At 45.2% G+C, this 144,179-nt stretch overlaps 1 protein-coding gene and 1 long non-coding RNA gene across 6 annotated transcripts; one reads left to right on the top strand and one right to left on the bottom strand.

Moving 5' to 3' along the window:
- Positions 1-48,840: 48,840 nt before the first annotated feature.
- PMEPA1 (prostate transmembrane protein, androgen induced 1) lies at positions 48,841-134,203 on the bottom strand. Of its 5 annotated transcripts, none has more exons than XM_081868090.1 (4): positions 133,967-134,203; positions 63,128-63,282; positions 55,437-55,490; positions 48,841-54,157 (listed from the first exon to the last, which is right to left on the bottom strand). In XM_081868090.1, exons 2-4 carry the CDS (start codon positions 63,239-63,241, stop codon positions 53,606-53,608), a joined length of 720 nt encoding a protein of 239 aa, XP_081724216.1. In that variant the 5' UTR covers positions 63,242-63,282; positions 133,967-134,203; the 3' UTR covers positions 48,841-53,605. The 5 variants fall into 5 exon arrangements, with proteins under 5 accessions (XP_081724216.1, XP_081724214.1, XP_081724213.1 ...); XM_081868088.1 differs by lacking the exon at positions 133,967-134,203 and adding an exon at positions 126,446-127,053 and having other exon boundaries at positions 48,841-54,154; XM_081868087.1 differs by lacking the exon at positions 133,967-134,203 and adding an exon at positions 126,446-127,051.
- On the top strand, positions 70,262-76,296 carry LOC309345204. Its single transcript, XR_014158091.1, has 3 exons — positions 70,262-70,648; positions 72,890-72,949; positions 74,752-76,296. It is a non-coding gene; the product is annotated as an uncharacterized lncRNA (long non-coding RNA).
- Positions 134,204-144,179: the final 9,976 nt, after the last annotated feature.

Raw genomic sequence — 144,179 nt, 5'->3', positions numbered from 1 at the left:
GTGTGGTGTGCATCCTGGGGGCGTGGCATGCCACCTGCGGGGATGTGGGGGGCAGCCGTGAAGGCACCCCACCGGGATCACGCTGCCAGGGGTGGTGTGCTCCCCCCGCACTCCTCTTCCTCTGCCAGCGAACTGAATATTTCCATTGTATGGGAATCCTATAGAAACTTTTTTCCCCAATGCTGCATGCTCAGCTATTACTATCTATGCTCCTTGCAGTTGCTTAGAATTACAGACTGCGTACACCAGACCCTCCAGGTGTCCGTATTTTGCAGGGACAGTCCCAGCTATCCCAGTTTTTTATTTGAACCCAGAATGTCCCGCTTTCCCTTAGGATGTCCCTATTTTCACCAGAGAAATGCTGGAGGGTATGGAGTTATGTGACCCCCAAGCCAAGGGGATAAGTAACTCTACAACCTTTAGAAGACATCTGAAGGCAGCCCTGTATAGAGAAGATTTTAAATGTTTAATGTTTTATTGTGTTTTTATATATTTTGGAAGCTGCTCAGAGTGGCTGGGTAAGGTATTATTATTATTATTATTATTATTATTATTGTTATTGTTATTAAGGTCTTCCCTATTTTCATTGGAGAAATGTTGGAGGGTATGCATACACACCACAGACTTAAAGCACATTTCCCTCCAAAGGATCTTAGGAACCATGGTTTAAGTGTGCTGGGAACTGTAGCTCTGTGGAGGGTAAACTACAGTTCCCAGAATTCTTTGCAGGTGGGGGGGAATGTGCTTTAATGAATAAACTAATTTATGCAGCCATAAATTGGTTTAATAGCCACTCCTTCATCCCAGGAACCTTCATCCCAGGCTTCCTCAACCTTGGCCCTCCAGCTGTTTTAGGACTACAATTCCCAGCATCCCTGACCACTGGTCCTGCTAGCTAGGGATCGTGGGAGTTGTAGGCCAAAAACATCTGGAGGGCTGAGGTTGAGGAAGCCTGAGCTAAAGCAATTCCTGTAAGGAATAATTTGCAGGACTTTTTGAAGAAAAACAATGGGAACTACTGTAAACTAGTACAAAACGGATTTTTGTTTGCCATGCAGATGTACTTTAATGACCATTGATTTAAATGTTCTGAGCAAGTATTACAATAGCTCTGCTTTTGCACCCCCTTTTTGCCTCTGTTGCATTGGCAAGAGAGGAGCAGAGTCTTGTGGGTCGGTCCCAGGAGAAGCAAGATCTATGCCATTGCCAGTCCTGGCTAACCTACGGGGTGGGCAAGGCTCAAGTGAAGAGCATGGCAAGGTTCCTTATTCCCTGGCCATCGTAACCAGGACTGACTGGAACCATAGCTGTCAAGTGTCCCTTATTTGAAGGGGCAGTCCCTTATTCCAGCGCCATGTCCCGCTGCTGTCCCTTATTGATGGATGTCCCTTAAATGATGTCCCTTAAATTTCAAAGGAAGCAGCTCCTCTCCCTCCCTCCCTGCCGGTCAGGGAGGAGGAAGGCTCCAACTGTGTTGCTTGGCTGTGTTGCTCACCCAATAAGAAGTCTAAGAATGACTGGGGGTGGAGCTTGCATGCCTTGTGTGTGGCTAGTTAATGCAAGCTGAGGGGTTTTTTGAATGCTGGATGCCATTTTGTTGCACGTGCTGCTGCAAACTTTGCAGTGCAAAGCCAGGCCGGGGAGCCATCTTAAGTTGAGGCTGCATAGGCCTTGTGGTGCATGTGATTCAGATTCTATTCAGTTGAACCTCTGGTTACAAAGTTGGGTGGACAGTGTTCTCGAAGCTACCCAGCATGAGTTTGACCAGACTGCAGGAGGACAGGAAGACTGGAGTGCCTGGAACAGGTGAGGCTGCAGGTCCCTTATTTTGGCTGCTGCTCCCTTATTTTCAAGGCTGCTGGTCCCTTATTTTCAAATCTTTCAAATCAAGTTGACAGCTATGACTGGAACGTGAACTGCTTGCCTGACGATCCTGGCCCTGGCACCCACCCAAAGAAAGGCATACGGGAGAGATGCCAGGGCAGTGGCCCAGAAATGCTCGCTGCAGTCTGTGGTTCAGGGACTGCAGAGGCTCCCTTCTGCTGCTGAGTTCACATTGCACGCAAATTAATTAAGTCCTCTGTTTCACCTTCATGAGAGCCACGGAGAGGAGGCTGCCGGCTGGTTGATGCCACCTTCTCGTTAAACTGCCTCTTTCTCTCACCTGTCCACCGTGCCCGACGGGGAAAGCGTGGGAATCAACGATACCTGATCGGCAAGTTAATGCCATCATCGGTGGGCGCTGGAATAATATTTCATTAAGCAAAATACTGTGATCCTGAAGTCCCTTGAAAGGGAGGGTTCCTTCTCAAGCAGTCCCGTGCGGCCAACTCTCAAAGGGCACCCTTCAACATGCTTTTCCTGGGAAAGATTCCTATTCAGCAGATCCCTGGAAGCTGGTGCAGGGAATTGTGCCAGCAAACACACACACTCCTTTCTGCATCTGTATGCACTTAACATATCTGTGCATGTGCATTTGAGTAAGTAAAAAAAGTAAAGGGGATTCCAGCTGTTCAAAGAAGGAATTTCAGAAGCAGCCGGTGCCATCCACGAGTTTGCTGACTGTTTTCATAACTTGTTTGGACACTGACCTGCTTTGCATGTACTCTAATGCTAAGCCAAACTGTGGCTCAGCACAGAGGTAGTAGGGGGCAGCATGGTTCGGCTGCACCACTCCCCTAACCTTCCTCCAGCTGAGCTGATGGAGAGGGGTAGGGGTGAGGCAGCAGCAAGGTAGTGTCATGGACTGGCTGGAGGCAGAGGTGTGGTGGAAGGCACCAGCCGAGGAACCCCCAAGGGAAATCCCAGAGGAGGAAGGCTGAGAGCCAAGGGGTTGGTAGTGGAGACACCAAGGAGAAGTCAGAGGGAGAAGAGGGGGGGGGAGTTATTGGATGCTGAAGGGGCGACAGGATTTAGTGAGCAGGGAGAGCCTGTGACAGGAAGCAGTTCCAACTCAGAGGCTGAAGCAGAGGAAGGTGGGCGGGCAAGAGGCTGCAGAAGAATATAGGGAGCCTAGCTCTCCTACTGCAACAAGCTCCCCTCCCTGCTTGTCTCCAAGGACGCGCAGAGTGGTCCTGATGCATACCCCCCAACATTTCTCTGATGAAAATAGAGATGTCCTATTCCATATCATCCAACACTTCTCTGATGAAAATAGGAAAAGCTGGGGTGGCTTCTGTAAATCTGGGACTGTCCCTGGAAAATAGGGACACTTGGAGGGTCTGGGATTCCCCACCTCTCACCCCCAGGATGAACTCTCAGAGGCAGGGGATTGGTGGTAGGGCAATGACAAGTGGAGAAGAGGGAGAAGAGTAAGGGGGGAGGTGTCAGAAGCTGAAAAGGCAACAGGGTTTAGTGAGCAGGAAGAGGCTGGGGCAGAGATCAATCCAGAACCAAGGGCAGAAGTGGAGGCTGGAGAGGTGGGATCAAGAGGCAGTGATGAGGCAGGCTGAAGAAGCCAGGCAGTCTCCCCCTCTTGCTGCGACCAGTTCACCTCCCCCTGTCTCCCAGAACACACAGAGGTATGAAGAGGGCGGAACAAAGACAGACAAGGCAGAGAAGTCTCAGTTTGCTTGGGAAGGAGCCAGGGGAGACTTAGAGAGCTGTGGGAGTCCAAGATCTGCTGGGAAGAGTGGCTGTGCTCACTAGGCCTGAGCTGTTTTGTTTCCTCAAATAAAGAGTTAACTTCCCTGACACTGTGTGAGTCATGGCTGACTTGCTCCTGACATGCACCCTAACAGGTAGGCACAGTGCAAGCATGCCAACAGTGCAAGCATTCTTCTCAGTCCATTGCTCTTCTAAGGAAATCCATTGCTCTTCTAAGGAAATTCTGGGAATGGTAGCTCTGTGAGAGGAAAAGGGAAGTCCTCAGCACCCTTAACAGACTACCGCTCCCAGAATTATTCAAGATGAATCCACGACTATTTAAGGCGCCATAGTGCTTTCATTGTCACGGTGTGGATGTGACACAGTTGGGGGAGCCTGTTATCACCGCTTGAGTGGGAGCGAGGAAGTCAGTAGGCTCTCAGCCTCTGACCCGTTCTCGGTATGAATTTTCTGCCTGCATTTCCCAGCTGGCGAGCTACGCACAGGTGTGCAGGATGTCACTAGGACACAGGAAGGATCCAACATCCTCTTTCTCTGCATCTCCTGTGAAAGGGCAGTGCATGTCTCGCCAAAATAACTTCCATTCTCAGCTGCAAATGGGTCCCTCTCTGCACACAACCCAGTGAAAACAAACCCAGGTTTTATGCCTTTTGTTTAAAATTTAAAAAATAAAAGCAAAGAGACTCGTGGAACAAAGTTCTCCTAGTGTACTGGTGAAACTTTTTGCTCTGCTTCTTACATCCCCAGCCACTTCATGTTTATCCAAGGCATCTGCTGTTCCCTTCTTTTAGTTACATCCAAAGTGGCTGAAATGATTTCTACTGTAATTTTTGGGGAAAGCGAAATCTTGGAGGTTTGCGGTGCTTGGCAGAAGGCTCCAGCTGATAGATTGTAAGTCACTGGTCTTTATTGCATCAGCCATAGGTCGTAGCAATTTCCAAAAATGTAATAAATATGCAGAAACACATAATGTGTATGGCACTTAATGCAAAGTTCATGCCATCGTGAAACTTCAATGGGCTCATATAACCAAGAAGAAGAAAATGAAGCTTAAATAGCACACGCTAATAATAAAAAACGTACATACATATTATAATAAACACTATTCATTGCTCCCTTGCCATCTCCACCCTGCTGTCTGGAGCAACAGAGGATAAGTCTGCTCCTTCCCCTGCATGACAGCTCACCAGATATTTTATAGAATCATAGAAGTGTACAGCTGGAAGGGACCACAGATGTCATCTAGTCCACCCCGCTGCAATGCAGGAATCTTTTGCCCAACATGGGGCTCAAACCAATGACCCCGATATTCAGATTCTCACGCTCTACTGACTGAGCTATCCCTTGCTTTTTTTAAAAGGTAGTTCTCATGTCTCCCCTTAACCTTTTCTTCTCCAGCATGTAATGGTAAAGGTAAAGGTACCCCTGACTACTAGGTCCAGTCGTGGCTGATTCTGGGGTTGCGGCTCTCATCTCGCTTTATTGGCCGAGGGAGCCGGCGTACAGCTTCCAGGTCATGTGGCCAGCCGCTTCTGGCAAACCAGAGCAACGCACGGAAACGCCATTTACCTTCCCGCTGGAGTGGTACCTATTGATCTACTTGCACTTTAACGTGCTTTCAAACTGCAAGGTTGGCAGGAGCTGGGACCGAGCAATGGGAACTCACCCCGTCGCGGGGATTCGAATCGCCGACCTTCTGATCGGCAAGTCCTAGGCGCTGTGGTTTAACCCACAGCGCCACCCGCATCCCTCTTCTCCAGCATGTATCCATGGTTAAGTGCGTAAAGAACCTGAATCATCAAGAATGCAATTCTGATTTATATACAGTGGTACCTCGGGTTACATATGCTTCAGGTTACAGACGCTTCAGGTTACAGACTCCACTAACCCAGAAATAGTACCTTGGGTTAAGAACTTTGCTTCAGGATGAGAACAGAAATTGTTGGCGCGGTGGCAGCAGAAGTCCCTCCCATTAGCTAAAGTGGTGCTTCAGGTTAAGAACAGTTTCAGGTTAAGAACGGACCTCCAGAACGAATTAAGTACTTAACCCGAGGTACCACTGTATAATGCTCCAGGACTCAACATCAAAATATCTGTCTTGCAAGTCCAACAGATAAATTTGAGACATGGGGTTCACATCTTTCTGCAGATTATCTCCGCAGGCTCCCATGCAAAGCTACTTTATCCAGGCATGTTGTTTCTCCATGCTGCTCGTTGTCCTCCTGTCCTCCGCAGATGCCATCAATAGGAAAGAGGCTTCTGTAGCTTCCAACAGAAAGCGAGGCGACCGACCCCGTTGCCTGGCACCTGTGTCGCAGCAGGGCACGGGTCCAAGCAAGTTGCGAATGGGCAAGATGCCATTGCAACAGATGGGCATGAGTGAGCTTAGGCAGACTTGGGCCCATGGAGCTACATCCAGCCTGGGGTGTTGACTGTTTAGGGCAAACATCTCCCAGCTGAGATTGCCGGAGCAGCTGCTGGCCTCAAATTTATACACCTATAATTAAGGCACTATGCAATTTCTAATCCTGCGGCATGGTTTGAGCTGGATTAATTGGCAAGCTATAAATAGCTCCCATGACCGTGTACGGCAAGTGTGGTTTAAACGCAGCAAAGTTCTGGGGAAGGAAGGAACTCTCCCTGTTGCAGTCGGACCCTTTCCTCATAAATGGCCAGGTTCCTTGAAGTGTCTGGAGCTTGTTCCATCCCTTGGCTGCCACAGAAGAACTTCAGAACTTCTGTGGAGAGCTGCTCTTATGGCTGCTTTTATTACTGGGAGTGCTGTGCCATAACTCAGGGGTAGAGCACCTGCTTTCATAGGCACCAACCCTAAGGGGTCCCGAGAATTCAAATTCTAACCCCAAAATCTTGCTGTATCTTCTCAGGGGCAAACTGGGGGACATTCTGTTGTTGTTTAGTCATTTAGTCGTGTTCGACTCTTCATGACGCCATGGACCAGAGCACGCCAGGCACTCCTGTCTTCCGCTGCCTCCTGCAATTTGGTCAAACTCATGCTGGTAGCTTCGAGAACACTGTCCAACCATCTCGTCCTCTGTCGTCCCCTTCTCCTTGTGCCCTCCATCTTTCCCAACATCAGGGTCTTTCCAGGGAGTCTTCTCTTCTCATGAGGTGGCCAAAGTATTGGAGCCTCAGCTTCACGATCTGTCCTTCCAGTGAGCACTCAGGGCTGATTTCCTTCAGAATGGAGACGTTTGATCTTCTTGAAGTCCATGGGACTCTCAAGAGTCTCCTCCAGCACCATAATTCAAAAGCACCAATTCTTCGACATTACTCCAGGCCTAATTTCTGGGGCTGATTTAAAAGCGCCACTTTTGACCATTAAATCCTTTGTGGTTTGGGATTTTGGTAGCTAAAAGGATTGCCACTCCACACAGATATCTACCCTATGGCTGAGTCACAAAGTCATAGAATCATAGATCTGTAAAAACACCTTTTGGGGGGGCAAGAGCACAGCGTGAGAATGCGCAAGAGCGCGGCACCCAAAATGGCCACTGAAATCTCAGGCAAAAAAATAAAGAAGAAAAAGAGATGTCCCATTTTTTTCTGGGGCACTTGGAAGGTATGATATAGTTGTTTTGTTTGGAGCAATAGGAAGCATTCTGGCTGGTGTTAGCGCTGGGCAAGCGTTCCTCTTACACCAGAATAGCTTGGATGCATTGATATTTTCCTCCTTAAAACTATCAAGTTGTCTCAGAAATTCCCTGAAAGCTCCAATTATGCTACCTGAATGTGAACAGACTGTCTTTCAGAAGGTGGTTTTTGCCCTTGACTGCAAGTTTGCAGTGACTTCATTTCCGGAAAATGTGTGAAATCCCCAGGGAGCATCAGCTTTTCGACTTACCAGGCAATCATAAAATGGTTTTAGTGAAGCCAAAGGACCTCAGTTTCCCTGCCTCTGAAACTATTAGCTGGATCACTGCGTAACTTTGGATACTATGCCAAAATTAATATCTCTGCATATTTGCATCTGTTTTATGCACTCCTCTTTACGTCTTGTCAAGAGCACAAAGTCTACAGATAATATGGAGATCATTTAAACCCTTTGATCCACAGTGGGCTTCCATAAGACCGCAACAAAAGTGAAGCCAACAGTGACAATTTAACAACATAGTTTTATTTTATTTTTTAAAATTAACAATTCTTTCTTTGCTTTGATGCATCTGCATTGAACCAGTGGGGTGAACAAAAAGCAGAGGGGAAGATTATAATAGCTTCACTTTTGATGTGGAAGCCTTTGAGAAGCCTCCCAGAAAACATGGAGGACCACCAAAAAGAAGCAACCCAAAATAGTAGTGAACTGGCTTAGTTTGGTGTGAATTTTTCAAGTGGGCAGGAGTCAACCATAAACTAGGTCAGGCAATATAGGCCAGTGTTGTCTACTCTCCCAAGCCCTGGATCTCCAGCAGGAAGCCTGCAAAGACTGGCCATAGCTCAGTGGTAGAACATCTGTCTTGTATGTGAGAGGTCCCTGGTCTAATCCATGTCTTCTCTAGATAGGGCTGGGAGAGAACCCTGCTAGAAATTCTGGAGAACTTCAGCAAGTGTAGACAGCACTGATCTAGATGCACCAATGGCCTCCCTCAGTATAAGACAGCCTTCTATGTTCCTAGACCTTTCCCATCCTCTCTTACCTGATCCTATTGACTGGCGATCCCAAAGTGGCGATGCAAAGTATGTGGGCTATGGCGCCTTCCCCTGCTTCAGCATGAGCTAGAGAAGTTCTGCCCAGGGCCGGCCCACCTATGAGGCAAGGTGAGGTGACTGCCTCAGGCAGCAGGATCCATAGGTGCAGCAGCTCCGGCCTCCAAGGAACGCATTGTTCGCTGCTGCTAACACTGCCGTGGTGACAGCAACAGCCGTGGCTCGCTCCTTGGAGGACGGATTCACCACCTCTTTTGCAGCCCCTCTAGTGTCAACTCTTGGTGAATAGGAGGCACCGCTGGTCTTCTCTCACCCCTAGGTGTGATTCAGAGCAGGCCTCCTTTGATGATGGCCTTTGAGTCCCACTTCAAGCATCAAGTAACGTTGATCTGATTCCTCACCTTGCTCCCAATGTAGAACTTCACACTTTACCACCACTCGTTCCCAGTGTAGATCTTCACTTATTCCTTCTTCTCTGGCAGGAAGGGGCATTTTGTGGTTTGCCTCAGGTGCCAAAATGTCTCAGTTCTGCATCAACCATTCCCAGGAATCTCCCAACAACTCCCTTGCTTCCTTGTGGAGAGCCATGACTTAAATGGACGGTGTGAATGTGGCCAAACAAACAAATTGAGATTAATAATACCATCTCTAAAGCAGTGAATAAAAATCAATAGATGTGGTTTAGGGTGGCTAGATGGAAAGGAGGACAGCGTGGGGGGTGATGGGAGCTGTAGTCATGCAACATCTGCAAGGCCACAGGTTCCCCATCTTCTACTTAAACCACGGAAACAACATATGAGATGACTTCGTTCCACTGATTTCAATGAGGCTGAACTGTTTCAAATGCTTTGCAAGTGGCATTGTGGTCCCTTTGATATATACGAGTCTATTCCTGGCCAGATTAATACCACACTCTGGGTGATCTGCAAGGTTAAATTGCTTTTAATTTTAGCTTAATTATGTGCTGGAGCACAAATAACTAACAGCATCGATCTGAGGCTTGGCACCAATGGCAGGTTCCAAATGGCAAGGCGTATTAAGAGATCGAACTATTAAACATGGATAATGAGCAAAATAATTATGTGTTTCCAAGCCGTAAAAGGTTAGACTTTAAAGTTGTCACAGTTCATAAGCAAAGGAAGATTTAATCCCACTCCTAATAAAATATTTATATGATAATGCACTTTAATCAAAACAGTCGCAATTAATTTGGGGGCGGGAGATATATCGTCCTTGTTTGCTGCCTGGATTTTCCAACTGGGGGGAGTGGGAAGGAGAGACAGAGAGTACTTTAGCACAGCATACATTTTCTTACTGAATAGTAGATGACTCCCACTCATTTGCTTTTAAAATGTAGCTTAGTTCAGGATAAATCGACATAGCCACAAACAGCGGAGTTGTTTGCATTCCTTTACCCAAATGGTGATCACACCTAAGATTTTGCACAGTGGTCATTGCTTATGCTGCCATAATTATCTAGAGAAAAATATGAGGAAGTTGCTGGCCACATAGAGCAGCTTTCCCCACCCACATTATTATTATTTTTAATTACATTTCCCATCAGTCCAACCAGCACAGTCAGGAATGGTAGTGGTTGTAGTCTAAAACATTTGGAAAACACCAAGTTGGGGCAGGCAGGCACAGAGGAAAATTTTGTTATCATTTGTTCTCCATCCAAAAAGTTGATTCATATTGTTAAGCTCCCCCACACCAGAACCTCCAAGTGTCCCTATTTTACAGGGACAGTACAGATTTACAGAAGCTGTCCTGGTTTTTTATTTGATCCCGGAATGTCCCATTTTCCCTTTAAAAAGATAAAGGTAAAGGACCCCTGACAGTTAAGTCCAGTTGCAGACGACTCTGGGGTTGCAGCGCTCATCTTGCTTTACTGCCTGAGGGAGCTGACATTTGTCCCCTTCCACAGACAGTTTTTCCGGGTCATGTGGTTAGCACGACTAAGCCGCTTCTTTCGAAACCAGGGCAGCGCACGGAAACGTCATTTACCTTCCCGCCAGAGCAGTACCTATTTATCTACTTGCACTTTGACATGCTTTCGAACTGCTAGGTTGGCAGGAGCTGGGACCGAGCAACGGGAGCTCACCCCATCGCGGGAATTCAAACCACCAACCTTCTGATCGGCAAGTCCTAGGCTCAGTGGTTCAGACCATAGTGATAAGTTTTTTAATGTTTAATGTTTTATTATATTTTTTATATATTTTGGAAACTGCTCAGAGTGGCTGAGGGAACCCAGTCAGCTAGGCAGGGCATATATAAAAAAGCTGTTGTTGTTGTTACAGGTAGGTAGCCGTGTTGGTCTGCCGTAGTTGAAAGAAAATAATTTTTTCTTCTTCCAGTAGCACCTTAGAGACCAACTAAGTTTGTTTTTGGTATGAGCTTTCGTGTGAATGCACACTTCTTCAGAATATTGTTGTTGAATAGGAAGTCCTTATTTTCATCGGAGAAATGTTGGAGGGTATGCCACACTTCTTCAAGTGGTGCAGAAGTTCCACAGGTGCAGCATTTTCCCAGCTTTGGTTTCCTTTGGAAGAGGAAAAAAAATCGCTGGGCACTTCAGTTCTCCAGGAAGAGTTAGCCTTCTCACAGTGCTTCCTAAAGCTCAGAGCTCTCCCTCTATCTTTTTCTCTGTCCCTGTCAAAACGGCCATTTCTCCCTCAAGCTAATATCTTGTTTATGTCATGCCACGCATTCAGACATGGGGAATATTGTGTTAGTTTCCCTGATTATACTGCTTCTGTCCACTTTCATTCCTTTCACACTGCACTACCCATTGTGTTATGGAACTGTGGTTTTTTGACCGATATACCAACATGTCGCACTGAATTTCATTCACACCAGTGGGCGTGGCGTGGCACAACAATGAACCTCATTGGACAACGCCACTGCTTTCTGTTCCCCCATGAAAACAGCCGTAAAGGTGGCCTTCTGTCATTTCTCCTGCCATTTTCCAGGCTAAGGGGACTGCAAACAGATTTTTTTTTCTTCCTGGAATCAAATAACATGGAAATGAGTGCTCAAGGATGCATTATCTTCCACTCCTTTTCCATTGTACAAAATTTCAAATATTAATGCAGAAATTAATAGTGAGTGAAACTTTGGCGGAATGGAATGAGCTCCCATGGGAATGTTGCCTTAGCTCATGTGGGGAGGTGTGTTCAAAACACAGCAGTCCACTACCTGTTGAAGCACATCCCGTGAAAAGGCATAGAATCAGTCAGGGGACTGAAAGGGGTGGGGCCACTTTCCATCCATCCCTTTATTAGACATGGAGCAGAATTGTTGGTGGCCAGATGATGGAGTAAACAGATTAGTTTCAAACCCAGTTTAGCAATTTGAGACAAGCAGCGATAGGTTTGCATGTTAGGGGCAGCCATGGAGGCTGAGCCACAGTGTTAAGGTGAATTCCAAAATACATATTTATTCGCTTAAAAAAATCTCCAGCTTTTTTAACATAGGGAAAAACCCCCCACATACCTTCTCTTTATGTTTGCTGCCTGCAAAAGATCCCATATGTTTTCTCTATGGACGGAGACAGATTTGTGTTAACGGTTGGGTTTTTTGTTTTCAAAAATGGCGGGGTCAACTTGTTTCTTTCTAGGGATAGGCCTAGCGGAAACCTGCTTAGCACCCTATTGTGCGAAACTTTGGTTGGCTTAAGACAGGTGTTGATCAAATGTGGATTTTTATTCTCCCCCCACCTTAGGCACAGAGACAGCTAATTTTACTTCTAACTTTATTGGTATAACCTATTGGTGTTTCACAACTTTCTGACTAGTAGCAGGACCTTAGGCAGACCTAGCAGAGTAAACACAGAATTCACGAAAGCAATTGGCAACTGGCTACAGACAGGATGGACGAAGCAGGAACCAAGAACTTGTAGTTAAGTGTTTACTATATACAGTGAACTACTTACAGGAACAGAACAGAACACGGATCTTTAGCTCTCTCATACACAACACACAACTCCTACACTGACACTGAACCACTGAACTCCAATTAGTAGGCCATAAATCATCATTCACCGTGAGAGAGCTTGACCAATCATGGAGCTGTCTCCATGCCTCTGTATTACCAGGCAGACTTACTCTTTCACATTGCCTTGGCTGTCTGCCAAACCCTAATTGACTCTGTGTGTGAAGCTGCACGTATTCAGATTCCCAACAAACATTACCACAAAATGGTAAGGCAGCAACACTTTTAGGAGGAACATTTCAATGCCTAATTTTACTTCAGTAGGTATCTGTAGGTGAGTTGCTTTTAAGTCTCAGTAGGTGTGCCTGACCAAACTGCGGGAGGCAGTGGAAGACAGGAGTGCCTGGCGTGCTCTGGTCCATGGGGTCATGAAGAGTCGGACACGACTAAATGACTAAACCACAAGGTGTGCTTTTAAATCTTGTTGTTGTTGTTGTTTAAAAAAGCATAAACACATAGTGAAATGCAACTGTGCAAGGGGGAGAATCTGACTGAAGAGAATTCCTCAAAGTAGGAAAGGGGGATAATTTTTCTTAAGGTTGTATTTTAATGCATGCCAACCCTGATGACTTTTTATATGCCAATACAGTGGTACCTCAGGTTACATGCGCTTCAGGTTACATACACTTCAGGTTACAGACTCCGCTAACCCAGAAATAGTGCTTCAGGTTAAGAACTTTGCTTCAGGATGAGAACAGAAATCGTGCTCCGGCGGTGCAGCGGCAGCAGGAGGCCCCATTAGCTAAAGTGGTGCTTCAGGTTAAGAACAGTTTCAGGTTAAGTACGGACCTCCGGAACAAATTAAGTACTTAACCTGAGGTACCACTGTATTGCTTACTGTGATTTCCCCCCTCTCAAGCATAGCTTAGTCTTACTCATAAGGCATCTCTGATGTGCCTTGTTTCTCTTTCCACAACCTGCTACCATACAAAATGGTAACTGTACTTCCAAACAGTGCGCTGCAGCAATGTGAATCAAGCTTCTCCAACAAATTCCCACATTCCCTCAGGAAAGCCTCTCAAAAATGCCCTGGCAGTGCCAAAAGCTTTGCCATGCCTTTGACACTACCCCAGCCTGCACAATATTTGCCTAGATTCCCAACTCATTTCTCATAGTGAATATGGGTTGTATCCAATGATAGCCCTACTCAGCATAGACCCAGTGGGTGGAATTTTGCCTAATGCTAAATGGGGTTTGTGCACAGGGAACAAGTATGCACATGCAGTGACAGAACTAGAGGGTAGCTCAGTTGGTAGAGCATGAGACTCTTAATCACAAGGTCATGGGTTTGAGCGCCATGTTGGAAAAAGTTTCCTTCATTGCAGGGGGTTGGTGTAGATGACTTCTGAGGTCCCTTTCAACCTTATAGTTCTATGACTTTCCCCTATCTCCTCCCTCCGTGTGCCCCCTAAACTTGTTCTGTGGGTTTCCTCAGCCCCCCAGAGCAGATTTAGGGGGTCCATGAGTGGAGTAAGAGGAAAGCCCTGTTAGAATCATACACTGTAGAATTGGAAGGGTCATGTAGGAATTGGAATTGGTCATGTAGGCCAACCCACTGCAAATTGACCTCGTTTTGTGCCTGCAAGAACTTAGTTGAATCCTGTCCACCGCAATGAATGAACATGACTAACTTAGGTTCATTAGTTTCAGTGGATCTTTTCCGATTAGGGCTAACATCAAATACATCCCTGCGTGTGCATATCTGTATATCTATATCTCCTTTTTATTTTTGCACTTTATCGGCAAGTGTTCCCTTTTTGAGGGGGCGGTGGAGCAAGAAGCGCTGAGTCTGCTGTTTCTCTTGGAGTTCAGATGAAAAGCTTTTCAATGAACCATCATTGATTGGAGCAACTTCTGTTGCCTTCGGTTTGGCCAGATGTTTCCTAATTAACTATCTGTCATGTTTTTTAAGAACAGACATTTCCTACTAAATGAAAAGTAGTGTGTGTTTCTTGTCTCTCTCCCCCCCCCCCCCTTGCCTGGGTGAAATAGGCCAAACGACTTCGCTCTGGCACTGAGGCTCCCCCCCTCTCTTCCACCCCCGCTGGAAGATGGAAGTTAACATCAAAAGCTTGATCCTTTTTTTATTATTCAGTGCAACCTCTTAAGGCCAACTTTAACAAGTTGCAAATGGCCCATTTAAAAGTTGGTGTTCAAAACTTTGGGGATGAGCGAGGAGAAATATTAGCAATATGTTGCCCGGGTTACTACAGAGGCCGTTTTCTGCAGCAACTCCAAATAATAAAGCGCACTGTTTGTATTCACGAGAAGGAAAGCCTGTGTTTCCCCATGAAAAGACAGAGCAGTTCTCTCTCCTCTTTTACTGGTGCAGAACCAGTGAGATTGCAAGTAGTCGATGAATGACTCCATGCGTGTATTGCTGTGATATTTCTTCAATACCTTCTTGCCCTGTGAAAAAGCCTTCTTTCCAAGGTGGTAAGTTCTGGTGCGGGGTGCAAATTTTACATGGAGGTGCTTTCAAAGAACGCAAGAATCTGCCTTATACCGAGTCAGACCACTGGCCCATCTTGCTCATTATTGTCTACACTGATTGGCAGCTGCTCTTCAGGGTTTCAGGCAACGATCCTTCCCTGTACAACCAGGATATGCCACAGATTGAATTTAAGACCTTCTGCATGCAAACCAGATGCTCTACCACTGAGCTATGACCATTCCCTATACAGTGGTACCTCTGGTTGCGAACGGGATCCATTCCGGAGGCCCGTTCGCAACATGAAAAGCCCGCAACCTGAAGCGCTGTATCTGCGCAGGTGTGTGGCATGATTTGGAGCTTCTGTGCATGCGCAAAGCATGATTTAGCGCTTCTGCGCATGCGTGAGCAGCGAGACCCGGAAGTAACCCTTTCCGGTACTCCCGGGTCGCCGTGGGACGCAACCTGAAGAAACGTAACATGAAGCAAACATAACATGAGGTATGACTGTAGAAGCAACTTGCCTTCTGGGAACTGAGGCAAAGGACTTTAATATTAGTGAAAATGCAGCTCCACTTGAGAACTGAGGCAGGATATTTCTGGGAGTGGGCAGTTTGTTGTTTTGAGAGATGCAGCTCTCCCTCTGAGAACTGAGGTAGTACCTTCCCAGGAGAGGGCTATACCACCTTGGACAGTGAAGGTGCGTTGCATTTTGGCACATATTGGTGACTTTCCATATGAGGATTGAAGTTGTGTGTTCCTGGGACAGCAATCAGGCTGCATAAGGCCTTTGGTTGTTCCGTAATGGGCAGGGGATGAGGCCATTAATGCTTTTGGTTGCTTAAAGCTTGACAGCTTTGTTATTTTCTTCTTCTTCGGCAGGCACTCAGTAAACCTTTGCTTCTAGCCTCTGTCAAACAGAAGAACTGCTTTGTCAGTGGATTCGTGACAAGCTAATTACAGAGATAATAAATCTCAACAGAAATGAATATTCAAATATACACGCCGTGGGCCCCTCCCGCAAGTGTACATTTCAGGGAACACATTCCAATTCTGGAAGCTGTTTTCTTTATATTACACACATTCACACGTACAGAAATCCTTTCAGTTTTCTTTATGCCCTGTTAGGGTGAAGGTAGGGTTGTTCCGAACCCCTCCAGACATAAATCCCATCAGCGGAGACCCCACTTAAGAATATCTGCGAGTTCAGTGAAATGCCAGAAAGGGAATCCTACACAAAAGGCGTTCTCAACTAAGTGGAGAGCCTAAGCCAGGGGTCCCCAAACTAAGGCCTGCGGGCCGGATAAGGCCCGAGGGACTCGTTTATCAGGCCTGCGGCAACCCCCGCCGCCCGCTCTTACCAGTGCTGCGCTGCATGGCTGCCCACTTCCGGGTCGGAGGAGCACTGGAAATAGCTTGTGCACATATGCAAGCATTATTTGCACATGCGCAAGCATTATTTGCACATGCGCAAGCGTTATTTATTTCCAGTGCACATCCGGGTTGGAGGAGGTCCGTGAACATGTATACAAGCTATTTCAGATGCTCCTCCGACCCGGAAGTGCACCGGAAACAGCGTGTGTGCATGCGTATGGGCACACGCTCTCCCGCCCTCCGGCCCGCCACAGGATTAGCACTGGAGACACCAGTCCGAGGCACGGTAAGTTTGTTGACCCCTGGCCTAAGCACATACTGCTGGGTGTGCAGACACAACCCTTTCAAGATGTCACACACAATTGGGCGTTACTGTTAAATGTTAAGATACCACAGGAGGTGGGAGCAGTGGGGATGAGCACTCTGACTCCATCCCAACCCCTGACCACCCTCCAACTTAGGAATGGTCATCTTGTGAAGTGGGTAGCCTTTTGTATTTGTTGTGGGACTTTTTGCAGTCAAACCAACAATTCATGCTTTGCTAGGTGGGCACATGAAGGGGCTGAAGCTCACAGAGCTTTCCTGTACAGATTGCTGGAGAGAGAACTCTGTGAGATCACTTCCCTTTGTCTGTCCTGGCAGGAAGTTGCAACATGACTTCCTTCCTTCCTGCCTCTCTCTTTCTTCATCATGCTTCCAATTTGAGCTCTGCAGCTCAGACACCATTTTTGAACTTACATTTTGTACTTTTGTAACTTGGATGGTAGTTACAGACTGGCCTTTATTTTACTAATGTCACTCCTGCTTTGAGACCTAGATTATGTAAGTAAACACCTCTTTTATTTCTTCACAAAACCATGTCTGTGTGATTGTTGTTTTAAGCCTTAAGGGGAGAAGGTGGGTAATACTAGGGAAAATCTAGTCTGCCTTAAAGCATCCTGGATTATTGTTTCTAGAAGGTTAAATCAACCTTGTCTTAGCTTCCAAGTTTAAGCTGCTAAGGATGATATTTTGCTGATCTCACTCATGTGAGCAAGGAAGGATAATAACTAATCAATATATCCTCTTCTAGTGTCTAAACTCATTCCTATGCTTGTGAAAGCTCTTCATCATTTTACAGCCCCGGGTGCAACAGAGCAGCTTAGTGGTGCATGGGGTACATGTAGCTGATAGCCCAGTTTTCCAACACTACAATGCCTTTCCCCACCTCAGCCCCTGCTGCCTGAGGCAGCTGCCTCACTCTACCTAATGGTAGAGCCGGCACCGTGTGCCCTGACACTATTGTATCCCTTTCCTGTGTGCCTCTCGCCTGTGGCAGTAGATTGCAAATGGGAGATAAGGTCTTTGTGTATTGCATAACATTCAGAAAAGCATCCCTGTATTCTTTTATACATCAATAGGTGGGATACAGGTCACAACTAGAGGGTTGAGATTTTTGCTCACCATCATTTTCATCTTATTATCATTACCATCACCTGTTCAATGAGCTTTGTTTGGGTTATTTTGCTTTGTTTGGGTTATTTTGTGGTTGCAGACACAATCAGCCAGCTTCTTTAAAAGCCCAGCTGCACAGTTTATTGTACTTTTCATATTTATATAAGAAGCCTCTCATTCTCTTCTGTTAGGCACCTGAGCAATTAACCGAAAAACAAAACATCAACAATAATTATCTTACTTAGCTTAATGCCAGGGAGACAAGATATATGGAAGGAACAACTGGGGCAGGCCAGACATGTCATACTCTGCCTTAATTTTCAGGAGCTGGACTGGGCAGTGCTAACATTTCAGGGAGAAAGAAAGGTGGCCTGTGATTAGGGCTGGATACACACCAAACCTTTGAAAGAACATTTGATGCACATTGTTTCTGCTCAAAGAATTCTGGGCACTGTAGTTCAGCCCTCACAGTTATAATTCCCCACAACCCTTAACAAACTACAGTCCCCAGAATTCTTTCAGGGGTTGGGAGGATGTGCTTTGAGTGTACATGCGTTTCTGAGCACAATTCAAAGTGTTGGTGCTGACCTTTAAAGCCCTAAATGGCCTCGGTCCAGTATACCTGAAGGAGCCTCTCCACCCCGATCGTTCTGCCTGGACACTGAGGTCCAGCGCTAAAGGCCTTCTGGTGGTTCCCTCACTGTGAGAAGCCAAGTTACAGGGAACCAGGCAGAGGGCCTTCTCGGTAGTGGCGCCCGCCCTGTGGAACGCCCTCCCACCAGATGTCAAAGAGAAGAACAACTACTGTACCAAACTTTTAGAAGACATCTGAAGGTAGCCCTGTTTAGGGAAGCTTTTAAAGTTTAACAGACTACTGTATTTTAATACTTTGTTGGAAGCCGCCCAGAGTGGCTGGGGAAACCCAGCCAGATGGGTGGGGTATAAATAATAAATTATTCTTATTCTTATTATAATACATAGTTTGTATGCAGCTTCAGCTTGTGTACAGACAACTCATTTAAAGCCCATGACTTGCCTGATAGTCCTGAACTTGTAGTTTATCCCTCACAGAGCTACATTTCCCAGAACCCTTAACAAAGTACAATTTTTCAGGATTCTTTGAGGGGGAAATGTGCCTTAAAGGTCAAGCACGTACCTATTCCAAATCCAGAAAGCTGATACCTCAGAGTTTTAGCCACACTTTGGCCCCTTTCACAGCCTCCTGAAAACAACAGCTATGGGGATCACCACAAAAGATGTGGGAAGGTCCAACCCCACACCATCCCCCCTGTTGTTTGAGGGCTGGGACTGGGGAGCTACTTGGTTTTCCTCTGTGATTTTTGTAGATAGTAGTGGGAAACATTCCCATTTGGTGAACTTAAATGCTACCTAACGGTTCCCCTGGGGTGAGAGCAGCACATTGCAGCCGTGACTAAGTACAAGTAATGCATCTTAAGGTGCTCTTGCCTGGGGCAAGCTGACCCGGACTGCAACATAGTGAGCTTACAATGGAGAGCTAATAATACCACACTCCCACTGTGTGCCCCTGTCAGTGTGTTGACAACATGGCCTGTCAACACCACGATTGTGTTGCCTCTTTGGAGTTAGCCTTGAAAAGACCTTGGTGAGACAGCCCACTGAAAAACAGAATCTGCAGGGGCTTCATAGGGACACTTCCTCAGCATGTTGTGTAGAAGCTCACAACAGCATGTTGTGAATATGGCACAAGGCACAAGACCTTTAAAGCACAATCAAAGCACATTTCCCGCCCTCACAGAATTCTGGGTACTGTAGTTTACCCCTCATGGAGTTAACAATTCCCAGTAACCCTTAACAGTCCCCAGAATTCTTTAAGGGACTAAATGTGTTTTAAATGTGCTTTATAGTCTGTGGGTGGCATAAGGCAAAACTCTCTGTGATGTGCAGAGGCACCAGCTTCTCTAGCTGATTGAGGGGGTCTGACACAACATTGTGTGAGGCCTGACCCCCTCAAAAAAATACATGGGGGCGAAACTGTCAGGAGTTCAGCCTACACTCGAGTAGGACCCTGGTAGAGACACATGCCCGACTGGCATGTTCTCTTCCTCCTGGTCGATCATTCAGGAGCTTCATAAGCTTTCTTCAGCCCAAACATCACAGTGACCGATGCCAACCGACACCGGCACACTTAGGGACCCACAGAGTTTGTGCATTTCACGTGACAGACCTCAGCAACTCAGCGTTTTGGCTAATCTACTTTAGTTACATATTTACACACAGAGCACTGCAACATGGCTCCCTCTCTCTCTAGCATCAGACAGCAAAGAGAATGAACAAAGGACAATAGTCCCACTTCACGGAACACAGTAACACCAACATCCTGTCTCTGTCACTTCCCACTCTGTGGAGTCAAAACATACACCGTAATGTGATAGACGAAAACCCCATGACTGCAAGCATGGAGCAGGAATTCTAACAGAAACTGCTTCAGCCCCTAGGAGTCAGTACTTATCGTGGCATGAGAGAAGTGTCTCACTTTTGTTACCTGTGTTCAGGCTTCTGGCTGAGTGGAAATGCAGTGTAAGATTTGTGTTAAGGAAGTGAACTGCCCTCACAGGACACCCCCAACTCCCTTGGGAATGGTGTCATCTGTTGAACCTTGGCTATTGAATTCAGACGGTTGCCAAAGACTTCATAAGTTATGAATACAAAATTGATGCAGGGTTTCTCCTAGGCCGAGGGGAAGACTCATATAGTGCTCAGTGACCTCCACTGTGCTGGAACACAACAGAACCATCAACCCAAGAGCATGAAGAAGGACCACTGAAATGGCTCCAGGTTTTTGGCAAGCCTAGGTACTCCCCAGTGATTATTTGGAGGACTGTCGGTGGATGCTCTGGTGATCACACAGGGTCCCCGGATGTTTCACCCTGTGCCACCACTTTATTTCTCGCTGCCACCACCCAGGCCCTACCTGGGACAATACTGAGTCCAGTCAGGGTTAAATTGAAACATAAACTTTTGATTATTTATTGCAGTTTAACAAGCGTTTGGTTTCATGAAGAGTATCAGTCAATTACATTCATGGGGTGCCTATCCAGACCTCTAACTTCCGCTACCTGCTCTCACTCCCTAAACCACCTCTCAGATATTTACTTGTCTTCCTAGCCCCTAACTGTTCCTGACTCAGCTTATTTCGCTACACTAACTCAACCTACCCACAAACTCTATCCCAATTCACTCCCACTCCAACCAACCACCCAACTCCCAACGAACTCTTCAAAAAACTCCTCCCAGAGCTGGTTTTATAGTCCCTCTGACTCCTCCCCCCTGGGTCCTGATTGGGTAACCTGTTTAACTATTTCACCTCCAGCACTCTCATGTTAACGTCACAGGGGCTCTCTCCACGTTGGGGCTATCTTGGAATTTAGAAATACAATCGACTTGGAGATTCCAGAGTGCTAGACTGATTTTATTTCAGGGATTTTACAATGGGGCATATTTTGACACAAGAGTATTCTTGAGATTTGTTAACCCCTGAAAAAAGGACCTATAACTGACAGCTCCACCCCACCCACCACCCACCGATATGCAAGCTATTATATTGCTAGGACCCTTTCAGCCCTTTAGACACTACAGGTAAAGTCAGTGTTCTTTGTGTTGTGCCATTTCATCTCTTTGATACTCAGCCCCTTTTCTTCTCCACCACTCATCTGTTAGGCCGAGTGGGGCACTGTCCCACCAAGCTCAGTCTGTCCTTAGCCAGCCCTCACCTGCTTGCCATCTTACTTACAAGCATAGAGGAGAAGTGAGGCAAAACTAGAATGAATTGGCTCTGCCTCTCATCAGCGCCATCTTCTTGCTGTTGGGCTCCCAAACCAGCCTCCACTGGACCTATTACAACTTCTGCTTAAATCGTTTTCTATTTCCATTGCTCACCCTTTGCCACACACATATGGTTCTTTCCTTTTCCTAAACATGGGTTGAAGGGTGGTGCACTTGTGTAGGCTCTGTGCAAGTGTGATGTGTGAACGTATGTTGGTTTGGGGCAGAGCCTGGGGGCACGGCCCCAGTGCACCCCTCCGCATGCTCACATCTGCTAACACTGCAATATGGCTCACAAGCACAAGAAGCCATGCACCTATGAATGTCATGCTAATTAAAAGCAACAAATGCATTAGGTAAAGGTAAAGGGATCCCTGACCATTAGGTCCAGTCATGACCGACTCTGGGGTTGCGGCGCTCATCTTGCTTTATTGGCTCATCTTGCTTTATACTCTCCTTTATAGGGAGCCGGCGTACAGCTTCCGGGTCATGTGGCCAGCATGACTAAGCCGCTTCTGCATGTCTAAGTGCAAGTAGATAAATAGGTACTTTCCTGCCAGAGCGGTACCTATTTATCTACTTGCACTTAGACGTGCTTTCAAACTGCTAGGTGGGCAGGAGCAAGGACCAAGCAATGGGAGCTCACCCCGTTGCGGGGATTCGAACTGCCGACCTTCTGATAGGCAAGTCCTAGGCTCTGCGGTTTAACCCACAGCACCACCCGCGTCCCTTAAATGCATTAACCAAATGCATTAACCCATGCTTAAAGCACTACTTTGTGGAACAGTACCCATAGAGATCAAGATATGGGGAAGGGTTTAATATCTGTCCCTGACAGAAGCTGTTCAGCTCAAATATGGTGGCTGAGGAACACATAGGCTAAAGCCAACCTTCTGCTAAAACCTTCAGCTATTTTCCCCTGCTGCCTCCCCCCAGCCCCAATCCTTCCCCCACTCCCAAGTGGCCTGCACCAGCTTCTGATTGCCTTTCCTCCCCACCGGACTAAGCAGAAAAGTTCTCAAAATAATTGAGGTCAAAGAGCCAGCAGTCTCTGAAGCCATTAGAGGGTAGTGTAGCTGTGACCTGGAAAATAAATCCATTTCCAAATGCTCGCGGTATTAAAGGTTGCAGATGGAGTTTATGTGTTTGCGTAAACATTTATCCACTCCCAGCTCGGCTGATTTGCAGGGATATTCTACCTTTATGTGATCTGCACGGGTGATCCATTCACCGATGCCTTGTTCTTCCACTTCGCCTCTTTTTGTGTGTGGTTCTTACAGGTCTCTAGGTGTTCGATTATGGCAAGGTGCACAGGTTTTGGGGGCCCTTGGGCACATTTGCAGACTGGAGAAACTGCCGTGGGTGCATCTCATAAGCACAGGCGCATGTGCTGGAACGATGCAGGTGCCCACTCACCCCCCCCCCGGGGGATATACCTGAAAAGAAGTGTTTTTGCACCACCACCTGACCTAATCATGGGCAGGGGGTTGGACTTTATGGAAAGTGTAGCTGGGGAAGACAGAGTTAACCTTCCCTTCCTAGCCCACATCTGAAGTCTCTAGGAAAATCAACACACACACACTAGACAATAATTAGGCTTTGAAAAAATCCTTCTACTGCCTATAATAGGAGGCTTCATTCAAGCCTAATTCCAATGCAGGGAGGAAAGGGGACCTTGCAGGCCTCTTTGGGTGCATGTTGGTCACTCATGTATGCCGTGTTGGTCACTCATGTGTGCCATGTTGGTCACATTTTATGGGATGGAATCTCTCTCTGGTTTCATTTTTGGATTGTGATGGCCTTCTAAAGTCCAAGGTCTAAGGTCCAGCTATCTTGATGTGGCTCTGTAGAATATCAAATATAATTAATATTCAATCCTAATATGTAATAATTAATATATCCTCATATTAATCGCCATCAACATGGTTGCCCTATCTGTAACTAATTACAATTTCAAGAAAATGCATTTCTTCCCCTTTGGGAGGGGAAATAAAAGTTACCTGGAACTATTTGTAACATGTAGTTTGGCCTTTACTCAACTTTTTGTGTAGAACCCAACACAAAACTGAATATCAAACTAAGAATCTGCCATGCCAGATATCTGGACACAAAGTTTCTTGGCTTCCTTCAAAATGCTGAAGTTGTGAAACACTATTAGGAGCAGAAAGTCCCTTTGGTGCAGGGTAATGTAATCAAGAAATCGAAATGTATCAGGCAGAAGAATTTTTGCTGTCATTTAGCTCTATAAGCATGATGTGCAGCCCAGCGATGCTATCCAAGAGGAATTTCAATCATCTCTTTAGCAATAGCATTAATTACTGCAAGCACTTGACAGTCAATATCACTGATATGTAGGGTGAGGGGAGAGAAGAGAAAAACCAATTTCCCATGCAGACATTTTTAAAAGTCACCCAAGAAGACTCTTATGAACAATTTAACATTGCACATTATGTCTTCACCAGAGTAGAAAGAAATATCAGGGTAGACTGGATGTTTTTGGAGTCTCTGTAATCATTGCTTGGATTTCATTTAAATCAGGGATAGGAAACGCATTGCCTCCCAGTTGTTTCTGAACTACAGCTCCCATCATCCCTCGTCACTGGCCACAATGGCTGGGTCTGGTGGGATTTGGAGTCTGTCAGTATCTAGAGGGCCCCAGGTCCCCCACATCCCATAATATTTGTGAATATACAGGTTGAGTCTCCATGACAGGTACAGAGACATAAACACTTGGTTAGATCCTGCAAATCCCAAGGCAACAGCATTCCTTCCCCTGAAACGCCCCAAATCCAAATCAACTGGTCTCTCAGACAAATCTAAACTGCTGTGTATTGCACACCCCATGCAAAACTGGTTTGGAATCTCACCTTGCTGTAGAGTGGCTGCTCACTCATCACCTAGAAAGAGGAAAGACATCACCAGAAAAGGAGACGGAAGAAAATGGAGCGTTGCATAAGTGTACATAAGCAAATTTAGAAAAAGTGCTAAATTTTTTAATAGAAATACAAATCTCACCATGGTTTAGAATACACTGAGTCAGTGATAAATATCTATATATCTTTATCTAATCCATATCTACATGTGGTAACTCCATGGAGCTGTTCTTGGCTGTCACTATGACAGAGAATGGTCCAGCCAAAGTTAAGTGCTTTAAAGTGTTCAGATGGATGGTTGGCTGCATTATGTAGCAACATTTAGGGCCTCAGGTGCCATGAAGTCCTTCAGTGCCATGAGTAGAACCTCAGGCTTCTAGGATACAATACATAAAGTATTTGGGGCGAGGGGCAGCATGAAGGTTCACATTTGTGGTATGAAAGTTGCAACAGGGTCTGAAGTTTCTAGTATTCCACATGTGCCAAATATTGTAAACTGCTTTGATATCTGTTCCTTTACTTATTATTCTAAACAGCTGTGATGTTCTTGATGATGAAGTGTCGCGGTCTGGTTGGAGGCAGAGGAATAGTGGGAGGAACCAGCTGAGCAACCCCCAAGGGAAGAAGGCTCAGAGCCCAGTAGTGGTGGTGGGACAACAATGAATGGTCACAGGGAAAAGACTGGGAAGAGGGGGTGTCAGAATCTGAAGAGGTAACAGGCCTAAGTGAGTGGGGAGAGTCTGTCCAGAATCAGAGGCAGAAGCTGAAGTAGGAGAGGAGGGAAGCCAAGAGGCAGAGATGGCTCAGGCTGGTGAAGAATCACAGGCGTCTTCGCCTCCTGCTGTGACACGTTCCCCTTCCTGCTGGTCTCCTAGAACCAGGAGAGGCATGAAGAGGGCGGAGAAGTTAGCTTCACATAGGCACAGTCTCAGATTGCTTCAGGGGAAACCCTGGAGAGGAGGGGACTTAGGCAGTCTCAGCAACTCTTTCATGGGGGCAAGACCTGGAGGAGCTGAGTTGCTGTGCTCATTAGACCCGACACTCCTGTGCAGAGTCTGTTTTTGCTAATAAAGAGTTAACTCCAACTTGCTCAGTGTGATTTACTGCCGGCTCTCTCCTGTCATATAGTGGTATATGAAAAATTATTAAATACAGTTGACTTGTACCAAGGCCCTGCATGCAGAACCACTACTGAAGAGTCTGATGTTAATTCATTTCAGACCTTACATGCCCTCTGTATGGTCTGATGTCCATCCCAAATAAAATCACATGGGGTTGGAGATGTCCCTACCTGGGACATTCAACAGGCAAAGGAGATGCTCTTCCACTGAGCTACTTCCCTAATTAATGCCCACAGTCTGCTTAAGTAAAAGGCTCCCTTGTTGCAAATCAGAAATCCATCAGGACACTCTAGAATCATCCCAAATGAGGAAGCGCCAGGCCAGCTGCCCATTTCAATGCTGATGCCCTTACCTGATGCCAAAGGAGGATTTGTAATCATTTGCGTGTGACTTTTGAACATGTACATCTCTTGTTATTGCAAAAATCAGCTAGGAAGAGCCATTAGTTTCTGAGAGCATTGGTTGAGAAGAGCAACATTAGTTCAGAAACATTAATTTTGGACAAATGTTTACAATTAACACATAATTTCATTTCTAATCGAGTTTGGAATGAATACACACCACATCCCATCCATTCCAGAGCATAAGAGAAATGATGCTAGAAATTCAAATCAGGCTACAGAAGGAAATGTCTCCCAGGTGACTAGTTTATGGTTTTCTTCTTTCCAGGAGTGGAATTAAATCCCTTTTGCAGGTGGAGAGTGGGCAAAGGTGGTTGTGATAACTTGCATAAGACCTCCAAAACTGTTATGCAACACACCTGGCTGGAGAGATGAGGGAGAAATTTGATCCTGTTCACATTTAAAGGTAAACCTACCAAAACACTACGCGAACCCAAACCCAGCCACACTTTGAAAGTCACACTTCTCTGAATTTTGCAATGCCGTTCTCCAGCCATGTAATGTGTAAAGAAAGAAAGAAAGAAAGTATATACAGTGGTACCTCGGGTTACATACGCGTCAGGTTACGGACTCTGTTAACCCAGAAATATTACCTCGGGTTAAGAACTTTGCTTCAGGATAAGAACAGAAATCAGGCTCCAGCGGTGCAGCAGCAGCAGGAGACCCCATTAGCTAAAGTGGTGCTTCAGGTTAAGAACAGTTTCAGGTTAAGAACGGACCTCCGGAACGAATTAATTATTTAACCCGAGGTACCACTGTACTTAAGTGTGCAGAAAAATGTCTCTATTAGTCAAAATAACATACAAAAATGCATTCTGGAAAATATAAATATTAGGGGAAATGAGGTTTATTTCACACACCCCTCTCCCCCATCCCACCCCACACCCCTCCCCTCCTCCCACTAATTTGGCCACACCTGCTGGGGGGGGGGCAGGGAAACATTCCTAAGAGATGTGTTCTCACATGTGTTTTCCAGGATCAGCGGGAGCTGATACCAGGTCCTGAGTTGGCGTGTATTTTGCTGTAGCTCCTGGGCTTCACCTGGGCATCTGGTTGGCCACTGTGGGAAAACAGGATGCTGGACAAGATAGGCCTCTGGTCTGATCCATCATTCTCTTAGGAATTGTCTCTTCCTATACAAGCACCTTGGAGGGATGCGGGTGGTGCTGTGGGTTAAACCACAGAGCCTAGGACTTGCCGATCAGAAGGTCGGTGGTTCGAATCCGTGCGATGGAGTGAGCTCCCATTGCTTGGTCCCAGCTCCTGCCAACCTAGCAGTTCGAAAGCACGTCAAAGTGCAAGTAGATAAATAGGTACCGCTCCGGCGGGAAGGTAAACGGCGTTTCCGTGCGCAGCTCTGGTTCGCCAGAAGCGGCTTAGTCATGCTGGCCACATGACCTGGAAGCTGTACGCCGGCTCCCTCGGCCAATAAAGCGAGATGAGCACTGCAACCCCAGAGTTGGCCATGACTGGACCTAATGGTCAGGGGTCCCTTTACCTTTATACAAGCATGTTAAGAACTTCACTCAGACTCCAGGGCCAAACTTCATCTATCTCCTGTTAGATCTAGCTATCTTCTGAGGGTGAGAGTAAGAAAAGAGGCATTTCCCATCATGGTGTCAAGACCGTGGTATGATTATGCCAGAAATGCAAACCTGCTCCTCCCTCTTTGCCAACATTGAAGCAGGCTTTGAAAACTTTATTTCTAGAAGGGCTAGAGCAGGCTTTCTCAAACTTGGGTCTCCAGCTGGTTTTGGAATACAAGTCCCATCATCCTTGATCACTGGTCCTGCTAGCTAGGGATGATGGGAGTTGTAGTCCAACAACAGCTGGATACCCAAGATTGGGAAACCCTGGGCTAGAAACTTGCTTTATTTTTATTTTATTTTATTTGAAAGCTTAGAATCTGGCTTCCCTGTTCAAGGGTACCAGTGAAGCCCTCCATGGGCACTTGGTTGGTGACCCCCCCAACTTAATGGATCAGTCTCCCCTGAATTGGACCGGGTATTGAGAGAAATGAAGGCTCAAAACAGTGCAAGGGACTAAAATATTAGAATTCAACAATTCATTGTTTGTAACCACATTTCAAAGATAATCTTTTGGTGAAAAATGGATAGCAATAATTTGAGGAGTTCCTCAGATGCAATGGGTCCTAATTCTGTGCATACCTATGACTCTACCACTGCCCAGGCTGCCTCTGTTACACAATTGGTCTAAAGTGCTTCTCTCTGCATCGGAGAGGGTCCCTTTTCTCACATCTCCTGAATGTCACTCTAATTTTGCTCTCCCTCAGTGGCTGACAGAGAACTTACACTCTCTGTTGGCAGAAACACATCGATTCTGTCACTTGGTACAAGGAGCATCATCCTTTTTCTGACGGTGTAAACATCTTTTTGTCCCCCGAAGGGACCAAAACTGTTCTGCAACCCAACTTGACTGACAACGTGACCTGGATCCGAAGGATTTTCTTCTTCTGAGGAAAATCCACAGGGATGCTGTGCGAGGAGCGCTGAGGCAGAGGCTCTGTTTAATTCTTTGCTCACCTCAGCAGAAGTGCAGAGTGTCTGAGGAAAATCCTTGTGCCCCAGGAGAAACTCTTGTTAATCATGACCAGACTGGAGAAGCACTGCCTTTAGAGGAAAAGAGCAACGGATAAGGCTCCTGGGTACTTTGGTGGAAAAGACAGAGCGGAATAGACATGATGGATGCTTCCAGGTGACCTGTTTATTGAGCATTCATCCTGATTTGTTTGCAGGTTAGATGTTGTTGGCTAGTTAATGATCACTCATTCTGATTTGTTTGTGGGGAGGTCAAACGAGGTTACATCAAGCAAGTGTTATATCCCAATATATATTTTCCGATCATGCTCCTTATTGCAAAAAGTCTTATGTTTTAGGGAAGCAGGTTTGTTGCACAAGACCTCCAAATCAATGGTAATTGCACAACCTGAATTATAAAAAGGTAAAGGTAAAGGGAACCCTGACCATTAGGTCCAGTCGTGGCCGACTCTGGGGTTGCAGCGCTCATCTCGCTTTACTGGCCAAGGGAGCTGGCGCACAGCTTCCGGGTCATGTGGCGAACCAGAGCAGCACACGGAAACGCCGTTTACCTTCCCACCGGAGCAGTACCTATTTATCTACTTGCACTTTGATGTGCTTTCAAACTGCTAGGTTGGCAGGAGCAGGGACCTAGCAACGGGAGCTCACCCCATCGCAGGGATTTGAACTGCCAACCTTCTGATCGGCAAGTCCTAGGCTCTGTGGTTTAACCCACAGCGCCACCCGCGTCCCAACCTGAATTATACTGGATGCCAAAATTAGAGGCTGACCGTGGTACAAAGCCTACTAGTAAGTGTTTTGCTTGAGATATGTCTATATATTAAGTCACTTCAGAAGAACCCTGCCAGAATATGCAGGTTCACCAAATCAAGCATCCTTGTCCCTATAACCAGGTGTATCTTGTAAACGTTGGAATAGGAAGGGCTGGGGGAGAAATTAGGTTTATTTGGTTTAAAGGTGAGCCTACATAATGGACCCTTTCTGAGGTGGGGGTGGGGGGGGGACACACAAACCAAAACACAGCCATCCTTTGAAATGTGCACTTCTCTGAATTTTGCAATGCAGTTCTCCAGTGAAGAAATGTGTACAAAATTGCACATAATAAAGTGTTCATGAAAATAATATACCAAAATGCATTATATTAGGGGAAATTGCATGCAATAATGTCTGTATTAGGAGAAATTCACAGGAAGATGTTGAAGAATTTTCACGGGGACTTTTTTTTTTTTTTTTTACAAAATCACAAACTTAATGTAGAAATGTGGCAAACTGAATTTTAGATTGCAAAAGTGAGCAATGGAGAGAAACAGAAATTGATTCATCCAACCATACGAGCACAATGTAAAGCCTTCCTATCCTGACCTCCTACAAGTGGCATTCAGAGCTAAACTGCCTCTGAACATGCAGGTTCCATTTAGCTAATAACTCCCTGAAGGCCTTATTGTCCATGAAGTTGCCAGTCCCCTTTTAAACCCATCCCTGGGCTCAAGATCACTCAGTGAGCTTGGCTGAGTGAGAAAATGAACCTAGGTCTTCCCAGTTCTAGTCTGACACTGCAACCATCACACCATTCTGGCTCAAATGTGTGGGATATTTAATGCAGACAAACCAACAATTCATGTTTTGCCAGATAGGTGCTGAGGCTCACGGAGCTTTCCTGTAAACTTGCTAGAGAGAACTCTGTGAGATCACTTCCCTTTGTGCCCTGACAGGAAGATGGCATAGCTATCTATGCCTGCCTGGACACATTTCTCTTTTCGCCACCATGCATACAATGTGAGAACACCCCTAGACAGGAGGTCGCTCAAACAAGTAAATGAAAGTTAACAACATTGAAAGTATTGGATATGTTGTTTTTTTAATCGTTTTTGTTTTGTTTTTGTTATGTATATGTAGTATTTTTGTTTTTGTATTGTATTGTATTGTTATGTTTAATTCTCTTTCTTTTCTTTTTGTAACTTTTAAAACTTTAATAAATATTATTTTTTTTAAAAAAGAGAACACCCCTTGACTAAGTAACCAAATTACTATTTTAAGCCTGCTTGGGCAAAACTGCTGTATTTGCAGTATACAAGAAGTATACTGAGTGAGTAAATGTTATTTTTAGCCTTTTCAAGACTGTTTGTGTGTGACTGTTATTTTAATGAGGATAAAATAGAGTAATACCAGGAAAATCCAGTCTGTCTTAAAGCATTCTAGATTACTAAAACTAAAAGGCTAACACTAGCCTATCTAAGGTTCCCTTTTAGGCTACAAAGGAGTGGCACCCTGCTGATCCCACAAACGTGAGGAAGGAAAGATAATATCTATAAATATATCGTCTCTTGGCATCTAGTCACGTCCCAAAAGAACGCAGAGGAAGACAAGACAGCCACAACTACTCACAGCCCTTTCCTCTCTCATCCTATCACAATCAATGTTATCGCTCATCAGCAAACCTGCAAGGCAGGTGAAGAAAGGTGGGGCAACAGGTCAGTGATTAGCAGCACGGTCCTATCATTAGGCAGAGTAGAGCAGCCACGTCAGGTGCAGATAACTGGGAACAGCAACAGCACCCCAGCTGTTCCTCCTGAGTTTCCTCGGCCATTTCGCTCTATGGCCTCACCTGGAATTGATATACCTCCCTATACCCAGAGGTCTCAGGGCGGTTCACAGTCTCAGGGTGGCTTCTATATGTGGGATGGAGAGGAAGAACACTTTGTCCTTTGCCACAGGTGGCAAAATGTCTTTGGCTAGCTAATGGTTGGACACAGTATAAGGTAGCTTTCTACCTTCCTATGCAATGGGGGATTGAAAGGTATGCATCTCTTTAAACATTTTGTCGGGTTTCAGTTAAATTAAAGGGGGCGGGGGAAGAAAGTGATTCCTGGGGAGGGAGGGGGGAGTTAGATCAACTTTGAGCTGAAAACCTCATGAAGTAGGCCATGCGACCAGAGGAGTCAGCAAAGAGCTTCTTAAATCCGGATAGCAGAAACTTCTTTCCCCCTTGCCTGAAGCCAGGAAGCCTCCAGGAATCAGAGGTGATTAAATGCAGGCGAAGACAGCTGTGCAGAGAGAAAGTGAATCATAAAGAGATCTGTCAAGAAGCTGTGGGAACGAGGATTAAGCCCAGGCCTGAGGAGAAAGCTACAGAATTGGAAACTCTCCCCAACAACAGCAGCAGCAGCGGCGGAAAAAAGTTTGGGTTTGTGAGAAGGAGAGAAAGGAAAACACACACTTTGAAAAGACCAAAAGGAAATTCTAAGTAAGAGTCAAGAGACTGAAGTGTAGCTGCTTTCAAGTCAAAGTATGCACCTTCCAGCAAGTGCCAACTGGTGGGGAAGAGAGGAGAAACTCATTAAACTATAAAGAGTCCTGTGGCACCTTAAAGACTTGCACAACTTTATCTTGGCCTGAGCTTTTGTTGGAAAGCACCAACTTCATTATTTCCTGCAACTGTCAAGCCTTTCAGAATTCTCCTCCTCCTCCTTCATTAAATGGTAATTATCCACACCAGGCAGTTGTCAGTCATACTAAACCTCGGTGTTTATATTTCATATGCGTCTCTCACATTTTTTTTTTTTAAGGAAAGAAAGCCAACACAAGCAGCAGCAGATGCAATTGTTCTCTTCAATTGGCTCTTCGTCTGCCACCAGTGGAGTCCTGGGTGATGGCCAACTTTTCAGCCAGCCTCTGTAGCAGTGGCTCCGTGGAGTTAGGGTGGTCACGTGCCCTCAGGGTCTGCAGACAAATAATCTTTAGAAAAAGTACTTAAATGGAGGAGGACCCCCATAATGGCCCAGTGGCTGCGTATACAGTGGTACCTCGGGTTAAGTACTTACTTCGTTCCGGAGGTCTGTACTTAACCTGAAACTGTTCTTAACCTGAAGCACCACTTTAGCTAATGGGGCCTCCTGCTGCTGCCGTGCTGCCGGAGCCCGATTTCTGTTCTCATCCTGAAGCAAAGTTCTTAACCTGAAGCGCTCTTTCTGGGTTAGCGGAGCCTTTAACCTGAAGCGTATGTAACCTGAGGTACCACTGTACTCATTGGCCACATAATTTTGACTAACTGTTGGCTGATGGGAAATAGAAAACAGGAGAGAGTAATGGAATGAAGTCTCCTAAGCAGGAGCACTCCATACTGGAACAGGCACTGTTTGTCATGAGTAGAAGGCGCTGATGATTTCATCCTTCCTAAATTTGTCTAATCCCCCTTTAAAGCCATCTAAGCTAGCAGACATCACCATCTCTTCTGGCAACAAATGCCATAAATGCTGTGCTGTGCAAAGCGGTGCTTCCTTTTGCCAACCTGGAATGTGATTCTTCTTCAGCAAGGCTTGTTCTTCCATATGACTCATAATCCTATAACAATGCTTTCCATCAAAGTATCTGGAAAGAGGTGTTGAACTCAATGGGCTATTAATTTCCTGGGCCTCCTCCGGTCTCGAATCTCCCTCCCCCTTAAAAAAACACACAAATGTTACATTGTCCACACGTTTATTTTCATGTTTTGAAAAGCTCTGCCTGTAAATTCTTGCATATCAAGCAGCTGTTACACAAGAGCTGCAAACTGGGAACAGTTGTGTTCGTGTCATTCAGCAAATCCTCATTCCATCGTTCAAATAAAGCATGTCACATCTACTGATTTCCAGTACGGATGGACCAGTTTTCCCATATGTGGTCACAAAATGGTTCACACAACAATCAACAAAATAATCTAGCAATCAAAATGCATTTAAAAACAACAACAGCACAGGTAAAAACTGTTATGTACTGAAGTTCTCACCCTGGGCCAGCAGGGGGATACTGTAGATAGTTATGCAAATGAAGGATCGAAAGTGACGTTCAGTGATTGGATAGTTTTATAAAGTTGTTACAGTAATGTGGTACTGGAGCTCTATATAAGCAGGCTGGCTGAGCCCTTCAGCTCAGTTCTGTTCTGGCCTCTGAATAAACGAGCTGTTTGAAGAATCGCTTTGTCGTCTGATATGTTCACCCACAACTTAACAAAAAGATAAGATGAAAACATAGGAATCTGCCTTATACTGTGGTCCATCTTGCCAAGTATTGTCAACATTCACTGGCAGGGTTCTCTCCCAGACCTATCTGGAGATGATGGGGATTGAGTTAGGGACCTTGTGGTTGCAAAGCAGATATCCTAGCAGTGAGCCACAGCCCTCCCCTCCAGTTCAATAAATAGGAACCACACTGCAGCAAGAATGCAACCCTCTGATCCAGAGCAGACTAAGAAAATCCACCAGAAGTCTGGGTGACATTTGTCTTGAGTTGGTCACAGAAACTCATCAAAGAGAGAGCCAGCCATTCAAACCTCTGGGGGGGAAATGTTCCATAGCTTTGTGTTTGGTGCATGTGCAACCACCAATAAGGTCCCCACATGGCCAACACTACTCTCAGTATGATATGCCCTCTCTGCTGGTATGGTGTTGTAAACAAAAATTGCCTTTTTTCCCTTATGTGGTATCTAAGAGCCCATATAGAGTCCTTACATAGGTTCCCTATTGGTAGGAGAGAATAACAGAGGCCAACCAGAGAATATTGAGAAGCAAAGCAGCTAGTAAGCTTGTTCTTTATTGATCTGTTGCAACAGGGTGCTCCCCTCATCCGCAGGAGAGAGGAGGAACCCCGAAAAATGGCGTGCAAGGCCTTATAAAGACTTCTGAAATTGCCACACTGTAGATCAACACCACCCCCAGAAACATCATACATACATCACAGAAAGGGTGTAACCCAAGACCTCAGATACATCACACCTACATCACAAAAAAGGCAGTCTAAAACAGAAATTCAAATATTGTTTTTCTCCTGTTGTTGTTTATCTCCTGTCTGGCAGGTTACTTGATTGGATTGCCTGGGGAGCCTGGCCATTCTTTTGTAGTGATAAATACCTAGTTCCTGGGCCAGGTCACAGGCTCACACCCTATTCATATCTTAAATATGTCCTTTAGACAGGATTTGTGAGGAAAGAGACAATGGGGAGGTTTCCCACTTTGACCTTGCAGAGAAAACAGTTGGTCAATTAACAAATCAAAATGGTTCCAGGTTGGCCTTCCTGTGCTGATCTATGTACGTGCTTGGTTGGTACACTTATGAACATTACCATATATCTAAAACCATAAAATTCCTATCACAATGGGTAGAGGCGTTACATCAGACACATAGATTCCAAGTCATTAACACCTTAAATTGGGCCCAGTAATATATAAGTAGCGAGTTCGGATCCTACAGGACTGTTGTAATATGGCTCCACAACTGACAGTCAGCATTCTAGAAGTTGCATTCTGCACTAGCTGCAGAGTCTGGACCCTCGTCAAGGATAGCTCTGCACAGAGTGAGTTGCAGTAGTAAAGATAATCATCTCAATTATCCCCGCAGCTCTGTAAGACAGAATGATTATTCCCATATTAGAGATGCAGGGGTTGACTGAGAGTGAAGGCTAGCGACTTTATAGAGATGATACGAGATTTGATTTGGGGATTTCACAAATACTTATAGCTACATCACTTTGAGGAACTGCACTCTCTGTGTAAAGATAGTGTTCTGAAGTTATATTTCTAGCATTGCAGAACAGCACAGGAAGGGAGCAACTTGAATGTGTGAAGGGAGAAACAGGAAATGTTGAAGGCAGAAAATGCAACAATTGACCAGAATAAAGAAGGAACTCTCCAAACAAAATACTACCTGGCTGGGCGATTGGATCACACAGTTCACTGCCATCAACAAGAACTTTGTTGGGAATAAGGGGCTAACATGGAAGAACTGAAGTACAGTGGTACCTTGGGTTACATAAGCTTCAGGTTACAGACCTCGGGTATAGTACCTCGGGTTACGAACTTGGGTTAAGAACAGATATAGTACCTCGGGTTAAGAACTTTGCTTCAGGATGAGAACAGAAATTGTGGGACTTCCGGAGGCGGCGCGAACGGCAATGGCGGTCCTCCTTGCGCTGTGAGGAGGAAGCTCCACGGAAACGGGTCGTCCGCTACGGCGAAGCGGAGACCCACATCGAAAAACCACAGGCAGCAAGAGCCTGTGGCCGTGGGACTCGGTGGGCGCCAGAAGCACCCCCCGAAACGGTGAAGGGACCCCGTAAGGGGTCTCTGAATGTGGAGGGGGCATCGCGGCGCTGTGAGTCAATCGCTATTCCTGTGGAGTGAAGCTGCATAGCCGCTGTCGGTGAGCGCTGACCTTTTTTCCTGGAAACATTTGACTTTGAAAAGCAACAACCCGTGAGTAAGAAAAGACAGTAAGAATTGGAAATTAAATTGCTATAAATTCAGCTAAAAGCAGGAGACGTAAACAGGAAGTCTGTCTTCCACTTCTGCTTAAGATCTAAAGCAAAAGACTTTGATGTTTGGAGCCTTTGAAGAGGCGTTAAAAACAATTAATCTGTGCATCCATTGAAGCTGTCTTTATGCAAAATCAGGATTTAACTTCTTCTAAGTGACTTATTTCTTATATGGACTGTGTTTTACCTCTTCTTCTGGAATTACAATTTTATTGAGAAGCTCAGGTAGTTGGACTGCCTGATTAACAGAACTGTCAGACTGCAGACTTTGATACTTTGTAACTTGGGTTTGTTACAATCTGAGTGTTTGTGGATCTGCTACATTGAAACATCCTTTCTGGCATTTGCTAGAGACATTGTAGTGCTTTTTAAACCAACTCTGCTAACTACAAGAAAAATTGAAGGTTCTTTGGAATTTAACTGGACTTTAACAATTTGGCTTTTTCCCTGAAGACATACTCGAACTCCCTCTAGAGGATTTTGGATTTACATTTGTATGTGACTTTACTTTCTCTTTCCTTTCCTCCTATTTGACTGTTTACCCTCTGGGCTGCTGGATTCCCATGGGAACAATTTAGCTTGACCTTGGCTAGTAGACATAACTGGAATGAGTGGCACTGGGAAAACAAGAGCGGCTAAAGCGAAAGCTAAACAAACAACTTTAACCTTAACTTCACAGCCGCGTAGATCATCTGTTCCTACTGTCTTGCTGGCAGAGGAAGAAGAAATTGAGCAACCACTGCTGGAAGATATGGCTGCAGGAGGATCTGGTTCAGTATTAGAGAAAATTTTTGAAAAATCAGAAGCTTTGGATAAAAAAGCGGATGAACAAACGGTTAAGATTGACCAAAATACAGCCAGTGTTAATAAATTAACTGAACAAGTTGCTCTGAATGCACAGTCGATTGGAAAGTTATTCGAGGCCACTGCAGAAAATCGCAAATTGGCTGAGGAAGCCAGCCAAAAAGTTGAAGAATTAGAACAAGAGGTAAAACCATGCATAAACAGGTTGGTGAGCAGCAGGCGTATTTGTCTATGATAGAATTGCGGAGCCGGGAAAATAATCTGAGATTGAGGTCTATACCAGAACTTGAACAAGGGAATTTAATTGAGTTCCTGACAAAAGAATTTTCCAAGTTTTGGCCCTTGGAGGAAGAAAAGGATTTTAAAATTGTGACTGCTTTTAGACTTGGAAAATTAGCAAGGAAAGACAGGCCCAGAGATTGCTTGATCACCTTGAGATCTAAGGAGGAAAGAGACAAAATACTAGGCCTACATTACGGAAAGTCACTGGATATTTCGGACAAAAGAGTAGAAATTTATAAAGACATCCCAAAACAACTACTGGACCTTAGATCCACCTATACTGAGTTAGTAAAATTGCTGAGGAGCAACTCAATTGTTTTTAGGTGGGAATTTCCCCAAGGATTATCTTTTACATTCAGAGGGAAGAAGGTCAAAATTAAAACAGCCGAGGATAAAGATAAATTTTTGAGTGCTTACGGAAAGGACCTTCAGAAAGGGATTGAAAGACCTTCAGGGTCTGGGCTATCACCTGTACCTGCACCTTTGGGACCTGTAGACCCGGAGAAAAAGATACCACCACCAGAGGAATAACAGAATTGTCCAGGATGTCTCTGCAACTTCTGAGCTGGAATATTAATGGCTGTAATTCCCCGGAAAAGAGGAGAAGAATATTTCATATATTGAAAAAAGAACAATTGGACATTATTTGTTTGCAAGAAACACATGTGACTAGGCTCCATAGGAAAGTGTTAATAAATAAAAGATTAGGACAAGAATTTATTTCTTCGGATCGAGTTAAGAAAAGAGGAGTGGTGATATATGCAAAGGAGAGCCTGTCACCAAAATTTCTATTTAAAGATGAGCAAGGAAGAATTTTGGCAATTGAGATACAAAACCAGGGAGAAAAGTTTTTGATATTAGGAATTTACGCACCAAACGAGGGGAAATCGGAATTTTATAAGAAGCTGCATGAGATAATGCTGGACTATCTGGACTATGACAACATCATTATGATGGGAGATATGAACGGGGTGGCATCAACCAACATGGACAAGTCTCAAAGCCAAAATGTGACAAAAGATGGCAGACTACCTAAAACTTTTTTCGAACTGACTGACAATATGGACTTGATTGACATCTGGAGGACAAAGAACCCCCTGGGAAGGGAGGGAACATTCTTTTCTGAAGCCCAACTGACATGGACAAGAATTGACCAAATATGGATAACTAGAGGTCTGGCACCTAAGACGAGAAAGGTGGAAATCTGCCCAAAGACTTGCTCCGACCATAACGCTATAAAGATGGACATGAGACTAATCCCAACCGGCTCCTTTAGATGGAAGATGAATGACAATCTGTTTAGAGATCAGGAGATTACCAAAAAGGCCCAAAAAGCTTTGAAGGACATTGAAAGATTATTTGATACATCCACTAATGGAGGTTTGTAACGAGATTATGGAGGGGAAGAAAGCACCGGAAACGTGGAAAGAAGCCTTCATCACATTGATACCTAAATCAGAACTGGAAAAGACACAACTTAAGAACTACCGCCCCATCTCCCTTCTAAATGTGGATTACAAAATTTTTGCAGACATTTTAGCAAACAGATTTAAAAAGGTTTTAAGCGAAGTGATTCATAAAGATCAGGCAGGCTTTCTCCCAGGAAGACATTTGTTTGCTAACACAAGGAATATTACTGACATTTTGGAACTTTTGCAAACAAATATTAATACAAGAGCAGTGTTAATATTCATAGACGCGGAGAAGGCCTTTGACAACATTTCTTGGAAGTTTATGAAGAAAAACCTGGAAGGGATGGGAGTGGGACGGGGGTTTGAAAATGGGATAGATGCAATCTATTCAGAACAAAAGGCTAAATTGATAGTTAACAATGTGGTGACAGAAGAGTTTAAAATTGAAAAAGGAACACAACAAGGTTGCCCTATTTCCCCTCTGTTATTTCGGTATTGGAGGTGCTCTTGAATATGATTAGAGGGGACCGGTTGGTGGAAGGAATTCAGGTCAGAGCGAAACAGTATAAACTTAAGGCCTTTGCAGATGACCTAGTTTTGACCCTACAGGAGCCAGAATCTAGCACGAAAAGGGCATTACAATTGATCCAAGAGTTTGGTCGGGTGGCGGGATTTAAACTAAATAAACAAAAAACTAAGGTACTGGAAAAATATTTGACAGCCTCAGAGTCAGAAAGGTTTCAGAAAGAGACAGAGCTAAATGTGGTTAAAAAAGTAAAATACCTAGGGGTGAACATAACAGCTAAGAATCTGAGTCTATTTAAGGACAATTATGAAAAGTGCTGGTCAGAAATTAAGAGGGACTTAGAAAGTTGGTCAAGATTGAAACTTTCATTGTTGGGTCAAATTGCTGCTATAAAAATGAATGTATTGCTGTTTCTTTTTCAGACTTAACAGATTGTGGATAAAGTGGAGTGTTTCGGGAGGTGGCAAAGAGATATCTCTAAATTTGTCTGGCAGGGCAAAAAGCCCAGAATTAAGTTTAAAATATTAACTGACGCTAAAGAAAGAGGGGGGTTTGCCCTGCCAGACTTAAGGTTGTATTATGAATCAGCAGCTTTTTGCTGGCTGAAAGATTGGCTGCTTCTTGAAAACACTGACGTTTTAGATTTGGAAGGATTTAACAATGCTTTTGGATGGCATGCATATCTGTGGTATGACAAGGTTAAGATTCACAAGAATTTCAAGAACCATATTGTAAGGAAGGCAGTGTTTAATGTCTGGACAAAATCTAAAGACTTATTAGAAAACAAGACCCCAAGGTGGTTATCACCTATGGAAGCTAAGGCTGTGAAAAGACCCAATATGGAGGTCGAATGACCGAAATATTGGGAAATATTAGAAAGAGATGGAGACAATTGGAGATTGCAGAGCTTGGAGAAACTAAAAGATAAAGTGCGAGATTGGTTACATTATGCTCAGATTAAAGAGGCTTTTAAATTGGATAAAAAGCTAGGATTCCAGGTGGAAAAATCGAAATTGGAAACAGAACTGTTAGAACCTAAGACTAAATTACTTTCAAGAATGTATAACTTGCTGCTGAGGTGGAATACACAGGATGAAACGGTTAAATCAGCTATGATAAAGTGGGCACAGGATATTGGGTATAATATCATGTTTGCTGACTGGGAAAAGTTATGGACCACCGGTATGAAGTTTACGGCATGTAATGCCTTGAAAGAAAACATTATGAAAATGATATATAGGTGGTACATGACCCCAGTCAAGCTAGCAAAAATATATCACCTGTCAGATAATAAGTGTTGGAAATGTAAGGAAACTGAAGGAACGTTCTTTCACCTCTGGTGGACTTGCCCCAGGGTTAAGGCCTTCTGGGAAATGATATATAATGAGCTGAAAAAGGTATTTAAGTATACCTTCCCTAAAAAACCAGAGGCCTTCCTTTTGGGCATTGTTGGCCAGAGGGTGTTGAAGAATGACCGAACATTATTCATGTATGCAACAACAGCAGCAAGGATACTTGTCGCCAAATATTGGAAAACTCAAGATTTGCCCAAGCTGGAAGAATGGCAGATGCAACTGATGGACTACATGGAGCTAGCAGAAATGACTGGCAGAATCCGAGACCTGGGAGAGGAAGCAGTGGAAGAGGATTGGAAGAAATTTAAGGACTATCTACAAAAACACTGTAAATTATATGAGTGCTAAGAAGGATGAAAGATTCGAAAATAACAGGGCACCATAAAGTTAGTTGAAAAGATTATGAGAATGAGTGAATTTTATGAGATAAATAAACTTTGAAAAAATATCATGTCAAAATTAGGTATTTAAGACTTAAGATAAAAATATTCAAAGTTAGGGACAAAATATTGGAAATGTATATAATAAGAATGGAAATAAGGTGATAAGTTGCTGGCTAAAGTTTTTTAAATTTGGAACGTAGGAGCGAGAGATGTGAGGAAGTCCAAAAAATGAAGAAAAGATGGTTATTATAAGATGTTAAATTTTATGTTTGGGTTTTATTTTTCTTTGCTTTGTTTGTTATCTGTTTATTCTGTTTTTCTTTTTGTTTTTTTCTTTACTGTATTAACAAAACTCTTAAAAAAAAATCTTTAAAAAAAAAAAAAAAGAGAGAGAACAGAAATTGTGCTCTGGCGGCACGGCAGGAGCAGGAGGCCCCATTAGCTAAAGTGGTGCTTCAGGTTAAAAACAGTTTCAGTACTTAACCCGAGGTACCACTGTATGTACGTACAATGCACCTAAAAAAGCAGGATAAACGATCAGCCGGAACAAAGAGGCAATACAGAAGCAGGAACTCTTTTTACAGTCTGAGCCAGAGAAGAATTTCTGGGGGAAAGGGTGCTCAGTTCATAATTCATCTGAGCATTATGAGTTTGTATTTTGAACTGGGTCATTGTGAATGGCAGCTGCATCTTGACTTATTCCTCATCACAAAATCTAGCCCTTCCCCACCTTTCCACAATATCAAAACAAACTTTACCACAATGCTTCATTTTGTCTCTCCTTTTCTCTCTGTGCATGTATATGTGCAAAATGAAACTATTGGTCCGAATATAAGACGCACCTGCAAATGAGCTGCACCTTCAAAATTCAAGGCTCTACCACCCTAAATGGGGGAGGGGAGGCGGCGCTGGGGTCCTGCTCCCCAAGCCGGCACTGGCACTCAGTTTCAAGCGCCCTACGTACCTGCTTCCCAACACTACAGCATCCCAGCACTACCTCCCCAAGCCGGCTGCTTCCTGGGGGGGGGGGGATTCCCGCCGCTTTGCTAGTGGCCTCCTCTCCCTTCCTTACAGCAGCATAGGGGAGCCTTGGGAGACATGGTTGGGACAGATGCCGTTGTCCTGCACCCGAACTGCTCTCATGGTCAGCTGTTTCAGCAGTGATACCGTAAGGTCGTGAATATAAGCCACACTTTAACTTTTTGCAACCATAATTTTTTTTGGGGGGGGAGCGTGGCTTATATTCGGGCCAATATGGTACATGTCTATAAATTGTTCTGAAAACCCACAGGGTTAGGTAAATAAACACCATAGGGATAATTATGACGCGTAAAAAAATAATTATAATGGGAAACCTAAAAAGTATAACTAGGGGACCCTGCAATTCCTACATTCCCCCTTCGCTAAAAACAACAACCACTTGTTCTCGTGGGCTAATTGGATGTGCTCTGAATGTGAAAGAGAAAAGCATATACCCAAATATGACAATTTTAGCACCTCCCATCTTTCCTGATTTAATGCAGCCCAAGGGAAGTTCTTTTGCTTCTTTATTAGTGCTGTAAATCTAAAGGACACAAGACTATAGCAGGACATACCATCCCTACTTCCCTCTATAAACTTTTATAGTTTTATATTATAGAATAAAAAATGGATCTCAGTCACCCAGTCGCTTCGTTTCTCAACCTTTTGCCTTTTTGGCCTGCAAGCCAATCCCAGGCATGTGGAGATTCCTCAGGAGTAGCACCCATTATTGTGTTATCAAAGATCATCTCATCCCCTAAAGGCCCAACTGATCCTTGCGTTCCGCAGAAAAGAGCCTCCCGCAGATACTACCCCAATCTGAATTCCTAGTTATCTCCTTAAAATATATTACAAGGGATAGATATCAGGAAACAGGGAATGGCACTACCACTCTTGAGGGGAAATATTTTTTAAAACTATGGTGTTGAGAGAGGATGGTGTCATAGGCTGGTGCTTGGAACACTTTGTGCTGCAACACTTTGTTGCTCCGCTTGCCTCTCCCAATGCTGAGTGCGTTGGGAGAGTGCATGAACAGTTGCACCTCCTCTGTGTTCTTGTTGCATGTGGCACACTCAGCAAACGCTGGGTGCCCTGTAAATAATGTCAGTGTTAGCCTGACCCACATACTCAGCTGTTAAGTCACTGTGACCCAGAGAAACACTCGGACTCAAAATACGAGAGTCTTTTAGGCACCCAGATATGGTTTGTGTTCCTCAAAATAGCTCTTGATGGGGTTCAGACTGTGGAATCGGAGTCAAGGGTTGAGAAGTTATTATTTAAGGGATTTGGAGCAGCATAAATCGAGTATATAATAATTGTGTGTGTGTGTGTGTGTGTGTGTTTACAGTGGAGCCTCTGGATACGAATTTAATTCATTCCGGGGGTCCATGCGCACCCTGAAAAATCGGTATCCAGAGGCGCCGCTTCTGCACATGCGGTGGGGTGAAACCCAGAAAAATACTTCTGGGTTTGCTGCTTTCGCAACCCGAAGTCTACGTTACTTGAGAGTAACGTAACCCGAGGGTCTACTGTCTGTGTGTGTGTGTGTGTAATCAGTGGTTGATTAGTATTTTAAACAACCAGAGGCAGGAGTTTTGTGCCTGGCTGTTTGAAAGCTTAGGTCTCTCAGTGGTTGCTCAAAAATGGGTAGGGGCAGCACTGAGGGCACTGGGGTGTCCATGGTGCCATGTTGGGGACCCCAGAACCAGAATTTGAATTATTTATCAGATACAGTTTAATAACGATCCTCTCTTTGATTTGTAGAACCTCTGGTTTTCCGTTTCATCGTGCTTTTACTAAATTGATTTACAGTGGTACAGACGCTTCAGGTTACAGACTCTGCTAACCCAGATATAGTACCTTGGGTTAAGAACTTTGCTTCAGGATGAGAACAGAAATCGTGCAGCGGCAGCGGGAGGCCCCATTAGCTAAAGTGGTACCTCAGGTTAAGAACAGTTTCAGGTTAAGAACGGACCTCCAGGACGAATTAAGTTCTTAACCTGAGGTACCACTGTATATTTCTTGCATTTCTTGCTTATTGTAACCTGCTTTGAGGGCCCCCTAAGTGGTAGGGAAACGGCGTATAAAATAATGGTGCGATGGTGCTGGTAACCAAAAACCGAGAAGCAGAAGAAAACCAACCATAATGTTCGTTTGCGTTTATTTCTTTCATCCGTACACTCTCTTGAAATCATGTAGGATATTCTTTTAATTGCTTTCATATATGAAACTGTTTGGAAGTGTTTCGTTTTAACTGCTGGCATTTGTATTGCTAAGTTGCTTCAGGCGATTGGGTCCATCAATCTCAATACTGTCTACACGGGCTGGCAGTGGCTCTCCTGTTTTCCAGACAAGGAGTCTCTTCCAGACTGCCACTACTTTGGCGTGGGATTCAATCACATCCTAGCAATTTGAGGTTGCCTGCTTTAGGGTTGCTTTGGTGGTCTTGTGCAACAAACCCACTGCCCCAAAACTTCATACTTCTTCATGGGGAAATGCATTGGGAAATGGTGGGGTAAGAACACTTGCTTTGACACAACGTACTTCCTGTGGATTGTGGAAGTTTTAGTCCAAAGGAAGGTGCCAGATTGAGCCCCATGTTGACACCAAGACAAGAGGACGAATCTGAGGCCTATGGCATAATGCAGACATATGGGAGATTGGGACAGGCTCTGGAAAATAGATTTAAAACTTCTTGCATGTTGTACGCTGAAAGAAAATGATATGAAAACGATGTATCGGTGGTACTTGACTCCTACTAAACTATCTAAAATGTATAGTTCAAATATTTGTTGGAAGTGTAAAGAAAAGGAAGGTACTTTTTCACATGTGGTGGACATGTAAGATAACAAAATCATTTTGGGAAATGGTATATAATAAACTTTTGAAAAATGTTTTAAAATAACTTTTGTTTAAAAAAACCCAGAAGCTTTTTAAATTGGGAATTACAGGTAAAGAAAAAGAAAGTACTTTTTTCATATGTGGTGGACTTGTAAAATAACAAAATCATTTTGGGAAATGGTATATAATAAACTTTTGAAAAAAAATTAAAATAACTTTTGCTAAAAAAAACCCCAGAAGCTTTTAAAATTGGGAATTACAGGTACTGAGATTCCAAAAGACCAGAAAAGACTTTTCATGTATGCGACAACAGCTGCATGGATGCTACTAGCCCCAAAATGGAAAGGAGCAATAACTGCGACCAGGGAAGAATGGCAATCCAAACTGCTGGACTATGCCGAAATGGCAAAACTAATGGGGAGACTCAGGAACCAAGAAGACAAGGACTTGGAATGGTGAAAAATTATAATTTACTTAGGAGACCATTGTAAGCAAATCAAAACTTTAGCTGGACTATAAGAATCACTTGTAAAGTAACGGAGATTATGGATAATTTGGAAAAATGAAAATAGTGGAGAACGTATTGATACATAGTCTTAATTATGGTAATAAGAACCCATGTAGGGGATAGGGGGGAAGTCACAAGATTCAGAGAATCTCACAAAATGATTACACAAATTGTTCGATTGTAAATTTCTACTGATAAAACTAAATTATTATTATTATTATTATTATTATTATTATTATTATTATTATTATTATTTAAATGCAGCCTCAGCTTGGAAAAAGTTTTGCAGTTTGAACTGATGTAGCTAAAAAGCTAATAGCCAAAACAGAGGCACTTGAGGAATGCACTGTGCTTTGCTTATATACTTGTAAACAAATCAGAGACACCATGGATTGGATCTACATTTAGAGACCTACAGCAAGCCACAGATCTACTCTAAGAACGGATGTACTCCCACAAGTCTCCAATGCCCTCTCACCCAATGCAAGTACAGTAATTTTTCATGTTGCTTTTCGGGACCAAAATACTTCCTAAGGGTTGTATCCAAGCAAGTTCAACTGAGAGTAGATCCACTCCAATTAATGTACCCAAGCAAGTCATGCCCATTAATTTTAAATGGTTCTACTCCTGAGTAGAACTAACATTGGTGACAACCATCTGTGGCTCAAAAACAGCAATAAAATTAAACATTACCAATCCAATCATTAAAACCACGAGCACATTATACATGTTTGAAAGCAGTACAAAAACAAAAACAGCCTATATCGTAATTACATTCAAGCTATGCATCATCTGCTACCATTACGCTAACAGTGAAAGAAGTTTAAGACCATACCAACCACCAAAGAAAGATTGCAGAAAGAAACCTAAGTGAAAGGGAACCAAACGAAGCTTAATAAGAAGGGAGCCACCACTAAAAAGGCCCTTGTTCCCGCCGGCCCAGTCATACCTACTGCAGATGCACAAGGCAGATCTCTGAGGCCAGTCTTAGGTATTTCAGCACCGACCCTAGAACTACTCACTGTGAACAGTATGCATATAGAGTGGGAGGAATGTCCAGGTGGTCTGAGAAAATCCAAAAAGACGTTTCAAGAAAACCCTGCAAACAGATGAGTTTTTCAATCATAACTTTAATGTGATCACTGCAATTCGACCACAGCTTCAGAGAGGAAAAGAAAGTCTCGGGTGATCTGTGCTTAGGACTTCAGTCAATCTGAAACCGTTATTTGAGGCAGGGTTGTGACATGTATACATTTGATGCAATAACGCAAATCAGGAATATTTCTTTTGTTCAAAAGAAAATAAATACTTCATCTGCATGTGTGTGCAAAAGCACACACACACACACACACACACACACACACACACACACACAAACAAATATTCCAGGAATGAGATTAATTTACTTGAAGAAGAAAAACCCACACACTTTGTCATAAATTGTTAATTTTTGAGAAGGCTTCGCTTTTTTAAAAAATGAATGGTTTCCCCTTCCTTTTTCAAAATCTGAGTGTTGCGTTTCCAAGACATAATATATTCATGTTAAACAAAGCAAGAAGGTGAAAACAAGCAATCCAAAGTATTGTAAAATTTATTGTTTTAAGTATTGCAGCTTTTAAAGAATAGAATGACATATCATTGCCACCATCGGTTACTGTTACACAAGAAGCGTTTTACAACGGAGTTGTGGAAATTGGCATCAGAGTACATATTCATACTAAAACAGCAAAATATAGATAAGTACTGCATTGCATGTGCTGTCTATAGTTTACATAAGTTTTTTTTTTTATCTGAAGAAAAAAAAAATTCAGGATACAGGACTGCCTATAACAAACTCCAAAGCCAAAAGCAATCCAACTGGAAATTGAAGAAAATATTAAAATACAATGAAATGTGACTATAAGGCAGGCAAATTAGGACTTTTAATGTAGTCCTTCATGAGCTTCTATATTACAGCAAAAAATTGAAAAAAGCAGTTTATGGAAATTTTTGTTTTTTCCTCTCCAACCCCTTTTGTTTTGTGTAGTACACGGGAGAAGTATAGGTCTATATATATATCTGAGTGCCACACAGATCATACAAGAGAATACAAATTAAGTCTGTTCTTGGCTAGTATGTTTATGCTACAATTCTGGCTTCTTTAATTCAAGAGAGAAAAAAGGGTGGTTTTTTTTCCTTTCCGTTAAACATAACATTTAGTGCAATTTTGAAGAGAGATTCAGATGTACTAAAAAGAAAGAACAATGTTCTCAGAACATTATTGATTTTTTTTTATTCTTACCTATGACCATCCTTAGTCTTAAGTGAATTGTGGATCAGATTTATAAACCCAATGCTTACAAGAGTTGAAAGCAAGAATCATGAAAAAGAAACTGGACTACCTAAGAACCACTTGTAACCTGCCATTATTATTTTCAAATACGAATTCATACCTCAGTACATAATATTTTGGTGGAACTGGTTTTTAAGAATTCTTTGTTCTACTGTAAAAGTACAGCACAAAAAAACCCCCTCCAGATCTACTGGCTCTTCACACTTCTAGCAGTTAGAAAGGAGTTTGTCAACTATAAGTGTTGCCTTGTTTTCTCCCCATAATTTTTGTTTTTTTAAGGTCTTTTCTGGGGCTTGTATCTTCACTCATTTAGTCAGGCGCAAAAACGTAGCTTTCATCAATGAAGGTCTGTCCTTCCATCTATTTTTTTATCAATGAAGGTCCGTCACTCTGTTTTTATGAAGGCCCACAGATCTCCCTTTGAGTTATGGGGGCAAGAATGGAATTATGATTAATACTGACTACATACAATCCGCTGTGCACAAGTGTGTCATCAATGCTAGCAAGATTCCTAGCAGAATTTCTGTAAAACTGGCAAATGGTAAAGCCAGGTTTGCCATTCAGAAACCATCTAAGAACTTGGCTCGTTTAAACAGCCAGCGTGACAGCGTACACATGTTGCAGATCTGATTGCAAAACTATTACTGGGGGGTAATTATTATAAGGGGGACAACATATTTCTCACTGCAAACACTTAAGCAAGTGTGAACAAGCTACCTGAGAAGCCCCAACGGCGGAATGACTCCTTGATCAGTCCAGGTTAGGATCTGAGTTCCTATTGGCACAATTCACTTAAGGTTGCCACTTTTCCTCCTGGAGGGGCTCCTGGGTCTGTAACAACTTCACGTCTGGCAGAAGCTCAACAAGCACACCTTTCTCCTGGGATGGAAGTGCTATCAGGGAAAAAATGTTTGCTTGCGGGTCTTTCTGCCTTCCACCCAGGCTGAAAAGGCACAGGAGCCCTGGTAAGTAAAAGGTGGCAACATTAGATCAAAGTTGATGAGTTGTCAACATCATTGATGTCCGCTATGTATCTGAATGCCTGGAGGCTTGGGATAAGGGAGTTCTCCCAGTGGCTCCTGCTTAGACCAATACTATCTTTGATAACTACAACTGGCCAGAACACACACACACACACACACACACACACACACACACACACACCCCTATTTTGGTCAGGCAGAGACTCTGGTGGAAAGAGGGATGGGAGTGGACAACAGAAATGTTATGTTGTGAGTTAAGAAAGGCAGGGAAGAGGGTGGAGCATTGTGGGAAAGCCTCTCCGTTTGTGGATGCACGCCAGCCTTTTGTTAAAAGCAGAGGAGCAAAGCCAGGAACAAAGTTGGCAGCCCAGTGCCAGCTCTAGCGTTTTTGTTGGTTTGTTTTGGTGGGGCGGAACAGAGGATTGTTGGCAGTGGGCCTCCCCCAACAGGGGTCTCCTCCTCACCAATGTCACTGCTGACCCTGTTTGTCTTCTTCCTTTGGGACCGGACCACCCGGCCGCTAAGAGGGAGAGGGGCAAGGCTAGTGGGGCAGCTGCAACTCATCGCTACTGCTCCTACATGGAAATGGTCAGGTGTAGGACAGTTACACGGCAAGGAGTAACAGCAGCAAGAGCCAAGCAGCTGAAGGTGGGGGTCAGCAGTGGGCCTCCTGACCCCCCTACCCACCATCACACCCCCTCTGATAGCAGACTCCTCCCAATTTATACAAGGCACTCGGAGGACATTTAACAACCACCAACCCCGGTGATGGTTTTGCAACGACAGCAAAGAGTTTTCAGATATGTGATGCACATTCACCCAAAAGCTATTGAGGTAAGCGTTTTTTTTTGTTTGTTTGTTTTGTTATCTCTCTCTTTTTCTTTCTTTCTGTAGCAAACACACTAGTTAAGACCATAGAACGGAGAAGAAAAAATAATGACGACGACCAACAAACAATTCAAAGACAGAGAACGTTACTAGTCACTCGTTTTGGCTCAAGAGGGCGGCAGATATATATATATATATATTTCGGTTTCGTCTTTTGGTTGGTATTCTCGGTTTGCAATATCCACCACAGTTTTAATACCTACTGGAGTAGGATATGTGCATACAATGTATTTCAAGTTACCTCACAAACAGTCCCAGGAAAAGAGGCGGCAGAAGACGACAGGAAGGGAGCACCTTAAGCAGCTAGGCACATCAGACTGGGTCTAGAGGGGGCGTCACGGGTACAAGTTCAAAGAAGTGGTACCCCCACCCTTTCAGAAAAAAACAAGTAACTAGGGAAACCAGGGATCTAAAAAAGGGAAAAGTGACCAAACCCTGGAAGTTTCCTGATTGGATTCCTCCCCCCCACTTTTTCTAATTTCTTTCTTCAGAAAGGGAGGTTTACTGTATTCTTTTTAATAAGGCACTAAATAGACATGTTACATAAAGGAAAGATACTTTTTTTTCTTTTTTAAAAAAGAACTTCTATAAATTCATATATTTTGTACCTTTCGTAGGAAGCGATATTTATTCCTTTTAGTTCACTTTAAAAAAAAAAAAAGGTAAATCGCAGGTGTCATAAAGCTATCGTCAAGGAGCTATGGGTGGGAAAGGCCGGTTACAATGCTGTAAATAATAATAATAATAATAATAATAATAATAATAATAAAGGTCCAGGAACCTATCGCTAGGCAAAAACAAAAAAAAGCACAAAAATTCCTTAAAAATGGTGAAAACTTCAAGTTCATCTCTTAGTTGTCTCTATTGTCCTTTTTAAAATATATATAAATAGTGTTGCAAATGGTCAGAACTTTAAAAACTGTTCTCTGGTTGGCTGCAGGATTGCTGTTTCCTCCCCCCCCCTTCTTTTTTCTTCTTCAAGTAATAGAAAAGTCGCATAAAAACAAGAGTTATTGCCTTTATATCTTTCATTTATGTTACCTTACTAGTTAGCATCTGGCAGAAAGCAAAATTACACCTCCTTGTAAAAAAATAAAATAAAAAAATGGTCACTTGGTACAGTTCCCTCTTCTAACCATTCCCTATTACTCCAACATGGAGCTCTTGCATCCCCTCAGCTTGGTGGAACTGTGTAGGCGTGAAGGTTGCCAACTTTTCAACTGGCCATTGCAGCTGTGCCTTTATCAGCAGCTAAGAACACGAGACCAAAAGAGAAGAACTTGTTCCACCTCGTCCAGCTTCCCAAAGTGACCAAATTAGATGCCTCCAAGAATCCCACAAGTAGGATGTGAAGGCATCAACTGATATTTAGTAGTGTACTGCATGTCGTGCCTAATAGCAACTGCTAAACCTGTCCTCCGTGGTCTGTGGAGACATGACATGCACACACCAGCAGGCGATCATGTTTGTGTCTCCGTAGAGTTTGGGGGCGGGGAGGAAAGCTCCACTTGCTCATTTCTCACCATCGTGCTACTGTTAAAGACAGAAGAACAGGCCAGGCTGGTTTGTTTCCATAGAGTTGGCAACCTTTGCAGCAACAGATTAAAATCTACGCACAAGATAGGAAAAAAGCGTTCCGTTCCCTTAGACATGCATCTATTTCTTCCTCTTTCTCTCCATAATTTACGTCTCTCACTCTCACTCTCTCGCACAGTCAACGTACAAATTCACCATGAAGGTTAAAGCAACTGATCAGGTCTTTTTTTATATACAATATAAAAAAATGTAAACAATAGCGTTGTAAGACAAAATGCTTTATGAAACAAGAGAACGAGACAACACTCGAAAAGAAAAGATAATGATGACATGAGCTGTTTCAAAGGAGGGTTAGCGAGCGGAACCTCGACACAGAAGGATGTTGCAATGGTTAGGTTTTGAGCAAAGGCCAGCTTTCGGAAGAGGTAAAGGTTTTGCTTCTCAAGCATTAAGCAGAACTCTTTAGCCTTTAATACATCACAGGAATCAACATGTTTCCATCTACATTTGTCCACGACCCACTCCCAGCCCCGCCCCAAATCAGAACCAATTTTTCTAGAATAAATAAAACACAGTTAATGACCAGAGGAAGCTGAGCAAGGCCTGCCAAAATGGTTGCCCTCATCTTTCAGTCTGGAGGTGGGGCATATGGATGGATTGAATCCCAAGACCAGGGGTCAGCAAACTTTTCCAGCAGGGAGGCAGTCCACTGCCCCTCAGACCTTGGGGGGGGCAGACTATTTTTTATTTTTATTTTTGTGGGGAATGAACAAATTCCTCTGCCCCACAAATAACTCAGAGATGCCTTTTTGATAAAAAGCACACATTCTACTCATGTAAAAACACGCTGATTCCTGGACCGTCCGCGGACTGGATTTAGAAGGCGATTGGGCCAGATCCGGCCCCCAGGCCTTTGTTTGCCTACCCATGGTTGAGGAAACCAGCTGAGAGGTTTTATATGCTTGGCTCACCACATAGATGGGGAGTGGCATTTGGCTTGGGGCGAGTGGGTAGTTCTGCAGGCCCCAAAAACTTGGAGAAAAGGAAGACAAGACTCTTGCAATGTTAATACTTGTGTAAACAGAAGGGGTGTCAATGGACCCATATTCTTGCCCCGACAGAGCAAACTGCACCTGTTCGGCCCTTCTCTTCATTTACACAAGTATTAAGTGCACAGGGACCTTATCCTTCCCCATCTGGTCAACCTTCTTTTAAGAGTTTATTCAAAAACTTTATGGAAAATGGAGCTGTCCCAAACCAGGTTTCTACAGAAACATCCATAAGGCAGGTTTGTGGGATCTCTCTGCTTTTATTGCCTTAACTGACAAAAGAGAGCCAGATTGGTTTGGGAGGTGGGGGAAATAACCCCAACAATTAGAAGTCATCACCTGATCATTCAAAAGAAGGCATTTTAACGACCACTTATGCTTTTATAGTCATCCTGAAGTTAGTGAGACGGTAGCAGCAGAAGGGGCCGTTTAAATTGCTCTCTCAAGGTCTTGGCTTTGCAAAACTCTGTTTAAAGAACAAGATGTCTGTGCTCTTCTTAGCTTTGCTCAAAGCAGGGGTTCCCCACCCATTTAAATTTCAGCCATAGTTCTGCATTTTGCCAGCAGGGTCTGTACAATATGCATAGCTATCTCCATATCAATGAGAGCCAGACAAGTCTTGTACCAGGGCAACTGTGAAATCATGCAGTGAGGCTCTTTATTGGGGCAAGCTCCAAACTTTGCTTTTTAAAATATATATATTTTTGTCATGCTTCCAATAACCATAAATGGCCAAAGAAATGCACAGTCAATATTTTATTTGTTGATTTTTGTTTAAAGTCTTTATTTCCAAGGGAATGTACAAGAGTGGAATCTTGCGGTGACTTAATATCCCTGGGAACAGACACCTGAGTGCAAAAAGAAGGGAAACTGTGTCCAATTTTGAAAGGTGTATACACGAATGTATAAATGACCTCTTTCCTTTTTAAGTCGAAATCATACCATACCAGAAAAGAAAGGGTAGTTTATACACATGCATTAAACACTCTTCAGAACGGATACAATTCCGTGTAGATTTTGCAGTCAGGTATCTTGAGGACACCTGTAGTCAGGCGTCAGGTTTGAGACATGGTCAAGTGACTATGGAGAGCAAAAATAGGAAAGTAGGAAAATGTACAAGATGCAGTCTTCACATGATGTTCCTTACTGGTCTGTGGCTTTAGTTTTACAGGCATTCCCTCCCTCAATTTCTCTTTTTTAGTCCTTACTTCCGCTGCAACCCTATACACATTTACCTGGGAGTAAGTCCCATTCAACTCAGTGGAGCTTACTGCTGAGTAGAAGCATACAGAATTGCCCTGTTATAAACATGTTTCCCTTAACAGTTTTGTGGTAGATGTGATAAGAGGCTTTAGACCAACACAAGCACTGACACATTTATATTAAAAAATAGTGCAAAATTTCAACATTTATATAAATAACTCTAAACCCCTGCTTTTTTTGTTTGTTTTTTTGTTTCGCTTTTTTTTACAATGTAATACATGCTCTTTTGAGTTGCCTCACAAAAATTGCCATTTTTTTTAATTCTAGTTCAGAAAAAAACACAACAAAAACTTTTCTTCTTCTTTCCCCCCTCATCAATAGTCTCTTCTAATATAAAAATACCTGCTTCCCCAACACACATACAGTTTCTCTTATTTTTTTTAATATATATTTATATTTATATATATATATATATATATATTGCAGATCTTTAAACAAATGTTTTTGTGCAAATATTTTTGTCTTTTAAAGTTAAGTGAAATAAACAACAACAACAAAAATATTGTAGCGCCGACACACGCAGCTCAACTAGAAACAAAAAAGGGGGCCGGGGGAGGCGCAAAAGGTGGCAGGTGGGGTGCGGGGGGGGGGCAGAGAAAAAGGATTGGGTATTTTTCTCTTAAAAAAACAAAACAGAACACATAACACCCCCCCCCCCCAAAAAAAAACAACCTTTCTAGACAGAACTCAACAAAGAAATGTTTTGCAAGCTTGGTTGGCTTGTGCATTGAGACCAAACATAAACATGTAAATATTTATATGGAGACGGGCGTTGCGTTTCATACACAGCGCCTCCGCCTCTCGATATCTCCCCCCCGACCCCCACCCCACCCCGGTTAACAAGTGCAGAGTGTTTAATAGCATTCTCTTTCTCTCGCTCTTTTTTAAAAGGGGTGCCCTTTCTGCTTCTCTTTCTCTTTGTTCCACACTGTTGTGCTCTCAAGGCTGCCGAACTGCGACGAAGGGTGGAGCCTGTCCCCCTCCAATATGGCGGTCACCCCGCCGCTGTTCTGTTGGTGCTGGTAAAAGGTCGAGCCGGGGAAGTGACCGATCACCTCGCTGTACGTGGGGGGCGGCCCTTCCATCCGGCCGCTGCTCCCGTAGCAGGTGGCGCTGATGCCAGAGTTGCTGCTGGGGGGCCGGGGCCCCCCGTAAACCGAGCTGTCTATCAGGTCGCTGTCAAAGATGGTTCGGTTGGGAGGCGCCCGGACAGACTCCCTGTTGAGTTCCATTTGCTGCTCCGGGTCTCGGAGCTGCAGTGTGCACGGCCCCTGGTAAGGCGGGGGCTCCTCCCCGTCCGACAGAGAGATGGTGGGCGGCAAGTCGATCTCGTGCTGCATGTAAGGGTATGTCGGCTGGAATCTGTTGAAGCGGTCCCTTTGCAAGAAGGACGGGACGGCAAGCCGGTCCGTAGGCCTCGGCGTGTAGACTTGCTGCTGGAGACAAGAAGGGAGACGGGCATAAGCGGCGCGTTCCGTGTGCGAGCCCACAAAATCTGGCCTCTGCTAAGTTTCGACTGTGTGTCGGGCACAGGCTGGGTGAAGAGGAGTAGTGGGAAGCCCCAGAGGGGGAAAGCTCAGAGCCAGGGGGTTGGTGGTAGGACAATGAGGAGAGATCAGAGGGAGAAGATTGGGAGGAGGGGCTGGGTGCTGAAGGGGCAACAGGGTTTAGTGAGCAGGGAGAGCCAGTGACAGGCAGCAGTTCAGACTCCGAGGCTGAAGCAGAGGAGGCCTATAAAGAGGCTGCTCCAGAACCCAAGGACTCCCTCTCCTACTGGTCTCAAAAACATCATGGGGAACAAGAAGGGCAGAACAGAGACCAGAGGTGCACAGACACAGTTTAAGGCTTCTTGGGAAACATCTGGGAAATGTGGAGCCTTAGAAAGGGTAGAAGGGCGGGGGGACCTTCAGTCTTGGCAACTGCAAGAAAGTGGTGTTGGGAATTAGGGTTGCTGAGCAGTGCTCTAGGGTTGTTGTACAGTGGTACCTTGGGTTACAGATGCTTCAGGTTACAGACTCCGCAATAGGAACAGAGAGTGCTGATTCATAGGGAGCCAGGTTGTTGGTTCATCTATGCCTATACAGTCATACCTCGGCTCCCAAATGCCTCGGGAGTTTAACGTTCCAGCTCCCGAACAATTGAAAACCAGAAGTGAGTGTTCCGGTTTTTTAACGTTCTTTTGGAAGCCGAACATCCGACGGGGCTTCCTGCAGCCAATCAGAAGCCGCACTTTGGAAGTCAAACTTCAAGAATGGATTCTGTTCGACTTCCAGGGTACAACTGTACCAAAAAACATCATGGATTTTCCTTCCCCTTGGCCCCAGCCAGCCTAGGCAGCCATCAGGGACGATGGGAGGTCCAGCAATATTTGAAAGGCCACAGATTCCCCCAAACTACCCAGAGAAATAGTGGTACCTCGGGTTACAGACGCTTCAGGTTACAGTGTCCACTAACCCAGAAATAGTACCTCGGGTTAAGAACTTTGCTTCAGGATGAGAAGAGAAATCGCAGGCTGGTGACACTGTGGCAGCAGGAGGCCCCATTAGCTAAAGTGGTACCTCAGGTTAAGAACAGTTTCAGGTTAAGAACCTCCAGAATGAATTAAATTCTTAACCCGAGGTACCACTGTATGCAGTTTCCTTGCATAAAGAGCAGACTTCACTGGCAACTGTGCTGACTTGTCTCTGACTCCAGCCCTGACACCATGCTACTTACCTCTGTTACTCCATTTCCCGACACTGTGCTTTCTGAAGGCCACAAGCTTCCTTCCTAAAATGGGGAAGAACAGGAAAAGGTTGGATAATTCCTACTGAGAAATGCTGCTCACCCACCCTGCCCAAACTTATTAGCGATTGCTAGTAACAACGGCAACTTCCAAAGAGCCTAGCAGTTTCGTATGATCTGAAGGAGCGTCCCCACCCCCATCGTTCAGCCTGGACACTGTGGGACAGCTCTGAGGGCCTTCTGGAGGATCCCTCGTTAGAATCACAGAATCGTGGAGTTGGAAGGGACCCTGAAGATCATCCAGTCCAACCCCCTGCAATACAGGAATATGCAGCTGTCCCGTACGGGGATCAAACCTGCAACCTTATGAGCACCACCCTCTACCCAACTGAGCTATCCAGGTTATAAGGCCTGGAAAAGTGAAACTACAGGGAACCAGGCAGAAGGCCTTTTCGGTAGCTGCACCTGCCCTGTGGAACGCCCTCCCAGCAGATGTCAAAGAGTTAAACAACTATATAACTTCTCACAGACATCTGAAGGCAGCCTGTTTCAGGAAGCTTGGATGGGCGGGGTATAAGAAATATGGGAAGTGACAGAAATATAAGAATGAAAATTTATGATGTACTTAAGGATGTATTATGTAAACACTTAATAATAGGAATAAAGGGGAAAAGTCATCATTATTACAAAAAATAGCACAATTGCTACCTGCTGGCTCACAAGCTGCTCACAATCTAACAGGCATGATACAAAAGGAAAAAGACTGAGGAGGGAAGAAGAAAACAGCTGCTTCTTCAGTAGTCAGTTGACAGGGCAAGGTTGGTTTCCCCTTTGCCGTATGCTCTATTTCATTCTCATAACATCCCTGTGAGGTAGGTTAGGCTGAGAGTGGGTGTTCTTCTTGAGAGACAGGAGGCACAGCCTTTCCAGTAGCAGGTGGCAAAACCAGGGTGCAAATGTCAAGAGTTTAAAATGCATCTTGTACATTATGTCAGTGATGTTTACAACAGCCTTGGGAGGCAAGTGCAGTCTGATAACCTCCTACTAAATAATATGGTCTTCGTATTGGGGGAAGTACCGTAGTTCACTAGAAGAGCACACTGTTTTGTTCCATCCATCCTTAGCATCGCCAGATAGGGTTGCAAAAGGATCATGACGAAAAACTGAAAATCTGCTGCAAGCATATAGGCATTACAGAGCTACGTGAACCAGCATCAGGCAGTATCTTAAGTAGCAGGAGTTTGCATGGGGAAGAGAAGTTGAGAGAACCATCTTGTCTGGTGACACCTCTAAATTATTGGCTGAACCATCTATTCCAATTTCGCCTTGCTTTGGCTTGCTGTCCCTTGGAATGCCAGCAGCCAAAAAGAAATCAGATTGGGGAGGGATGCCTGCTTGGAAGCAGAGGCCATGGAATACTATCAAATTCAGCTTAAAGGTGATGGGAAAGTTGCCCAGAAATCCCAATGCAATATTTATTTTTACAAAAATCCTTTTTGGCAGAGGGCAGGGGGGATGCAAGCATGGGTTAAACAGAAGAAGTGAAATTCAGAGGAAGTGGCTCAAGAACCTTCGGTCTTTAGTGTGACCGGAGCGTGGCCTACTATAGTCAGATCCATCGCTCTGCACACGTTTGCTTCTGGCTGCACCAACCATTACTATGCAGCCTGCAAGGGATTGCTGCCCCAGGGGTTGCAGCCCTTGAGCTGAAAAGGGGCTCCTCAACCCGCGGGGTTAACAAATCCACTCTGCGTCGTCGTATTTTTGTTCCCAGATCTGCAGACAAGGTATGCTGCAACCAGAAGAGGAGGCCAGAAGTGATTTATAGGGAAATGAGATGTTGCTCCAGATGCTTCCCCCTTCCTTCTGTTTTCATAGGAAATCTTGTCTCAAAAATGTCACACATAAGATATGAGGCTACTCTGGAGTGAAAGATAACCAATGCCGGTTTCATATGGAATATTAATTGACTTGAACCATTTGGGTGATGTAACTAATAATCCGGCCGTATTTCAGGAGGCTGCTGTGTGTAGCTAGGGAACTTGTTGAGTACCCCTGCATCTTACGGTCTACTTTTAAGTCAAAAACCACAAAAACCACACGAAAGAAAAATTAGAGACACACATATAAATGCATCTCCAGATGGTGGCAACAGAGATAAAATCAAAAGGGCATTGTTAAGATTCCAGAGAAATGTTATTCTGTTGTTCTTTCTCTCTTGCTCGCTTCCTTGGTAAGGTTTCATTTAAAGAACAAACAACCATGGCACAATTATAGATCCACATTTTTTAAAAAAACCTTATGGTGAGATTTCCCAGTTGTTTTTTTTAAAAAAAGATGGTGCAAACCTCAACCCACCTAGATTGCAACTTCCCTTGCCAGGAGCAGCAGTTGCATAAGGAAACTTGGAATTAAGAAAAGGCTTTACAAAGCACTTAATATGCATTTCCAGCAGCGCTTCCGAAGACAGGTTAGTGCTGTTATCTCCACAAGTGAGTTCCATAGCAGAGACAAGAGCTGAAATGGGGACTTCCTGGTTCCTCACTTGGTCTCTAAAGTCGCAGGTCTATTGAGAGCAAATTCTGCTGAAACCAGTGGGGGATTGCTTCTGAGTAAGTAGCCACACCATGTAATTTGCATAGAATGGTTAGGTCGGAGATGGGGGACCTGTTGACTACAGTCCCTGGCTGGGGTCTTTGGGTGAGATGGGAGTTGAGGCCAGAAACATTTTGGGAGGTCAGAGGTTCCCCACTCTTATATAGTAGTAGTAACTGCAGGACATCTTCAGGAGAAGAAAAGGTTAAGGAGCAGGCCCTTACACTAATCTGGAGTGCAGCCCCTAAGACGGTTGGATGGTGCCTTGTACACCTCCTTCCAACTCCTGCAGCCAAGCTGGTGCCAAACGTCTTGCTCTGCTTTCCGTTGGACCACATCAATGAGGCCAAGAGAGGAGTCTTCTCTGGGCAGCCCAGGACCTCCATACACACTGTCCAGGCTTGTGCCCCCCCGAGAGGTCACTTTGGTGCTGCTAACACAGCAAAAGCAATGAGGGAGGAGCAAGTTACTGGTCAGACCTCACCTGGAGTACTGTGTCCAGTTCTGGGCACCACAGTTCAAGAAGGACACTGACAAACTGTCCAGAGGAGGGCAACCAAAATGGTCAAAGGCTGCATCAATAGGAGTATAGCATCTAGATCAAGGGAAGTAATAGTGCCACTGTATTCTGCTCTGGTCAGACCTCACCTGGAGTACTGTGTCCAGTTCTGGGCACCACAGTTCAAGAAGGACACTGACAAACCGGAATATGTCCAGAGGAGGGCAACCAAAATGGTCAAAGGCCTGGAAACGATGCCTTATGAGGAACGGCTAAGGGAGCTGGGCATGTTTAGCCTGGAGAAGAGGAGGTTAAGGGGTGATATGATAGCCATGTTCAAATATATAAAAGGATGTCACATAGAGGAGGGAGAAAGGTTGTTTTCTGCTGCTCCAGAGAAGCGGACACGGAGCAATGGTTCCAAACTACAAGAAAGAAGATTCCACCTAAACATTAGGAAGAACTTCCTGACAGTAAGAGCTGTTCGACAGTGGAATTTGCTGCCAAGGAGTGTGGTGGAGTCTCCTTCTTTGGAGGTCTTTAAGCAGAGGCTTGACAACCATATGTCAGGAGTGCTCTGATGGTGTTTCCTGCTTGGCAGGGGGTTGGACTCGAGGGCCCTTGTGGTCTCTTCCAACTCTATGATTCTATGATTCTATGATTCTAAGTTACTGGTCTTTGCAGCCACGGCAGGTGCTGGGATTCTCCAGCAATTTGACTTGTCCCCCGGGAGGTGCACTTCGTTGTCTCTCGAGATAAACCGATGCTAACAACTGTGGTTTTATGGTTGCATCTTTTAATGCTCAAGGATTAGCTTGCCCTAAGAAGTGGCCACCAGCCCTGGACTTTCACCAGCCTTTCAACGGCAACACTTAATTTTCACACAAGATGGGAGGATGAGACCTGTTGCTGAGAAGGGGGCAAGGAATTGCTGCAAACAGCCGCTTGCAGCAGTCGTCCTTAATCTTTGCAAACAGATTTCATCCGCATATGCCATTGCGGGAACCCACTAATTTATTTATTTTTTTACCCTATATTTGTATGGTGGTTGAGCTCCTGTGGTGACCCACCTTAGGTCAGGCTGTGTCCCAGCAGCAGATCCCAAACCACCAGTTGAGGACAAATGTGTTAGAGCAGCATCTGTGTGCTATGCGCAAGGGCAGCGCTGCACACATGGGATTCCACTTGGCTTAGAGGTCTGCTTGATAACAGTTTACAACACTGGGCAGAGGAGCGAATCACTCTGAGACATACAAATGCTTATTTTTTCATCATCCCATAGGGCATATTTACTAAGTGGTGAGTGTATCAGCACCTTATGCTCACTGGTTTATATTTAATTTAGCAGTGGGCAATGTCATTGCATTATGCCATCTGCCGCTCCAAAGTCTTCGGGCTGATGTCTGAATACTACTGCGGGGAAAGAGGTGGATGGAGGCAAGCTGTCCTGCAGCCCCAAAGCCGATGCTTTGAAGCATCTACTCCCATCACTCTTAAAATAATCATATGCCTTCCATCCTACATTGTTTTTATTCTGGATAAACGGATCCAGATTAAAACGTCCAGAGCCAGCCTTAAACTCTTCACAGATGAAAAGCAAAAGGTCAGCAGAATGCCTCTTCATTTATTAATGGATTTTTAGTCTCGTCTATCAAATAAAATAATGCCCCAGAAATCGAGATTGGGGGCTCGAGAAGAAATGGTCCTCCTGGGCCCATCCGTGCTCAAAGCAACTGGTTGCCTCGTTTTCTTTCTTTAGCCAACATGGTGCCCTGCAGACGATATTTGAAGGCTGCCTAAAATCATACTTCCAGGGCATTTGTGCCTCTGCTACTGGTTGCAGATCTCAGGTGCCACCGTCCCCAGGACCAGCCCAAGATACGCTGCTGCAATGCAAGGCGGTCTCCCCCACCTTCCATGTACAAAAGGCAAGCCAACCTGCAGGCGAAGATTTCTTCAACAATGGCAACAAGGCAGCTGAGAAGACCAGGGTAAACTCAGTGGGTGCCGGGCAGGCCACACACAGCCCTGTGCCTCAGCATCTGCCTCTCTTGACTAATGGGAGGGCCGGCCCTGCTGCTCCACTGCCCAGGCAGCTATGGTGCTAGACTCCTAAGACCCTGGTAGTCTATCTGGATGCCATGCTCATTTTCAAGGCCACTAGTTAAACACCCCACACTTGATTTTTGACGCAACTGAAGAGATAAGGATGTGAGGCTCCTAAATGCAATACAGCAGCAGGCCATGCCAACAGGAGCTGATGGGACTTGGAGTCCAGCAATACCTAGAGGGACACAGCTCCCTGCCGAAACATTTGTTCGAAGGGGCACATCACACATTACACAGAGGCAAACATATGCTCGGGAGGGAGTTGCAGCCGGTCATGTCTCCCTGACAAGCATGTTTGAATGGTGCATTCATACTTCACAGCTCCTTCACACTTTAGATTTATATAAAGGTAAAGGGATCCCTGACCATTAGGTCCAGTTGTGACCGACTCTGGGGTTGCGGCGCTCATCTTGCTTTATTGGCTGAGGGAGCCGGCGTACAGCTTCCAGGTCATGTGGCCAGCATGACTAAGTCGCTTCTGGCAAACCAGAGCAGCGCACGGAAACGCCATTTACCTTCCTGCTGGAGTGGTACCTATTTATCTACTTGCGCTTTCGAACTGCTAGGTTGGCAGGAGCAGGGACCGAGCGACAGGATCTCACCCCGTCGTGGGGATTCGAACCGCCAACCTTCTGATCAGCAAGTCCTAGACTCTGTGGTTTAACCCGTAGTGCCACCCGCGTCCCATTAGGACATCCACCTAAATAAAACAATGTGAGCTGCAAAGCCATGTGCTCTTGGTTTTACCCACTAGGGGGAGCTTTGCTGCCCCTTATAGGACTGCACCCAACATAAGCAGGCATTGCCTTTATTTAACGGAGAGAAACTGAAACCAGGTTGCAACTCCTTCATTACTTTCAGATTTTGCACTTTGGCGTGACACATGACAAATAAGCTCCTTCAGTTTCATCTTCTGTGGCTAGATTGCATATGCTGAAAAACCGTGTGTATGTCAGGGGGAAACTTCCCCACACAGTTGGGTGCAGGATAGACTAGTATTTTTGTTCCCTGATGTGCTTGGTTTGATCTTGCAGAGTAATTATCAGTGAGCTCTCGAAAATGGTAATCCCTGTTTGCTGTTTGGAATGCAGCAGGCCACAGTATCCCCCCAGTCTACCGCCTCCATTTGCAGCAAGGTCAGGTAAAAGGTAAAGGACCCCTGGATGGTTAAGTCCAGTCAAAGGCGACAATGGGGTTGCGGCACTCATCTCGCTTTCAGGCCAAGGGAGTCGGCGTTTGTCCAGACAGCTTTCCGGGACACCATGAGAGAAACCAGAGCACATGGAACTGTCGTTTACCTTCCCGCCACAGTGGTACTTATTTATCTATTTGCACTGGTGTGCTTTCGAACTGCTAGGTTGGCAGAAGCTGGGACAGAGCAACGGGAGCTCAGCCCGTCATGGGGATTCAAACCAATGACCTTCCGATTGGCAAGCCCAAGAGGCTCAGTGGTTCAGACCACAGCACCACCTCCGACCCATTGCACAGGCTAGACTAGGTGGTTTCACCTAGTCTAGCCTGCTGTAAAGTAACAAAATATTGCCCTAGCCAGGAATGCACAGCTTTGCAGGCACATTTCAGCACCAGGTTTGCCCAGAGCAGGAGTGGGGAGCCTCTTGAGATGACACATCCATTGCTCTGAATATTCATATTGGTTTTTAATTGTATTTTTATGGCTTCTTTTGTTTCTTATGTCCGCCATATAGTCTCCTATTGCAGTTTGAATTCCGTAGACTTGCAATTGCTACCACAGGTCAAAAAATCATTAAGCAGACGGCCAAAACCCTCAGCAATTTTCAACCGGTCTGGGGCAGAAAACATTTGGGAACCACTGACCTTATGTGCTGCTGCTGCTACCTGTATATTTATCGTTTAAAAAGAATTATACTGCGGAGTATGATTTTCAGCTGTTATCTTAAACAATGCATTGTTGCTTTGGGTTTTGTTACCTATCTAACTTGGGGGGCTTTCCTATAGAACAGTGGGATAAAAATACATTTATTATTAATAATAATAATAATAATGATAATAATAATAATAATAATAATAATAATAATAATAATAATTATACAACAGGAGTAGGGTAGGGGGAAGTGCCGCAACTTCCCTAGTGTACAGTATGGTACAGTTTTGCCTCTAATCTACTAAACTGGGGAACAGACAGCAAAGCATCATGGGAGAACTGGGGAGGGCCACAGGCCTGATCTTAGGCCACAGACAAGCCCATGGATCCTAAAACCTTCTAGGATTATCACAGGTCCCCGCTGCACGTGATACCATTGCCAGATAGATTGGCCACACTGGTGGACATTAGAAAAGTTTGCAAGACTATCAGCCCACATATATTTATATATGGACCACTCCAAGTGAGATTGTGAGGGATGTAAAAACCAGGTCAAAGTCCTCCCACCATGGCTGTTCCGAAAGCACCCAGGGTCAGCTGGTGAGCACAGCAAACAACATGAACCAGGCTACTTACTGATGATAGGTTTTCCTCTCTCCTCCGTCCTTGACTGTGCCGATTGATGAAGGACCGTGCAGAGAGTTTGTAGTGATTCAGCAGACACGTGATGACGACCACCATGACCATCATCACCACCACGATTATGATTATCTGTACAAACTCCAACTCCGCTACAGGAAAAAGGAGACAAGAAGGAGAAGAAAAAAAAATGCTTATTTTGAGATCCTGGGAGGAAAAGGCACCAAATCAAGAAAAAGGTACTAAGTGATGCTGTGTCACAAAGCAAGAGGAGAAGTTCAGGTGCCACCAACATTTGCGGCAGGGCCGTAGCTCCGTGGCAGAGCAAATGCTTTTGCACACACAAGGTCTCAGGTTCGATCTCTGCCTTCTCTAGGCACGGCTGGGGAACACCCGTGTGCAAAACTCCGACGACCCACTGCCAGTTACTGCAAGATGGAAATGAGCTAAGTGGACCAGTGTCTGGACTTGGCACAAGGAAGCATCCTATGGTTCTAATGGTGGATTTGGCATTTGTCAACGCCTAGGCATCTGCTTAAAGGAAAAGAGATGCAATGCAAAAGGGATACAAACACCAGCCAAGAAGTCCCATGAGTGAGCAGAACAGTCCAAAAGTAAGAGAAAGGTGGAGCATCCATCTCTCCCAACCCCAAAACAGGTGTGCGAATCTTTGCCCATTTGCTCATTCATGGGCTAAAACTCAAGTGGAGCTTAAAAATAAGAGCAGGTTGCAAATCAAGACTGGGGTGGGTGGTGGTAGTTCATACTAACCATGTTACAACCTGGCTCCAAGAAGGTCCAGTCACTTCAGTTTTGGTACAGTTATTCCGTAGCCAGGCAAAAGAAAACTGAACACTTAAAACTAAATATGCCACTAACAAAAAATGCCCAAAACACGTCAGATGCACACTCCGTGCCATCTCTAAAGGCAGCAGGTTTATAAGCCAGTTTCTCTAAAACATGCCATAACCACTGTGACTAAGCAATGGGCATCTAGTAAGATGCACACTGTGTTCTGTGGCCCCTAACTATTCTTCATAAGCTGCAACAATCTAGGCTGCCGAAAGCAGTGTCGGCATAGTACATGGCTTGTTAGTGCCCTACAGAGACTTGCCCTGGGCTCAATGGGGCAGTAGCAATCATTCAGCCAAACTGGTCTTGCATAGGCTCCTGCATACCAACGTGTAATTAATTTCTGTCAAAGGAAATGCATGGATTCGCATCATAAGCGAGGACTCTAAAGAGCTCTGCTGGAGAGTGTTATTTGTACGGAAGGTATGTGGAGGTCTCACACTGCGTCATGGGTACTCCAGTGCAAGAGAAAGCACCACCAAGCTGCTGCCTAGATTGCAATGACAGGCGGGTGTCACTCTGTCTTCTGAAACAACCAGGAAACAAGGCAGGTGAGGAAGCAGGTCAGGTGTCCTCTGGCAACCATCCTTTGTCTCACCTGAACCAGTTGAGAGCACTTACTAGTTCATTTCCAAGCACCGCCAGGGCATCAGGTAAAGAGTTTTAAAAATTAATTGGTCATCTGCAAGACTGTTGTCAAAAGGTGGGGATTTTTGGAGACAACACTGAGAAGACAGACCTACTCAGGAAGGAGAGTCCACTAAGGACATCTAATACGAGAACTCTCCAAAACCTGGAGTTGGCAGTGATCATTGGCAAGTTAAAGGAAATTGCATATTGCCAGAAACTTGATTATAGGTGTTTTTGCAAGACAAGTTGGAATGCAATCAGCAAAGGGCGCCATATTTGCTGCCAGAAGGAAAAGCCCACCTTTAATCTTTGCTCTGCTATCCGCTATAACACACCAGAACAAAAATAGTCCTTAAAAAAAGAAAAGGAAAACAGGTGTGCTTTGAACTGCTTCAACCTTGCTGCCTTACCAAAAAGCCAGTCTGCAGTAAGGTTTTTAAAATACCTCTCAGGGAAACATTGGGCAACCGCAATAAAGTTCCGAGAAACATACCTTGCACCCCTTCTGACCCCCCCCTCCAACTCCCCCCACCCCGCATGGCATTTCTCAGACACAAACTTCCCATTGACGCTGAGCAAACCCATTGACTGACGCACAGCTGATAGAAACACACAGAGACACACAAAGCGCGCAGGCTTTTCTTAACCTACGCTGATTCCAAACCATTCCCAGTGGCATCCGCATACCAGACTTCCAGACGTAATTTAATTCAGTGCTCAGTTCAGCCAGCTGGCAGTGGCAGCTTGAATGGCTTGAGTTGGCACAAAAGTGTATTGCACACAAAAGGGGGGGGGGTAGCTGGGGGTTGAGAAGAGGAAGAAATGCAATCCAAGCCACCAAATAAACAAGAGCAAGCAACAACAGGCTACTAGTTAAAACTTCATTTGAGAGAGAGAGAGAGAGAGAGAGAGAGAGAGAGAGAGAGAGAGAAGGCAGCTTTCGTCAGGAATAGCTCCACGAGCTTGAGGATACAGTTCCCCACACTTTGCTTGGAGGGTGGCGTGGTTTGGAAGGGATAGAATTTGATCCCAGAGACACAACATTTGATAGAGACTATTATTCCCAAACAGCTTAGCCCAGGGAGGGATGTAAGGTCCCAGGCAGACAGCGCAGTGCCACTCCTGCATAGCTTGCTTTTCTGTCTGCCGGCCAAGAGATTAAAGGGGGGGGGGGAGAGCCGCAAGAGAAAAATGCTCACCTGTGCTTTGGGCAGAAAGGAGGAGCCAGCCTTTCCCTCATGGGCTACATTTGCCAGACTTAGGAACTTTCTTGGAAAAAAATGGAGCCAAAAAATTCATCAGGGCCAGGGCTCAGAAAACAGATACTTAGGGAGACCCCTTATTACATTAAACAGGTAAATTTCCCTTGCATGCCCACTGCAAATTACCCCTCCCACCCCAAACTTCTATTTGGACAGAAGTTGCCGGTGGGGGATGAATATTATTATTATTATTATTATTATTATTATTATTATTATTATTATTATTATTAATTCCGTGAGTGAAATTCAGATCTCCCTGTCTGACTTGTCTCTCCCATCAACAAACAGAACGGACGGCTTCTCCTGTCCCTGGACTTTGGTTGAGCTTCCCCCCTCTGTTATAAAGGGCTACTGACTGATACTTCACCCCTCTGCCTTGGCCATCCCTGTGAACATCACAACTTATCCCAGAGACTCAGGGCAGCTTGAAGGTGATGGCCAAATGAGCCTAGGGCATGTAAGAGAATGCATTCATCCATCTATCTATCTATCTGTCTATCTGTCTATCTATCTATCTATCTATCTATCTATCTATCTATCTATCATCCATCTACCTACCTACCTACTGATGTATAATAGCCCACCCTTCATCAAGTTCCAGGGTGGGTTAAAGCAATCCAAAAATCAGTATTAAAAACAGTTAAAACAAACTGCAGTCACAGGAACAGAGTAATGGATAAATTTCGTCCCACTTGGTGTATTTTTATCCAGGGGAACATCAAGTGCCTTCTACCTACACTTATGCGAGCTCAGGTGTAAGAGAATAATAGCGCTGAACTTTACCATTTTCTTGCCTGGGAAACTAGGAGGGTGGGGTAGCTTGTGAGATGCAGTGCTTAAATCAGGATGCTGGAGGAAGAAATGACCTGGTCCTTTTTCTGGGATCTGGCTATAAAATGAAGAAAGGGGTTTGTGGAATGAATTCCTGGGCTCCCTGGGTGGCTTTTAAAAGAGGATCTGACAAATTTACTGGGCATAAGGCTATATCCATGGCTACTAAGCTTGATGGCTATGCTCTACCTCCACTCCATCTCATTATTAGGTGAGATTGTGTCACGCATGTTCTGGCACACATAAGCTAGGGTTGCCATACGTCAGGAATTTCCTGGGATTTCAATGGCGGAATTAGCTTCCGGGGGATTTTTTGGAAAATAGGCAAAATGTCCGGGGGGTTTGCCAACTGAACAAGGAAGTGTGTGTTAGAATATCACTCTTTGCTCTCCTTTGGGGCGGGGGGTAATTCCCCCCAAAAGCTCAAAACTATGATGCTGATTTCCCCCCCCCCCAAAAAGCAGAATAAATTTTGTTTCTGGATTTTTACTTCTTGAAATATGGCAACCCTACATAAGCACGCCCAGAGAGCACACTTCCTCTTCAAGTCGCTGAGTCACTGCAGCCAGTTGCCATGCAGTGGGGATTTAGAGAGCCAGGTGTTTAGAAGATTTGAAACCTGGAGGCTGGGTGTGTCTTAAACAGGTAAGGAGAAATCAGCATCTGGTGGCGAGGAGCACTTTTCGAGAAGGCATCGAACACCACTGCAGACTGTTTTAAATCCGAAACTATGTTCACAGACAAGCAGCCATGGAAACCATTTTTCAAAAAGAAGGGGGGAAAGATGGGTGTGTGTGTTATTCTCTCCAAAATCTGCTCTGAGTTCCAACAGTGTTTTTAGCCAAGAAAGGAGCAAGCCCTTGGATTGGGTAGTTGGGAGGGAGACTAAATGACTCTTAAGGCAACCCTAAAGTTCTATGATTCTATAATTTCTTTTATGCAATTGGTTGCTAAGTGCTGAATTTAGTGGGGTGGGTGGGAGGGAAGGGATAAGATGATTGGTGAGAGTTCCTTCTGGCTTCCACACGAGGTTCAGCGCCAGCATAAGCAAACAAAATGTGAGGCAAACCACCCAATCTTGCCAGTTACCTTGGAGCAGAGTCTGCAGAGTCGCAGCTGCTCTGCCAACCACTAGATATTCCCTGAAGTATTACATTTCCTGCATTTCTTCCCAAGGGTGCCCCAAAAAACTTCTATAACCACGAACCAGACCCTTGTAAAAACTTTTATTTGCTTGCTTAACTTTGACTTAATTAGTTCGGGTTCAACAATATTCCCTGATCTGGCCTTGTCAGCTGAATGTGGTGTGTGTGTGTGTGTGTGTGTGTGTGTGTGTGTGGAGAGAGAGAGAGAGAGAGAGAGAGAGAGAGAGAGAGAGAGAGAGAGAGAGAGAGAAGTGGAAGGGGAGGATATGATATTATTTTATGATATGAAATTATTTATTTACAACCTGCTTTCCCTATCATAGCATACACCTCAAATCAGCTTACAAATTAGAACAATAAAACAGCAACTGTATAAAAACCATGATCTCCCATAACCAGTTTCAGCAATAAAACAACTTTTTAAAAAATACACAACGCGATTGGCCAAATAAAAAGAAATGAAAGAATAAAGCCTCGAGCTGCAGTGATGTGCTCTGTTTGTGGGGTTTAGGCCGCACAGCTGTGTGGTGTAGTGGTAAGAGCACTGGTGGGCAACCTGCACCTCGCCATCTAATTTCTTGAACCTCCAGCAGCCTCTGCGGACTGGTGGACAAATCTACCACTGGCTTTGGCCCTACAACTATTAACATATGGCCCTCCACAGAGAAATGTGGTCCTTCGTTAAAGTGTCAAGCTAAGTAGGACTGCGGAGACCCAGTTTCAAACCAGCCTTAAAGCCCACTGGGTGATCTGGGGCCAGTTGCTGTCTTACTACTAGTACCCCGCCCATCTGTCTGGGTTGCCCCAGCCACTCTGGGCGACTTCCAGCATATAGAAAAACATAATAAAGCATTAAAACATTGTAAACTTCCCTCTACAGGTGTCTTCTAAAGGCTAAATAGTTCCTTATCTCCTTGACATCTGCTGGGAGGGCGTTCCACAGGGCAGGCGCCACTACCGAGAAGGCCCTCTGCCTGGTTACCTGTAACTTTGCTTCTCACAGTGAGGGGAACCTCTGGAAGGTGCTTGGAGCTAGATTCCTACCTCTCAGGGTTGTGATTCCCCCGCAAAACCATGCACACTGCCTTAAGCTCCTAGGAGGAAAAGCAGGATGTAGATGTGATAAACAAGCAAGCCTGGCTACCAGAAACAAGGAACGGGGGTGGCTTATATGAGACTTACAAAAAAGGGGGCAGATTTGAGCAAAATGTGCATTTGTCGATTTCTATGTATATGCAGGACACGGATGGCGCTGTGGGTTAAACCACAGAGCCTAGGACTAGCCAATCAGAAGGTCGGCGGTTCAAATCCCCGCGATGGGGTGAGCTCCCGTTGCTCGGTCCCTGCTCCTGCCAACCTAGCAGTTCAAAAGCACGTCAAAGTGCAAGTAGATAAATAGGTACTGCTCTGGTGGGAAGGTAAACGGCGTTTCCCACCCATCTCATTGTGGTTGGTAGTGATACCTTCCTACCTGCCCAGTGGTTGGGCCACAACAAGTATTGAATGGGGCTGGGCATCTTCAGGTTTTGGCCTGGTATGGGGGCCTGAGCACGTCTCAGACACACCTTGAACTGCATTTGGGAATCATTAGGAAGCTAGCACAGCCGCTGAGTAAAAAAAATGTGTGTGTGTGTGTGTGCTACTTCTGCCACCCCACTTCTGCCAGCAGCCAGCCCCCTAAATTTGACGCCAGTCTTCAAGGGCAGCCCCACGTAGAAAGCACTGCAGCAATCAACCCTGGGGATTACTCAACCAAGGTTCTTGATGACAGTGTCCTTGTTCTCTGCAAGGGAAAGTTGCTAGTCAATATGTCAAACGCAACCGACAAAGCTCGTCCTTCGCCAAAACCCTTGAACTCAGAAAACCTACAACAAACCCGAGAGGCACTTTACTTAAAGAAGAAAATCAGTAAGAAAAATGGCCAGCAACTGGGTACCGTGCCATGCTCCCCGTCGTTCCTCTGCACCCATCCTTTCCAAATTTTGCGGGGTGGCTTGCCCTTTCCCACATACCCACCCCCCTCACTAATCAAAACAAGATAAATAAGCACAACCTTAACGCACCACACATGTCAACTCAGCCTTATTTACCGTTTTCCACAATGCCTTCAACATATATGAGAGCAATCGCTGCCAGCGAGAGTTTCATTGGAACCAATTTTTTTTAGTGGGGGCTGGAGGATAGAAATTTACCCAGCAACAGTATCCAAACTCTCCTCTCTGGCTCCCTGCTGCTTCCCACTCTTGCTGGCTTTTGGTGCTTGAAGCAGAAAGGGAGAGAAAAAAGCGCCAATCTCCATTCAGCGAGCGCAGAGCGTGCATATATATGTATATATATGTGTGTGTGTGTGTGTGTATTTTGTGTGTGTGTGTATACACACACACACACATATATATATATGGCGCGCATATTGTCCCAACCATCTCAATCCTCACCACAGGGAATTGTCTAGAGAGCCTGTAAATAAACAGAGGCCTTTAAATCCCCCCCCCAAAAAAAGAGGGGTTGAGGAGAGGAGCAGGGGGTTTTTTCTTTGTATTGTAATGAGATACATGTCCAGAAAAAATGTGGCTCTGAGGAGGTTGGGGCAGCAGGGGCGAGGGGAGAAGGGTAGCAACAAAGGCCCGTCAGGCGCAAGGCCCTCCACCTCATTTGAATGTTTGGGGGGGGGCGAGAAAGGGGGCATTCAAAGGCTCCCTTTGTAAAGAAAGCCTTCCCCGCACAACCAGGAGGTGGGGGGTGGGGAAGCAGGAGGCGCTGGGCCCTTTTTGTTTGGCTGCAGCCATAAGGGGTTAAAGGTAAGAGCAGCCCAGCTTGGGGGGGGGGGACGCAATCCTCTTGTCCTTGTGTTAACTGCTTTCACCCTGGGTACGGTTGGCTGAATCCTAGACAGCTTTAAGCACTCTGGCAGACAGACAAGGGAGCCTCAAGGGTGGAGTTCAAGCAGGCAGCTTTTGACAGTCACATCACGAGCCTCACGAGCCCCAGAAGAGGCCGCTCTGCGGTGGGAGAGTCGCAGGGGGCCCGGGAGAAGTTCACAGAGGAGCCCATGGAATTGCTTGCCTCCCCCCCCCGCCCACCCCCAACCCTGTCCTGCACAACCCCTGCCCCGCAATCTTCCTCCTTGCACCAGCCCTGTTTTAGGAGCGCTCGTCTTCCAGAGCAGAAAAGGGTTCCCACCGATGCAATTTTGCGCAGCGCATGTGTGGATGTGAGGCCAGTGTGTGTGTATGTGAGTGAGGGGGGAGTCTGTGTTTTAAGATTTACCGCAGGGCAGAAAATGCCCCTCCAAAAGCAATTCTTTCTGCCCCGCTCCCACAAAAGCGCCTGTTTTGTTAATTCGTTTGATGACATTTGCAACGCCGTAGATGTGATTTGTACATTACCTTAAGTGTCTCTCTCTGTTTTTAATGTCAAAAAGAAAGTCAAGGGAAACAAAAGAGGGGAGAGGAGAACTAAGCTAATTTCAGATGCATATTTCCAGGTATTTCATCATGTGCCCCCCACAAAACATTTGTCAGCGTTAGGAACAGTAAGAGCAATATGTGCCTTATGAAAGAGAATAAGCAATGTCAATATAAGTTGATTATTGGAACCCAGCAGCTGGCAAGTCCCACAGCTTGAATGCACATTTCCCTAGAATCTGGAAATGAGATGGAATACACAAATATTGGTTTGTTTCTCTATATTTTTTTTCTGCCAGGACCCCCCCAAAAGTCTTCTGAATCCCTTCTTAAGGTCCCATTTCCATCTGATTCCCAGACAGGGACTTTTCAGTGATGGTGCCCCATCCTCAGAAAGGTTCACCTGGCACCAACTTATTGTTTAGGCACTAGGTGAAGATGGTTTGGGGTTTTGTTTTTTGTTTTTAGTCAAGAAATTTTAGGTATTTTGATATTGTCCAATCTGACTAGTATGTGTGGTGTGTGTGTGTTTGAAAGCGTGTTTTTAACATTGTTAAAATGCCCTGCTGTTCTTTTGTTTTACCGAGGTGGTTATTGTTTTCGAATTGTTGGTTTTAATATTTAGCTGCCCTAGAAACTCCTTTAGAGTTAAAAGATCAGAGTAGAAATGTTGGCAAATGAATTAATAAAATCACATAGTCAGATAATTGCTGTGATTTTATACAGGAGCACGTAATGCAAAAGCCATTAAATCAAACGGCAAAACAAACATACTACCATCTAATCAATCAGTTTATTAAAAGGTCATTAAATCATCTTAATGGTACAGAAAGATGTCGCTCGCCCAGCCCTATCATACAAGGAGGCACCTTGAAGATCCAGGTGGCTTGGGAGCACTGATAAGCATCACACCCATAACCTTGGGTGATCAAGTTTCTATCCCTGAGTTACCACTGGGTATCTGTCCCCTTGATTTCTTCTTCCTTCCATTTGACTGAGGTTATGCAATTATCATGCAACCAGGGAGAAGGGGTTCATTTTCTATAACCAATCAACATCTTATGCATCAATAGCTTTTAACTCACACGCACAGGTGAGCTTCATCAGAAGCTGAGAACTCACAGGAGGAGGCCAGGCCCCTTCCCGCCCCCCAAAGTGATCCTCTAGCTCCACCTCTATAATTTAGAATCAGTGCAAATACAGAGCAGGAATATTGATGCCTTTGCTATACAAGAGGCCCTTCTCACTTGGACAGAGTGGTACTCTAGGAGTTCATGGATATATTTTCTTGCATTTCATGTTCACGAAGTATTGTTTTTGAGAAGGCGTAAAGAGGAGTTGAATTCACTGGGTCAATTCAGTCTGCTAGTCAGACCTGTTTGGGGAGAGGAACCCCTCAAAATCTAATCTCTGATCAATATATTATTACTATAGTAGTGCTAGTAACCCAATAACAGTGCGTCCCCCCAAAAATCATTTGAGGTACAGAAACAAACTACACAGATTTACCATTCTGCTCATGCCTATTTATGTATTTTTCATATATATGCATTTTGTATTTGGCTTCCTAATCATTGTCACTTTTCAATTAGAGGAGACCTCATTCCATTTTCCCCCCTTTGTAATTCTCCCCAGGGAAGAGTGATGGATGCACCAAGCTTTACGCGACGGACAAATGTGGCTTCGAAATGCAAAGTAAGGTCACACTAATTTAATTTAGCATAATTTTTTTTACTCCTGCATACATTTCAGAGGCAGGTTCAGACACTGTGTTGGAGTGACACAACCTGCTTCTTTGTATTTTCTGTCTAGACAAACACAGACGCTTTGGGAATCCGGGCAGCGTGAACAAGGAGCAATGCATAGATTGCTTTTACAGATAAATATCCCCACTAAACACACACACACACACACACACACACACACACACACACACACTCCCATAAGCGCTATCAGTTTCAAGGACTGAGTGAAAACTTAGTGACAGGTCACTGAGGGTTGTCAGCAAGCCTACAAATTGTCTCAGGAGTTTTGTTTTTTGTTTTTTTGCAATAGCCAGTTTTCTCAATTATGGCTCCAAACCATATTCTAGTGGGACTTGATGCGGCCTTTTGTGGAAAATGTGGTTCTTGCCTAACAGCAGAGCATACCGAGCACAACTCCAGTGGTGTGTTGGGTAGAATGATGAAAGAGCCAGTGCACAAATGAAACACCGCAGGTGTGCATCACCCAAGTTTACAAAACTTATTAATGGAAAAAATAATAATAACTAGCACTAGCCCCATTCAGTTGTTCTGCACTCTCAAACCCATGCAGTGATGGTTGAACGAAGGGGGGAAATGGTGACCAACTCATTGGACCGTCTCCATCCTAGGAGCCCCTTCTGCAGTCCCACAGCCCTCCATTTGCTGGTGGCTGTGGAAGGAAGCCTGCTGAACTCAAGTAGGATCTCTGCACGATTAAAGAACCCTGAACCTCCGGCTTTAAAATAATGCGGGAAGTCTCCTCGAGTAGAAACAGGCTTTGCACTACAGAAGGTCAGTTGGAATGACAATGGGGATGTGTGGAAGAGGGCAGGGCCTGACAGCTCTATCTTTCTGTGTGTCTCTGCGTTTGTGTGCAATGCAAACTGAATGGGACTGAAATGGATTTGCTCTCCAAAAATCCCCTTTGTGGATTCTGGCAGCAAATGTTACCTGGATATATTCTTAGATTTATGGCAGGGATGGGAACCTCAGGCCCTGCTGACGTCTCCAGGCGTCTCTGCCTGATCCTTAAGACTCTTCCCAGGCTGCACCCCTTGCTTGGCACCCTCCTTGAGCGCCTGTCCTTGAACTCCAGAGATACTTCTTTGCTTACCTGGATAGACATGTGCAAAGGGGACTAGCTCACCCTATAAAGGTTAAAACATTCCCTTTTGTTGCTCTGCTCGCTGTTGCCTCTGGCCTGCCCACTATGTGGCCCCCTGAAAGGCAGCCCATAAGGGAATGTGGCCCTTAGTTTATGGGTACCAGTTAGGTACTGCCACTTAACATTAGCACTTGGCACACAAAATATCCCAGAATCGAAACAAACTTTTGTTTTGAGGGCATCTGATAAGATTCTGAGAGCCGACATGCAGAAGGAGCCAACATTTGACGGTATTTAACATCTCAACAGTATTGACAGTATCGAACAGTGGATATGCCGCAGAAGACAGAATTTTTCATCGTTTATTTGTAACGTCACAACCGCTGTTTAACTGTACAGTATCTCATAAGAGGACTTGCAAAAAGCACATAGTTACTCTAACTCAGTTTGACAAACCAGGGAACGTTCACTGAATCGGCACAATAGCATGGAAAATGCCCCCCCCCCCCGATGTTATCAAGTTCTAATTTTGGTGAATTTTGGCAAAGATTAGGAAACGAAACCTATATTTCACATTTTGAGGATTTGATTTTTATTATTTAAAAAAATGTCTTAGAATATAATCTCAGGTGTTTTTTTAATTCTAGAATCTTTGGAAACTTTGGTATTCTTTCTTGCAGATAAGAAGTTTTGTGGACCATTTCATGGTCCTTTGGAAGAGAAGCAAGAGTAGCCACATTTCAAATTCTGGAGATAATTACCATGTTTCAATAATCGAGCTACATACTGGAAGGAAATGTTTCAATGCTAGCTCCCTTAATTACTTCGAAAATAAATAAATAACCAGGGGATTTCTGGAGACCCAGAGAAACCCAAACTTCCTAGAAGCCTGTGCACTCTTCCATGAACCATCTTTTTTTAAAAAAGCAAAAAAAAAAGCTCTGCCCTACTAAATCTCCCTCCTCCCTCTTCTCTCAGACACACACCCTTACTGGCTAACAACCAAATATGTGCAAGACATATCCATGTCTGGACTCCTGGCTGCCCACAAAGATATGAGGGAGGGGGGAGTGTCTCAAATTTATGAAAATCTAATCTTGTTAGTCAATGCAATCTGTGTGACAAGGCAGAGCGAAACTCATTGTCATTCTCACCAGCAACCCCCATGCGGCTGACTTGCACCGGGCATGCAATTTCATTTATCTCTGCTCCAAGCGCAAGCCTAGCCAAGGTTTCCTCCTGATTTGAATGAAGACCTGCTTCTTTAGAATCGCAAGCCAAATTGAAGCAGACATTTAAAGGAATAACTTTGCAAGGGGGAGCCAGGCGCTTTCAAATGCTGTAGCCATCGAGCGTTCGTAGGGATAAAGAATGGACAAAATATGTTCCTCTCGCTCTCAAATATTACTTCTCGCCCTTCATCTAAGGAACTTGGGAAGGGGAGTTCCGCAGCCCTACTCGAGAGATGCCAGGAATTGAATCTGGGACCGTCTACAGCAGGTGCTTTAAGTCTGAGCTATAGTTCTCTCCACAGAACCATGGGAATATGGATCAGAACCCAGCCAAGGTCTCCCTGATCCAAGAACTTCAGCCATTTTCAGGAAGAATTAGTACTATGTGTGTGTGTAGTTAGCGGAGGATTTCAGCAGCAGTCCCACCACCAATCTATACACATCCATTATAATATTTCAGATATACAGGGCACCCTACAGCCATCCTAATGGACACAGCTAGCTCAGGAGCAGATCCTGCCACTCCTTTCATTCCCTGCAAATGAACAAACTGAAAAAGTCTCCACACCAGGCAAGGCTCTTAGTCATAGCACATCAACCGAGAAGGGAGCATGTACATATAATTTTGTTGCTATTTTATTGCACCTGCAAGAGTACACAATAATGGGATCGGGCTTGCATGTCCAGTGGTACCTTTGGTTACAGACACTTCAGGTTACAGGCGCTTCAGGTTACAGACTCCGCTAACCCAGAAATAGTACCTTGGGTTAAGAACTTTGCTTCAGGATGAGAACAGAAATCGCGCGGCAGCAGCGGGAGGCCCCATTAGCTAAAGTGGTACCTCAGGTTAAGAACAGTTTCAGGTTAAGAACGGACCTCCGGAACGAATTAAGTTCTTAACCAGAGGTACCACTGTACTGTTTTACCTCCCAGTCCTTGTGGTAAAGTCAGTGACAAGCTGCGTTTCTGAAGAAACAAGCAAACAAATTGATAATCTCATAGTCAAAACAAAATAAAAAAATTCCTTCCAGTAGCACCTTAACGACCAACTAAGTTAGTTCTAGGTATGAGCTTTCGTGTGCATGCACACTTCTTCAGATACTGAAGAACTAACTTAGTTGGTCTTTAAGGTGCTACTGGAAGGAATTTTTTTATTTTGTTTTGACTATGGCAGACCAACACGGCTACCTATCTATAACTGATAATCTCATGTTGGCGTTCTTTTGAGAACTCTTGGGTATGCATTACCCATATCAGAAACTTGTGAATTAGTTTGTCAGTCCTAATACTTCACTCCATGTGACTGCAATTGGACTTAGTTCTTCAGATGCCTTCTCCAAAATAAGTTGTTCAGGAGTGAGCATCTGTTCAACATCTCCCACAGCGAAAAGTGATGCAACAAATTCATTAGGCTTCTTCACTTCCACCCTCTATTCCTTCAAACATCTTTCTTGTCTCATGGCCCAACGGCCTCTGTCCCCAGTTTGACATACATAAAGGCCTTTTAATTGATTGCTTTTATTGATTGCTTAAATCCTCTTCCAAAAATTGCTTGCCTTATTGTCAATTCACAGTTGTTTTGCCAGAGTTTCTTTCTGTTCTCATTTATGCAAGATGCCCACCTTTTAAAGCAAGGCTTCTTGCCTTCTGTAGCTTCACTGACTCTGCCCATTAACCATGCTGGCATCCTCTGAAGACATGTCTGCACCTTCCTTATATTTTCAGTGGGTTTTTGCAGCCAACCGCACAGGCCCCTGAAGCAAACTGTTTGCACCGTGTGGCTCATTGCTCCGCTCTCTCCAGGAGTCTTCCTGCCTAACATAAACCGAGCAAGGCCTATTTTCATCTGGGGAAAGGGTTTGAAAAACCAGGAAACGAGTCACTTTTTACAAGGAACGAGGTTTGCCTAATAAATATGGAAATTTCTAGCAACTTCCCAGTGTTCCCAAGGCCAAATTTTAGCAAGGTGGGGGCAAAACTGGGCATAGGAAATGGAAACTGGGCAGCGGTGTTATGGAACTGCAACTATTTCTCCAATTATTATATCACCAGCAGACCAGATCTAACTGGCTTGGGAAAGAGCAGGGAGAAAAAGCAATCAGGGTCGAGGACGCCAATGAAGTTAGTAGGAAGGAGCAGCAAAAACAGAAGATCAGGCCATATAGAGATGATAAGGACAGAGTTGGGTTTTCAGGGCTTGGCACAGGAGCTTCTAACATTTTTAGGCCTGTAGGCACATTTGGATTTTTGAGTGAGTGGCATGAGCTCCAACCCTGTGGTCTTCTTTTCTCCCTTGTGTGAATAAGCCCTCTCCCCTGCAGAGACAAGGAAAGAGAAATTGCATGCAAAGTTCGTTCTTCACACCTTTCCAAGGGGTGTGGACATAATAATTAATATGAGCCTTGAAAAACACAACAGAGGTGAAAGAGGAAGTGAGAAAGAATATCACTCTTCCAACTTCCTCCTTCAGATCTATGTACTTTTCACAGGGCTCTAAATATTATTTAGCATAACTCCAGACCACTGAGATATGTTTTCAACTGGGCTTTCGGCTTTCACACACTGCCAGGCATTTCCACACAACCATTCAAACGGCATTTCACCATCTAACAATGCCATGATACTGTTCTGCATGAGGTATGCAGTTTCCCTAACTGGCAACACTGGCTGAGATCCATGCATACATGTGTGTGTTTGTGAAGAACAGGGGGAAAAAACCCTGGTCTCTCTGGGAACACGGATGCAAACGGCACTTTGCACAGACTTGTAGAGCATCCCAGGAGACAAAACAGAAAACCAGGAAGAAACCTGCAGTGTTCTGCTGTCCCCCCCAATGGTGCACCCTCAGAGGATGTTTCTTTCCAAAAGGTATCTGCAGAATGTAATCCTAAATCAGCATCAGTATGGTTTCCCCCCCCCCCCCCTTTGCTGACTGCATTGCTGGAAGCTATCGTGGGGGGGGGGGTAAGCTTGAATGCTAAGAGCTTCTCAGCTAAGCACAAACACCTGTGTTGAATTCCAAAGATTATGATGGATAGTTAGCAGAGAGGGGAGAAAAGCAGAGGGATAAAAGGATTAAAGGAAGATTCACAAAATATACATGAGTTGCTGGGTGGGAGAGATACAAACTGCATGGCAGCAAAAAGCTCGGTCAGGAACATTTGTGAGTCAAGCTGAGTCCAACTTGGTGCTTTCCAGATATTTTGGAGACCACTGATCTAGAGGGCACCAGATTTGGAGAAAACTGCTCTAGGCAAACTTATTTATTGTTGCATTTATATCCCACCTTTCCTCCCAGGATCTCAAGGTGAGTTGCATAGTTCTCATCCCCATGCCATCCTCACAACAAAGCTAGGTTAGGCTGAGAGTGAGCGATTGGCCCATTGTCACCCAGTGATTTTCATGACCGAGTGGGAATTTGAACTCTGGTCTCCCAGTTCCTAGCCCGGGAACTCTGACCCACTACACCACACTGGCTCTCTTGGGAAAGCGCCCTTCGGTTGTCCATCAGTAAACTGCAGGTTCCACCAGCCCTAACCGAGAGCACTAGGTTGGTGAAGGGTGAGAGCGGGTGCCAATTTCACAACTGGAATAAGCCATGTAAATTAGTCACATTGGCATCTACCTGCCACGCTGAGCGTTGGAACTCTGTGGGGACAACATTAGGAAGTTGCTCAGTGAATGGTTACTCAGCATAGAATTTTGCAACAGATTAGATAGATAGATAGATAGATAGATAGATATAGATAGATATAGATAAATAAATAACAACAGGGACGACCTTGGTCTTTCCGATTTCAGCAGTGCCCTGTGTGAAGCCAAAATTCAGCCCCCCCCCCCCCGCCTTCTGTTAGGTTCAATTCACTAGGTCATAGTTGCATTGCCCTGTGATGTCCCCTAGGCTCAGCACCCAGTGTGGCAGCAGAACTGGTGGCGCTGCTCTGATAACAACAAAACCTTGAACTCTCGGAGACATTGGTTTTCAAACTTTTCACGCCCGGGGAACCTTTACTACACCAATTCTAACTCTTCTATATCCGCCACTGACTCCGCTCAATGCTCGCCGCAGAACTCTAACACTGCAAACTCCAGAGGTTCCTGGGCTGAGTAGTTCAGTGGGTTTTGTTGGGTGGGGTTGTTGCTGTTGGCTTTTGTTTTTGTTTTGTATCTTAATTTTAGACCTTGTTTTGACTTACGTGGAAATTGTTTGGTCTGTTTGTGCCTTTTTAAAATGTTTTATTTGTTGTTTATTGCTACTTTCGTTATGTTGTAGCTATGTGGTCTTTTCCCATGTTGCAAGCTGCCTTGAGCTTGGTCTGAACTGTGGAAAGGTGGGATACAAATAAAATTATGTATGTATGTATGTATGTATGTATGTATGTATGTATGTTCTAAGGTGCAGGGTTTTTCTGGGGGGCAGGCTAGGGCCTCTGTTATTCCACTTATACAGAGAACATTGCTTAGAACACAGCTAACAGTCACTTGCAACTTCACATTTCAGGGGTTATATTGGTGATTGCAGGCTAGCTGTCTTTCAGGAACATTGGTCCACTACTGCCAGTTTTGCCATCAAGAAATCCCTGATAGGCTTCTGCAGAATTTCAGGGTGTCCTCAAACATGGTTCAATTTTTTTTTTATCAGAGCAATGAAACATTGTGCTGTTTCCAAAGATCTCACAGCCTCCACCCACCATAAGAGAGGGCTTAGGCTGAAGAAGTTTCTGTGTTGTAACAACCTCTCAAGCAAGCCGGACGGAAAACATTATTGGTCAACCATTTGCTGTTGCATTAGTCATGGGCAGCAAAGCCTAAAACTAAAAGCCAGGACTTGCTGTGGCCTTGTTTTAGATGCATGGTCCTAATCCTAGTGATGATAGGGAAGAAAGTGTCCTTGACTGTGTCGTGTGTGTGTGTGTGTGTGTGTGTGTGTGTGTGAGAAGTTCTGAGATGGTACAAGGGGCCATTACCACCAAGAATGCTGGTGCAGGTGGGCAGGCAAGGTTTGTTTGGGTTGTAGTTTAAGGCTGCTGTTGTTGTTTTTCATGTTTTCAATGCTCTCCCCCCCCCCAATGCTTCCTGCAAGTAGAAAACTAGCAAAGCAGGAAGTAAACTAGAACCTTTCCCCCCAACTTTGCTATCTTTCTGTTTTCAGTGGGACACACACAAACAAACACATCCCCAGCTGCAATCTGTTTTTTCCAGGTCTTGGAATTAAAGAATTCAGAAATCCACAGTGAGTGCCCTCATAGTTCAAATTGCCTTACAGTGGTATCTCAGGTTACATACGCTTCAGGTTACATACGCTTCAGGTTACAGACTCCGCTAACCCAGAAATAGTGCTTCAGGTTAAGAACTTTGCTTCAGGATAAGAACAGAAATCAGGCTCCGGCAGCGCGGTGGCAGCAGGAGGCCCCATTAGCTAAAGTGGTGCTTCAGGTTAAGAACAGTTTCAGGTTAAGAACGGACCTCTGGAACGGATTAAGTACTTAACCTGAGGTACCACTGTATTTTCTTTTTTAGAATGCTGCTTAGCACCACCCGCACCCCCAAAAAATCAACACCTCTGATATCCTTAGAGCTGCACTTGTAGCGTGACTCACAAAAGAGGACGTGAACACTGGCGAGAACTGTCCCCAATTCTATTTCAATCTCAGTTTTCCACTTGTGTGGCACCGGATCTCTCTCCCTTCTCTGCTGCAACCCCAGGTGTTTCTCTCCTCTCCCCCCCCCCTCCTTTTTTCTCTTTTTTCTTTGGTGGTGGTGGAACATCAAACAAGCTCTTAAGAGCTTCTGCTAGCAGTGCTGATCATGCGATCCCATCACATGTGCAAAAAGGCAAAAGATGAAGTTTAAAAATGTAATGAGCAGCTTTCTTTATTACATAAACCGAAAGAGGCAGCAGAAATGTAAAGGCCCTTAAAGGGCCAGTACAGTGGAACCTCGGGTTGCAAACGTGATCCGTGCAGGAGGCACGTCCGCAACCCACAGCATTCGCAACACGCAGCGCCGCGTCTGCGCATGCACGGATCGCCATTCGGTACTTCTGTGCATGCGCTGAAACCAGGAAGTAACCTGTTCCAGTACTTCCGGGTTCAGCACAGTGTGCAACCTGAAATCACGTAACCTGAAGCGCCTGTAAACCGAGGTACCACTGTACTGGGAATTAGGAGAAGCAACGTGCCTCAAAATATACCGTATTTTTTGCTCTATAAGACTCACTTTTTCCCTCCTAAAAAATAAGGGGAAATGTGTGTGCATCTTATGGAGCGAATGCAGTCTGCACAGCTATCCCAGAAGCCAGAACAGCAAGAGGAATTGCTGCTTTCACTGCGCAGCGATCCCTCTTGCTGTTCTGGTTTCTGAGATTCAGAATTTTTTTTTTCTTGTTTTCCTCCTCCAAAAACTAGGTGTGACTTGTGGTCTGGTGTGTCTTATAGAGCGAAAAATACGAAAATGCGGTATTTGAAAGTTGGCTCTGTGCAATTAGGAACCCATAATTGTTTGGCCTCTTCTCCTGTTTTGTCCTATGCACCTTCTCTTCCTTTTCTAAGGTCCTGCTTCATTTTCGCTACCTGGCCCATAGCTGACTTGAGGTCAAGTCCCTTAGGTCACAACTCTTGGAAGTCCTTATTTAATGGTAGCACAGCTACATTAATAGGGTGACTTCAAAGTATAGGGTGCTTTGAGGATTATGATGTTCACAGATGGTTCTGCGCTTCTGAAATGTTAAACAGCAGTAGGAAACAGAAAGACACACACACACTGCAGGTAACTGTAACTCCTAAGAGCATTTGAAGATTGAATGAAACGAAGTCTATGGAGGCCAGTCTCTCCTGTAATGGTTTTCTTCCATGGAAGAATATCTGTGGCAGAGTCAACCGTCGCAACATCAGAAATCAAATCTATGTGGCTTTTTGTAGGAATGAACGACAGACAGGGATCCCGTCTCCTAACCTCTGGATCTTGCAGTCAACATCTACTGTATGTCAACGTTAGCCTGCCACATATTTCACCTTTATCCTCAGCTTCAATGCTAAGTAGCACAAAGCAGTATCAAAATGGGTCAGATCCAAGGACACCCTTTTGCAAACAGGCAAGAAGTCTTGTATTGACGCAAGAGCTGTTTTCACGTCTCTCACTACGATGTTGCCCAAGAAAGGTAAAGTTAAATCCACTGACGCTACTCTGCTCTGTGAAGAGCTTGCACAAGTGCCCACACAGCTTGTGGTGCAACCAGACAATGAGAACTAGCTATTATTGACACCTTGTATGTGCAGGTGTTTGTGGAACAGCATTGGTGGCGATTTTCCTTCTGCTCGCAGTTCTTTCAGTCCAACTCAAAATATTTTAAGGTGTCTAGAGGAGTAACCTGCTTTGGGGAATATCACACACACACACACACACACACACACTGCCAGACCTTTTCAGCACTGTTAGAAACTCATATATAATCAAATCATCAAATGGCACCTTAAACGTAGCAGACACAATGGAATGTCTAGGTGCTATCCTCCCCACAAGTGGAATTAATTAATTTATTATTATTCTTATCATTATTTATATACCACTTTATATTTTAAAGAACAAATCTCAAAGTGATTTCCAACACATTAAAACATCAAATAAAACAGTCCAGAATAAAACAAATTGAAGCTTCAAGGAAAATATTTACAAATCCTTTCCCGAGTGACATTTTGCTTTCCTGCAAAATGGTTGTGCCAAGTGCCTGGCGCCGGGCTAATTTCTAGCGCTGCTTTTCATGCACCCAGCCATCAAGGTCAGCAGCAGTGGTGCAGGTCAGGAGGTCATCTTACAAATTTAACAAAATAAAAATAGATACCCTTGAGGAAAGTCCAAAAATGCAGACAACTCTGTTGATCCATCATAAGCACAACTCATTCATCCACCAAGGAGCAGCAGTGCATAGCATAACAATCAATTTTATTTGGATCAAATGACTGCAAAAAGCTTCAGTGTTCTGTTTGCAAGGTCTGTGGCGCACCACCTTTCGCATTTCCATAATGTTTACACACTGACACACACGTACATACATCTGGTTGGACTCTCCACAACAGTGATAAATTTTACTATGACAAAAGGTCAGGCTATGGTATTCGGTTTTGCAAATACTTCCATTATAAAAACAGGAGTGCTTCGGTTAGGGGCTGGGTGGGGAAGAATGTTCAGTCATTTGTAAATGACAATGGTTGGGTTTTTTCCCCAGCCTTCCCTTCATGCAAAATTTTCATTGAAGAGAAAGGAAATGCAAAGCCGAAACCAAAGAGAGATTCCAGAAGCCAGGAGCCCAAGGCAAAGATGCCAAGACATGAAGCATTAAGACTGACCTAAAATTCAGGGGTTGGTAGGGCTGGGTCAAGGAGCACCTTCAAAAGTTCCTTATACATAGCCCAGCCCTCCATAACATGGAGACACAGGTGGTGCTGTGGTCTAAACCCCTGAGCTTCTTGGGCTTGCCGATCAGAAGGTCGGCAGTTCGAATCCCTGCGACGGTGGTGTGAGCTCCCTTTCCTCTGTCCCAGCTTCTGCCAACCTAGCAGTTCGAAAGCACACCAGTGCAAGTAGATAAATAGGTACCACTGCGGTGGGAAGGTAAACAGCGTTTCCATGCGCTCTGGTTTCCGTCATGGTGTTCCGTTGCACCAGAAGCGGTTTAGTCATGCTGGCCACATGACCTGGAAAGCTGTCTGTGGACAAATGCCAGCTCCCTCGGCCTGAAAGCAAGATGAGCGCCACAACCTCATTGTCACCTTTGACTGGACTTAACCGTCCAGTGGTCCTTTACCTTTACCACACACACACACACACACACACACACACAAAACCATGCACAATGCCATCCAACAGCCATGTACGGTAGCCCACCACAGGCTCAGCCACTTCTTCCTGCCTGCCTGGGACATCAGAAAGAGCTAGAACCATAGAATTGTAGAACTGGAAGGGGCAGCGAGGATCATCTAGTTTTTGTGGTATGGGCCAGTTCACGGTTCTGCAGACGCCACAGTTGGCCGGAGTGTGTGTGTGCATGCGCAAGTGGGCCAGAGTGTGTGTGCAAGCAAGCATGCGCAAATGCTATTTCCAGCGCTCCTTCCGGAGCTTCCTGCAGCCAATGGGAAGCCGGCCAGCGTCGCGGAAGGCGATCCACGCTCTGCTCCGCGCCGGTTTAGCACGGTGCATGGGAGCCGACCGAGTGGGCGGCAGGGGTCCATGGGCCGGTTAAACGACCCCTATGGGCTGCTTGTGGCCCTTGGGCCTTAGGTTGGCGACCCCTGATCTAGCCCAACCCCCTGCAATGCAGGAATCTTTCACCCAAGCTGGACTGCCAATCCTTGGGCTGGAGGCCTCCGGTCAGTTTAGAACAGGTCCTGCTCTCAGACATGGCTCCTTTTCAACTAAAGGCAGAACAAGACACAAAAAGTCTGCATTCAACAAAAGCAAGTCTCCTAGTTACATTTCTTGCAAATATTCCCTACCTGGAAGGCATTGTAGGGGTCAGGGAGGAAGCCTCAAGTGACAGTCTTCAGTTTATAGGTGCAAGGAGACTTGCTTGTCCACCTCCCCTGATGTGCGCTCCTATGTCCAAAGCCAGGTTTCGGCAGGGTTTTAAAAATAAAAATTAACAATGGAAAGTTTCAAACAGCCTGCTACAGGACATCTGTACATTTTCTTCATATCCCAAGGCATTCAGAAGCCTATAAGAGTGGGAGAGAAAAATTCCGAACTGGGCATTTGACATCCTTCATGTCTTGAAGACAGTGTTACGTTTCCTTGAGAAACACTGGTGAATACTCTGCAGAGTGAAGCAATGGAGGTCTCTTCTTGGCCAGGGTGCATGTGGGTTCTAAGGGAGCCTGGAGCACTTAATTTACTTTTCACATTACCCAGAATAGTACAGTCGTACCTCGGAAGTCGAATAGTAATCCGTTCCGGAAGTCCATCAGACTTCTGAAACGTTCTACTCCCAAAGCGCAGCTTTGGATTGGCTGCAGGAAGTTCCTGCAGCCAATCGGAAGCCCCGTTGGATGTTTGGCTTCCAAAAGAACATTTGAAAACCGGAACACTCACTTCTGGTTTTCGATCGTTCAGGAGCCAGAACGTTCGACTCGCAAGGCGTTCGGGAGCCGAGCTACGACTGTACAAGTTTCACATGACATGTATTTTTTAACTGCCCCAAGAGTTCTTTTTGTATCTGGTTCCCCATTTTGAAAAAAACAAGCCCTGGGTTGGTGGAGCACACGCCAAATTCCCTTTTGGACGTCGCTCAAATCACCAGTTCGAGACCCAGTATGTTTGTGCCATCGAGAACTGTTCTAGGTAACTCTATCACCTAATAGCTCTTCACGCGCACAGGGTATACCCCAAGCAGGATCGGAATATTAGGGTGAGGTCAGCTAAGTAGAGGAAACACAGATGTAATTTGCCAACATGTTGCAGTAGAGTAATTTCTTAAAATAAATAAGGAATAACAGCCCTGGCAGAAGCTCTTCAACAGTGCATGGAATCCGTAAGCGAGGCATCAGAATCCATGCTCCAAAGTCAAGGACGTTTTTTATTTTTTTGCTTTCAATTAAATAGTAATAAAATAAAATGCCATAAGAGGCTGGTGCTATGCTTGCATGGTTTGCAGAATGCAGTCTTCTTCCCCAGCCCCCAAGCCGTCTGAAACTCATGAGACCACAAAGCGTGCTTCACTCTTTTTAGTTTAGCTATAGGATACTTCTGCTAACTGCCATTTAGGAATTTCATTTCCTGCTTGATCAAGTCCTACTGAAAGAGGCAATTACTAAATTTGTTTCTAGTTATAGAAATAGATGTTTGTTGTTGCCCAACCACATCTGTCTCGCCGGCAAACTGTCTGCTCTGGGCTCCCCAAATAATAAAGAGAGAGAGAAAGGAAAGCAAGCCCCATTCCATGGAGAGCTTGCTACTGCTGCAGAACATCAGAGCTATCAGTTGGGTAGAATTCCCACTTCTTTTCTTTCTTTCTTTTTAACACCTTGTCCCAAGTTTATATGCTTTTATATACATTTTTAAAATGCACTTCTGAAAGCACTTCTCTTTGATGGCTGATGCAGTAACTTTATATTTCATTGCCAGAAAACCCTTCAGAAACCAAGCCACATTTTTGCACTGATCAGCCCCCTTGCCTCCAGCAGGGTGGCGTCTACAAGGTGGGCATTAGGGGTGTGCTTCCATGGGCATCTGTCAAGGCCCACGCCTCTGGAAGGGCCCCACTGCCAATCCCTGGAGCCTTCTGAGCCGGCTCATGATTCTGGACCTCACTGTTTCTGCCTCTTCGCCTTCAAAGAAGAAGGAAGAGGACCAAGGAAAAGCATCAGCAACTTGCTCCTCGCTTGGCCTCGCCCTCTGGAAGTGTTGCGGATCGGGGCCAGAGAGAAAGGCAAGGAACAGCACAGTTGTGGTGAGGAATATGAGCAGAGAATAAAGTAGTTATGGGGAGAAAGAATCTAACAATACTTTACTGATGACAAATTGAACAAGGGCAAGGTATAACTTGGGAAGAATCATATTTAAGATTCCTGCACTGAAAGGGGTTGGACTAGATGACCCTCATGACCCTTTCCCAACAGTTATATGATTCTATGAGTCTAAGGCCCAGTTGAGAACAGGGAGACATATTTGACTACACATCCCAAGGTAAGCCACCTTCAGAACAACTTTTCTCTCTTGCTCCATCGACTGTCAAGTCTCAACTGTCTTCCTCATTGACATGCAGACCAAAAAACCCAGAATTAACCCTGAATGATCTCTGCTGTTGTATATCCAACAAGGATGCACTGAGCCAGGAGAGCCCATGGAGGGAAACTTGCCTCCTGCAATCTGGTACTAGCTTGCCATCACACTCCACCAGGTGGATAAAAGGTGGTGGTGGTGGGGAGACCCATGAATGTCCCTCTGAGCATATCCTATGAAGTTGGGGGGGGGGAATAATTCAAGGTTAGCTCTGGGAACCTTCAGGCCTGCATTTTCTTAGTCTTTCTGGCATGGTACACAGATCACCGCATGGCTGCAGATCAAAGACCAAGTTCCCATTGAGGTGGGGAACATGGTGCTAATAGAATTGAATGTTCCTCCATATGAAAACCTCCCTCCATAAAGAAATCCAGGTATCAAGGGGAAGTGTTCTGCCTAGGCCCCATCTGCACTATGCATTTAAAGCAGTATCATACCTCTTTGAAACAGTAATGGCTCCCGCACTGCAAAGAATCCTGGGAAATGTAGTTTGTTAAAGGGTTTTGAGATTTGTTTGGACACCCTTATTCCCCGCACAGATCTACAGATCACAGAGTTAGAATCACAGAGCTGTAAGCAATCTTGCTCGGTATTGATCTACTACACTGACCAGTAGCAATTCTCCAGGATTTTGGGCAGGGAATATTCCCAGGCCTACCTAGACACACCAGGATTTGAACCTGGGACCGGCTGCATGCAAGGCAGATGAGCCACAGCCTTTCCTCAAACAGCAGCCATTTTGATGTGGAGTGTGTGTGTGGAAGGGTGGTGGGGACCTTATCCAGCATCCAAATGAAAGAAACGTGATTTTGCACAGCCAAATTGCGAACATGATAAGGAATCTGCCTTATTCCTGGCCACGATATCTGTCCATTTGGGCCAATACTGTCTACTCTTTTGGGGCAGAAGTACTTCATTTCACTCGCTACCTGATTCCCTTTCTTTCTTTTTATACTGGAGGTGCCAGGGATCAAATAATCAGAATTGGGAGAAGATGCTTAACGCTTTCTCTGCCTCCCAAGTCTCTCTGAAGAAGTTAACTCCCTTTGCCAAGGTGAAATTAAACCCCCTTGGTTGCTTTCTGGCTGCAACAAGGAAGGCAAGAACACAAATGTTGTTGCTTTTTAAAAAAGAGTTCTGTAAGGTAAAGAGCCATCCCACCCTCAACCCCAAAGGTTTCTCTTTGAAGCAGAAATATTATACCAAAATTCAGTTGTCAATACTTGTGTTGCATTGAATGCCTGTTAAGGCAGAAATGGGGCACTTCTTTTACATGCACGCCCATGAATTTGGCTTTCTTGTTGCTCCTATTTCCATTGCCTCAGAGTCCTCTTTCACCATAAACCTGAAGGCGGATGGATGGGTTGGGGTGAGGGGGCGGAGGCAAATATTTATGGCTTTTCAGCAAGGTCAACACCAACAATAGCTCTCCCTCCCCAGTCGCCCACAAGGAGGGAAAGAAAAGAAAGCAGAGGGGGCTCCCTCTTTTATGGCAGACTAAGAAAGCTAGACCCATCCCCTCTCTTCACCCCATCAGCCTTCACAAACGTAACCTTAGCTTTGCTGCTAACAAGCTTCCAGGATATCTTAATATTCTCTCTCTCATCTCTCTCTCTTAGGATGACTATGGTATGAATTAACTCCCCCTTCTCCTTTTCCTTCTAAACCTCTTAATTTCATGCATTCAGTCGTGGCAGAGGAAAACCACAACATTCACGACCTAGGCAATTTTGTCCTGAACAGGGATGGCATAAGGGTGTTACCCCCCTTTTTGGGAGGTGGAGAATTGGGCATAGCACAGCCTGTCCCCCCTCCCCCCCTTCTTAAACAATAAAGTAGCAGCTATGGCAACAGAGCTAATTAATGCAGCTCATTTGCATAACTAAAACCCTCCCAAGCCCATTCACAGTTCCTTGTTGTCTCCATTCTTAAAACCTGGTCGGAGGAGTTGTATTCTTCTTACCAGCCACACAAAAATGAAAGCAAAGGAGGAGGGGGGGGGTTACAAAGAAGTGGCTATGTTTGAATATAAACATAGCTTTAGAAATGTGATCTGCTTAAGTAACTCCAAATGAGAGCCCTTTTTCCAAGCTCTATATCCCCTCCAAAAAGCTTGGGGGTGGGGGAGAAGAAAGCCCCTCATGACACCAGGAAAACACAGCGGGGGGGGCACCCAAAATACAACTGAAACAGTCAATTGGTGCACAGTACTAATAATACGATTGCTCGGGAGGGAATACAGGGATAAAATCCATTCTTAAAAGAACAACCAGGGAGCGGGTTAAAAGAGAATGGGTGAAAAGGGTTCGGACTATATCATATAACCAGAAGGAGGGGATACGTCTTTTCACTGCAAACACGTATCTGGATGATGTCTAGACAGTCATAAAAAGGGCAATTAAAGGGAGGCAGGCTGCAGTGCGCTAATGTCTCCTTCTGAGAAATGGAACAATTTTATAAACACACAGGGTTGGCTTTTCATCCCTTTAAAATAAGCAAAAGAGGGCAGGCAGAGTTTGCCAGATAAGAAGTGGGGAGGAGGGAAAAATCATTGCAATCCGTTCGTAGATGAAGCCAGTCAAATTCACCTAACCCTTGTCTAGTTGTCTACTCCACCCTCCCTCTGCCTGCACCTTCACACACACACACACACACACACACACACACACAATCAAATATTCCGCCTGCGTCCTGTCTAGACTGTGATAACAAAGGGCATTTCAGCCCCACAAGATGCGCTGACAGAGAGTGGCCATTTAAAGAGGCAGCATTGCCTTTCTCTGATGACTACCATTTGTCAGGTGGCCTTCACAAGAAAATAAGCCATTCTGGGGTCCTGAGGCCACCTTCCTTTCTCAAGTCCATGGTTCACGATGCAAAAAAAGATGCCGGAAACAGCCCTGTGCTTTCAAATACAACAAATATTCTAACTTGTATATCTTAAAAATAATAATAATAATTTGTTGTTGTTGATTATTATTATTATTCTGTTCCCACAATGAAGACAGGAATGCTTGCAATTCATTACAGAAAATAAAAAAGATGCTGTGGAAAATTTTAAAACTCGCAAATGTGCTCCTTAATTTACAATTTGATAATATTATATCGTTTGTGGTTGTGTACTGTACTCTGTAGGGTTGCCCCTCCTTAGCTTTTAGCACCGAATTGCTCCTATGTCCCTTCCCATGACCTTTGCTCCCTCCAGAATCCTGGGTAGCTGGGATTGCGAAATGATGGGTTTGGAGTGGGGGGGGGGGGCTCTGACCTGCTCTTGTAACTTTAACAGCAGCTTGATATGCAGAAATCTGGAGCCTCTGCAGGCCCCTCCTGCCCCAGTAGAGAGTGCATATCATCATTGTTGTGTATTGAGTCAAAGGATTTTATATCTGTATTATTATTGTCTGTATTTGCATTAGGGTAAAGTAACTGCCTTTTGGTTCCAGAGGGTACAGCTACTATTGGTTCATTTAAGCTGCTGTATTTGGATCCTCTGTCTTATTGGTTTCCTCCAAAAGGCAGGACTGTGATTGCCTGATATTGTTCCCTCCAAAATGTATCCTTTCTAGCTAGTTCCCTGTCCCTATAAATGTAGCTCTCCCCTCCTCAGGTCTCAGTCTTGTTGCTTTAATAAAGAAGTGTTACTAGAGAACTGTCTCCAGCATATTATGTCAAGAGAGCTGAAATCACAAACCCCACGTCACAACAATCATCAACTGCCAATGTCTACAGCAGCAGTTGCAAAGCACTGGAGCAGGGCCTGTTAAACAAGTTGGCAGTCCTATCAACTACCCTCAAGGTCTCCTCCTAACTTATATGGTTTCTTAAATGAATTAAACTGCTCAGGACGCCATCTCCGCCCCCCCCCCCCCCGCCCAAGTCCTTCAACTTAACTCTTTAGTTCTCACATCCCCACCAGAAATAATGTGCAGTTACTTCTTAACGCCTTTCCTCAGCGGTCAAGGAAGCCATCTCTGTGGCCAAAGTCATTCTGCAACTGTGGGGTCCTGTGTATGTCTACTCCGTCGTTAGTTCCGTGACACTCATGGACAAGCAAATAAAGAATTGTGGACAATATAAAGTTTCATTTATACTGATAGCCTTACATTAATGCTTATTAATGGGTTTTTTTTTTAAAAAAATAGCAACATGAATGTTGCGCATGATGAGCGCTGCAGCACAGCTACATTTTCACTTATCTGCACTTCCAGGAGGGTATGGCAATTGTCCAGAACTGTTGCGAATCAAGTACTGTGCAAAATTCTGCAAAAGCAAAGGATTCTGTTCATATAACAGATGGACCACATGGCAGCAATTCATAGATAAACCCAATAAATTAAAACACTGGCGTCCTACAGCGAGAGAAGTGATCGGCATTGTATAAATGCGTCTCCCGAAAGATAGTGCAAGTGAGCCTATCCGCATGCTTTACAGAAAGACCCAGTTCAGACATAATATCTCAGCCGTATAAACCATGCTTTACAGAACCAAGAGCAAGTGCTCTCTGCCTGCATGCTCCCTCTTATCGTGCACCATAATGCAAAAATGTCCAGGGTTTGCCAAACCACAGTTTCCCATTATGTCTGAATTAAAACAACAACAGTGGTTTGATCTCTGACTGCAAACCAGGATTTGTGGGAGGAGAAAGGATGTGAGATCATGTGCCCCCGACATGCTCATTCTGAGTTTACAGGACCAAGTACAGTGTATTGTAACTGGGTCAGAAATAGCTCTCTCTTGACACCCTAACCTTACCCCGTTTGCTAGCTGATTAAGGAAGAGAAAAATACTTTAACCCAATTCTATTATTTGATATATGATCCTAGATTGGGAATGATTAATGTGCCTAGCTTACCTTCTTGCATTACATATTGCAGGCTACTGTGCAACTTTCAGATTCTTAATAGTAATTGGGGGGGGGAACACACACAAAAAAAGCCCAATTGTGTTGTATGCACAGATCTAGTGGCAAACCAGGCCGCTTCCTGTGCTGTTTGTGTTGTGTGTTTTCTGTGCTGTTTGCACTGTGTGTTTTCCAGCATGAATCCCTGCCCATTTTGCATGGTGCACTGTTGTCAGAGCACTTCAATGATGTCATGCCAAGTGTGCCCAAGACTCATACCGAGATGACTCAACATAAAAAAGTTGCAGGCTGGAGGCGCAACAGATGACATTGCTCAGCACTAGCGACTCACGCGCAGCTTCGAACCTTTCCCCTTCTATTTGCTCAGCAATTAAAACACACACACAAAGAGTTAAGTGGTGCCTCAGCTCTCTTAGAAACACCATGTTGCCTTCCAAGCTGCCTACTTAAAAAGCAGCCAACTTTCTAAATGGTAGGCAGCAAACTGATCTTAGCAACTATACCAGCTTTATAAACAAAAGGGCAAATTGTGGGGGATGCAAAAAAAAAAACTCTTGAAAAGCTGGGCCAGTACAGGAAACATCCTTCCTCCTCCTAGGGTTAATGAGCTGTGGAAGACTTAAAATATCTTGAACCACACACAAAATCTGGCTTAACAAGATTTAGGCTTATCGTGCTTAAAACAGACAGCAAAGGGTCCTTGGTTTTGGGGAGCGGGAATGAGTTTTTGAGGGGTAAAGTCTCCATGATCAATTTCATGGTATGTTCACCCGGGATCTGCTCTCGGCATCCCTAGGCAATTGGTTTAGGAGCTGCTGTTTAAGTCCCCGCAATGCTCTGGGGGCAGATGTAGCTAACGTGGTGGTCCTCAGATTTCTTGAGTCTACAGCGCTCATCTTCCCTGGGAGCTGTAGGTTGATGGGAGCTGTAGTCCAGCACCATGTGACTACCCTTTTTGGGGCACTGTGGGAAATTTACATTCGGCTGTATATTGATATTCTGCAATACAGCCCTTGCTCTGTTGTGTCAGAGCAATGGAGCTACAGTAGCAGAGGTGACCAAACCTGATGAAGCGCTGTGGTTCAGCGGCAGAGCATCTTGATCTGTATGCAAAAGGTCTTGGGTTCAATCCCCAGCTGGGAAGGACCCCTGCCTGAAACGCAGAACGGCTGCTGCCAGTCATTACCAACAAATGCTGACCTAGAAGGACCATATAATAAGCCAGCTTCCCTATGTCTCTTATGCTGAAGAGCTCCAGCCATCATTCAGTCTGATGATATACCTGATAGTTGAGAATGGAAGAGTATGCTCCAAACTCTCTCTGTATTTTATACATGTGGATTTCCACAAGTGGCAGTTGACCTGACAAGTCTAAATGCTACTGCTATTTTCTCTCTTCACCACCATTTCTGCTTCTCTCACTGGACTGGCTACAACACAGGGTCTTTTCTTCATTTTTTTGATAGGTTTGGTCTCTTAGTGTGTTGGGTTGGGCTTTTTTCTTTTCTTTTTAAGGCTATGAAGAACAAGGGACTTGGGGGCAGGGAGGAGAAAGAGAACTGGTGAAAAAGAAGTGTAGCTAGAATATTGGGGCCAAGACAGCACGCCATAAAATGCCTGTGTGGTTGCCAAAATCGTGTCTTCCCAAGGACTCACGGCCACCTTTGACCATTAGCTCTTGCTGTGAACAAGAGTTGTCTTCAGGAAACGCAAAACAACTATTCAGAATGAGTATGACATCTTGTATCTTGTGTCTCACCAAACCCAACTGTCCCCATTCTTTGTATTGTGGGCTGTCAAGATACTTAAAAGTTTCTTTTCCTTCCTTCCTTCCTTCCTTCCTTCCTTCCTTCCTTCCTTCCTTCCTTCCTTCTTCCCTCCCTCCCTCCCTCCCTCCCTCCCTCCCTCCCTTCCTTCCATCCATCCATCCCAGGAAGGCAGCAGACACAGCAGTCTATCAAGCCTCTTAAGGGGCTGCTATACCACAAGAAGAAAATATTCACAAAACACATATAAATGTGCAAAGTACACTTTAGAAATAGCCATGTGACATAAATGCGTAGGGCGTTAGGCTGAGACTGCGGCCTGGTTCACGTGTCATGCTAAGCCTATGGCCTATTCCAATGGCTATGCCAAGAGGAAATGAACCAGAGTGTTGGCTTAGCATTACCTGTGAAACAGCTTGTGGTTTATTTCTTACTGAACAAGCCAAGAGCAAACCACCAAGACCACCCAATGAGTCCATGGCACAATCATCCACATCTAGTCCCAGTTGTACATGCTAGACCACTCAATCCTGTGCATGTTTTATCAGGTTTAAGTCTCATTGGTAAGTGTAGCTCTGGACACTTGAATACCATTGGAATTGAACACCATTGGAATTACTTCCAAGTAGACATGCATAACATTGCACTACTACTCTTATTTTCAAGATGGAAAAGTGGGATCAGTAACTTCCAACCCTCTAGCCTTAAACTGCATCATGCAACTGTTGTTAAGAGTGATGTGGGAGGCCTGAAAGTTTGTCTCTGAAATTCCAAATTGGGTTTGCTACTGTTTATCAACATTTATTGGGCTGTATGAGCATCAATAATTCCTCTCTTTTTCTTCCCCACCTCCCTTGTTCCTTAATTATTATTTTAATAAGACTGCTCCCAACTTCACTGCTCATTCCACAATAGCCCAAGGGCTACAACTGTTCATTAGACAGAATTTCTCTTTTAATTGCACTGACACAGAGGCGTAGGTTATCTGAAAGAAATTGCTAAAAGGAGCCATGAAGGATAGAACCAGATTCTTTTCTTTCCCTGCCCTTTGGAAGGGTTTGCATTATCGCACTGCCCGACTTCCAAAAAAAACCACTTTTACGTTCTACAAACAGCAAGTCCTGAAGTCTACACATGGGATTTTCCTTAACATATGTGACCATTTTAAATCCCAGTGAACCCTTCCTCATAAAAAGAGGCAGAAGGGCTTTATGGCACCACTGTAAGAACATAAGAACCATCTGCACTGAATCAGATCAAAGGTCCATGGAATCTGTCATTCGGTCCCCAACAGTGGCCAGCCACTGGCCCCAGGATGGGCAAAACAAGATGGAGGATGTCAGCCGGTGTTGCTTGCCCAAAAAAGCATCTGGTAATAAAAGAGGCGGGGAATCTGCAGATGTCATTGGTAGGCTCTAGCTCTTATCAGTCCCAGCCAGCATGGCCAACATGAGCAGAGATGTAGTCTAGCAACATCTGAAATGGAGTTCACATCCAAAGAGCCATCGCTATAGCCACTTGGGGCCTGAGCATTTATTTACAGGGCCAGCTTGAAAGGTGCAAACTCTAAAACCGATACTTCCAAGCGAGCATGCTTAGGCTTGCAGACTTACTCCTTGTGACACCCTGGTGGATGAAGCAATGGAGTCAGCATGGACCTCAATAACAAGGGGAACAGATGGCCTCACCACAACAATTGCAAAGTTGGAGCATTGTTTGAATAACTGGAACACTGTTTTGCATGTGGTGTGTGTGTGTGTGTGTGTGTGACTTTTAAAAATAAGATAAATGCCTTACTAATAAAAAAGAGAGAGAGATAGGGTTGGGGGGAGAGAGAATATGTACCAGCAAAAGTATTGGCTCTGCTTTGTTGCTAAGGGAGTTGTATTTGCCTAGAATCCAACAAAGATATTTAAAATTCTGTTAATGTGTTGCAACAACACCCCCTTCCCAAAAGACCGAACATCTTGTGTGTGGAACGCAGTGGAAAGAGGGACGTCAATTGTACCCTTTCCATGAGGCATACGCTGCTGAGACCTGACTGCAGTGTTTTAGCAGTGGAGGGGTTTTTTTCTCTTTTTTTTTTGGTATCTTGGTCCTCAACGCTATTTGGCAGCTTGCTCGAGACTTATTGGCATAGGGTAAAAGGTTTTTATTTAGACTGTGTCAGCTGAGAATCTGTGCATGTAAGAACTGGAGTGGGAGTAATCTTGACTGCGTTTCAAAAGCACGTTTCTCTTCGGGAGCTGCCTTGGTAATTATAAAAATTGAGCGTGCTTAAAAAGAGGGGCCTGCTCTCTGCGGACGAGCCCTGGCTTTATTTCCCAAGCACAACCCCCTATTGTGGGAAAACATCCACTGTTCGGGAGAGAGAAAATTGGCTGGGAACACTATCCTAACCCCGTGACCCCTCCGAACAAAAGGTAGAAAAAGTGTCTAGACCTCCAGTCTGAATGCAGGAGAAGGCAAGTATTGTATTATCGAGATACATGGCTTGCTTCAGAGAACAGAGGCTGGCATATACTTTTCTGGCGTGGGGGTGGAACAGGAGGGAAGCAGAAAACAACTTGGAAAATAAGTCTGCATGGAGATTGGGGAAAGTTAAAAGACTATGCCCGATCCAGTTTCATCATTTTAGAATGCAATTTTGCAGGACACAGTGTAACGAGAGAACCAAACTGTGCTGACTTTTGCACTTAAAACCATTCTGAGAGCGCGGAGTGTGCAGAGTGACTGGCCTTCACTATGGAGACTGCAGCACACCAGACAAAACATCTTCAAGAATTGCTGCTCTCTTTTTGCTGTTGTTCTGAAAGGAGGGTGTATGATTTTCAGATTATCCTCGCCATTTTTGCCATATACTTCAATCCAACCGTTTGAAGGCAAAAGTCTATGCGTGTTCCCTTTCTCTCTCTTTTTGCAGAGGGAAGGCGTCCCACTGATTTTAGTGGACCCTCCTCTCCAGTAAACAAAGATAGAATCAGGCTGCATAAGCATCATCTGAACATGCTTTGTGCCACAATTCATCCAGCTGAAAGGAATTTGAACCTGCCTCCTTCCATAATGCACCCTGGGCGCTGAATTGTAATACTTTTGGGAACTTTCCTAATGAGCAATTTGGGTTTCTTTCAGAGCAGGTTATTACAAGAGGTGTATTTCACATCCTCCCCTGGAATCATGAGCCTAGGAGGACTGCAGCCAATCGGTATACCCTATTGAGATCACCGGAGTTTACTTTCAATAAGCAAATGCTACAAAACTAAGACAGGATGCAGCAAACGGTTGCTCACTATTAAAAGTATCAGATCCTATTTTGCAATCTCACACATTAAAAATTGTTAAATGTGCAAACGGCCTAGTCCTGGAATCATAGAGTTGGAAGGGAATCCAAGGTTCATCATTGCAGGAATCTCAGCTAAAGCATCCATGACAGATGACCATCCAGCCTCTGCTCAAAAACCTCCAAGGAACACCCACTGGAAGTTGCAGGCAGGAGACAGATGCTTGGTCTTTGTCAAAATACGCTGAAGCTTTGTCCTTGCAAAGCTTAGGGAGGTCTAAGTGCCTTGGCTGTGCAGGGCACAAAAGAGTTGTGTGCATGTGCCTCAAACCCCTCTGCCCATCCGGGAGTGCCACAAACTCTTGCTGCCTGTGCCACTTGTGGCACACTGGCCACCCATCACCCAATTTGGAGGGCAGAGTTTTGTATAGGAAACTTCATTATACCAGGTCAGACCATTTGTCCAGCTACATCAGCATCGCCAGAATTTTATTAATTGGAGATGCCAGGAATTGCGTTCAAAGCGGGTGTGGTCTACCACCAAGCTACAGCTTGTGTCCACAGACCTCCAATGAACTCACAGGAATTTGATGCACCTCAGGCCCAACAGGCTCCCCATAGAGAAGACCAGAGTAGCCACAGTGGAAGAAATAAACAAATAATTGACTGCAATGGAAGACCCATGATGGAGGTCTAACATCAAGATGTCTGCAGCATCTTCCACCACGTGAAGCAACCCTGCTACTGTTAGGGATGTAGTTGAATGGAGGAAGAAATCCCTGACCCGATATAAACCCAGTTACAATGTGCTTTTGCTGCTTTCCAGTGGCAATTTGCGTGAGTGCAGAGAGTCATTTTTTTCTGCAGTCACAGAGGCAGAACCACCACTAGGAAGTAGCAGCTGGAAATGGAGACTGGGCTTTCTCAGATGTTCTTCCTCCATGTGGAGGTTTCCTTGGGAATTGTTGTTGCTGTTGTGTTATACTTGGGCAGCAAAATCCTGAACTGGGGTGATGTTAAGATGTGCCACGGCTGCTGCCAAAGATGAGGCAGAGAAGAAGAAAAGGCCACATGTTGCCCATCTCCTTTGGAGAATGAGCTGCTCCTTTCATGGGATTTAGTAGGTGATGCTACTAATGATTATTGTGCTTGTATCCGCAGACAATGGCCACACATCAGTGTGTAAGTCCCATTGAGTTCAACAGGATTTACTTCCAAGAAAACCTATTTTAGATTGCACAGCAGCCTGAGGAGCCTCCTCTCCTAAGAGGTGGAAGCCGGAAGCTGTGCTCTGCCTGTTGTGCATTGCATTTACTTTGCAGCTGCCTCTAGTTTAAAAGCAAAGGGGATATTAGTTCTTTTGGTTAAAAATACACTAGGGGGAAAGAAACACCCATTGATCTACATTATTTACACATAAGTCTCAGCAGTGTGTGAGAAATGGCAGGTTATGCACACCATAGTGCCTTAGCGGTCATGTGTGTGTGTGCATTAATGTGCATGCACAGTTGACACGAGATGCTTCTTTCCTCTCCTAGTTAGGGATTTACAGCACAATTCCATACATATCTAGTCAGAAGAAAGTGTAATTGATTTCACTAAGACTTATGGGCAGGGATGTTGTTCAGGATTGTGGCCTTAACTTTGTAGGCTGTGGGGGGTGGGGGGGGAGCAGCAGCTGTACCCTAAGGAGCAACTAACAAAAAGCAAAGAGTCTTGCATCTGATGAAGTGGGTTTGTGCCCATGAAAGCTGAATAGCATAATATATTTTTTTCATTGCCACCAGGCTTTTTGTTGTTTTTGCTGCAAAAAGCTAACATGGCTACCCATCTGTGAATTGAGCAAACTCACACTTACAGCATTTTAGCAAGGCATCCCTAAAATCTCTCTTAAAGTCATCTAAACTGAGGTAGGAATTTACAAGGAGTAAGTATTAGGATTATTAGGCCTATCCCTGGTCAGTAAGGATTTTTGCACTATCCACCTGCTAAAATGGAAACCATCGGGTAGACTCTTCCATCTCCTTATGTGAGAGAGTTATCAGTACAGCCCTCTGCATAACCCAGAACACAAGGTTCTAGTGAAGATATACACAACTGTGAAGCTGCCTTATATCTAGCCAAGACCCACTGGTCCATTTAGCTCAACTAGGTGATGGGAGCTGTTCAGGATCTCAAGCATATACAGTGGTACCTTGGTTTACGAACTTAAGTCTGTTCTTAAGCCGAGGCGCGTTTTCCCTAATGAGGCCTCCCGCCACCAGTGCCCTTCTGCCATTCGGCTTCCGTTCTTAGACCGAGGTAAAGTTCGCAAACCAGGACACTACTTCCAGTTTTGCGGAGTTTGTAAACCGAATAGTTTGTAAACAGGGCAGTTCTTAAACCGAGGTACCACTGTATCTCAACCTGCAAGCAGGGATACTGGAGGTCCCAGACACTGAACACGTAACCTTCTGCATGCATCACATTGTGTTATTCCACTGATCCTTTCCCCAAAGCTTTGCTCTAAGGTCCACGCCCTCCTGGCATGTAGAAGGGTGGTATTCAAAGTCATTGCTCCTAAAGGTCAGTTACTGAAATGGAACTACTGTACGCAGGTGAACAAGGAACTGGAGGAAGACCAGGGCACTGGTGCCTTAAGCCTCAGGCAGGTGCCCGATGATGCTGACCCCTGGTGCCCGCCTTGCCATGGCATCTTAACAGCTGTAATCTCTGTAAGGGCTGTAATTCTTCCCTTGTTCCTAGGAAATAAAGCAAGAAATGCCTAATAATGCTGCAAGGGTATGCTGTTATCTTTTGGAAATGTGTAGAGCAGTCTCCTGGGAGGAAGCTTGAAACCTCACAATAATACTAACAAAGCTTGTGAATAAAAAAAGAAAGAAAGAACTTTTGGATTTGAGAGAGCGGCTTTTCCCCCCTACCAATGTACAGGCTGAAGCTGCAGACAAGACCCAGACAACAAAGGCTCCAAGAATAACTATCTGATACAGGGAGGTCTGCCTTAAACCAGCTTTTTGTTAAAAAGAATAAATCCTCAGAAGCTTCTTATTTTGCTATGCTGTACGCTTGCTCCCCTTTTTGTCTTACATTTAATGGGGGGGGGAATTGGGAGGTGGGGAAGCAAAGCAAAAAAACAAAACACCCCCAAACCCCTCGGACAGAATAAGGAAAAGACAGGAAGGCCAGATTTATGCTACAGGAAGTCTCAAGAATAATTTGGCTCGGGAAGATGTCACTGTGAGGGCCTTTTGTTGCAAAGCGCTCCTTGGAATCTCACATTTCCTTGCAGACCCCTCGTCTACTGCCATGTTTTTAACACCTAATATTGAAGATCACAATGCATGGGGTTCTTTGTTGTCCAGAAACGAGAAACTGGTCAATGAATCCAACATCCTCTCGGTGGATGTTCAAAGGGAAGCCCATGTTCTCGGTACAAACTTTCCCAACCTGGTGTCCTCCTGATATTTTGGACCAGAACTCCCATCAGTCCCTGCTAGCATGCCCCTGTGGACTAGGAATGGTGGGGTCTGTGGACCAAAACATCTGCAAGGTTCCAAACTGAAGAAGGCCACACTACTGAAGGGGCAATGCACAACTAGCAAAATCTCGAAAATGCTGCATATAAAGTCTTAATTGCACTTATTGCCCAGAATCTGCCTCAAGCATCTAGCAGTCTTCTTGAAAAGCGGCAGGCATGCAACTGTGAGCAGCACATCCAAGGTAATTTCAAACCATTTTATGAGTCCCGACGATAGCAGCTCTTCATACACGACAGCATGAATCACAATTAGGTTCTGGCAGCTCCCGAAATACTTAGCCGAACCAGTTTACCTGGTGGGAAAGTTGTGTGGCCAGACATTCAGCGCCTGAAGACATTTGAACGAAAAACAAAACACCACAAAACAAGCTCGTCTGTCAGCACACCCATTATTTCTGTCTCAGCAGCACATGCAACAACTTCTTTATAATGTGGTTGCCAAATAAATACCTCGTGTGTTGTAGGACATCCTGTTCTGTTCTGGACTGGGAGTGGGTGGGTAAGATAGAGAGAGAAGCCCATGGAAGAGATATCTCATTTGCTAATATTAGGGAAAGGCTGCCTATACACCCAGGCAAGGAACTTATCGCTTGCTACCCATACCTTCCTGAACAGTTAGGTGAACAGGGTCTTCTCAAACTTCTCATTCACTAATACTTCAGATACAGCCGTGCTTAAGAATGCAAAGAGTTGAAACTGGCATCTTCTTCTGCAGTCATTGCCTTTTTTCAATGAACATTTTTTTAAAATCCAAAAATGGAAATTGCATCTACAAGCCCTCTCTGTGGGGCAGAAGCAAGTGCTCCCACACACCCCAACAGCAAAACTTCTGAAACTAACTTTTGCTTTCCAACAGCTCGTGTGCTCCTTCCTGTGAGAATACTACTGGTTTTCTGTATGCACAACAGTGGAATTATCTGAGAAAGAATTCCTTTGCTCAAGATAAAAGGGTCACAAAACTAAGCTAACTTTAGAGGGCAATTCCTCTTTCATTTAGCAGAAGCCAGAGCAGACAGAACTCTAAGTTAATGAGTCATAATAAAGACAGAGGTTAATTATTTTCTTGTTGTTATCAGCATGTGAACAATATTGGCCTTGCAGACAAGTGCACAGACGTTCCTAGTCCTCAACATTTCTTGACCTATTGAATATCATTTGTGGGACACCGGAAGAACCAACTCATCTACTTTCCAAAAACTGCCTCATCCGCTGTCTCTAGAGAAGGGGTTATTTACAAGCCAGCATAAGACGTAAGGAACCCAGCCTAGTAAATTAACAGCCCTGTGAAGATACTGTAACTCACAAAATGTGAATTATGGCAAGCAGTGGGCACCAGCCTGCCAAGTGTGGGATAGAAAGCAAACTCTTCAGGTTTGCTAACTCCCAGAGGTTTATCCTTAAATCTCACTATTTGACAGATATTTCCAAGCTTAAATTCACAACACCCATGATAACGATCTTAGAAACCTAGGGTTTAAGGAAGAAGAGAGGCAATTGTCAAGCGAGTTCCTCCTGGGAAGGTTCTGGAAGATGACACCGGGATTTCCTGTGAGTAAATAAATGTTTCGCAGTCAACTTGCAGCCTTGCCCCTCAAAACCATTTCCTGGTGAAGGTAAGTCCATTAAAAGCAGTGGAGTTTGGAGGCAAGCATTCAGAAGACCAGCTCACAACTTTTCTGGTCTTCTGGTTAAGTATGTCTCCATGCCAGTTGCAGATGTTTTTCTCTGGCAAGCTCTCTTTGCCACAGTTAACTGCAATTGACCATTGTTGGAGTGGGTAAAACCCTGTGTTGTCCATACCTCATCTCCCTATGCTGGAATAATCGTGGCCTCCAGTTTGGCTGGGCTGAGATCAGTGAAGAACCTGGCAGGTGGCAGTCAGAGAGTGACAGGCTTCTAGCCCAGTGGAGGAAGGACTGGGAGTTGCAAGGAAGGGAAACAGAGCCCAATTTGGCTGTTAGGCAAACGAAAAGAGGCTGAACCTTCTTCCCCTAGGTGAGGGGTTCTCAAGTGCTTTGCATACTCAAAAATCAGTCCCCAAAATGTGGGACTCCCTCCCCATGGAGGTAAACCTGGCAGATATGCTGAAAATGCACCTCTTTATTCTGACAATAGATAGTTAAGGCATTTTATTATGCGGAACCCACCCCTTTTGCTGAATTTATACTGTTCTGCTCCATTTGGAACACTGTTCACTGTTTTCAGTTGTTTTTATAATTCTATATTGTATTGCTTGTAACCTGCCCTGGGGTCTTATGGTGAAAAGCTGGTAAGAGATTTCAGAAGTACAGTAAATAAAAATATGGTCTGGATGAAGTATTAATAAAATAAATTTATACAATTTAACCAGAAGGATTTAAATAGATGAACAAGGCTCGGACACCCAAAAACAAAACCACAACCTTTTCTCTTGTTCAGGAAAAAATGACAATGCTCCACAGACTTCCTGTGAATTATCAGCCTGGCGCCCTCAAAGTCTTGTTTCAGATGAGCTGCCAGTTTTTTTAAAAAAGTAACACTGATGTACAGGAACGCTTTTGAGACAGGTTGCAAATAAAGCGAACATGCAGAGCACACATTAGAACATTATCTTCTGGGATGCACAAAAACAAAGCACGTGAACTTCCACTGAATAGCGTGTTAACACTAGACTGTGTGCCTCCGATAAATCTTTATTTAAATGCAGGACCTTGGACCATTTATCAGGAATGCCATGACAGAAGTGAAAAATACCACTAAGATCAATGCCAACAAGTTTATTACCGTCCCTTGCCCTTGGTAACCTACTAATCAGAGGGTGGGGGGAGACAGTCAATTTGTTTAAACTTTCTAATGCCAACAACGGCTACAGAAATCTACCCATAGATATTCCGTTGCAACCTGAGCCGCGAAGGGCAAGCAGCAAAATGCATCTACGCTCTTCATTTTATAAAGGGTGTGCGTTTGTGTGGGCCACAGCCTATTTCATCAGATGCACAATGACTTTTGAAATCAGCAAGTTCTAAATTCATGGACAACGTGATCCTATTTCTTAGAAGATGGTGAGATAACTTGTGTGGGACTTTTGCGGCACTGCAGGAGGGAAGCTGAGACCAGACAGACCTCGTCTCTGTTGAACTTCAGGAGTTTGACAAAGACTTCTCTATTCCAGCAGGCATTTTAAGGAAGTTTTATATTTTTGTGATTAATCTTAATTTTATCCACTATGTACTTTCTGCAATTTTTATGTGCGCTGCTTAGAGAATTGGGTAATTAAGTAGATATTAAATAGATAAATGTTCCTGGGGGGGAAGGAAAAGATCCAGCGCTATTAGAATGGGGTGCTTCTTTTACCTTTCATCAAGCGCTTTGCAAAGTACGACCAGGACAAACAGAGCCTAATTCAAAACTTGGTAACTCAGAGAATGGCCTTTTACTTCAGTAAAACTCAATGCAAAGTAGGTATGATCCTGATAGTATAGTTAAGCGGTCTTTGCAGCTGAAGTCTGAGGAATGGATTAATACGGGAAACTTTGATTCAGCCAATTCCAAAATCCTTTCCTTACAATAAGAAAAATGCACAGAGTTCCTTGGCTGTTCTACGCATTGGGCCTGAACTGGGGTGCAGAGAGAGGGGCAGGGGCAGAGACTTAGGGTGCACTAAGGCAAGGAGATCATTGTGTAAAACTTCCTGGTTATCATGCTAGTGCTTCTGTCCTGTTTTCTAACATTCCTTTCACACTGCACTTCCTCTTGCACTATGGAACAGTGCATTTTTTAATCAATATTCCTCCAGGTCATGCTAAATTTCATTCACACCATTGAGTGTGGTGCGACACAGTAGCAGAGGTCATCGGACACCTTTTACGTGCATAGGCACTTCTGTCCCCCCCACAATTCACCCATGGAAAGAGTGGGGCAAACCTGTGTGCCAGAATACTGCCCCAAATTTCATCACGTGAGCGGCGGTGGTATGATCCATGAAAACCATATGAACATCACAGTGCAGGACTCCTATGATTTTCCAGGTTAATGGGGTTAACTGCGGCCTAAGATTTCCAAGAGCTAATTTGTCGTCGCCATCAGTTGCATATGAAGAAGCATTTCCTGTTCTCAGTTTGAGAATCAGTGGTAACGTCCCAGTATTGTTATTTCTAGCAAGTATTCTTATTTCTCTTTCTGTTCTCCGTCACATTTCTGCTACCAAACATTACAACCCAAAGAGGGTCACCACATACACAACTGAACTCATGCAAAATAATACCTAGAACATGTTCACAGCACACAACCATCGTAACCTAAGCAAAATACGTCATGCAAAGCTACAACATTTTGAATTTACTTCCCTGGAAACGAGCACAGAATCAGTGGAATCAATTGTAGAGTTGAAGGGAGCCTTGAAGGCCACATCCAGTCCAACTCACTTCATGTTGACAGAGATCCAAATCTAAGGCATTCCCAACAGATGTCTTCAAGCAAACAGCAGCCAACCACCCCTCTCAGTACTTGGTTATGTTGCTGAATTGGAACATGGCAACCTGCCTTTTAATGTCAGGCTGTTGGTCCATCCAGCTCAGTATTGGGCCAGTCAGTGGCAGCAGAAGATCTCCTGGATCTTCAGTTGGAAACCTTTACCTGGCCTACCTGGAGACACTAGGGTTTGAACCTGGAATCATTTGCATGCAAAACATGTGCTTTGACACAGAGCTATGGCCCTTCACACAAAGAAGACCAGCAGTGGCAGGAAAGCTTTCCTGAAAACATTAACTGATCCAGCTTCCATATACATATCCCTGAGAGTTCCAATGGTGTGGGGCCACCACTGAGAAAGCCATATCCCTAGTGCCTGCGTGTGTGTTATACAATTGTGAGTAAACCAATGCCACCCAAAATATCTCGCTCTTCCTTTGAGGAGTTCAGGGCAGAACAACTCTGCAATGCTGTGAGAAAGGGACTTGCCCAAAGCCATCCAATCAGCTTCATGGCCAAGGAGAGACCCAACCTGCATTTTCAAGTCCAAGTTCACCTCTTAATTTGCCATAGGCAAAATTGGAAACCCAGTTCAAAGCAGTACCTGGAGAGCAGACCAAGATTCAGTGAGTGTTACTGCAATGCAGGGAGTCTACTTTCCCATGGTGATGCATGGAATCTGGATCTGCAAGTGCTTCATTATGACACTGGAGAAGTATCCTAGTTTCTAAGTCGTGCAGAGCCCCACCCCGCAAAAAAATGGCTGGGAATTTATGTTTTCCACATGAATCTGTATGGGAAAAGATGACAAAAAAGGTGGGGCCACCCTTGCAAGATATTCCACTGGAGCAATAAAATGCATGACAAAATGGTCAAAATATGTTCACCAGCATCTGCAAGCAGTTTCTCCACTTTCCTGCATAACTCCAAACCCAGAATAGGATATCAAAGCAATTCTTAGCACATCTATTCAGAGTCGTAGCACAGATCTTATTGAATTCATTGTGGGTTTTTTAATGGAGCAACTCCAGCTTCAAAATGGTAGGAAAATTATGATTTGATCAAAGCGGCTGACCATTAAAGGATAAAGAAAATGAGAGCAAAATGCCTGTTCTTGGTGAAAGAGGACGAAAGAGGAAGAAAAAGAGCATAGATTGTACTATGTTGAGGCAAGGCCCTTCCACCCATAGCTGTCAACTTACAGATTTGAAAATAAGGGACCAGCAGCCTCGAAAATAAGGGATCAGCAGCCAAAATAAGGGATTTTCAAGGTATGTTCAACTTCTGAGCCCCTCCGAGCCAAAGGCAGAAAGCCCAGCCAGCAGCCAAACAAAGCCTCATCAATAAGGGACAGCAGCAGCACATGGCACTGGGATAAGGGACTGTCCCACCAAACAAGGGACGCTTGACAGCTATGCTTCCACCACTTGCAGAAACCATAACTGAGACTAAGAATTGGGAACTTCTGGCCTTCCAAATGTTGCTGAATGCCAATCCCCATTAGCCCGAGTCAGTTAGGCCAATGGTCAGGGATCATGGGAGCAGTGTGAGAAACTCAGATATATAAGTTAGGCACCAAACGGCTCCTTAAACCAAGGTTACAGTCGCCAAAACAGAACGTCTAGTCGCCATTTGGGGGCAAGATGGCTCAAAGTCTTATTTTTCAAATGATGGACTGACAACATTTGGCTATTTCAGATGACAATCTTGAGAACTTTGAGAACTTAAAGAAGAAAAGTCACTTGATCCAGGGACAGCCCACATATATATTGGCCCATTCCTACCTCTTTTCCTTAATACTGACACCGATTATTCGTAAGATAAGAATATACTTCACAACTGTGAGCAGGGCAGTGGGGTGGGGTAAATGAAGACAAGCCACAACAATTACCGGTAACTACAAGGCTGTTCACTGCTCCTGCTCAGGCTGCACAGAAAAGGTATTTTGATTCCTAAAATTCATTCTGATTGTTAAGTTGTGGGTGAACATATCAGACGACACAGCGATTCTTCAAACAGCTCTTGTTTATTCACAGGCCAGAACAGAACTGAACTGAAGGGTTCAGCCGGCCTGCTTATATAGAGCTCCACTAGAATGCAACAGTAACCATTTTCTGTAACTATCCAATCACTGAATGTCACTTTCAGTCCCTTATTTGCATATGTGGACCTGAGTGAAAACTATCTACAGTATCCCCCTGCTGGCTCAGGGTGAGAACTTCAGTACATAACACTGATTGTGAAAATAAAACATAACTGATAACAGGATGCGGTATCAGTGTGTGGAAACAATCAAGATCCAATGAACCCCAGATATGCACCTCCAGATGGTGGAGATGTCAGATGCTATCCTGGCGCCCAGGCATCTTCACTTGGTTGCAGGGGGCTGATAGCCAGGTGCAAAATGCGCCTGGCGCCTGGCTAATTTCGAACAGTGAATGGAAGCTGTCATTCAGCAACACCTGAAGGACCACAGGCTCTCCATCCCTGATTCAGACCTTCTTCCCTGAATTTGAAGTTCCCACTTGGAAGCAGAGTCTCTTAACAAATTGCTCACATTTTAATATATCTACTTGTATAATAACTCTTATTATACTTGTATAATAACTCTTATTAAGCAGATATCCATGAAAAGCAGCAGGAATAGAATTCTTCATAGCATAATATTATAAGACAAATCAGTTCTTCAGCTTTGTTTTCTGCTCAGTTTGCCAGTTCTAATCTTAATATGTAGTTAACCTCTTGCAAAGCATATCTTCCAGATCACACAAGACCTGCACAGAAGCTGAAAACGCATGTGGGTTTTTGCCAAAGCATTTCCTGCTGAGATTGCAGGCCTTTTGAAGAGCTTTGCTTCTTTTGACTAACATGCTTTCCAGTAAACTTATTCTGCTTATCTAAATTAAATTTGCAGTGCGCTTTTGACATCTCAGTTCTGGCAAAGCTCATCCTTGCGAGCAAGATTCTGATTGAAGAAACCACAGTGAGGAAACAAAACGTTGTGTAGAGGAAGTTGACTTCTTTTTAAAAAAGAAAATGTATGGACAGTAGATCAAGTTCAACAGGAAGTCCATCTGCTTTTACATGCAGAAAATCTTGCATGCTTTGATGAGGGAATGAAATGGCTAATAAAATGCTATTTCGTAAGCAATTTCAATAAAGCCACGAACTTTGTGCACAGCCTTACTCCAACCACTTGAATACAAATCAACGCTTCTTTTGCTAGATCTTACAAGGATCCCCGGAGGCACAACAGCTGCAACAAGCTTTGTGGGCCTCACCTTCAACTATTTCAGAAGTTGTCCAAACTTCTTCACATATGGTTCAGTAAGAAGTTTTGAGGTTGATGACTGGTTGCTTACTCATAGTATCAATGGGACACAGAAGGCTTGCCTTGCTCATTTGCCCTTCTTCCAAAGAAAAGGGATTTATTCACAGTCCGAAGGGATAGAAGTAGGGACAGAATTGAACAAATCAGGGCGGGGAGGGGGGGCTGAGATGGGGTGTGTGTGTATGTGTGTTTGTGTAAAGACTTCAAATGAGAATTCTGTTTGCACAAGGTTAAACTATGCAGGAGACTTCAGTAAAAATTCCTAGACGGGTAGTCAAAAAGCACACTCAGATTCTGACTCGGCCTACAGCAAAATAGGAGATGACACACACTTCCTTCAAAAGGCTTTTCAGAATAAAGCACATGCACCTTGCCAAGCAGTAAAGTCTCACAGCATGGAAGAAAAGAATGGGCTTTCACTAGTCACGACGGTTGCTACCATAAGCATTCAGCATCAGCCAGGGTTCAAGGTGCATGTTTAATTTTACAGAAAGTAGAAGTCGGCTTGAAAGGAAGGAGTCGCAAGAGAGGAGATCTGTTCCTGCTAATGTGCAATCTGTCTGCCATAGGGGGCTTTCCCAGTCTGAGGGCCACAATCCCTTCTGGGCCCACATGCTGGTGGCGGATAGGACCAGAGGCAATGTGGGTGGAGCATAAATACCTCCAGCGTAAAGGTAAAGGGACCCCTGACCATCAGGTCCAGTCGTGACCGACTCTGGGGTTGCAGCACTCATCTTGCTTTATTGGCCGAGGGAGCCGGCGTACAGCTTCCAGGTCATGTGGCCAGCATGACTAAGCCGCTTCTGGCAAACCAGAGCAGCGCACGGAAATGCCGTTTACCTTCCCGCCGGAGCAGTACCCATTTATCTACTTGAACTTTGACATGCTTTCAAACTGCTAGGTTGGCAGGAGCAGGGACCGAGCAACAGAAGCTCACCCCGTCGAGGGGATTTGAACCGCTGACCTTCTGATCAGCAAGTCCTAGGCTCTGTAGTTTAACCCACAGCGCCACCCGCATCCCTCTACCCTCCAGCATCTTCTCACCCAAATCCAGGGCATCCTGTCCCCACACAAAATGGCTTTCACATCTAAGAAGAGCAGGGGGGGAAGAGGCAGGGCCATAAAATGGTTGCAAGCAGGGCCCCTCCATCGATGGGAGGAGACCTACCTCTATATGGTTGCACACACAGATGGAGGAAGGGGGGGAGAAGAGAAGCTCCTTGTACCTCAGAACTGAAGGATGGGTGTTCAATACTCTGCACAAACAACTGGGACAAAAAACAGAGAAGAAAATTTTGTCTCCTACCTCAATTTTTTCAAATGCCAGAAGCATACAATTTTTAAAAAAGAAAGGAAGGTGGGGGCGATGGTTCTTCCAGGGGAAGCGGCAGGTCTTACCCCCACCCCAATACCCAAGGGAAGAGCCAACGGGGTCTCATGCATTGTGTATTTTTTTTTAGGGGGGGAGATATTTAGTGGGACCACTTGGGGGCACCATAGAAGGTGCTGGTGGGTATTTCAAAAGGGTGTATCTTCATTCCACTGATTTCCAGGAGGCTCAGTCTAACCAAGACCACATCATATTCTGAGGGGGGAGAAATAACATAGCAGAACTGCCTCTGCTGAAGACATCACAACCAACTGCAGTGAGGGTTTCCCTGCAAATTCAAACGAAACCCACCCACAGCCTAGGGCCTCGCCTCTGTCAGCCCAGACCAAAGGAATGTTTGGAAGAAAACCCAAAGGCCCATGACTAACTGTTAGTGGACATTCACAGGCATCTAGTCTCTGCAGCGGAGCGTGGAATGTGGAACAGGTGTGGCAGGAATGGAAGAGGAACAAGCACTCTGGAGTATTAGTTAGTTCCACTCCCTGCATCGTACGTTGCATTCCCCAACTAATAGCAAATAAGTCCACTGTGTAGCATCGTAGTCAACAAAGCCCTGCTCCACCATCCTGGAGGATATTTGGACAGGTGGGAGGGGTCGCTCTACCTAGCCCTACAGAATATTAGAAATACATTAAAACATAGAATCATAGAGTTGGAAGAGACCACAAGGGCCATCGACTCCAACCCCCTGCCAAGCAGGAAACACCATCAGAGCACTCAACATTAAACATTAAAATCTTCCCTATACAGGGCTACCTTCAGATGTCTTCCAAAAATCAGATAGTTGTGTGTTTCCTTGACATCTGATGGGAGGGTGGGTGCCACTACTGAGAAGGCCCTCTGCCTGGTTCCCTGTAGCTTCACATCTCGTAATGAGGGAACTGCCAGAAGGCCTTTGGAGTTGGACCTGAGCATCTGGGCTGAACGATGGGGGTGTAGATGCTCCTTCAGGTATACAGGGCCAAGGCTGTTTAGGGCTTTAAAGGTCCACACCAACTCTTTGAATTGTGCTTAGAAATGTACTGGAAGCCAATGTAGGTCTTTCAGGACCGGTGTTATATGGTCCTGGCGGCTGCTCCTAGTCACCCGTCCACCTGCTGCATTCGGGATTGGTTGCAGTTTCCAAGTCACCTTCAAGGGTAGCCCTACACAGAGCACATTGCAATAGTCCAAGAAGGAAATAACCAGAGCATGGACCACTTTTGAGAGACAGTGTGGGAGCAAGGTAGGGTCTCAGCCGGCGTACCAGATGAAGCTGGTAGACAGCTGCCCTGGACACAGAATTGACCTGTGCCTCCATGGACAGCTGTGAGTCCAAAATTACTCATGGTTGATACTGATAGCCAGCCAATAATGGCAGTAGAGCTTGCACAAGCTGGAACCACAACTACAGTGGTGCCCCGCAAGATGAATGCCTCACAAGACGGAAAACTCGCTAGACGAAAGTTTTCCGTTTTGGAGGTGCTTCGCAAAACGAATTTCCTATGGGCTTGCTTCGCAAGACGAAAATGTCTTGCGAGTTCCTGCGGGTTTTTTTCCCTCCCCCCCCCTTTTCTAAGCCGCTAAGCCGCTTATCCGCTAAAAGCCGCTAAACCGCTAATAGCGCTAATCCGTCAATGGGCTTGCTTCACAAGACGAAAAAACCGCTAGACGAAGAGACTCGCGGAACGGATTCTTTTCGTCTTGCGAGGCACCACTGTAGTTTTAATTATGGGCTTATAGCATCTGGGAGGGCACTACAGTATATAGTTTTGGCAACTACACAGCAACCGTAGCAAAGGGCAAGTTTTCCTTGTCACATCAGTCCGGTGAGGCAGGTGTGATCTACAAAGGGTATATGAGCTAGCTGTTTCCAGTAAGCAAGAGAAAAACAAAGAGAAACAGAAAGTAATTACAGCGTCTAGACAGAGCTGTTGCCACATAGGCCATTGTGGAAGTAGGACCAGGCATGACAAGGCAAAATCTTGTTTGGGTTTGCTTAGCATGATAACATTTCTAAGGCACGGCTGCCTTCTTTGGAATTGTAGGCTAGCCTAAAAGCCCATTAAAACCCAGCAGGGCATACATATTCCTTTGGAGAGAAACCAAATGAAAAATCCAACTCTGGCAGCAACTCCAAACAATGTGTATTCCAAGACTGCAAGGTGTTGGGTGCATGAAAAGTGCTGCCATGTGCAGGATCTTACATAGGACATTAAAATTGCGCAGTGCTCCAGTGGTATATATGCAAGTCCCAAGCCAAAGAGATAAGTAACTATACAATATACAACCCTCAGAAGACACCTTAAGGCAGTCCTGTATAGGGACCGTTTTTTAATGTTTAATTATGTTGGAAGCCACCCGGAGTGGCTGGGGCAACTCAGTCAGATGGGCAGGGAATAATAATAATAATAATAATAATAATAATAATAATAATAATAGAGCGTTCCCATTTCCATCGGAGAAATATTGGCTGGGAATCCTTATGGTTGTACCAAGTACTACTCCTACATAGAACAAGCCCATTAAAATAAATAAACATGACTAACTTAGGTCCATTAATTTCAGTGTGTCTACTCTGAGTAAAACTTAGTTGGATACCAGCCATGGGAACAGGCCTATTGATTATGGCACTTTTAAGTAAAATGCTGCATAGCATGGGCAAACGTTTTTGTGCATAAATGAGTCCTTTGTCTTCAAGATAGAGATGCATATTGTTGTATGAACATTACACTTTCACAGTTCTTTTTGCCCCTGATACGGTTCCAAATTAGCCAGGCAAGTCATGTGACTGACAAGGGTCCAACTGTGACCACATGGAGATCTCTGGATGCCAAGGTGGCGACTGACATCTCCATCTTGATGGCCCCTCCAGCTTTCTTAAGCAGGTAAGTAGAAGGGCCTATTTATTGTATTTATATCACACCCTTTCCCCAAGGGGTATATGGTTCACCCCCCCCCCCAGGTAATCCCTACAATGACCTTGTGAGGTAGGTTAGAAGCTGCGACTGGCCCAAGATCACCCAGTGACCTTCATGGATTTGAACCCTGCTCTCCCAGGTCCTAGTCCAACACTCTAACCACTACACCACACTGGCTTCCTAACATACTTCTGCTATGGGACAGCTATATAAATTAAGTAGATAAATAAATATGGGGAAAGCAAAGTATCATTTAGAGAAGGATCTGAAATATTTTCCTTGAAGCTTGGTATATAAATGAAACGAAGAAAAATAAAATTCGCTGGGGAAAATGGCTCCTGGACATTCCGTTGTGGTGACCGTAAGCTAGGTTTAAGTTGGCATTTGGTGACTAGCTTATATATCTGAGTTTCTCTCACTGGTTCCCAACAGTCAACGTGTGTCTTTTGTATGGAATATAAACGGAAGGTCTCAGTTAGCAGACTCAGGCCCTGTGGGCACAATGAAGCTAGAAATTTAGCTATTCTCCAACAAAGGAAATTAATCAAAAGCACTTTGGAAAGATACATCGAGGAGATACAATCACGTTTGAAAGTTATCCTTCCAGAGATCACTAACAACATGCATAAAAAGAGATTTATGTAACGGTTGGCATTACCTAACTGGTTTATTCGTAAGGGTAATTGGCACCTCTTCCATCATCATTCATACGCCCACCTCTTTCCCCGGCACCATAAATAGATTTCAAAAGTTTCTGCAGATGATCATGACCCCGTTTGTTAGTGCACTTAGCCATGTATGATTCATTCTTGGCTAGTAGCAGCTTTCTGGAATTACTGAAAGATAACTAGTCGACAGACAAACCAATAAATGAATCATGCTTTCCACCAGGCCATACCTTTGGCCTTCTGCAGACAGCAATCACAAAGTTTTATAAAAGAAAAGGGGGGGGGAGAGAGAACAAAGAAATTACTCATGCTCTTTGCACAATGCTAATCACAGTTGATTCATGAGCTGCAGATTTATTACTAGAAATCATGTGTGTGTTGGGCCAGGAGGTAGCAGAGCAAATCTGTTGACTGGGTGGCTGGAGTGATTCAGGGGCACGCAGTTCTGGTTGCCCCATCTCAAACAGCTGGGAGCAGAGGAGGGCAACCAAGATGATCAAGGGGGCGGGAGCATCTTCCCTATGCAAAGAAAGGTGAAAGCATTTTTGAGTGTTTGGTTAGATACGCGTTATAAAGGTAAAGGTACCCCTGACCATTAGGTCCAGTCGCGGACGACTCTGGGGTTGCACGCTCATCTCGCTATATAGGCCAAGGGAGCTGGCGTTTGTCTGCAGACAGTTTTTCCGGATCATGTAGCCAGAAACACCGTTTACCTTCCTGCCAGAGTGGTACCTATTGATCTACTTGCACTGGTGTGCTTTTGAACTGCTAGGTAGGCAGGAGCTGGGACCGAGCAACGGGAGCTCACCCCAATGCGGGGATTCGAACCACTGACCTTTTGATTGGCAAGCCCTAGGCTCTGTGGTTTAGACCACAGCGCCACCCACGAAGAGATGTGTTATATAGGTTTATAAAATCAGGCATGGTGTAGATTGTAGCGAAAGTGGAAAGAGAGTTTATGGTTTTCTTTCTTTCTTTCTTTCTTTCTTTCTTTCTTTCTTTCTTTCTTTCTTTCCAATACCAGAGCATAAGGGCCATGCAGTGAAATGGATGACCGAAGGCAAAAGAGACGAAGTGCTTTTGTGCAATGTGAGATTAACTTGCAGGATTCACTGCCACAAGATGTGATGGGACAGCCATTTTCTGGATGGCTCTAGAAAGGGATAGACAAACGAATGCTTATTCCTCATGATGACAATGCAAAACTTCCATGTCCAGAGAACAACAGGGAGAAGAGTGGGTATTGCAATCAAAAGCCCCCTAATAGCGGGCTTTCGATTGCCCATATGCTAAATACATATGAGGCCTCGCACCGGGTCTTGTTCCAAAGTCTTAGAACAACTTGATGGGGACTTTTCAGCATGCAGTAAATGCTCCCTTGGTTGTTGCAGGAGATCTAGATACCTTTCAGCAAGGTAACACTCCTGTTGCACCTGCAAGGTAACACTCCTGTTGCACGTTGCACATCACCTGCTGGCTGCAGCATGAAGTGACCACTTTCCTCTGTGAACTGGCCATCACAAATAAAATGACACAGAGGAAACTTTTTAATAAGTTGGACCAGAGAAGATCACACCAATGTGACTGTTAGCTGTGGTTCTGGGAATGCTTCACACTTCTTATACTGGCCATGTACATATTTCTTCCTAGACCGTACAGAACATTCAAGTGCTGTTTCTGGAAATATGTCTTGAGTGTGCTCCTTCCTTGTCTCACGCCTGTGAACTAGTTTTCTCTTGCCCCACAGCTGTGGTTATCTCTGTGGAAAGCAAGAGTGACTTAGGCCCATGTAAGCAACTAACACAGTGATCCTGAGTATTAAGATGCCAAAGTAACTAAGCCAGCATGGTTTATACTGGTGTAACTTGCCCTGTTCCAAACTCTGTTCAGGAACCTCTGGGAGAGGCTATGGCTGGCTGAAATGGCAAGTAATTGTAGGTTCAAGTTTTGAAGCCAAGTGGATCTGGGTTTGCAATAGACACAAGTCTCTCCTTCCCTAACCCCTGCCATGCCCCATTTTGGGGAACTTATGCCAGCAAAGTTCTGCCAGCTGAGCCCCAGCTGAGAGACTTATACCCACCTAGTCCTGGCTCAGCCATGATAACCCAAGAACTTCCAAATTCAAACTCTGTCTTCCTGGTGGATCTTGGGTTTAGATTGTGCTGTAAGCCAGTTAAAATCAGTGTTGTTTTTAAACAGAACAGAAAAGAAAAACCCAATATACACACAACTCATATGAGCACACACATAGTCCGATGGTTCTTTTTCCACTGAAAAGTAATCCCTGTTAACCAATTCTGCAACCTGGCCAGAGGCAATTTAGCTCACAAAGCATAATGTCAAGATGACTCCATGGAGCAGGATCCTAAAACTTCTGTCCTTGTGCTATTAAGGAATATTTCATGAATAAGTGCAATTACTGGGGGGAAACCAATCCTTTAAAAGAAAAAGGGGGAAAACTTGCCCTGTAAGCTGCTGTCTTAGCTTCTAAATTTTAACCTGTAACCTGTAAACTTGCCCTGTAAACTGCTGTCTTAGCTTCTAAATGTTAACAGTATTCACACCCAGAAGGCTTATTCCAACCAATAACATTGTCCAAGAAACTAAATTACAATGACAAGCAACCATTACACTTAATGTTCATAGCATCCATTCCCTACATGAGTCATATAGAGGAAAGCGGGGATGACTTTGCTAAACTTGTTTCCGTGAACCTCCGCAAGTTGAAGAAATTTTTGAAACAGGGAGCCTCATTTACGTGGAGGCTCCTGTGTGATTTTGAAAACGGATCTTTCAGAGATCCAAATCCAAAACGTGCAGGGAGCCTCCAGGAGTACAAGACGTTCCTTGCTTCAGACTTTCAATACCCACCCCAGTCCAGACATTCATAGAGGGTGATAGTGACAAGGGCACAGGGCTGAATACACCCCCCCTCTCCTCCCCCCATAGAACCCTACCAATAAATTAAACTGCGGATACCGTAATGACAGTATACAAATATATATTTGTGTACATTTGAAACACCACTGAAAAAGCCTGCAAACACCCCATTCCACCCCACCCTGCTCCGCTCATTTTTGGGATTTTCTGGGTCACTTCTGAGTTTGGCGTATTGAGCGTGTGAGCAGTCATACACACATCGGACACGCCTAAAACAGTTTCTGCCTGTACCAGTTGCTGGAAACCCTAGGAGGGGAGAATGATCTTGTACCCAGGTCCTGTTCTTATGTAAACATCACAATGTTCAAAAGGGTATCAACCTAGAAGGAAGACTGGGGTATTTACAAAACCTGCATTTACCATTCTTTATCAATCATACATTCTGCAAATCTGCAGGCACACTCATACTAACACCTTAACTTTACAGTGTGTCGTGGGAAATGCATATAAAGGTGTTTAGAACCAAAATACTAATCAAAGAGCTATCCAAACCACTTTCAACCAAAGTAGCCTTAGGCTTGACTCACACATGCATGTACCTAGAAGGTCTGTACATAACATCTTAACTGTGTGATAAAAGTTGATTGGTTGACAGAAGTGCATGCTTCCTGATGCCTTTTGATTACTCAGCGCTATACACTGCAGTTAACTATGTGAGATGCCTCTACTGGAAAGGTGTTTGGCCCGAGGTGATGTACGGATGCTCAGCTTGTCATGTTTCGTCACTGACAGATGTTTACACATGTAAGCCATCCCTACTTGTTGCAATCATCAACCGACGAGGTTGCATGCCGAAATATGTGAGTGCTGCACAATGTAACATCAGTAACAGCAACATACAAACTACTGCCCTTGAGAAGCCATAGAAACAAAGCGCAAGGTGTCCTGGCAATACTGCAAGGGAATGGGATTCCTTTTTATGCCAGAAGTGGGAACTGACCCTGAATTCTGATGCAGGTGAGCCAAAAGGGAGTTGTGCTCCTGATGTAGATGAAAAATTGTGCAATGGTCAAGCAGGGCAGAAGGAACTCAGAAGATTCTTGGAACGGGAAGGAACCCAGTCACAGGTACACCAGATAAGAGGATCAGGTAGCATGAAAGGAAGGAGCTGGAGCTGTTGCTGGTCAAGATAGACAATAATAGGCTAAATGGATAGATATATACCAAGTCAGGCTATGTTCCATTCTGAAGGACAGAGGTACATGTGCGTCAGAGAAGCACAACCAGAACAAAATAGGGACAGAACACTGAACAAAGAGATAGAAAGAAAACCAAGAACTTTGATGGTGGTGGTCGGTTACTAAGCTTAGCCTCAGTCTGATAAACTAACTCAGCTTCATTTCCATCTCTAAATCAGTGGGTTGTTCCAAAGCACAACTATTTCACTGTTGAGTTAATCTTTTGAGACAACCCTATCCCTATCTAAAACCACAACTTGGATAAGAAGTATAGCTTACCATTTGCCCAACAACTGATAACCTACCAGGCTGTACTCGTGACCATGTGTAATGCTGGTCAGATGTGCTGTCGACTGCAGTGAAAAGCATTTCAACACGTCCTTGCTATGTGCTATTCCTAATCTCTGATGCGTACAGAGCGTGGCAGCACCAGTTCCCCCATGTCTATGCAAATTTGGGTATTCCCCACCCTGATAAATGGCTGTCTGTATTCCCCTTTGGTTGTTCTGAGCTGTCCCACAAAAGCCCATCGGAATCAATTCCAGTGTCTCTGGCCCAGTGTCTCATTTCCAGAAATGACTTAGTCCAGGTCCAATGAGCAGGATTTAAATTTGGAACGCTTTAAGCAAGTTAGGAGACAAATCGAAGACTGAAAGTTGTACTATCGGTCTGCTGCAGATCAATCTATCCTAGAAGTTGAAAATCTGTAATAAGGATTTCTTCTTCTTTTTGCCTGAATGAGTATTTGTGGCACAGGCTATTCTTTGATACAGCTGTTTTCAGCAATATTGACTTGTTTTTTACTTCCACACTGATAATATCTGGTATGGGATTTGTTTCTGACCCCATTGTAGCCCATAGCAGATCCCCATAGATTTCAGTGGAGCCTGAACTGCTATCAACTAGCTAGCAATTCATGAGTCTCTTCAATATCTACTACATATATGTTCAGGAACCCACTAAAGATCCAGCACTATAGGCACATGTGTATCAAGGGGAATTTAATGTATGGTGCTCTCTCTAAAAAGCACCCTGGGCCTATTCACCTAGACAGGTCCCTCAGGTTAACAACCCTTCATCTTCCTGCTTCCTGCTAATCAAAACAGCAAGCACAGTTGAAGAGAGAGAGTGCAAAGGTATAAAGACATTGCTTGAGGTCTTGAGGAAGAAATTAATATTTGACCACAGAAAAACTGCTGATGTGCATGTGCTCCAGAACAGCTATCTCAGGATATTACAAGCAACACAGAATACCCTAAGCACAACTCTATGTATGTAGTCAGGGCTCAGAAAAGACCTTGAGAAGCTGTAAGGCTTTGCTCTGAAACACAATAACCTAATTTGGACAAAGCGCTAAATGCCAAAGCAGTTCACGTAACCCAGTAATGTTACTGGCCTTGTTACGACATAATGCTAAACTATGGTTTGGCCTTACTGAATGAACATAGGGCACTGCCCACTTATTTCCGTCTGTGTGGCTACAGAGACAGAGATAGGAAGCTTTTGCTTCCACTTTCAATTGGCCGAAGTTTAGCATTGCATATGAGGCTGTGATCCAGTATGGCCTAAACTATAGTTAGGCGTGACCGATGGTCAGGGGTGATGAGAGCTGTGGTCCAACAGCTTTTGGAAAGGCACATATTAACCACACCCAGTTTACTGAAACAAGCCAGCTTCATAAACCACGGTTTAAAGTTTGATTGTTTGAGTAAACCAAAGCCAAGTCTAACCACAGTTTGCCTAGGTTCAGTCGTAACACTAAACTGCAGTTAGTTAAAACGAAAGTTTCTGATCTCCCTCTCACGGCCATATCAGGAAAAGGTGGCTTATTCATGTATTGCTAAGCCACAGTTACTGTATGTCTAAATGAGGCCAATGAATTACATGAACTGCTTATTCAGGCTCCATTTAAAATAACTCCCTAGTGTGTGAACACAATCAACATGTGCTTCTAAACATGCATCATCACCCATGTCCACATGTCAGGGGACTGAGCCCAGGATCCTCCTCTTTAATTAAATCAAGCTTGAGTCCTATTTGGATTGACCCACATGCATTCACTAAATGCAGAATGGTTGTCAGAATAGAGTTGCTATCTGCTGTATATATATATGGTTTGCTTCCTGAGATTTTGGAAAGAGTAAACAAGACAGCAATGATTGAGACTGTATTCTCCCTACTCTATTATGAGAACCAATTTATATTCTATTGTGTTTGTGGTGGTGAAGCTTCCAGCACCAAAAGGCTGAGCTGGTGAAGCTGTGTGGCGTGTTCAGTTGCTCTTGAAACTGAACAAGTTGTACTCCAGCTTCTGTGAGAGAAGTGGACATTGTCATTTTAGGTTAAAACCTCGTGGGGTAGAAGACCAGGAAGAGGTACCAGGACACAGAAAAGCCAAGGGAGATAGAGGTCAGAGACGAGAAAGGAGTGTCAGTGTATAAGGAAGGCTGCAGAAAAGAATAGAGGAGAAACGTGACTTTTAAAGGGGGAGGCAGAGAGGGAGCTCTGAAGGGATGTCAGAATGCTTACAGTCAGAAGGGGCTGTATATTATGAGCAAGAGAGGAAGAGGAGTGTTAGGGAGGCTGGGTAAGAGACAGAGCAGCTAAAGGAAATTGGACAATGGAAAGAATGCTTTGAAAAGCAGGAACCAGAGAAAGCAAGGAGTGGTGGCAACATGGAACTTAAAAAAGGAAGAGCTCAGATGAAAATAGAATTGGAGCTGTGTATATCACTGATGGGATGCGGGTGGCGCTGTGGGTTAAACCACAGAGCTTAGGACTTGCCGGTCAGAAGGTCGGTGGTTCGAATCCCCGCGACGGGGTGAGCTCCCGTTGCTCGGTCCCTGCTCCTGCCAACCTAGCAGTTTGAAAGCACATCGGCCAATAAAGCGAGATGAGCGCTGCAACCCCAGAGTCGGTCACGACTGGACCTAATGGTCAGGGGTCCCTTTACCTTTACCTATATTACTGATATGAAGGATGTGAGTAGGCAAAAAGGGGCCGAGGACTGTGGGGAACATAGCAAGTCTCCTGTCTAGACCTGAGAAGGAAATTGTACCATTTGAGCTTCTCCTATCACTGTGGCATGGTGTCCTGGCAACCCTGATGAGGCCAAAATGCAAGGGAGCGCAAGTGCTTTTGGGATGCGGAAGGCAAAGGGTGAAACTGAATTTCACTTCTGTTTTGGACCAGTCATCCAGTTATTTGGCTGTATGCTTCTAGTGTAATATTCCTAAGTTACTAAAGGCAAGCAGCTATAATGAAATGGGAAAAGTATGAATGGAGACAACATTTGGGGATACGGTTAGTTCATTTATGCCAGGGGTGGGGAAGCTGTGGTCCTTTGGATGTTGCTCAACTGCAACTCCCCTCACCCCTGGCAATTGGCCAAGCTGGCAGGGGCTGATGGGAGATCCAGTACCTGCAGAGCCACAGGTTCCTTCATCCCTGCTTTATACCATGAGCACTGTCATTTAATTCTTCTGAATTTGCGCCTGCAAACATTACAGCAGCACATAAAGAGTTAGGATGCCTCCCCATCTCCCAGTATCCTTAGACAACATCACATTGGGGTACCCAGACAGACAGGACCACCTGTTACACAAACCTGATGAACTTAAAAAGGTCAGAAGTCTCCAATACCGCCCAGAGAAACCGAGGCAGAATGCAGGAAGGCTAAATTGTTACGGATTTGCAGCTCTGCTTTACCCAGGCCTCACAAACTACCTTTCAACAACACACACGCTTCTTTAACCCCCGGGAAAACAAACCCATTGACAACACCGAGCAGAATTAACTGTTTTATAGAAATGATCGCAGCAGATGAATGAAGAGTGCGACATTACTCTGCCGATCCGAATGATTTGTTATTTACAAAACGCAGCCAACAGTGCGATCTCCCTTGACCTCATTTCACTCCGTCTGACTGATTAGGACCACATCGGGGCTGTCTGGCTGTCTCAGAGAGTGTCACGGTGAATGGTTGCTACGGTGGTCAGAGTAGTCAAGACTTTGAACTTGGAAGAGGGGGAGCGGAGGGGGGGAGGAGAGAGAGGAAGGCAGAAAACAGACACTCTGTAATCCTAATCCAGGGCTGAAGTGCAGGAACCAAGTTCCTCCTCTATTTCAAATCAGATCTTGTAAGCAAAGATCCCCCCAAATCTTCAAAATTAACCTAAGTGTGGATTAACATGCATATACAGTAAAGTTGGGCATTTTTAAAAGAATATTTCATTCCCCATTGTGGAATCCTCCACCTTTCATCCGTTTGCAGAATTACAGGTCAGCATCTCATCGAAATGTGCTTGCAGCTAGATAATTCATGCCCAAGATTATTCAGTGTGGCTCAGTTACCTCTTAACACACTTGGGCTCTTAGCTTTAAAAGGAATCAAATAGCCTTTTCACTACTCTTTCCAATGCATGCCTAAGAGTGGGGAAGGGGTTTTAATTCTCCTTCGAGGTGGGATAAGAAACCTGGGTGTAGGAGTATTTTAGATTAATTGATCTGGGGTAAAAGAAATGGTACCAATGACTACATGCATTCAAACATCGAACAGGTGGAAGACGACAGGTACAAAAATCCTCTCCTGGGGTAGGTATTTCAGTCCCTAAAGAGACACCTCACATTAATCACTAGTTCAAGAAGAGTTAAAGGTTTTTAATAGCTTGGGTTCCACAATATCAGATGATACCGTCATTGTGATTTAGCAAGCTGTGTTAGAAGCAGGCAGTGCTTCTTGTTCATACTTACCTGGGAGTAAGTCCCATTGAAGTCAGTGAGGCTCACTTCTGAGTAAGTGGTTGCACTCTTCTTAAGAGAGCCAATGTGCAGCTCAACTCTATTGACTTTTATTCCCCAGAGGTCCCACTGGTTATTCATAGGGGTTACTCTCAAATAAGTGCATAGTACTGTTGAGTAAAGCAGATACTCCTTAACGGATCCCTACCTCATTATTCATAGCTTTTTACCCACAGACTAATTCACCTCTACAAAAAGCAAAAGGAATATTGAAAATTCATATATTGAATAACATTGTAAACTGAGCTCTGTCTTCAAAGTGCCAAGGAATCATTTGAAAGAGAACAAATTGTTCCAAACAGGAAACTTTTCCTGTGTGTCATACGAGACTTTCTCTTCCAGCAGAATGTTGAGAGCAGATACTTATCCCCCCATTTTTTTTTGTTATACCTATTTCTATACTTTTTCCAGTGACTATCAATTAAAATAAAAAGTTTTACTTTCTCAGATGTAGGGTGGGGAAGATGGGTTTGGAAGTCCATTCATTTTTTGTGTCAAATGAGAGAATCACAAAAAACTACCCATATTATCTGCAGTATGGAGTTTGCCCAAATCAGGATAGATTAGATTCAGTAATAATAATGTTAGGATAACCAGGCAAATCAGCTTTGTACTAAAATATACGAATGTTTGGTTTTATATGGAACCAATGTTTAAGTCCTGTTTGAGTTCCAAGTGCAGAGAAGCATGCCAGGTTTCTCAAAATAGCAAAATATAGCTTAAGAATTTTCAGACCTAATCAGTTAAACTCTCAAGTAGTATATGCTGCTGTTAGGAGCCCAGAAATAGCAGAAAAAGCCAGGTATTCTAATATATTGGCATTAATAGGTAGTGGTCCCATTACCTTCCATACAGCTGTATGTTTTGTTATAAAAATGGAAATTCGCTTTGTTAGGAAGACCATAGCCTGACCACTGTAACATGCTTTACGAGATTTTAAGATTGATGCAAGATACTTGGAAGTAGGTCTAAATGATTTTGATGGGGCTTACTCCCAAGCAAGCATGGAATACAGTATGTACAAACTGCAGCCCACTTATATTTTGCCAATAACTCCCAAAGTCCCATACAGTTTAAAATTAAAGCAGATTCTAGCCCTAAAAAATAAATAAATCCACGACACATAGAACTGTCGGGTTTCTGAACAGTCTGAATATCTAGATAGAACATGATAAGTTTTTAAAATAAGACTTTTCCTTTTGAGCCAGACTAGGGTTAATAACAAACAACAAAAAGGAGAAAATGTCACAGGTGATTTAATTCCTACAAAACGTTTTTAAAGAAACTGCCCATCAAAATAAGTTTGCTGGGATATTCCCTTCCTCATTTCACTTTGGCCTCTAAAGAACTAAAGAATGTATATATTTTGTATTTTGAATGCAGTTAGTACTGATGCTAACCCTTGCAGGTCGAATTGCCCTGAGTATCACTACTTCAGAGGTGAGAAATGAACTCTATTTGGAGCATCAGACAACTAAATTAACAAGACTGCCTCCATGTCAGCCAAAACATCATTATGGCTGATTAGCTGAGAGTAAGGGACTGAAAATAAAAGTGATGAATCTGAGACAGAAAGAAGAAGAAGAAACAACCACCATGCATTGAGGGACATGGGAATCTGGCATCCTGTTACACAGTAGACTTAAGTCCCACACATATTTTTTTATGAGGTGGGAATTTTCCAGCAGGTGAATAGTCCAAACCCCCAGTTTAAAGATCAGGAATGAGATTTGGGAGGTGGGCGGTGGAGAATCCATCTTAATTGCTGCGGTATTAAGAGAGATAATCAAATTTTCTATGGACATTGATCTTTTTAATTTACGGAAACCGTTTCAGCCTACACCTCCAGTAGGAGGAGAAAGACCCCTCCCACAATCATTATTAGGAAAATGACCTGCGCTGTCTGGGAGTCTAGCTAGCTTACCACCAAGGGCACAGGCACATTCACCAGTAATGAGGATATCAGGATCATGTGCTGCTTTGATCTTCTGAACAAGTTCTGTGATTATATATATATAAACACTTGCCCCAAAAAAACAACAACAGAGGGGGAGGTGGTAATCATCAGAAAAGTGGAACTGTCAAAAATATTCTGGACCTGGGAGTCTCTCAACATTAGAGAGTTTAGCTCTTGAGTGTAACATTGCAGAGTGGTAAGGACAATCCCAGACTGTATTTTACTGCTTAGTGATTTAGTTCGTTTCTCCCACCCAGGCACATAATAAAAAGATTCTTCTGAAAACTGCCATCTCTCTCTCTCTCTCTCTGAGATACTTTAAGGTACCTAGTCCATAAATACAGGGGCAGAAATCATGCTATTTCATTTGGTATCACTACCTCTTAGACAATACATTTAGTTGGCCAGCTTTATATGCACTTTATAGACAGAGACACTCAGGGAGTGTGGGGGGGCAACTTTGTCTGACTTACCCTTTCTAAAGGCTAGACAGAGCTGTAATCTACTTCTCAGACCTAGCGATTACTATTTATAGGCACAAATTCTAGTTCGCTGGACATAACATTTGCATTCTTACCACACAGACAGACACACACACACACACACACACACGACTAGGTGATGAGACAACTTAATTGCTGAACTATTATCCTGTAATTTCATGGCGGGGTGTGCCGCTGCACCGTTCCACTAACGTTGCTAATTCACCACCGTCCTCTGCTGTGGTTCAAAAGGCATCACAGCAGCCGATTAAACATTTTGGAGCCGGTATATGAGAGTTCTGCGTCCTGCTGGATCAGACCAAAAAGGTCCATCTTAAACAACACCCCCCCCCTTCCCCAGTATTCTGTTTCCAGCCACGTACAGTTACCCGCAAACTCGCATGCAGAACACAAGCACCTGGTTGCCAGAGGTAGACTGCTATTCGACACGGGAGCTCTATTTAGCCACAATGCTCAGCCCGCTTTGACCGGCCCTCCATTATGATACGGTCTAATCATGTTTTTCCTTCCTTCCTTTTCAAAGGGTCTCCCGAAAGAGCCTTCCGAATCGTTGCAAAAGGCGGGTGCCAAATGCACAAATGCAACCGGAGGAAGGAAACGGGCTCAAAGCTTTAGGGGGGTTGGAGAAGAGAAACTGGGATGTGAGGAGCGTGTGTGTGATTGCTTTTGGGGGGTGGGGGTGGAGAGAGAAAAGGGGTCCCGATCTGCAGCGGATTGCAGCAGGGCAATAAACCGCAGGGCAGCCACGGCGGTCATAAGAAAGCGGAGCGCGTCGGTGTGTTGTTCTGGGAGGAAAGGGCTCCCGGGGTTGCTCGCTGGATTCTCCAGCCGAGCATGTGCTTTAAATAGCCTGAACAGGCTGTTTCACCGTCTGGCTTAGGAAGCAGACAAAAGCTCCTAGGGGCGATGGAGCTCACTGGCTGGGATCGCGCGGCCGCTTCGCTCCTCCCCGGCCCCCTTCGCCTCTCTCCGAAGGGGAGACCCGGCCGCGCCGCCGCCAAAGCCGGAGAAGAGGCTGCTCCGCCGTCCGCACCACTCTGGAGGTGGGCTTTACGCAGGCGGAACGCGCGGATCAATATTGCACCGACTTCCCCCCGGGTCTCCTTTCGGGGCTCTCGCCGCCCACCCCCCTCCTCACCCCATCCAGCCGGTGTCCCCGTCCCCTTCCCCTCCCCGGGAGCCTCGCACCGTCCCGCCCCGCCGCCGGCCAAAGGAGAAGGGCAACGTTAAGACGAGAGGAAAAGATGTCGAGTTGAAGTTCAGATCCGGGAGAAAAGAAGCCCAAAGCCAGCGAACTCCCGGACTCGAGAAAGCAACTCTTTTGAGGTCCCTGGGAGAGGGTCTCCAAATCGCATTTTTGGGAAGCTGGAAAATTTGCAGGGAGCCACGTTACAAGGGGGGGGGTGTCTTTTTTTGCAACTGAATAAAGGAAAATAAAACTTTGGGGCACCCGAACACACACACACACACACACACACACACACACACACACACAGTGGGGAAACAGAACATACCCGCAAGTCTTAAAATACCTTGTTTTCAAAAAACACAACAACTACAACCCAACCCTTCGATTTTTTTTTTTTTTTGCAGCGCGAAATGAAATAATCGCCCAAAGCGCAGAGAAGGCGCCGCGTTTGGGAACCCAGCAAAGGCGAGCGAGGAGAGCCCGAGACGCCGCTTCTCTCTCCGGCCCCAAACAAGGCGACAGGAGGAGAGTTTTTGCACACATGCAAATACACAAAGAGAGCTACGGAATGGGAAAGAAGTACTTACTGATCTCCATACTCTGAAACAAAGACCGTTTGCAGTTGCATGTACAGGAGACATTGGGCTGGCTGGCTCCGGTTGTGCTGTTGAGACCCATCAAGTTATACATTTAAAAAAGAAGCGGAGAAACAAAGGACGGGAAGACTTCAGGGGTCTCTCCGGGCAGCACAACATAAAGACGGGATCTTCCTTCGAGGGGTTCGGCGGCGGAAGAAGAAGAAGAGTAGTAGTGGGGGGGGGAATGGGAGGGGGGCAAATATAATTGATTAAAAAAAAACCCTTTGGAGAGGAAGGAAGGAATGGGGGTGGGGGACACGCACCCTCCAAAAATAAATTTCACAGGGTGCGGGGGGGAGGGATTCAAGTTTAGGGGGGAAATGGGGAGCACTAGAGAGAGGAGATCTCAGCTCTCAGCTCTGCGGCTGGCCCCCTCCCCTCCATTGCCCCCCAGCCCCAGAAGTTCGCGGACAGAGCCGGGTGGGAAAGGGACTTGCTACTTTGTTTCTCTCGGTGTGTGCCTCCCTCTTTCTCTCGCTGCCCAGGCAAGATCTTAGTAACTCCCTCCTCCTCCTCCTCCTCTCCCCCCCCCCGCACTCCTCCTCCTCCTGCTGCTCCTCCTCCTCCAACCCCCCCCCCCGCCCCCGCCCTTTGCTCCTCATTCAAGTCCAAGGAGATCCAGTTTCATAGGGGAAAGAGGAGGGGGCAGAGCAGACAGACGGGGTGACGTCAGCGCTAGACTGGTGCTGCCCTTTCCAGCGGGCGGGGCGCGAGCGGCGCAGAGCGAGGGGAGGGGGCGGAGGGAGCCGTAAGGGAAGAGGCGAGGGCGGGCGGGGGAGGTGGGCGGAGGGAGGGAGGAGGCGCGGGAGCGACAGGGCCTGCTACCCAATCGCAGGAGGAGTTTGCCTTTCAGCCCCGCCCTCCTCCCAGGCTCCGCGCCCCGCCTCTTAAAGGCAAACGCGCCCCGAGCTTTTCCCCTTCGGAAGGTGCTTCTCCGAGGAACCGACAGAGGGAGATGGGCTCCTCGCCGGTAGAGCAGCGATAAGGTCCCTATTAGTGAACGGCGGACGAGGCTTTCTTAAGCCGCTCCTGGTGCTCCAAGCGCTCACCCCCGGCGTCAAGGAGGCACAGTTAATAGATGCTAAGTGATGTGAGCAGTTTGCAAGAGCTGACCATGCCCGGAAATTGGGGGTCCTCTGCAAAGTGGGGGGGGGGTTTGCACCTCTTCTTAGTTTATGTTAATGAAGCTGGTTTCCATCGGGACCAAGCTGGAGTGAGCGAGCCTGTGCGTGTCTTAGAGCGACATGGCTCCTATACATCCGATCCTTGTCTTCTCAGAAGTCAGTTCCCTTGAGCTTAGGTAAAGGGACCCCTGACCATTAGGTCCAGTCGTGACCGACTCTGGGATTGGGCGCTCATCTTGCTTTATTGGCCGAGGGAGCCGGCGTAAAGCTTCCAGGTCATGTGGCCAGCATGACTAAGCCGCTTCTGGCGAACCAGAGCAGCACATGGAAACGCCATTTACCTTCCCGACGGAGTGGTACATATTTATCTACTTGCACTTTGACGTGCTTTCGAACTGCTAGGTTGGCAGGATCAGGGACCAAGCACCGGGAGCTCATCCCGTCGCGGGGATTCAAACCGCTGACCTTCTGATCGGCAAGTCCTAGGCTCTGTGGTTCAACCCACAGTGCCACCTGCATCCCTACCTTCTGGGAAATGGGTATGGGGCTAGGGCTATTGCAGCAGTACAAACGAGGCTCTTCGGATGGGCAACCTCCATCGGCTAGGTTTCGTTTGCAAGGGAGGGGAGGGGAAAAGAATCCCGAAAGAGGTTCAGTTGTGATGAGTCAACAGGCATCATGGCCCTTTCAGTAATAAAAAAAGGACGGGTGCGGAAGAAAGGGGGGGTAGATAAATATTGCACTAGCGACCTGTCCCCCTGCAGATCCAGTTGCACTTGTCCTTATCCCGCTCAACTCTAGCTGTTCCTTTTGCTCCTTGGAAAGGCACCCTTTAACTGACTGCAGGTCCTGTATCTTTCTTCCCCCACAAAAGAACCCCCCACACCATACATTTAAAGTATATATTCAACACACCTTTAAAGCACAAGCCTTCCTCCAAAGGATCCTGGGTACTTCAGTTTGCTAAAGGTGCTGGTGACTGTAGTGCTTGTTATGGGGAAACTACAATTCCCAGGGTTCTTTGGGGGAAGCCATGTGTGTTAAATTAATGCAACGCTGCCTCTGAAGATGGCTGGCGCAGAATTCAGCAGCCAGGTTGCTCACTCGGGCAAGACAGTCTACAGGAGCATATTACACTAATCCTGGCCAGACTGCCCTGGCTGCAAATTAGTTTCTGGGCCCAATTCAAAGTACTGGCTTTGCATGCAGAAGGTCTCAGGTTCAATCCCTGGTATTCCGTCACTGGTAGGGCTGAGAGAGACCTCTGCCTGAAACTCTGTAGAGCTACTGCCAGTCAGTGAGGACAGAGGGGTCATTAATCTGACTTGGTGTAAGGCAGCTTCCTATGTTTGGCATCAAGACTGAGTGAGTGAAAAGCTGAATGAAAGCTCATGTCATGGTATGTGCATTCGTTTTATGCTGCTGCATGACTCTTTGCTGTAAAAACTTGCATCATGCCCCTTACAAGACATTAGAGTATGATTAATGAGGGCAAGTAAAGGTAAAGGGACCCCTGACCATTACGTCCAGTCGTGACCGACCGGAGTGGTACCTATTTATCTACTTGCACTTTGACGTGCTTTCGAACTGCTAGGTTAGCAGGATCAGGGACCGAGCACCGGGAGCTCACCCGTTGTGGGGATTCGAACCGCCAACCTTCTGATCAGCAAGTCCTAGGCTCTGTGGTTTAACCCACAGCACCACCCGCATCCCTTGTAATGAGGGCAAGAGGACCTCTTAAAATGGCACATCTTTCAAAAAGAATTTTGAGCTCTTCAAATTATAAAGTATGCATTTCTCTGTAGCCTAGGAATCGCATTTTCATATTTGGATGCCATAAATGTATGCATTTTATTTTATTGTTTGTCATACAATAACTCACAACCAACATGCAAGTCAAATGTTCAGAGTTCCAAGAGCTTGGTACTCATTGAGAGATCTGTTTTCTAAGACAGTTAGCAATGGGCCAACTATGTAGGTATGGCTGGCTGGCAAATATCAGAAGGAATGTTAAATTTAATTCACAGTGGCCAGCTAGCACACTTCGTAGCACACCGGAAACTCCTATCTAGCACAACAGGTACAAGTGATGTGCTAAAGTCCAGCTGTTGTCAACAGCACTGGGTCACCCTACAGCACTTTGGGTAATATGTGAGAGCCAATCTATGCCATAAGTAGAATGAGGGGATAGACTGGAGTGGTAGAATTCTGGGATGAACAGATGAGATGCCGTATTTTTGAATCTCCCTGTGTGTGTTCTGAATTGTTTTGAGTGGTCTGAAAGTTTATAATGATTTGATTATATCATTTTAATTATAACTAGCAGCCACATGCCCAACATTGCTTGGAAAACTAAGAAACCCCCAACCCCCCCCCCCAAAAAAAATCAGTACCGTTTTGAAAGGTTCAGCCTGCCATTTTCATTCAAAATGGGGTCCATTTATATCCAAACTTAAGACAGAAACCTGCTCTTGATCTCAGGAACCATTATGCAAAATTTGGTTACAATTATCTTAAGAGTTGCCTAAATGCATAGGGAACAGACAAACAAACTTGCAAAATATATAATAGATAATGGTTGGATGCCCTGGGAAAAGCGGTATAAGTAACAACAACCACCACCAACACCTTTTGGAAGCCACCCAGAGTGGCTGGGGCAATCCAGTCAGATTATTAATATTAATAAAATTATTAATAGTATTATTTTAGTATTCATAATATTTCCCCTGATATTTACTATATGTGAAGATGTTCTTTTTAAGGGTGCAGTCCCATACTCGCCTGATAATGAGCCCCATTGATCTCAATAAGGCTTACTTCAGTGCAGACATATATAACATGGTAGTGTAAATAAGTGTGCATTTTTTAAAAAAATGCAAACTCCCACCTACAGTTTTTTTAGGTGGTGCTGTCCAGAATTCTACTGCCTCGGGCAACCAGCTCATTCTGTGTAATGTGCAGGTAGGTCAGGGAAGTCACATGACAAGGCGGTCTCTGGATGTTGTTGGACTACAACTCCCATCATTCCTGACCAGTGGTCATGCTGGCAGGGGCTGATGGGAGTTAGAGTCCAGCAGGAGGAGGAGGCTGTCAGGCTTCCTACCCCTGGCTTAAACGTTTAATAGGATAGGTTTGTTACGTTGTTAGAGGGTAGGATCTCAACCCCCACCCCAATATCAATACCTGGGGGATAAAGTTCAGGCCTCCACTGCTAGAGAGGAATGCGGCTGGAGCTAGGGGAAGAAAACTACTGGGACCAGTATTGGCATGGGGTCCCAAAATGCTTTTTCGGGGGGGGGTAGAGCTGTGTGACAGCCTGGTGACAGCCACAGATTGCTGGCTGGAGACATGGGGAGAGAAAGACTGTAGAGAGATCCAGTCTCTTCATGTGAGTTTAAAAAACAAACGGCAACAGCAACAGCAGCAAACCACCGTTACCTTGCTCTTAGCAGACAAGTGCACTAGGGATAAAATAACCCCAGAAATGATGCCTATCTTTGCGCTAAGATTTAGTCCAAAATTATTTCTGTCCACCCTTAGCTGAGAAATAAACCTGTCTAAAGAAAGGCATGTATAATAATAAAAAAAATTGCTGATGCAAGCTCAGCCATAGCAGTGCGAACAAGCTGCTAAAATACTTGGCAAATCCTGTTACTCAGAGATAAAGACAGCTTTGGGTTCTCTTGTAAAAAGAAGGGAATGGCTCCTCCATAATTCTTCGTAGCTATGATTTGCTGCTTGCAAATAGTTAAAAGGGTCTTGTTCCTTCTCTCCCTAGAGAACCAAACAATGCCAAATGTGCAAAAGTACAAGGTGATTTTTTTTTTTAAGGGCTCATAATGAAATGGCATGAAAAAAACCCCCAAAATTACTTGCAAGCCTACGGAAATTCTGAAGCACCAAGCATGGTCTTTCTTAATGTTAAGTGTGAACTTTCATTGCCTTCCGTGGAAAATGGGATTTAAAAATAGTATTAAACAAGTTTCTAACAGTCTCCCAAGTTTGTTTGGAAACTGGCTCTCGCTGATGAAAAGGCTTTTTTGAACATGAACAGGCTCCCAGAAGATTGTTTAATCTTCACACTTTTGCCACCTGACAGTCTATGCCCAGCTTCAACAATACTTGATAATCCGGTGGGGATGAGACGAAAAGTCTTGTATCACAGAGAACAAATGTGATTTAAGAAGCTTAGCAGCTGAAAGGTTGTGAATTATCTTAGGGCTAGAGAGCAAAGAGGGAAACTTACTACCGGTAGGTGACTCTTAACGGGCTCTCAGGTGATGTTCCTCCACCATCCCTCTGCGGCAAAGCTGAACACCGACGGAATCGAAAGCAACTGTTTGCAGTTAAGGCAAAATGTTGGCACTCACATCCACCAATGCTATGCCAATTCATTCCCAACTTATAGACACTGAGAATTAATGGGACATAAATTTGTCAATGCCAATTTGAAATCTAGGTTTGATTTTTTAAAAAATGGGAAATGTTCTAATTTGAAATTTATTATTTTTTAAATTGTTGTTTATGGGTGGACTTAAGTGCCACACTATTACAAATACTCTGTGTAAGCATATCGGCTTTCCAGACTGAATGATGCTCCCCTTCTACCTGCTCAGTTTTAGGGGTTTTCCTGACACACACCCCCAGGCAAGCCAACTGTGGTTGGCACAGAGGGAGGAGAGAGGGGGGAAAGCCCTTTTGCACAAGCAGAAGCCCTTGCAAGGGGCTTCCGCTTGATGGGGTTCATTAGGCAAATTCCATCCATGTTTCTAGAAAAAAACCAATCCGTGAACAGAGTTCAGAAAAATGGCAACCAAACTGATCACAGGGCTGGAGAGACTTGAAAGCCTGCAACGTATTGGAGCTTTTTCACTTAGAGAAAAGGCTGAGAAAGAGGAGACCAGATAGAGCTGACTAAAATTGCACATGATGCAGAGAAAGTGTGTACAATACGCAATAATTACATCCTGGAGCCATCCAGAGAATGTGGAAAAATTCGTCATTAAAATGGTTGGGGTATATTTGGATCCTCTGGCTCAGGCAATGAAAGGTCTTGGAGCTTCTCTGGTTAACTGGACATACTCATTTCAGGCAGAGAACAGAGCATTGTAAACAGGAGAACACAACTCTGTCCTCCCAACAGCTTCTCACCACTCCTCAGTATCTGCTGCCTGAGGTGGTTGCTGCACCCTGCCTAACGGTAGGGTCATTCCTGCAGCATGCCAGAACCTCAGGTGCTTTAAGTAGCAGGGTCCACTGCCCCCCCCCCCACCAGGGAAAAACTAGGCTTTATTTCACCTGGGTCAGAGACCCAGTTTGGCACACGCCACCATGGGCAGAGGGGGCAGCTGCCCTCCCCAAATCAAGTAACTAAATAAAAATACTGAACTGACCAATTGTGTCGCAGATAGCTTGGTTCTGCCCCCCCCCCAGCATAAAGCCTGCCCTCCTAAAATAAATCCTGCCCACACACATTTGCGTACACACACATAGAGGCTGGGAGCCTCAGTGGTACCCTTCTGTGGCGTCACCCAGGCCAAAAAATCCAGCTAGTCCCCTTGTATCTATGGCACCCCAAAAACATCCCCATGACAAGAGACGGAAGCTGATGTTCTCTTTCTGCATTGGTTCTCCACTTCCCAGGACTACTAATTCTTGGAAGCCATGTTGAAAATCTACCAAGAACAATGGGAACAGGGATTTGTTTCAGTTTGGGGCCAGCTCCCCAAAATGGTTTCTTCAGGCTTGTCCTCTGTGACCATCGCCACCAATTATACTGAATTGTACCATTGGTCTATCTCGCTCAGTACTGTCTACACCAGGCATCCCCAAACTCGGCCCTCCAGATGTTTTGGGACTACAACTCCCATCATCCTTAGCTAACAGGACCAGCGGTCAGGGATGATGGGAATTGTAGTCCCAAAAACACTTGGAGGGCCGAGTTTGGGGGGTGCCTGGTCTAGACACTGACTGGTAGTAGCTCTGTAGGGGCAAATTGAACCCATGACCTTCTGTGATCAAAGCAGGATCTGTTCCTCTGAGCTACAGCACACTGCTCCGTTGTATGCAAAATTCTCCCTGCCCTTCATCCTTGGCTTTGACCCGACACCTCACCTCTCGGCTGTGCTTGCAATTTAAAGCAATTGGCTGCCCAGAGAGCCCGAGGCTAGAACCTTAGAGCAATCGTGCTCTGAGCGAAATCCAAACCATATTAATTCATATACCGCCAGCACATGTCTTCACACTTACAGTATGGGGCTGAGTCATAAATAAGTCACTGTGTTAACAAGACACATTTGCTCACGTTTCATCGGAAACCATTAAACGGTGACCTACTTACACTAACCTTGCCATTAACCATCGAGAAGGCCTCTCCGTCTTCTGTGTGGGGCCTTGTTGCTATTACGCCTGAAACAGGCCCGGGTCGTGCTACAGACCCCCTCTTGCTCCTAAATCAGCAGCAATCCAGAGGTTCAGGCAGCAGCATTTCCCAGTCTTATTTGGAGATTCTGGGGATTGAACCCAGATGCACTTCCACTGAGATATAGCCTTCTTCCTGCTTCATCAACCTCTGCAGAGGAAAAATAGAATAATAGGAGCACTGCCATGTTTGAGAGGAGCTCGTGCCCCACCCTGGTCACCCCACCACTGTTACTACGCTTCCTTTTGCCCATGGCCAGGGCCAGATTTAGGTTTGATGAGGCCCTAAGCTACTGAAGGGAATGGGGCCCTTTATATGTCCAGCTGTCCTTTGTCAACAACAAATTGTCGCTGTTTTTTGTGTTGAATATATGCTATATGGTAATTTATGGACCTAATATATATCTAAAGCCATTTGCAGCTGTTGCTGTATGTAGATTTTGTTTTATTCATTTTTATCTCATATTTTGGAAATGTACATCCAGGGTTTTCTTCCTTTAAATTTTTTGGGGGCCCCCAAGAGAGTGGGGCCCTAAGCTATAGCTTGTTTAGCTTATACGCAAATCTGGCACTGCCCATGCCTGCCTCACACCTTCTTCGCTCGCCCCACTTTCTCCCCTTCCCACATTGCCCCGATCGCTCAATTTTCAGGTGACAGCAGGGAAGTGTTTTCTTTTCCTTTTCTTTTAAGGACCATATTTCTTCCACATGAACCAATCTGGACCCAGTATTCACCATCTGAGGCCCTTCTCTGTGATCTTCCACCAAGGGAGGTGCAAAAGGTGACAAGATCCAAATGGGTCTTTTTAGTGGTGGCTCCTCACTTCTGGAATGCTGTCAACAAGGAGGCATGTCTGGCATTATCTATCCATTTTTAGGCACAAGACAAAAAAAAAATATGTTTCTTTTTACCCAGATTTTTGGCCCTTAATTCAGACCTCTTGCTTGCTTGTCTTTTAGTGGTTTGTGTTGTATTACCTTTATATGTGTGCGTTATGAATGTGGTTTTAGGTTTTCAGTTTCTGTTGATTTTTTAAATATTGGTTTTAATGTTTGCATCATTATTGTAAGTCATACCGCATCTACACCAGTGCATTACAGTTGCTGCAACAAGCAGAAACGCCATTAAGTGGTCAGGCAAGACCCTCAGCAATTTTCAACTGGTCTGTGGGTAACAAATCTAGACAATAAGCGATTTCAGACAGCTGGTCTGTTCAAAAACGCTTCTTGACTAATTTTGCTACGTTTGGACTTGGGAAGATGATGAAATATTTCAAGAAGGGGCTGTTTTATGACATCAGAGAAAGATAAACCCACATTTCCTGTGCTTCTGTCAGGTGTGGTGGGACAATCATTGGGTAGCAGATACTGGCAGGCAGCAATCTCAGACAGTTCACGTGTCCAAACACAGAATAGTTGAACAGACTGGTGGTGTGAAAGTGCCATATTTCAGAATCTGCTATTCCTCTGTGCTTTCCCTCCCTTTTCTTGCCAGGAGTGGAAGAGGCAGATGTCATATGTCTTAGTTGTTGTTGTTGTTTAGTCGTGTCCGACTCTTCGTGACCCCATGGACCAGAGCACGCCAGGCACCCCTGTCTTCCACTGCCTCCTGCAGTTTGGTCAAACTCATGCTTCGAGAACACTGTCCAACCATCTCATCCTCTGTCGTCCCCTTCTCCCCCAACATCAGGGTCTTTTCCAGGGAGTCTTCTCTTCTCATGAGGTGGCCTCAGCTTGGAGCCTCAGCTTCACGATCTGTCCTTCCAGTGAGCACTCAGGGCTGATTTCCTTAAGAATGGATAGTTTTGATCTTCTTGCAGTCCATGGGACTCTCAAGAGTCTCCTCCAGCACCATAATTCAAAAGCATCAATTCTTAGGCGATCAGCCTTCTTTATGGTCCAGCTCTCACTTCCATACATCACTATCTTCAAATACTTATCTTATGTCTTAGTTACCGACTGATAAAGTCTACAGTATGTACATGTCAGTATCTTTCATAGGAACATAGGAAGCTGCCTTATACTAAGACCATTGGTCCATCAAGCTCATTATTTTCTACCATTATTTTCTGACATCAGCTCTCTAGGATTTCAGGGAGAAGACATTTGGAGATAGAAGAAGAAGAAGAAGAAGAAGAAGAAGAAGAAGAAGAAGAAGAAGAAGAAGAAGAAGTAGTTGTTGTTATTTATACCCCGCCCATCTTGCTGGGCTTCCCCAGCCACCCTGGGCACCTTCCAACAAATTATTAAAATACAGTAATGCATCAAACATTAAAAGCTTCCCTAAACAGGGCTGCCTTCAGATGTCTTCTAAAAGTCCGGTAGTTGTTGTTCTCTTTGACATCTGGTGGGAGGGTGCCACTACGGAGAAGTCCCTCTGCCTGGTTCCCTGTAACTTGGCTTCTCGCAGTGAGGGAACCGCCAGAAGGCCCTTGGTGCTGGACCTCAGTGTCCGGGTAGAACGATGGGGGTGGAGACGCTCCTTTAGAATGCTGTGGATTGAACCTGGGATCTTTGGCATGCAGAGCAGCTGCTACACCACTGACCTAGTTGAATCTCAGCGGGCTGACACAGAGTGAACATGTGCTCTACCACTGAGCTATGACCAGGGCCACTGTATATATTTATTTATCAGGATTTATAGACCACTTAATCACCAAAAATCTCAAATCCATCTACATAATGGATGGATGGCGGCTAACAGATGGAGGTTGAATCCTGACAAGACAGAAGTACTGTTTCTGGGAGGCAGGCGGGTGTGGAGGACTCCCTGGTCCTGAATGGGGTAACTGTGCCTCTGAAGGACCAGGTGCGCAGCCTGGGAGTCATTTTGGACTCCCAGCTGTCCATGGAGGCGCAGGTCAGTTCTGTGTCCAGGGCAGCTGTCTACCAGCTCTACCTGGAATACAGGCTGAGACCCTACCTGCCCGTGGACTTTCTGGCATTCACCAATAGCTAGGCAATAGCTTTCTATTACAGTGCAGTTTCTGAACAGTTTTCAGGGCTACGTAGCGCCACATGGAGAACATTACAGTATTCCAAGCTTCGCCAACATTTTTAGGTCCAGGGGCATATTTTGGGAGGGATGCCATGCACACTGCCCCTTCTGGCCATTTCCCCTCCCCCCCCCCAATTAACACCCTCCCCTTCCTAAGAGGCAGGAAGAGAGAAAGTGTGTCTGCAGACTTTGGTTTTCCAAGGGTTCTGGGTAAAAGTCAGATGCAGAATTCAACCGAGCCTTGAAAAGCCCAGAGGTTGAGGGAATAGGGAAAGAGGGTCACTTTCCCTCAACTTCCTCCTTCAGTCCTATCTAGTTCTCCAGAGAGAGAGAAAAGTAACCAATTTCACCCATCTAATGACCAGTGAGTGGTAAGCAGTGCTGACCCCTGTACTATTTCATCACACGGGTAACCATCTCTCACGAAATACGGTTGTCAACTGAAAGCGGATGCCTTCTTCCCCTGCTGCCGTGTCTACAAAATTCAGGGTTTTAATTCTATCTCCGTTTAAAATGGAACTGCCAGATCTAGGCTTTAGATCCACCGACACATCTGCACAACAAATTAAGAATGAATATTTAAAAAGCCACTCTAGATGCTTCCTGTGAAACCATAAAGGCCATCAGAGGATCGTGAATGATTCATTACTATCCTTGTCATATTTCTAATCTCTTGCCCTCCAAATACACAACTGCAGTCACGCCAGTAACCCCGTCTTAAGTACAGTTTTTTCTACTTTTCTTGAAGTCAAAAGTCTGAATTGTATTGCACTGTTAAAAAAACCTTAGTTCCCCCTATGCACCACAACAGGAAAAATTCTGTGTGTCTTATTCTAATACATATTGAACTTAGCCCCCCAGTTATGTGTGGAGAAAGGTTTGCGTACACAGTGGGGTTTCTGACTTTTTATTTCTGTTACTGTTGGTACTGCTTGTTGTTGTTTAGTCGTTTAGTTGTGTCCGACCCTTCGTGACCCCATGGACCAGAGCACGCCAGGCACTCCTGTCTTCCACTGCCTCCCGCAGTTTGGTCAAACTCATGCTGGTAGCTTTGAGAACACCATCCAACCATCTTGTCCTCTGTCGTCCCCTTCTACTAGTGCCCTCAATCTTTCCCAGCATCAGGGTCTTTTCCAGGGAGTCTTTTCTTCTCATGAGGTGGCCAAAGTATTGGAGCCTCAGCTTCAGGATCTGTCCTTCCAGTGAGCACTCAGGGCTGATTTCCTTAAGAAGAGGTTTGATCTTCTTGCAGTCCATGGGATTCTCAAGAGTCTCCTCCAGACCATAATTCAAAAGCATCAATACTTCGACGATCAGCCTTCTTTATGGTCCAGCTCTCACTTCCACACATCACTACTGGGAAAACCATAGCTTTAACTATACGGACCTTTGTTGGCAAGGTGATGTCTCTGCTTTTTAGGATGCTGTCTAGGTTTGTCATTGCTTTTCTCCCAAGAAGCAGGCGTCTTTTAATTTCATGACTGCTGTCACCATCTGCAGTGATCATGGAGCCCAAGAAAGTAAATTCTCTCACTGCCTCCATTTCTTCCCCTTCTATTTGCCAGGAGGTGATGGGCCCAGTGGCCATGCTCTTAGTTTTTTTGATGCTGAGCTTCAGACCATATTTTGCGCTGTCCTCTTTCACCCTCATTAAAAGGTTCTTTAATTCCTCCTCATTGTTTTTGACAATTCCCCAAGGTTCAGGAGCAGCTTATGCTGCAGCGTGTGGAGCTGCTATTAGAAGGGGCAGGGAGAGATCCCCACCACCACCAAAAATTAGATACTGTTAGATACTGAGTCCACAGTGCATCACTCTGGCTTCTGTTCTGATCTGCTGCCCTAGGTCTGGTTATTTTAAACACAGGAACAAGCATTTCAAAAAAATAGTGCTAACCTTTCCACAACAAAAACAGAAGATTTTGACTTATTTTTAAGGAAATTCACCAAAAAATCAACACTTCAGACATGGGTTCCTATACACCTATGTTTTTCTGGACATTTTTGCGGACCCGGACATTTTCAGAAATTCCACAGGATTGCTATTTCTGACAGATATGTCTGAGAAAACCCGGACATACAGCAGCCCTATCTAATAGCCCACCGGTATCTGTAGTGCAATGCACTAATAGTAATAGTAATTTATTATTTGTACCCCGCCCATGTGGCTGGGTTTCACCAGCTACTCTGGGCAGCTTCCAACAAAGATTAAAAATACATTAAAATGTCACACATTAAAAACTTCCCTGAACAGGGCTGCCTTCAGATGTCTTCTAAATGTCATGTAGTTGTTTATCTCTTTGACATCTGATGGGAGGGCGTTCCACAGGACGGGTGCCACTACCGAGAAGGCCCTCTGCCTGGTTCCCTGTAGCTTAGCTTCTCACAGTGAGGGAATTGCCAGAAGGCCCTCGTCGCTGGACCTCAGTGTCCAGGCAGAACGATGGGGGTGGAGACGCTCCTTCAGGTATACTGGGCCGAGAATAGTTTTTGTGCAAACAGTGAAGTCTCTGGAAGGGATTGGGTAAGCTGCTTTGGTGTCAGAGTTGGGCAGAGGAAACAGAAGAGGGAGTAGAAGAAGTCTGAGCAGTGGGACCCTAGAAAAGGAAAAACGGAAGAGGGACTAATCTAAGAGGATTTAGGTGGACGCCAGAAAGAAAGGCAAACTGGGAGAGATAAATTGTCTGACTATGGTGCTGAGGGGAGTGTGGCTCAAACCAGAACTCTGGATCTTCCACCAGCCAATCAGATAAAGCCCTAGAGGGCAAGGGTGTCCTCAAGGCTGCAGTGCTGGCCTGAGTGCTGTCAGTCAGATTACTGTCCATGCTGGTGTCGGGAGTTGTAGTCCAACACCAGCTGGAGAGCCGTAAATTTCCCCACATCCCTGCTATAAACCCTGTTCTTCCTAGTTTGGTCTGGCAATCTGAACCGCTTTTCCTCATTAACTGCAGCTTGCTTTTATCAGGCTGGAAGTGTGGGGATGGGATTTAGCTTGATGATCAGATAGGAGGTGGTGGAGAAGGCCGCCCTGCTACCACAATGGAGACCATCCTTGGCAGATCCAAGGTTTTTGTCTCCTAATGATCCTCGGCACCCTTAAACTATAGTTCCCAGGATTCTTTGGCGGGGGGGGGGGAGGGATGACAGACCATGGCTGCTTAAAATGGCATGATAGTGCTTCAAATGTACAGGGCAGATGTAGACTCAGCTCAGTGGTAGGGCATCCGCTTTGCCCGCACTAGGCCCCAGGTTCAAATCCTGACATCTCCTGGTAGGACTGGGAGACCACCTGTCTGAAACCCTGGAGAGTGGCTGCCAGTCAGTGTTGACAATACTAAGCTAGATGAAGCATTGGTCTCCGTGTTGATATAAGGCAGCATCTTAAGGAGGTGGGAAAGATAGGAGACCCTGGAAAGCTGCTGCCCGTGCAGACAGTTCTGCGATAAGTGGACAAATAACCCGACTGCATCATATTAAACAGGGGCAGCTGCAAGGAGGGCGAACGTGCATCTATGGAAAGCCTTCTTGTCCCAACCTTGCAGCACACTCAGAAAATGAAAAACGGTGGCACTTCTGAGTCACTCCCATTTGCTAACCTATTAAAATACACGCCGCTACAGCTATTTTCAACAGGGATCCATTATCGCTGTAGGTAGGCTGCTCTTCCCCCATTCAGCTGTGAAATTCTCTTTGAAAAAGAGGAGAGAGGAAAACAAGGTCCCAAATTGGCAAGAGGTACTTGTCGCGCACACCTTTCCCTCCTGCTTTAATTAACAGCCTCGGCTTTGCAACCCAAGCGCCAAAGCGAAAGGGTGGCGGGGGGGAAACGGCGGGGCTCTCTTCTCTTTGCAATTGTCTGGGGCAGCTTTTCAGAGGGCAGCTCTCGGAGCACCGCGCTCCTCCTCCGGGAGTTATTAATTTAAGCGCCGGGAAGGTGCGAGCCTTAAGTTCGGCTTGCACGGCTGCAAACGGCTTCCTGCAACTCCTCGTCGGTTTTGCACGGGCCCTCGATTTGCAGCCCGAGGGGCTATTCGGAGTTCACGCTGCTCTCGGGGGGGGGGGGGTACCAAAGACACACATCCCGCCCTAAACAAAAGCAAGCGAACTCCAAACAAAACAAGTCTTATCTGTGGGTGCTTAGCGCGCAGTTTCCTGCTGTCTCCTCCTAAATACCTGGAGAGGAAATAGCGCAAGGTAAACAGTGAGATGGCTCCACTTTGCACCATATAATTAGGGCTCTCTCCGTATCCAAGGTGGGGGGGGGGGGGGACTGGCGGCGGGAGAAGGAGGAGGAGGAGGAAGCGGACCACAATGTCGTCTGTCACTTTAAGGCGTCTCCAGAGACGGCGCAGCGGTGGATTCCAGACGCGGTTTAGATATCGCAGACGGGGCTTTTCCGTCTGGACATGCAAATAACACCTTCTCTGCCCGCCCCCGTGGGGGGGGCCCACCCCTCCGCCAATCGAAAGTTCAGATCTTTCAGGTGGAAGGTTCTCTCCCCCGCACCGCCGCCCCCCCCCCCCCGCACGAGCAGCAAAGGGAACTAATCAGCACCGCCGGAGAATGGAAGGACTCAGCTGTCTGGATGCGGGGATTTTGCAAGCCACGTGGTCGAGGAGGGAGACAGCGGGGGGGGGGGGGCGTCTATAGAGGCAGACACAATTCATTACCCAGGCAATCAGAACGGTTGTAAAAAGAGGAGGGGGGGGTCTGCTAACCTCAGGTTGACCCGATGCTATCACAAAGGAACAAACAGCTTCCCTTTCTTTCTCTCTCTCTCTTTCCCTACCCCACGACAGCCAGGCACGTTAAAGGGCCAGGCCGCAACGATTTGCTTTTACGTGCATGCAGAAGCTGCATTCTCGCTTTTGTTTGCTCAGCAAGAGAGTGAGAAGGGGGCGGCAATGATTCCCCCCCCCCAAAAAAAAGCTACGACGGTTTCCCAGCTGGCGCGTGAAGTTCAGCGCACGGCTGGATCTTCTCGCCTTGCCTTTATTTAATTGGAAAGGAAACACCGTTGGCCTTCTTTAAATACGTCGGTCTCTTTTCTATCTTTAAGGTGCACCACCAGCCACAAAAGAAGTCGGGGCTGCTGCGCCTTTAATGGTCTGTGTAGCAGGGGGGCCTTTGCAGCAGGTGTCGTTTGCATGGCAAGCTAGACCTGGCGGAATCCCTTCTTCTGCAGAACTAACTGCTCAAGGTTCAGGAGCATCGATCTCTTTTTGCATTTGGCCACCTTGCCCCCCCCCCCTCTCGTGTGTGTGTGTGTGTGTGTGTGTGTCAGAGAGAGTGAAGGAGAGAATCACAAACATACACACCCCAGTAGTGCAGGTGAGACCAGGAATGCAATTGCACCAGCCCACCTACCATACTGATGGTCTAAGGGTCCTCCCCATTCAAAATGTATGGCATTTCCGTTTTATGTATGTATTTGAAAAAAATAGTTCATCCTGCCTTTCATCTCATAGGTTTCCATGTGAGAGGCAAGGCGTTTGTTTTAACATAAGAAGAGCCCGCAGCAGGATCAGGCCAATCTAACCTTCTAGCCCAGCATCCTGTTGTCACAGTAGCCAACCAGAAGATTCCTTTCCTGTGAAAGCTCAAGATCACTTTGCCCTTCTGCGCTTTGATGTTGGAGGCAGAGCATAGCCTATTCCCCCATAAATTTGCCTCTTCCCAAACTGATGGCCTTCGCTGCCTCCTGTGGGAGTCTAGTTTAACTAAATTCTCTGTCTCTATCTCTGGTCTGTCTTGAATCCTCTCAAAAATTCAGCTTCCGTTGGATATCCTCAAGTTCTTTCAATGCATTGTGTGTGTGGAACCCCCCTCCCCTTTGTTGAAAAACATTGTGTGAGGAGGTGATGTGGTATGCTCATGCATTTGCTCTGCAGGCAGAAGGGCGTAGATTCAATTTCGGGCATCTCCAGTGAGAAGTATACCTGGAGATGGCAGGGGTGGGGTGGGGGGAACCCTGCTGGAGACCCTGGAGAGCTGCTTATAGTCAGGGACTAAGTTAGATGGACAAATGGGTTACATGGACTCTCCTTGGAGGTTTTTAAGCAGAAGCTGAATGGCCATCTGTCATGGATGCTTTAGCTGAGATTCCTGCATTGCTGGGGGTTGGACTAGATGACCCTCAAGGTCCCTTCCAACTCTACAATTCTAGGATTCCATAACTAGCCTGAGCCTGGCCTAAGCAGCTTCTCAAGCAGGGCAACCAGGAGGCAGGTAGCTTAATTTGTTAACAAAGCCGCTCCTTGCAAATTAGTAGATTCAACTGCTCGTATTTGAGATCTATGTTCCTGGTGATATTTAATAGATATTAACACATGCACACACTTGGGCTTGAATGTTCTAGATAGTGCAGTTGGTAAAGAAGAAACCACTGCTTTCTCCCTCTGAAGCCCCACATGGGGTATATTTTTATTTCATTGGCATTCTGCCTTGTATCTAGAGGTGCCAGGGATGGAACCGGGGACCCTGCACAGGCGAAGCAGCTTCTCTGCCACTGCGCAACATTCTTCCCTTGGATCCACCACGCCAGGCTCACAGTGATAGTCGCTGTTCCACCACCGCCATCCCTCTCCACCCTCACTTAAGCCTGACATCAACAGACGGGTATTGAAATCCACCAAGTGGAAGCTGGATGGACTGGAGTTGACAAGAGAAGATAGCTAAGCCAAAAATTGCCTTGGAGTGTCATCTGAACCCAGGATCCTCTGCTGCTGAACCATGACCTATAACCACAGGACAAGCCTTGGCCACAGAGCATGGTTAAGACCTGAACCATGTCCCTGGGTTATGGACGACAGGCTGCCACCACAGACCAGCCCAGGATGTTTTGCTGCTGGAGGCAAAACAGAAAATGCCGCCACCTTCTCCATTGCGTGCCCATGTACCTGCTGCATGTGCATTTGCCACCCAGTGGTGGTGGTGGGTACACTGTGGTGGGCAAACGCGCAGCAGACAAGGAGGAGGCGTCTGACAAGCACAGGAAGCGGCAAGCAGCACACTCCTCGGAGGCTGGATCCGCTGCCCCTCCCAGATGTTCGGAGCCTGCTGCCCTGAGGCCACTGCCTCACATGGCCGCATGGGTGGGCCGGCCCTGGCTGCCACGCTGGCCTAAGAAGCCCGAGGAAGGAGC

Source organism: Podarcis erhardii, assembly GCF_964252035.2.
Source record: "Podarcis erhardii genome assembly, chromosome: 6".
Lineage (NCBI taxonomy): Eukaryota > Metazoa > Chordata > Lepidosauria > Squamata > Lacertidae > Podarcis > Podarcis erhardii.
This window is presented reverse-complemented; position numbering and strand designations above follow the sequence as displayed.

What these genes read in the sequence shown, in the direction of transcription:
- PMEPA1 (XM_081868087.1), bottom strand. Translation starts at nt 126,548, where the DNA reads ATGTATAACTTGATGGGTCTCAACAGCACAACCGGAGCCAGCCAGCCC. An exon ending in GTTTCAGAGTATGGAGATCA is followed by an intron (nt 63,283 to 126,445) that starts GTAAGTACTTCT and finishes TTTTTCCTGTAG; the next exon opens with CGGAGTTGGAGTTTGTACAG. An exon ending in CGGGAAATGGAGTAACAGAG is followed by an intron (nt 54,158 to 55,436) that starts GTAAGTAGCATG and finishes TCTTGTCTCCAG; the next exon opens with CAGCAAGTCTACACGCCGAG.